Here is a 144,075-nt window from a genome sequence, read left to right as displayed (position 1 = left end):
TAGAGCCAGGGAATCTGAGGGTTTTTTTGTTTTGTTTTTTTTAAAGATTTTATTTATTTATTTGACAGAGAGAAATCACAAGTAGATGGAGAGGCAGGCAGAGAGAAAGAGAGGGAAGCAGGCTCCCTGCTGAGCAGAGAGCCCGATGCGGGACTGGATCCTAGGACCCTGAGATCATGACCTGAGCCGAAGACAGCAGCTTAACCCACTGAGCCACCCAGGCGCCCCGGAATCTGAGTTTTTAACAAAGACTACCATTGATTTCAATGCAGGGTTCAGCGGACCACGATTTAAGAAACTGCTGGACTAGGTTTTACTAATAACCTCAAGGGTGTCAAATTGCAAGTCGGACCCTTCTGGCGAAGTGATTATGAACCCTGTAATAATCAGGTCATAATTATATCCTGGCTCTATCGCCTATTCAGTCACCTTGGATAATGCTACCCACATAATAGGGCTGTAGGAAGATTAAATGAGTAAATATATCTAAAATACCTACCACACAATATCAGAACTACTAGTCTTTCAACTTGTATTAGCAACAGATGTGGTTAAAGGTATCTTAGGATCCAGGATGCAAAGGATGCGCCTCAATCTGGAGATCAAATAATGAGATCTGGGTGAGTTTTCAGACTCCCTTTGTTACCTGGAGGACGAGGTATCTGGATTTTTTTTTTATTTGTTTGTTTGTTTGTTTCTGTAGATAAAAATGGCAAAACCTGGGTCTCATCTTCTTACCTGTTGGTAGAACAAGACCTCTACCAATGAGGAAGAGCAGGCAGTTTCTCTGGCACAAGCTATGCTTGTGTTCCAACCCCAGGCCCCTCTATACCATGGTTATTATAAACAGAACACATTCCTACTAATGCATATGAATTCATAACTGGTTGAGATTGGTGTTTTTTAATTGAATTGCCACCTGGTGATTGCATACACTGTGATCATTACTGATGCACTTATCCTTTTGCTCTCCCGCCACTTTGGCTCCATGTTGCTCTTCTTTGTCTTCTCTCTTTTAGGGGATAGATTTTGTAGAAAACCACTGGTTAAGACATCTCTATTCTTCTGTGAAGCTACAGAGAAAGAGACCAAACCTAATCTGGATGTTATGAATTTGAAACTCATTCTTTTCCTAAGCTTCTTAGAGAAGGGAGAGGAGGGAGCTGGAGAGAGAGAATCAAGCACCCGCAAACTCACAGTAATTAAGTTTCCAGCTTGAACCCTCCATAATTATTCATTCAAGAACATTTATTTAACATTCATCATATGCAAAACGTTTTGTTGGTGCTAGGAATACAGTGGTAAACAAAATACACACAGTCTGCCCTCATGGAATTGGGAACCCACACATGTGAATAAAAAATTATGAGTTATGTTTGAAGAGAGGGGAAATCAAGAAATGGCTATTTGAGAACATACATTTAAGCTGAGACCTGAGGATGAACGAATAAAGACCTTATTTTATCTAATAAATACACATGTGTTACTATGTTCTGGGCACTCTACTCATTAACTCATTTAATCCTCAGATTTTCTCTTTAATATAGATGTTATACCCATCCTTGTTTTACAAATATGAAGACTGAAGTTCAGAGAATTTATGTGACTTGCCTAGGATCACACAGCCAATAAGAACAGAACTGGTGTTCCAGTCGAGGTAGTCCAGACTCTAAAGTCCATGTTTTTATCACTCAGTATGTTCTGTTGAGAACAACCTGGTAGTTATGGATTGAATGGTGTCCTCCAAAAAAGATATTCAAGTCCTAATCCCTAGTATTTGTGAATATGATCTTACTTAGAAATAGGGTCTCTGCAAATGTAATCAAGTTAAAATGAGGTTGTTCTGGATTGGGGAAGGGTCTAGTGTCCAAAAGCTAGTGTCTTTATAGGAGAAAGAGATACATGGAAGAAGATGGAGGTGTTACTGAGAATCAGTTGGAAAAGAAAGTTCAGTTCTGTTTCATTTTATTTTTAAAAAAGATTTTATTTATTTATTTGAAAGAGAGAAAGGGAGAACACACGCAGGGGGAGCAGCAGAGGCAGAGGGAAAAGCAGGCTCCCCACTGAGCAGGGGATCATGACCTGAGCTGAAGGCAGACACTTAACCGACTGAACTATGGTGCTCAAGAAAAGTTCAATTTCAGATATGCTGTCTGAAATGCCTAGAAATGCAAAAGCACTGTCCATTAGGCCATTTAACATACATGTCTCGAGCTCAGAAGAGACCAGGACTCAGAGAAATAAACTGGAGTGGCTTTGCATAAACATCTGTAGAGGACTTCAGAATGACTCTACTTCTTCATCTCTCCCATATCAATGTCCTTTACCATGCCCTCTCATTAATGGCTGTTGGGATGTTAACAAACATGATGGAAGCCAAGGCTTTGAAGACACTTGTGTGATTGGCTTGGCTTTATTCTTGCCCTCTTTTATGATCATGGGAACATCCCAACATCCCTAGCCGAGTCAGTTGGAGATGAAAGACAAGTATATTAGACTTGATGGGCCTGGTCATCCCAGTTGAGGTATTCTGAGATCAATCTATAGCCAGGGGACACCCAGACAGTACTTAAGTGCAGTCAAAGATGGCCGGAGCACCAGGCCAGTTTGCAGAGTGTTGAGCTCAATGAACATTGACTGCTGAAAGGCACTGTGTTTTGGGTGGTGTGTTATGTAGATTTACCCTGTAAGAGAAAAAGGATAAGATGCAGTTTAAAGCTGAGGACCTAGATGAGAAAGCCTTGGGGGGTGGGCAGGGAATGGGGAGAGGAAGGTGAACAGAAAAGAGGGTTCAGAATGGAACCCTGGAGTCAGCTAAAGTTTAGGAATTGGTATCAGTGGAGGAGCAACAAAGGAGACCAAGAAGGAGGGGCCAGAGAAGTGGGAGGAGAACCTGGAGAGGCTTCAGTAAAATGGCAGTGAAGTGACTGATGAGTTTGACAATATGGAGGCGTTTCCATGGGCCCTAAACTCTGAACCTCTGCTCTAATAATCTTTCATCTTTTAATCACCACCGTTTTAGATTCGGCCGTTGTTGAGTTTGGCTTGCATTGCTTCTATAGTTGCATGTCTTTGTATCTTCTTTCTACAATTTACCCTTCACAATAGCGACAAATTATCTTCTTAAAAGAACATTGCATTGTATGTCTTCTTCCTCTAAAATCTTCTGTGATGTTATATGGCTTTTGAAGCCCTCCTAAACTTGGAAGATCTAGGCTGGAGTCTTTAAATTGTTCATGTACGAGGTGTACAACTTTAGGAAAGCTTTATATCTTTCATGAGCCTAAGCCTTGTTTTTTTTAAAGTTGAGAAAATAATAGAACCTCTCAAAACTAAATCTGAACCTGAACCTGAACCTGAATCAACTATCTACCTATGAAAATTATTCCCTCTTGAAGCTGGGGAGATGTCCACCTGGTTAGATTACATGTGCCGGTCTACTTTTCAGTTAAGTGAGGCAATAGAATATGTCTGGAAGTGAAATGTACTACTCCCTGAACTGTTTTTTAAGACTTTAGTTATGTTTTTTCTGAGCCTTCTGCTTCCCCACTGTGTTGAATGATCATGTGGAATAAAACTCCTTTGCCAGTTCTATAATATTAAAAAAACATGTTTTTTCCCTTAAAGTCACTGTATTTTGGGGTCAGTCTGTTACAGCCATCACTCTAATATCACTTCTAGGTGGGTATAGATGGATATATGATGCTGTTGAGAGGTAACATATGTGAGATTATTTAGAAATTTTTTTAAAGTGAGGCAAAATCACCATAGGGTTTGAATTCATAACCTTTTCCAAGAAGTCAGCAGGAAGCTTTTCTAGCTCTCGTTACCTGTTGGGAACACTTAGTATTTGTGGTGGCAGGAGTTGAAATCCATGTCATTTTTGCTAGACCTGGTTTAGGAGATTGATTTGAAACTCGTTTCTTTTTCAGGTCATCCCTAATTCATCTAAAAGAGCTTCTGTCTCCTTACCCTATGATTTGTTTAGCTGGACATTCCTCAACCTGAGAATCTTTAACACTAATGACTTGTCCTAAGGTAGCAACTGTAATTTAGCCCATCACTGTGATTTTATGGAGAAAAAGCAATAAGGTCTAGAAAGAAATAGATTTGTTTTTCTTTAGTTGCAAATCTGGGTCCACTCCCTGGCCCTTTTATTGCAGAAGGGTATTCATTTCTTTCTTTTTTTTTTTTTTTAATATTTTATTTATTTATTTGACAGAGAGAGATCACAAGTAGGCAGAGAGGCAGGCAGAGAGAGAGAGAGAGAGGAGGAAGCAGGCTCCCTGCTGAGCAGAGAGCCTGATGCGGGACTCGATTCCAGGACCCTGAGATCATGACCTGAGCCGAAGGCAGCGGCTTAACCCACTGAGCCACCCAGGCGCCCCGAAGGGTGTTCATTTCTTAGCTTCCTCATCAGCCTTCTTTTCTTCCTAATTACTTAACGATTCATCCTGGACCCTCTCCATTAACATCCTCTCGCCATGTAAAATCTTCCCTACCCTTAAGATTTCTTTTTCTGGGGTAAAACCATCTAGGTCTAACTGCAAGAGGCAGGATTAATTCGTTTTTCAGAGAACAAGGTTAGTGAGTCCCACAGATGCTTTATTCTTGGGTCTTTAGGGGTTCTGAGATGGGTTTGCAAATCAGGGTAATTCAGCCCGGTGATAAGAATCTATGCCAGTGGAGTCTAGGAATGCACATGCAAAAGCTACCAGAAGCCACTGCACTTATCAACAGATTTCATATGATTGTTCAGTAAAAGCTCTGCAGGTCTGCACAGGTCACCTCTCTTGGGATTCTGGGACTGAACCTCAGAGCCAGCCATGGGCCCCCTGCAATCTGGGGGTTACAGCTGCAGAAGCCCAGGAGGTGGGAGGTGGAAGGTGAGAGGTGGTGGGCGGGGGGTGGGGAGGAGCCCAGGAAGGAGCAGCAGCGTGGGCTCCTGCTCTTGCCCAACCCACAAAATCTCTCATGAAGAAGTTTGTAGTCAGAACCTGACACTGCATTTTTAGTCAGGAAAGAAGCAGGAAGAGAAGAGTGTCATCTCCTAGGAATCCAGCCCTGGAGAAACAAGGAAAATTCTTCCAGGGATGGTCTCCCTTTCAGAGTGAGGAAAGAGGAAACCTTTCTGTCCAGCTGATGAAGTGTGTGTTGATGTGGCTAGCACAATCCTCAGAGAAGATGGAATTGGTAAGCTAGCCAAATTCTGTGGAATGACAACGGTGAGCTGTGGGTGGGGCAGTGCCTTTCATAGGGGCCCTCACAGAACTCTTAGCTCCCATCTGGCGCTCCCGGCAGCAGGTGTGAGGCTCATAGTATAGACCCCCCCACACCCCAACACCTGACTCAGGGCATAAGAGAGCTAGTAGGTCGCCTGCAAGAGCGAAATGTTCAGGTTTTCCTCTTATCTGGTGGCTTTACAAGGATCGTAGAGCATGTTGCTTCAAAGTTCAGTATCGCATAGACCAACATATTTGCCAGTAGGCTGAACTTCTACTTTGATGGTGAATAAGCAGGTTTTGATGAGGCAGCCAACAGCCAAATCTGGTGGGAAAAGAAAAGTTCTTAAACTTGTGAAGGAAAAATCTCATTCGAAGGAAATAGTTACGATTGGAGATGGAGCCACAGACATAGAAGCCTTTCTTACTGCTGATGTTTCCATTACATTTAGAGGAAATGTGATCAGACAACAAGTAAGAGATAAAACAGAATGGTACATCACTGATTTTGTGGAGCTTTGGGAAGACTTGAAAAATAATATCAATTTTCATACAGTTCTTAACAATTTTAAGGTTAATTTTTTTTTTAAGATTTTATTTATTTATTTGACAGACAGAGATTACAAGTAGGCAGAGAGGCAGGCAGAGAGAGAGAGGAGGAAGCAGGCTCCCTGCTGAGCAGAGAGCCCCATGTGGGGCTCTATCCCAGGACCCTGGGAACATAACCTGAGCTGAAGGCAGAGGCTTTAACCCACTGAGCCACCCAGGTGCCCCTAAGGTTAATTTTTAAAAGCTATACAGTTTGAGGGATGTCTGGCTGGCTAGTTGGTAGAGCATGTAACTCTTGATCTTAGGGTCATGAGTTCAAGCCCCATGTTGGATGTGGAGCCTACTTAAAATTTTTTTTTTTAAAGTTATACAGTTTGATACTGTTCGCATACAAGTACCTGTTATAACTTAATAGGTAGATTTGGTACTGTTTTTCTCTACTTCCAAGTAAACTATGGAAAATTGCTTTTTTTAACTGCAGTCCCAATATTGTTATGACAATTAATTATCTGGAGAGTTTTATAATCTGAATTCTTTGTTTATTCTCCTAGTTGTATTTTATTTGAAGCCTTTTAAAAGTAGATAGTAACTTAAACACTTTCACTCTTGAGAATATAGGTTAAACAGCTTTTAGTGAACATTGGTTTTCCCTTTGGTAGGTAAATAAAAGTGTATCCATGTAGCAGGAAAAAAGAAAAAGAACCTATGCAATTCTAAATTATGCCCCACTTCCTTCATTCCTTTCTTTTTTATCTTTCCTCTTTTTTCAATGGAGGGAAGGGAAGAGAAGCTAGATCCAGCATTTGAAAGCAGATTTGGAATGCTGTGGTAGAACTTGTTTCATCTCCTTGATGGTACCTTTTGTGTAGATTTTTTTTCTTTTTCTTTTTTTTCCTGTTTCAGTTTGTGAGGAATTATGCCAATCATTCCACCTCCCATCTATGGACACGTTCCAAAGTTCAGTTGTAAATGTATTGTTTGTAAGTTGAATTGCATCGTTCTGTAGAAAAATGAAAATATTGTAACTCCAAGATCAGTTCAGTTATGATTCTATGATGGGGCTGAAATGTCATTCACAAGCAATAACATAAAGTAGAAAATAATACCGTCACCATACTAGTGAGTTTGATAAGGAGGAGAAATAATAGGGAATGAACAAGATTTTATTGTGTGTTTATCTTGAATGCTGATGAAAAGGACGTGGTTATAGGAGTGGGTTGTGTGGTGCACCCAGCGGGGGCTAGTGAAAGTGTAATGAACACAGGGAATTGATGGGGTAATGACAGGAGATGAGTAGACACTCAAGGTTAGCGTGAAACCCATCTATGTGAGTGTGCCTGTCGATCTCACACAGGTTCACAACGTAAGTTGAAATGTTGGTCTCACTTTATACAGTCTGTGTCTGGGTCTTAATGGGTCTCCCATTTCCAAATTTGTTGGAAGATTGGTGAAAGGAGATTGGGATTCCCAGATCATAGCCTCCATTGTGTTGCTTACTACTCGGGGTCTGTCTTTGGTCTGATATTAATCCCCAATATTTATCTCCCTCCATCCCATTGGGTCTTCTGAGTCCCTTGTTTGCATCAAAATTACGTGAATGGTTTACTAAAAACCCAGGTTTCTGGGCTCTACCCTCAGGATTTCTGATTAAGTACTCTTAATCAGAAGAGTTGGGATGGAACCCAAGAATTTGTATTTCAAACAAGTCCCCAGGTGATACTGACTCTGTTCCTGGGGCCACACTTTACCCTAGGTCAATCCAGGTCCTCCTCTGGATTGTGAGCAGCATTCTTTCTGGCTCCAAGCTTCAGCCTTCTCCACCCGGTCACAATCAGACATCTCTAAGGCTCTGCTCAGGACCTTCCAAGCTTCCTATCTAGTGCTCTGGATGTTGAAGACCGTTTCTTTCCTAAGTCCTAAGGATACCGTTCCAGATTGAAGACTATGGAGCCCTGTTTTGACAGCTGTCCACCTTAGAGACCTCTGGGGTCTTGGGACTTGGAAGTCTCTTCCCTTCACCCCAGTTCCTGTGATTCTTTGTAGCTGCCTGCAATGTATTCACCCCTCACCCCTGCAAATCCACTCTCTGAAGCTCAGCTTTTTACCCACTCCTCTGAGCAGCCCTAGGTCCTAATTCATCCTCTTCAAGGGGGGTGTCTGATCCTGAAAGCCAATGTGTGCCACATCCAATAGCTTTCAGCAGATATCTGTTCCCTGCCTCAAAGTTGCGGGTTGTTGAAGCTGTGAAGTGGCTTCCAGGGAGCCAGTCCCCCAGCTTTGGCTCCCCAGTCTGTAAGTTTGGATTCTTCCCGTGTACTATCTCATCACTCAGATGGTGACCGTTCTCCTAGGGAAGCATATATTTTGCTATTAGTTGTTACAAAATTCTCCTTAAATAAACCATGGGACCAGGACTACATGCCAATAAAATTTAGTTTGATGATATTCAGGAAATTGTGAGGATTTTTCAGATTTTTTTTTTTTTTTTTCAGTTTCAAGCCACAGAAGCCTTGAGGTAAAGCCAAAGTCTCTATAGTATTTCTTTTGTTTTGTCCCTACCAACCTATCTTAAAACAGCCTTCCTCTTGACTGGTTTCTGTGAATCACAGGGGCTGGCTCACATGCAGTCACAGAGCATATTCTCAGGTGCCCAGGAACCATCCCCCCGCAACCTTCCTTTTGTTGATGCCTGCCAAAAGAGCCTTCAACTTCCACGCCCAGCAAATGTGGCTCTGCTCTCTTGGTCATCTGCCAGACGCACTATCGCTGGTCAGTCTGCTATGGCAAAGATGCTAATGTCTCTGCCACATGTAGTGACACCTGTTGGCAAAGTTGTGAGTGTTCTGCCCTCTTAATGCAGACCCTGACAGTGGCCCTGACTTGATAAAGGCTTCATGGCACCAACTGGTTCTCTGTGAATGGGGGAAGGATCCTTTTATCTCTTGCCTTAAGTGTTTTTCCTGGGTTCCAAAGTAGTGCTTCTGGTGTTGTCGGTGATTGGAAAGAATTTTGTGAAGGAGCTTTCAGCAGAGATGGCCAGCGGTCTACCAGAGTTCCATTATGTAGAATTAGTTCCAAGAAGTTGCTACCCGAGTATTTAAAACATTTCTGAGCCCTCCCACCCCTCCTGTGCATTCAGTAGAATTACGGAACTAGTTCACCACAATTTCACAATGACAGTTTTGCAGAGATGATGTGTATCATTTTCAGGCCAAGGAGTTTAAGAAGTAGGTGCATCTTCTTTTTCCTTTCTTAGCTCTAAGACCTCAGGGAATGTCAGAATATAGGATGGAAAGAGCCAGAACACCTTGGACTCTTCTATAAGTAAAAAATACATTTTCTTTACATTTAAAAATGATTAAAATGATAAATTATTAAGAACAGTTTGCCACAATTTAAAAAATACATTTCTGTTATTCTAAGCTACTAAATATTTGAGGTTTATGTGTACAGTAGCTAATGTTCCTCTAATTAATTCTCATCTCCCTAAATTTGTTCTCCTTTAGGGCTCCATTTCTCAGAACCTTGTTTCAGGTCACACACAGAGTATAGTAGAAGCAACACTCAGAATTCCTTTCTTCTTTTCACATTGGCCCTTTGTCCTTGGCAAGTCTTTCTGTGGACTTCCTTAATACTCCTTTAAAGACCTTTCTGGAAACAGACTGTTGTTATTACAGAGTAATAGTTAAGCTCACAGGTCCCAAAGAGAGGTTTTTTGGGTTTGAACCTCACCTTTGCCCCTTACTAGCTGTGTGACCTTGGGCAAGTTATTTAACCTCTGTGTGTGTCAGTTGTTTTAAGTGCAAAAACATCGGGTGATAATATTACTTACCTCTAGAGGTTCTTGTGAGGATTCTGCAAGTCAAAAGATGTAGAGTACACGTACCTGGCTGAAATACACATTGCTGTTACACTATTGATAATACTCATATCTCCTCTAGTCACACGTGTGAATCTTGGATAAACAATTGAAATTTGAGCTGAGCTGCTTCCTACAAAATAGTAAAATGCCATATTAATAACAGATGTGATTTCCACTCTGAGAGAAAGGGCATATCCCTACATTTTGGAGTGCTGAACTCCAAAAGTACTTGAGTTATATATCAAGCAATGTGGGAGGCCATTTCACATATTTTGTTCTTAGTGGTTACAAAATTCTGTATAGTTAAATCATGAGACCAGGAATACATTCATGGTAGTTGGGTGATATATAGTGAATCATGATATAGTATTAGTCATTATTATAAATATAATACTGTATTGTATGTTTACCTGCAAAGTATAAGAATTATTTTTTAGAATGTTATTTTTTGTCCTTTTGAATTTGTATTAATAAGAAAAAACATATGTATAAAACCAAGTCAATTAAGTTATTTATCTTCTAAAATACAAGAAGAGAATGACTTTTTTTTTTTTTTTTTAAAGATTTTATTTATTTATTTGAGAGAGAAACAGTGAGAGAGAGCATGAGCGAGAAGGTCAGAGAGCGAAGCAGACTCCCCATGGAGCTGGGAGCCTGATGTGGGACTCGATCCCGGGACTCCGGGATCATGACCTGAGCCGAAGGCAGTCGTCCAACCAACTGAGCCACCCAGGCGTCCCGAGAATGACTTTTAAAAAGTGAGATTTTATAGGCTTCCTCAATATTTCTTGATACTGTCTAAGCAAGCTTGATCATTAACCCTTTTTAAAAATGTATAGATTCTGTTAAAATGAAAAAAATAAAAGTTTTTTTTAAAGTTTTGGGTAGATAGAATTTTATATTTAAAAAGAACTTTGGGAACACCTGGGTGACTCAGTGGGTTAAGCCGCTGCCTTCGGCTCAGGTCATGATCTCAGGGTCCTGGGATTGAGCCCCGTATCAGGCTCTCTGCTCAGCAGGGAGCCTGCTTTCCCCCTCTCTCTCTCTGCCTGCTTGTGATCTCTGTGTGTCAAATAAATAAATAAAATCTTTAAAAAATAAAAAACAATTTTGTGTTAGTTATCATTCAGCTTATATGGATCATTATTTCCCCAAGTGAGTGGGCAAGTATTTGAAATTATTTTAATGAAAATTTAAAAGTCATTGGTTTGTTTTCTGTGACATAGTACACTCATCAAATGTATGTAAATACACAGAATTCTAAGAAAAACATATGCCTGTTGTACTCGAGTTTCACGTCCAAGAGACCACCAAGGAGCCAACACCAATGCAATCACACAAGGGTTTATTTGGCAAGCTTAAGCTTGGGCCCAAGTGTATCTGACACAGCAGAGTAGGGACTTGGACCCCAAACCGGATTACAGTCAGAGTTTTTAAAGGCAGAGTGGGGTTGGACTCGGCAGTAGATAATTGGGCCACAACTGCTGGCTCAGCAGTAGGTGAAGACAAAGGGGATGTTCAGAAGGGCTATCAGGGTAAAAAAGACTGTCAGGATATTGGAGGCCTGGTTATTATCAAGTCAAGGCCATTTCTCCCTCTGATGAGGCACTAACATGACAACAATTTGGAGTTTCCTGGTGGAATGTCACATTTCTCCTATCAAGCGTTCTTGTTAGTGAGTTTTAGGTTTAACTTTGTTTCCATTTTCTTCCGCCTCAGCCTCCTTCAGTTTTATGGAGGGTAGGGCGATGTTAGGGCTAGACTCGAGGTGGGTACAGCCTTGTTTTTCTTGGCCTCCACATTTCCCCCTCTCAGAGGAACCTAAGGAAGGACCCAATCATGGGTCTAAGCTGGCCTCAGTAACAAAGTCCAGTGTTTGGCAATCCTGTCTGAGTACCATGAGTTGAACTGCACTGACTCTGTCTTTGACAAAAGTAACTAATTTATTGATAATGCAGGGCCCAAAGGTAAAGAGGAGAAGGGGGATAATGAGGGTTACTTATCACTCCGTGCACTGGTGTAAAAAGAGGGCATAGTATAAGTAACATTAGTGGGGTATGTGAGAGCAGCTCAGTCTCAGCTTTAGGGGATTGTCCTTGTCCAGCTGGCTCTTCCATTCTGGAACAAAATCCTTGAGAACGGCACGTGGGTCAGCTGGCCGGACGTGGGTGTAGTGGACCCAGGAAGTAATTCTGTCGACCTTGAGAGCGGTGGGAGTAGTCAGGATCACAATGTAAGGTCTCTTCCAGCGTGGTTGAAGTGTCTGGTGTTGGTGTCTCTGGACGTACACCCAGTCCCCCCGGCTGATATCGATGGGGGTCCAGGGGTGGCCCGGTCTCATAGAGGGCCCTCAGCTTAGGCCACACCTGTTCATGGGTCCATTATAACATTTGGAGAGAGAGGAGTTGGTGATCATCAAACTCAGCAAGTACCTCAGGTTTTAAGTTGGGAATAATAGGTGGAGGAATACCGAACATGATCTCATAGAGGGTAAGCCCCATCTTATATGGGGAGTTTCATACCCTATAGAGGGCGAAGGGGAGGAGAGTCACCTAATCCCCATCAGTGTCTAGGGCTAATTTAGTTAAGGTCTCCTTTAATGTTCTGTTCATCCTTTCTACCTGTCCTGAGCTTTGGGGCCTATATGCACAATGTAATTTCCAGTCTGCCCCAAGCACCAGTGCCACTCCCTGTGTTACCTTAGAGACGAATCCTGGTCTGTTCTCTGATCCAATTTTAACAGGAAAACCATGCCTCAGTAAGATGTCTTCTAGCAGTTTCTTGGTCACAGTCTCTGCTGTTTCATGTTTGGTGGGAAATGTCTCTCTCCGTCCTGAAAAAGTATCTACAAACACTAGCAAATACTTATATCCGTATTTTCCAGGTTTTACCTCTGTGAAGTCTACTTCCCAGTAGGCTCCTGGGCAGTCCCCCGGGAGCTGGGTGCTCGGGTTAGATCCCTGGGCAGTGGCATTAGTTAACTGACATGCGTGGCAGCTTGCCACAATCTGTTTGATCTTTGATCAGGAATCTTTGATGGTGGTCTTTGCATGTCGCACCAAGTCTTCCAATTTTTTTGTTCCCATGTGGGTACTATTATGCATTTTTGGATAGGACTCGCCGTCCCAGTTCCTCTAGTAGGATTATGCTGCAATCTGCAGCTCTCCACCATCCATGTAAACGTTGTGTCATGGGCAGACGCCTAATCTATTGTAAGTCTGCATCAGTGTAGTTGAGGCTGTCTGGCAAGCTCGGTGCTCCCGGATCAGGCAGTGTGGTCACTAAGACATGGTCCACTGAGAAGGCTGCCTCTTTTGCCTTTAAGTCAGCCAGATGGTTTCCCCTAGCCACTGGCGTGTCTGCTTTTTGGTGTCCTGGACAATGGATGATGGCCAGTGCCTTAGGCAGCCAGAGGGCTCTTAGGAGCTCAAGGATTTCTACCTTGTTTTTTTTTCTTTTAAAGATTTTACTTATTTATTTGACAGACAGAGATCACAAGTAGGCAGAGAGGGAGGAGGAAGCAGGCTCCCCATGGAGCAGAGAGCCCGACGTGGGGCTCGATCCCAGGACCCTGGGATCATGACCTGAGCCGAAGGCAGAGGCTTTAACCCACTGAGCCACCCAGGCGCCCTCTACCTTGTTTTTAATAGTCCTTCCTTCTGCTGTTAAGAGCCCTCTTTCTCTATAAATGGCTCCGTGGATGTGGGCTGTGGCAAAGGCATATCTGCTATCAGTATAGATGTTTATTCTCTTGCCTGCTCCCGTTGTTAGTGCCTTGGTCAGCGCAATCAGTTCTGCACGTTGGGCAGATGTCCTGGCCGCTAATGGTTCTGCCCATACAGTTTCTGTCTCTGTGGTTACTGCGGCCCCCGCATGCCTGATTCCTTCTCGGACGAAGCTGCTGCCGTCTGTATACGAGGTGTCATTCGTGTCCAGCAGTGGTTGGTCCTGAAGATCGGCTCTGACTCCGTGTACCTAAGCTAGGATTTCTTGACAGTCATGTAGGGGGGGTTCCCAGTCAGGGTTAGGGAGCAGTGTCGCTGGGTTTAGGGCTGTTGGTGTCTGGAACAAAATTCTGGTAAGGTTTAAAAGCAAGCCCTGGTAATGGGTCAAGTGGGCATTGCTGATCCATCGGTCTGGGGGTTGTTTGAGCACCCCTTCGATGGCATGTGGGGTAGTGACATATAGTTCCTGCCCCATAGCCAGCTTATCTGAATCCTTGATCCTGGTGGCCACCGCAGCAATAATTTTTAAGCATGGGGGCCATCCGGCGGCTACAGCATCTAATTTCTTTGAGAGGTAGGCCACCGGTCTTTTCCAGGGGCCCACATACTGATTTAGAACTCCCTTCGCCACGCCTTCCTTTTCATCTACATAAAGGTGGAAGGGTTTAGTCAGATCTGGCAGCCTGAGTGCGGGGGCGGAGACCAAGGCTTGTTTGATCATTGAAGGCTTTGTTCATGGCCTCAGTCTATGCAAAGTCCTGTTTTTGTTTTGTGGCCTTGTAAAGGGGCTTAGCCATTTCAGCGAAACCAGGGATCCACAATTGGCAGAAACCCGCAGACCCTAGGAATTCTCGTAACTGGCAGACATTTCGAGGCTGTGGGATTCTCATAATGGTCTCCTTCCATGCATCCATTAATCACCTTTGTCCATCTCTTAATTTGTACTCCAGGTAGCTCACCTCCGTTCTGCAGATCTGGGCCTTTTTAGCTGAAACCCGGTATCCCAGAGTTGCTATCACTTGGAGCAGATCCTTGGTGCCTTGTAGGCATGTTTCCTGGTCTTCTGCTGCCAACAGGATATCATCTTCGTATTGTAAGAGAGTCAGATTAGGGTGTTTGGCACGGAACTCATCTAAGTCTTCGTGCAGTGCCTCGTCAAAGATGGTGGGCGAATTCTTGAATCCTTTCGGCAGTTGAGTCCAGGTGAGTTGGCCATTGATGCCCTTCTCCGGGTCCGTCTGTTCAAAAGCAGAGATCTTGGCTCTTTGGGGCCAAGGGCAAGCAGAAAAAGGCATCTTTTAGGTCTAGCACTGTATACCAAGGTTTGTCTAGGGGCAAGGTGTAGAGGAGAGTGTAGGGGTTTGGGACTGTAGGGTGCATGTCCATCACTCGTCAGTTAACTTCTCTCAAGTCCTGGACCGATCTATAATCGTTAGAGTGTGGCTTTCACACCAGCAGCAGGGGAGTGTTCCATGCTGAATGACAAGGACGCAGTATGCCTGAGTCTAGCAGCTGTCGGATGTGTGGGGTGATCCCCTTCTGAGCTGTGAGAGGCATGGGGTATTGACAGACCCTGACTGGATCTGCTCCTGGCTTTAGTTCAATGTATATAGCTGGCTGATGTTGGGTCAGTCCCATTCCCCCAGTTTCTGCCCATGCTTGGGGAAACTCTTGCAACCAGTGGTCAGTGTTGGTCATTGGTGCTGGGGGCATTTGGTGAAGACGATATTCATCCTCAAGGTTCAAGACAAGCACCTGGATTGGGTGCCCCTCTTTATCCAGCACCTTTGCCCCTTTAGGGTGGAAACTAATTTTGGCTCCCATCTTGGTGAGTAGGTCTCGGCCTAACAAGGGGTATGGGCATTCAGGGATGACCATGAAGGAGTGGAATACCCGGCCCACTCCGAGATCCACTGTTCTTCAGGTAGTCCATGAATATTGTTTAGTGCCTATGGCCCCCTGTACCCATGAGGTCTTATTTGTCAACTTCACTTGAGGTTGTAGCAAAACAGAGTGTTGTGCCCCGGTGTCTACTAGGAATTTAATTGGTTGCCCCTCCACTTTAAGGGTTACCCTGGGCTTGGGGAGGGGTGCCAAACCCCGACTCCCCAATCATCAAATCTTCAACCTCCAAGATAGTAGTGGAGGCCTTTGGTTTTCTGTTGGGGCACTCCTTTACCCAGTGGCCTTTTTCCTTGCAAAAAACACGCTGGTTCATATTCAGTTTGGGGCATCTTCGATGGGGGCCATCCTCCTTACCTGCTCCTGAAGTCAACTTCTTGAGATGTCTTTGTTTTTCGTGTGGGTCATCCATGGTTGCAGCCAGTAGGATCTCAGCCAGGTTCTGGGTCTGATGGTCACTAATCTTAGCCTGTTGTTCCTCCTGAGTCTCTCTGTTATTGTAGACTCTTTCTGTTACCACTATCAGATCCTGTAGGCTTTTTTCTCCCAGTCTTTCTACCCTCTGCAGTTTTCTTTTAGTGTCTGGAGTGGCTTAACAAAGGCCATAACAATGACAGCTTGGGTTTCTGGGCCCCTGGATTCATAGGGGTGTATTGTCTGAACACCTCTATGATCCTTTCTAGAAATGCCACCGGACTCTCATCTGAACCCTGTCTTACATCATATACCTTGGCCAGACTGGTAGGCTTGTATGCTGCAGCCTTGAGATCTGCCATTAGAGTCTGGCGGTAGACCTGGAGCTTCTCCTTACCTTCTGCCGAGTTGCAGTCCCAAGCGGGGTGAGACAAGGGGAAAGCTGCATTTATGAGGTCAGGGTTCTGGGTTGACTGTCTGTCGTTACCCAGGACGGACTTTTGGGCTTCAACCTGGATTCGCTCTCTTTCCTCAGTGGTAAATAGAACCTGCAAGAGCTGCTGACAGTCATCCCAGGTGGGCTGATGGGTGAAAAGAACAGTATCCAAAAGATTGATAAGATCTTTTGGGTTATCGGAGAACTTTGCATTTTGGGTTTTCCAGTTGTATAAATCACTGGTAGAAAATGGCCAATATAACATTGGCTGTCCCCCTGTTTCTTCGAGGGGGTCCCATGGCATGGAGGGGAAGGACAGTAGAATCAGCCAGTCCCAGGTTTGGGGCTGGGGTTGCACGATGGGTCCGTCCATGTGTCCCTGCTGCTGGCCCATGCATGGGGACCCCTCCATCTGGGAGGGGGGGTGCACTCCCTCGGCTGCTCCTGATGCTTCCGCTGGGAGGGCAGATGGTGGGGAAAGGGGGACCTACTGGTAGGGTGGTGGAAAAATCAGGTCCTCCGTGGAGGTGTCCTGAAGGACAGGGTAAAATGGAGTCTTTGGTTAGAACTCCATCTTTTTGTCAGACTTAGGAGTTGGGTTCCGCAGGGCTAGAGCCTTGGATGTGGGTCCTGCTTTGGGAGGAAGAAAAGGTTTAAGCCAGGAGGGAGGATTTTCGATCATGTCTTGCCAGACCAGGATGTAAGGTATTTGGTCAGGGTAGCTGTGTGGTTTTTCTCTGAAGATGATGGCCTTAACCTGTAAGATAATAGGTAGTTGAAAAGTTCCCTCCTGGGGCCATCCAACATTAAGGGATGGCCATTCAGACATGCAGAAAGTCTGAAACTTTCCCTTTCATACGTCAGTGCTCAGGTTATGAGCTCTTTCCCTGACCTCCAAGAAGTGGGCAATCATCAGAGACAGAGGGGTCATCTGCGTCTGTCCAATCACGTCCTCAGTCCACAACAAGACAGATACACTTACGACAATTAACAAGAACACACGCACAAAGACAAACGATCTGGTGCAGCCGCGAAGACAAAACTGAAAGGAAGTTAAGGGAGAATCCCACCGCAATGGCAGCCGGCTCTCTTCACAGATGAGGACCTCATCCTCCGGGCTGGACCGCAACAGCAGCGGAGCCTCCAGACAGGGGCAAAGGGACGTCTCCCAAGACCCCGCCCCGCCCCCCTCGTCGACGGCCTGCCACATGACCGCTTGAGCCAATGTTGACTCCAGATACTCAGACTGGAATTCCTACACGTAAAAAAAATGCAGAGTGGAGCTCCCAAAGTATGTGCGCAAATAGATAATACAAACAAAACAAAACAAAACAAAAACAAAAACAAAAACAAAAAGCGAGTGTGCTCACCAGCTGGTGCAAGACCCTCTAGGTTGGGGTCCTGGGAGTCTCCCAGATCTCAGTGGAACCTCCAAATGTTGTTCTGGAGTTTTCACGTCCTAGAGTCTACCAAGGAGCCAACACTAGTGCAATCACACAAGGGTTTATTTGGCAAGCTTAAGCTTGGGCCCAAGTGTACCCGACACAGCGGAGTAGGGACTTGGACCCCAAACCGGATTACAGTCAGAGTTTTTAAAGGCAGAGTGGGGTTGGACTCGGCAGTAGATAATTGGGCCACAACTGCTGGCTCAGCAGTAGGTGAGGACAAAGGGGATGTTCAGAAGGGCTATCAGGGTAAAAAAGACTGTCAGGATATTGGAGGCCTGGTTATTATCAAGTCAAGGCCATTTCTCCCTCTGATGAGGCACTAACATGACAACAATTGGGAGTTTCCTGGTGGAATGTCACATTTCTCCTATCAAGCGTTCTTGTTAGTGAGTTTTAGGTTTAACTTTGTTTCCATTTTCGTCCACTTCAGCCTCCTTCAGGTTTATGGAGGGGAAGGTGATGTTAGGGCTAGACTCGAGGTGGGTTCAGCCTTGTTTTTCTTGGCCTCCACACCAAAACATGCTCTTCTGAAAAGTCAAATTTAAATAAGATTGCAAAATACCATGATAACCCTATCTAGACTATGATACAAATAACTGAAATTAAAATTGAAGATGTTGACAAAAACATACATCGTATGAAAGCATTAAGTTTACCATAAGAATAAATGAGGGGATGTAATCTATTTGCTGAGTTTCTAAGAATCCTTACCTAGATTACCCACATTTCTTTAAAAATAAAAAGAGCTGTAAAAGTGAACAGATACTAATTCATTCACGGTCAGTGAATATATAATATATATTAATATAATATGAATATATAATGTAGGTTATTTTAAATTATAAATAATCCTGTATTAATAAAATTACAGAAAATCTATATGGGAGGATTTTTATCTTTTTTTTTTTTTTAAGGCAAAAAGGGTTTGATGAAAACTTAATGGAAGTATTGCTATCCAACACTGTCATTTAGAAATTACTTTTCAGGGCGCCTGGGTGGCTCAGTGGCTTGAGCTGCTGCCTTCGGCTCAGGTCATGATCCCGGGGTCCTGGGATCGAGTCCCGCATCGGGCTCTCTGCTCAGCAGGGAGCCTGCTTCCCTCTCTCTCTCTCTCTGCCTGCCTCTCTGTCTACTTGTGATCTCTGTCTGTCAAATAAACAAATAAAATCTTTAAAAAAAGAGAAATTACTTTTCAAAGAAAGAAAATTCAATTGTATTGCTACATAAATATCTCCCTTCTAATAATAAAATTCTAATCGTTGGTGACTGTGAAAACCGCAAATTTTCTCTTATACACTTTGCTGATGAAAAAGAATAAGATAAAAACAAAATATTTTTTTCAGATTTTATTTATTTATTTGAGAGCCAGAGCAAGAGAAAGAGAGAGAAAATGCGCATGGTGCAGAGAGGGGCAGAGACAGAGAATCTCAAGCAGACTCTGCACCAAGGGTGGGTGTTGGGGGCTTGATGTCACAACCCTGAGATCATGACCTGAGCTGAAACCAAGAGTTGTCACTTAACTGACCGAGCCACTCAGTCGCCCCAAGATTCTTTTTTTAAAATTAGAGGTTTTAATTTATTATTTTTGGCCTGGATTTTTCCTCTTCCTCCTCAGTTCCCAATTGCTGCCCCTCAAATCCCAAATCTTACTCAGGCCTATCTCAAATATCAGTCCCCATAAGAAGCCTATTTTCGTTTGTTTTTGTTTTTCTGTTTTGATACTACTTCTTATTATCTGTTCCCACCTCACGCACTCCGTCTTCTTAACTCATACTGCATTGTGCTGCTTATAGGCTGCTAGGTCCTCTGGGGCAGGGATTGTACCTTCTTCCTTTTTGTGTCACCTGTGGGACCAAGCACAGAACTATGAGCAGTGGGCCCTAAATAAACGAATTAAAAATACTAAGTACATACGGTTTTCCCAGTCCCTTAAACAATAATTTGGGTTTGCTGTTGATCCAAACTTCTCTTCACTTACGTAGGTCTGCAAATCCCTTCAGAACAAAGCCCAGCCTGCGGCATGACTCAGCAGTGCTGGGTCTGTGCGTTCCTTGCTCTGGTAGCTTCCACAGAATGAAAGGAAGATTCTTTGAGCCACACCAGAGGGCAGTGTGACACACATCGGCATGGCCATCCAGGCAGGTAAGAGAGGAAAAACAATGCGGTGATTCTGCAAAGAAAACATTTAGAACATAATTTACTACAAAAGGGATAAATGAACTTAATTTTATGTACTTTAATCAGTCATCCCAAGACTGCCATGATTTGTATCACAGCTGCTGACAGTGATTTATTATTTGTGCTGTCAACAGGTAGAGAGAAATAGGTGTCTATCTGGGCAGACAAGGGTCAATCTTTACATTTATATAAAGAAATAAGTGATCATATTGAAAGTTAATGTTATTTTGTAAATATGAGAACAGCTATAAAAGGCACAATTATTATTTATAATTCAAATGGTCAGAGCATCTTTTTTTTTTTTTTTTTTTTACAGGGGAAAGCGGGAACGCAGTCCCCCACTACCACAAATTATACAGTCGAGTTTCCCACATTTGGGGAAATCGCAGGGGTCAGCACATCCGGAGTGCAATGGATAAGCCTCGCCCTGGGAAAACCACCTTCGTGATCATGGTATCTCCCCTGCCAGGTAAGTATTGGTCAGAGCATCTTAACCTATCAACTAAGAGCTTAATCTCCTTCTCAATATGTAGTATTTTTTGAGTTACAAAATGGAGCAAGTGAATGATTTGCGCAAATTTTTCTCCATGCCTACAAATATCATTATTGCCTCCAAGTTGGGAGTCCAGCTCTCCAACTGAAGTCCCACTGAATTTGAGATATGATGAAATAAGGCACAGTTGCATAATTCTGGTTCTGTATTCTTCTATGAAGTGGCATACTGCGTAGTACTTGCCAGGTGTCATCACTTCTATATTCCAGTTGATGAGTATTTATTAAACTGTAAAATAGAGGAAGCAGTCACTAACAGAGGGAAATTTCTCCTTGAGGGCTTATTGTAGACATTTGTCATCGTGGGCATTCCTGATCACCCAGAACCCTTTGAACACTCTCCTAATGTTTGCAAACATCCTGTTTTATGAGGCTGCCTTCCTCAGGTTGAAGCTGAAAGCTGGCTTTCCCAGATTCCCTTGCAGTGAGGGTACAGGTGAGTGGTCTGGATTCCACCAATCAGATGCATTTGCCTGTGACTTTGATTGGAAGGTGAGCAATGGGAGGAAAGAGGCATACAGAATGTATTATTTGGCAAGGGTGGCAACAAAAGCGGTGGGCTCTTTAGGAGCATTACTGCCAGAGTTTCTGGCATCCACTCCTGTGCATCACGCAGCATGAGCTGGGCCCCATCTGTGCAAGTGATGGTGGTGGGGCTGACCAGTGACAGCAGCTGCGTTTGAGCTGTAGTGGCTCCTGCGGGGTATTGGACATTTTTCCTGGCTGCTCAGCGTCCAAGCCTGGTCACAAGCCCTCTCGGCTTCTGTGAATTACTCACTAGCCTTTAATTAATTCTTTTTCCTCTTAACCTAGCCAATGTAGATTTTGTTGTTCGCCACTTAATTGATAGAAACAAGGAATGAGAAGACATACATATATATTTTTTAGACATAAATTTTGGGATAACTTATAAAAATTGTATTGTGTTATGAATCTAGGGAAATTTTCTTATGAAAATAAGAAAGGAGAAATGAAAGAGTACAATATAATACTTGTAACCTGGACCTGATGAAAGATCCCATAAATGAGATAAAGCAACTACAACTCAGTAAAAATAAAGTCATTTTAATATTTATATCTATAAGAAGCATGCTTTCTATAAATAAGGGAGATATCATTTTAATGTTCAGAACTAAGGATTTGAATGTCATATCAGGAAACACTTAAATTTCATAACAAAGTGTAATTTAGCAAAGTACCAATCTTTTAAAAAAGCCAAATAGGAAACCGTTGTTTTTGTCTGATTAGTACCCCATTTACCTTCAATTTAGAGACTCCCACTTTATTTTTGGGAGCCCTTGGGAGGTTAAATACATCGTTGAGAAAGGTAGACCAGCAGGATATAACATGATAAAAAGTTTTACATCTTATCCCCGAAGTGAGCAGACTCTCACCAGTTACTGAACTGACCAACACTTTAATCTTGGATGTCCAGCCTCCAGAACGGTGAGAAATAAATGTTTACTGTTTAAGTACCCCAGTCTATGGTGTTTTTGTTATAGTATTCCCAACAAATTAAACATTGCTGAGCCCTCACCTCAACAAAACATTGGTCTGATTTTTTTTAATCGTTGTAGATGACTTTCAACTTAATCTGGAAATTAAAATGAGTGGAATCATAGAGTATGCACCTTGACCCTGGCCACTTTCACCCAGGGGAATGTTTGTGAAATTGATCCATGATATATTTTTTTAAAGATTTTTTATTTATTTATCTGACACAGAGAGAGAGAGAGATCACAAGTAGGCAGAGAGGCAGACAGAGAGAGGGGGAAAGCTGGCTCCCCGCTGAGCAGAGAGCCCGATGTGGGGCTTAATCCCAGGACCCTGAGATCACGGCCTGAGTCAAAGGCAGAGGCTTAACCCACTGAGCCACCCAGGTGCCCCCATCCATGATATTTTTGTTTTTCAGTATAATTTGTTCCTTTTTCTACTGAGTGCCATTGCATTGTGTAAAGGTACAGTGTTTGTTCACCTGTGGGTGGACATTTGGGATCTTTCCAGTTTGGGCTGTTATTATTGTTCATATATATCTTTTTATGGACATGTATTTTCATTCTCTTGGGTAAATACCTAAGACTATATTTGCGGCTGTGCATTAACTGTTTTTACATGCTGTTGGCTTTGATTTGCTAATATTTTATTTAGGGCTTTCCTGTCTAGATTCATAGGCCAAGAAGTCACCATGACTATCATTCAAGATCCTTTACTGGGAGGTTGAGGCAATACTAAGCCTTTAGCTCTTGACCTGTGTGAGAGCCATCATATTAACAGTCCGTTATCCTAAGCAACGGTCAGTGAAACTAGAATACATATAAACAGGAGGGAATCATGCAGTGGAATAATCCATCTGTGGATGGAACCACAGAAAGAAAGGTACAATAAATGGCCATGGTAATGAGGAGTCATGCTGAAATTCAGAGACCACAAGACTCCATCCTCATAACTAAGTCAGCTTGCTCTACATTCCTTCCAATCTCTGCTTTTAGGGGGATCAATATACATATGTTCTTAGGCAACCAAGCTGTAAATCAATGATCTTCTGATGGAAAGACAGTCAGAAACTCCCCGGAGGGAAACTGTACATTTTTGGAAGGCTACTGATATAATTTAAAATGTCAAAAAATGCCACGTCATCATGAGGCACACTGTTTTCAGTTGTGGTATGACCACTGTACCACTGTATCCAAAGGTGGGTTGAGAGAAAGTGCAGCTGCTCTGAATCCATGGAGATACCGCTATCAACACTGGATGAAATGTCCTCTTTTCTTTTTTTTTTTTTTTTTTTTAAGATTTTATTTATTTATTTGAGAGAGAGAAAATGAGCAGGGGGCAGAGGGAGAAGGAGGTGCAGACTCTGCTGGTCAGGGAGCCTGATGCAGGACTTGATCCTAGGACCCTGGGATCATGACGTGAGCTGAAGGTAGATGCTTAACTGACTGAGTCACCCAGGTGCCCCAGATGTCCTCTTTCTTAAGTGTGAAGTGTTGTGGGAGTGTTACTGCTTTGAAAATTGTCCGATTCCCAAAAAGTAAAATTACTTATTCCATAGTAAATAATTCTCTTTACAAGTTAAGATTTATAACAAATTTAATGCAACTTCTCTTTCCTGTATACTTCTTAAACACTTGACTGAATCTTTGGCATGTCCTGAAGCAATTGGTAGACTTTTAAGAAAGTAATCAATATTCGAAGATGTCTCATCACAAAATTAGGAATTACGTAAAGATAACGGAGGTAAAAGATGAAGAACACATTGTTCTTTTGACTCATTTCACGTCCACCCTGGCAATGAATATTCATGAGCTGCTTGGACTACTAAGGTAAATTGATATTTTAAAGTCTGTGATTATTTGTGTCAGGAATACAATACTTATAGGCTTTTGTTTTTGTACTTATATTTAATACTGAATATCTATGACCAATTGTAAGTAAAATACCTTCTGTTCTTAAATTGCTCAATTAGTGTCATACTTGCCAAACATCACTTGAATAAATACTTAGTATACATGAAACACAAGTGCTTTATAACTTGCCTTTAAAATACTTAATTAAGAAATGGAGGAGCACAATATAAATAGCTTCTGTGACTTTGTGAGGAAGGATCTATTAGAGTAATTTTTCTGAGCGCCTTCAAGAGCTGCCTTTTTCCTTTTAACCAAGTGAAGGATATTCTTTCAAAATATATTGCTTGATTTCCTGCCATCTTAAGCAGAACAAATAGAATATAATCTACACCTTGTGCAGGTTGATAATTATGCATGTCAGTTCACCAAGGGGTGTTGCCCTTCAGGTTTATTAAAGTGCACAGACCAAAAGAAGAGATCAGAAAATGAAGCAGCACAGCAGTTTGGGACCATATAGTAAGTGATGGGGCCATCTATTAAATGCTTCCTCTCACCTCCCATTCCCCTCTCTCATACCAATTGACTTCTAATCTATTTGTTTAAACTCAGGAAGATTGAGGGTTGAGACAAGGTGCCAGATAAACTTAGTTTATCTGACTTTATTTTATATTCTTTCACATTGTTTTGGGGGGGCGAGGGTGACTCTAAATGCAGGTATCAAGTGCATAAATTTATAGACCCTTTCCTCTCATTTTTGTGCCATAGGTCTTCTAGTTTAATAGACTTAGCTGAAGAGTGACTGCTGGAGACGTGGCACTTTACTGGACTAAGGTCTGTGTTCTTTACAAGCTTTCAGTTTGTAAGGTAAATATGTATGTTCTGGGGATCTAATGTACAGTGTGGTGACTGTAGCTACTAATACTGTTTTATATATTTGAAATTTGCTGCAAGAATAGATATTAAGTATTCCCAACACACACACACACACACACACACACACACACACACAAACGGTGACTATGAGGTGATGGACATATTAACCACCTTGATTGGTAATCATTTCACAACCATATATATATATATATATATATAATTACAATCTATATATATTATAATGCATATTAAATCATCACATTGTATATTTTAAATACAACTCTTATTTGTCAATTATATCTCAGTAAATCTGGCGAGGAGAGTCCTGTGTACTAAAGTGTAAGAAAAGTATGGATGACCCTCTTAAGACATGACTTTTAAAGTTTTTTTTGTGTGTGTCTTTTCTTAGAAGCAGGTCCTGGGACACAGATTCAGTAAGAGTAATTCATTTGGCTGGGGAAGGACACATGGGTAGTGAGGCATGCGGAGTGCTAACTATGCAGACAGCCACCGGTGCAGGCACCTGGAGTGTGGGTGGGCTGTGCGTGGGGCAGACGGTGGAGCGCACGCACAGTCACCACAATCACCTTCCGGGTCCACGTGCGCGTTCGCGTCTCCACGCTCTGCACGTGCCTGCGTGGGGGGCTTAGGCGGCCACAGAGAGCCCTCAGGTGAGGGAATGCAGTTCCAGGTGGAGTGGAAGTAAGACCTGGTAAGAGATAAACTGACACATGGTAGACAGTTTAAGACTGAGCAGAAATCAACAGGAAACCGGCAGTGCCGAATGAAAAGTAGTCAAGGGCACTTTGCCACAGACAAAAGCTGAGGAGAGACTTTCATAGAGAAAAGGCGAAGCAAGGTAAGGAATGATTGATCAACTCTAGCTGAAAGCCTAGTTGGCTGTTTGTGATTGGTTGAACTTGGGTTTTAATTTTGTAACCTTCAGGCTTTACAAACTTAGATTTTGGTTTGCTTAGGAAGTCGGCCACAACTTTGAAGCTGCCTATTGCGTGGCTTCCTTGTGTAATTAATTTAACAAGTTTCTTGCCCTGAAGTGGCCATGGGGAGGGGGTAAAGGGGCACCACCATCCGTGTCCACTCTAGCTGGAGGCCTTGACATGTGAGTGGCCTCTGTGATATGTAGATTTGAATTTTGAGAACAAATTGGCAACCTAAAGAAAGAGGTAAACTGAGGAAAGCTCAAATTACCTGAAATTGAGTTTGTTCTGGAACAGCAGAGGAATTGCAATTTGGGAAGCAGGAATTGTAACCAGCTATAGGTGAATGAATCCCTTGAGGGTTTGCAGGGATTTGTATCTATGGGCAAGGAGTGTAAAGAAGGGGGAGTCCAGCCAGTAAGCTCATTGGCTTGAAGATAGGGAGTGTTGGTGGTTGTTGTTGTTGTTGTTGTTTTTAAGATTTTATTTATTTATTTGACACAAAGGGAGAGAGACCTCAAGCAGGGGGAGTGACACAGAGGGAGAGGGAGAAGCAGGCTCCCCACTGAGCACAGAGCGCAATGCGGGGCTCCATTCCAGGCCCCGGAGCCAAAGGCAGGCACTTAACCACTTAACTGACTGAGGCACCCAGGTTCTCTGGGATCGGGAGAGATTCTTGATGGATGTTCAGTGAGATCTATAGATCTCATGGGAGGTACATTTGAGTCTTTTGTAAATCAGGCATTTATGGGGAAATAAGTCTCTCAGTTCTTCAGCTTTTGTTTTCCCAATGGTACATGCATGAGACTCTCCAATTCATATCCTCTAGCTCCATCTGAGTTTGAAATCCTTTCACAAAATCAAGAGATGATTGTGAGTTTCCTTTAACTATATACCAATGTCTGAAAACATTAGTCTGTAATGTTTCTGGAGGAAAAACTCAATTCCTATTAAGTAGATCTACATTGCCTGTCTTTCCTGGTTGACTTCCCAACTAAGTTATCCAACAAATTGTCTAACTCAGCTTTCTAATTTTATAATAATTTAATTATTGCCAATTTGAATGTCTTCTGTTTTTTGAATAGTCAGCCTTGGTCAGAGGAGGGAGAGGTGATTGATTTTCTAGTGTCAGTTTAGTCCACTGCCTGAGCTCAGACAGTTTTTAAAATTACAAAGTAATGATTCTGAAAAATATTATGTCAAGCACTGCTAATTTATGAAAACTTTATACTGTCTTTGTAAGATGCTCAGCTGTGGGAGCAGTGAGTACAGATAAACAGCGATTCTGTAGGTTGTAGCAGAGAGCTCTTTTTATTGGCTAGCATCTTTTTTGTGTGTGGATCAGTTTCTCCTCAAATCCATTTCGCCCTCGAGGTATTTCTCTAATGGGGTCTCACACGTCCACATACCATTACGGGGTTGGCATATATATTAGTTTTATGTGTCGTCTTGACTGAGTCAAGGGATGCTGAGATTAAACATTACTTCTAAGTGTGTCTGTGAGGGTGTTTCTGGATGAGATTAGCATTTGAAGCAATACATCCAAGTGAAGTAGACTGCCCTCCCCAACATGGGTGGGCTTCATCCAATCCTTTAAGGGCCTGAATGGACCAAAAATCAGAAGACAGGAGGGTTCATTCTTGTCTTGCCTTCTTGCTTGAGCCAGGACATTGGTTTTCTGGCTCCTGGACTGAGATTTACACTATCAACTCCTGTGGTTCTTAGGTCTGTGAAGTTGGACTGAAACAACATATATGAATCTATATAGTATAATACATATAATATATAATATATATTATATATATAATATTCTAGTGGTTAATTTATATTATATATAATATCCTATATCTATATTATATATATTATTATATATAATATATATATAATATCCTAGTGGTTCTCTTTTCTCTGGAGAACCTTGACTGAGGCAGCATGTGACCAGTGCTGGGCCAATCTTAGTACACTATTTGGTTTAGCACACAGAAGTGGAAACATGATCCAGTCATGGTCAAGCTGTGTGTGCATGTGTGTGAGTTTGTGTGTGAGAAAGAGAGAGAGAGAAAGAGAAAGAGAGAGAGGTGGGGGAGAGGAAATGGGAAAGAGGGAGGGAGGGAAAACGAAAGATTGGTTATGGATATGGGGAGAATGAAATTCTCTTTCTGCCTCATTTGCTAATCTGATAATAAAAGATGAGGTGTGATGTGGTCATTGTCTTGACTCCCTTAAGTAGAAAGAGATTCTATGCAGAATGCAGCCAAGTAGAGACAAGTCGTGAAGATAGAAAGTCCTGAAGACTCTAGTCCCTAGATATAGCTGTGATTGAGTTTAACATCAAGGGCCTCTTGGGGCGCCTGGGTGGCTCAGTGGATTAAGCCGCTGCCTTTGGCTCGGGTCATGATCTCAGTGTCCTGGGATCAAGCCCCACATCGGGCTCTCTGCTCAGTGGGGAGCCTGCTTCCCCTTCTCTCTCTGCCTGACTCTCTGCCTACTTCTGATCTCTCTCTCTCTGTCAAATAAATAAATAAAATCTTTAAAAAAAAAAATATCAAGGGCCTCTTTTTCTGTTAGCTAATTCCTCTTCCTCTTCAGTTTAGTTTAACTTAAATTTCTAGATTTCTAGCACCTGCAGTAGAAAAAGTTCCAATTGAAACACTACTCAGAACTGGTAAGAAATTGAAGATTAAAATGAGAAAATGTATCAGGAAACATTTTTGGGAAATTTTCTTGATGGTTAAAAATCTCCTTAAATATAATCAAAACTGATTTAATATCAACTAACAAGATGTGTTTTTAAACCAGAATATGTGTGAAATTTTGACAGAAGTTTTCAATGGCTCTTGCATTACAGCATCTCTAAGAAAAAAAGATAGATAATATTTATGTTTACTTACAGAAAATTACTCCTGAATATTTTTATCTCCTGGCATCCTGTTCCAATGAGTTTGTGATAGCTGGTAAGTAAATATATAGATATTTATAAGTCATATTAAAAATGATGTATTTTAGATATATTATATATTATATGTAATATAGTTATATATTTATATTTAGTTAATATGTATTAATATATATTAAAAGTTATTTAATTAATATAATTATATTAATATAATAATATAATATATATTAATTAAATAATACAATTGGTTAATATATATTTAAAGTTATATATGTTAAAATTATATATATGTATATGTACATATGCATATACATATGTATATATACTTTTATATTTTTTGTTCCTATATGCAGCTTTATTTTCAGGGTTAGGGGATTAGGGTGTGAAGTAACTCCCAAACACAAAAAGCATTTCTCAATATGCAATATTTACACTCTCCAGTAAATCAAATAGTACTTGTAATTCCTTTGAGAAAGGAATTCCTTTCCTTGTAATTCCTTTGTCAGAAAGCCTTGAGGTTTCAGTTGATGTCTGGCCTTGGAAACCTTAAAGATTCCTTATAGGATGGTCAATCTTGTGGCAAATCCCTATTCTTTCCTAAGCACCAAGACCTCACACTGCCGCCAAGCAATGTTCTCAGCTGTAGTTGCCTTACCTTAAAAGAAACCCAGTTGTACAGCAAAAATGAATAAGAGGCTGAAGTCTCTTAGTGCCTAACTAAGTTCAGAGTTGTGTGAGTTCTGCCATTAACATATCCATGGAAACACCTAGGTTGTAAAAAAGCAAGGGGGATCACACAATGATTGTGACAAATCATCTGTTCTCAAACTTTGTTTTCAGGATCACTTATACTCTTAAAAATTATGGAAAAACTCAAAAAGCTTTTTTCATTTGTATTCATAGTATTAGAAGTTAGATTTAAAAAAATGTAAGTATTGGGAGGCTTACAAGCACATGGTACAGGATATGAGTTTCCAGTATCTTAATTTATATTGAAAGATCGGAGTTTGTAATTGGCAGCACTTACTGTGTTCTTTTCCTTAAAGTAACTAGAATGTGAAGTGAAAATGTCCACCAAGACACAAATCCAAATAACCATAGTTTGCCTCTGTTTTTTCAGGACAACATGGTGTTCTATCAAGAAAATGTCTATGAGACATTCAACAATAGAGAACAAACAGGGTAGATGGAGGGAGCTAGTTGGGGGATGGTCTAAATGGGTGATGGGTGGGTAATTGTTAGGATAAGCACAAGGGGTTAGAGGTAAGTGAAGAGACACTAAATTCTACTGAAACAAATATTACACTCAATGTTAACTAATTAGAATTTAAATAAAAATCTAAATGAACAACAAAAAAGAAAAAAGTATCTAGGTTAGTTCACAACTTAAATACTTACACAGGTTGTTTTTCTTGAACAAGCCATTGTGCTTTGTTATAGAGCAGATGTGCTTTATGAGAACTTCTCATTTCCTAAAAGAATAGTAAAATGGAGCATACTCAAAGGTTGAGCACTAACAACTTGTGGTGTTTTATCAAGGGCATTCTTACATGAAACTGGCTTTTTTTTCTTAATTGCAAGCACATGGCAATGAAGAATAATACAATGACTACTAGCATAGTTTGTTGCCACTGCTTTAATGGGTGCTAAGATGCCAGCAGTTTTCCCCATTGAGTATGAATGTTTGCTGCAGGTTTTTCATATATGGCTTTTATTATGTTGAAGTGTGTTCCATCTAATCCTAATTTGTTGAGGGCTTTTATCATGAATGGGTGTTGTACTTGGTCAAATGCTTTTTCTGCATGTATGAAATGATCATATGGTTTCTATCTTTATTGATGTGATGTATCACATTGATTGATTTGCAAACATTGAATTACCTTTGCAAGCCAGGAATAAATTCCTCCTGATCACAGTGAATGATTTTTAAAAAATGTATTGTTGGATTTGGCTTACTAGTATTTTGCTGAGGATTTTTACATCTATCCTTAGAGATATTGGCCCGTAGTTCTCTTTTTTGTGTGTGTGTTGTCTTTATCTTGTTTTGATATCAGGATGATACTGGCCTCATGCAATGAATTTGGAAGTTTTCCTTTGAAGCAAAGTCTTAAAGGAGTCAGGGAGTTAGCCATGTTGTTATCTGGTAGAGGAGCATTTCAAACAAGGGAACAGCTGTGTAAAGGTGGGAGTATGCCTGACATGGTCAAAATAGAACAAGGAAGCCAGTAAAGAGGGAGTGGAGGTGTTGAATGGTAAAGTTTGAGGTATATGGTCAGAGAAGGGAGGGAGAGAGCAGATCATGTCATGTAAAGAAATGACAACTACTGGAGAAGTTGTAGCAGAAGAGGGACCTGATTTCTCTTGTGCTTTAAAAAGATCATTTTTCTGGGGCTCCTGGGTGGCTCAGTGGGTTGAGCTGCTGCCTTTGGCTCGGGTCATGATCTCAGGGTCCTGGGATCGAGTCCTGCATTGGGCTCTCTGCTCAGCAGGGAGCCTGCTTCCCTCTCTCTCTCTCTCTGCCTACTTGTGATCTCTCTCTGTCAAATAAATAAATAAAATCTTTAAAAAAAAAGGATCGTTTTTCTTATTGTACTAAGGATAGACTATACAGGACAAGGAAAGAAAATGGAGATTAATTCAGAGACTTGTACCATAAACTAATGAAAGTTAACAGTGTTGGGCCAGGTGTGGAATAGGGAAGAAGGGGGAGTCAGTAGAACTTGGTTTTGATATGTAGTATAAGAGAGACATCAAAGGTAACTGCAAAATTTTTGGTTTGAGTAACTGAAAACATAGTATATCTCATATACAAAAATTAACCAAAATTTACCATAGATCCATGTATAAAATTACAAAGCTTTTAGGAAAAAACACAAAAGAAAATCCCTTCATGACCCCTGGATAGGTAAAAATTTCTTAAACTTGACATCAAAAACATAATTCATAAAATAAAAGTTCTATACATTGGACTTCATCAGAATTAAAAATTTTGTTCTATAAAAGGCAACATTCAGAAAATGAAAATAGGGATCCCTGGGTGGCTCAGTTGGTTAAGTGTCTGCCTTCAGCTCAAGTCATGATCCCAGGGTTCTGGGATGGAGCCCTGCATCTGGCTCCCTGCTCAGAGGGAAGCCTGCTTCTCCCTCTGCCTGCCATTCCCTGCTCGTGTTCTCTCTCTCTCTCTCTTTGTGTGTCAAATAAATAAATAAAATCATTTTTATAAAATGAAAACAAAGTGACAGTATGTGGTAAATTATTTGCTAATTACATATCCCAAAAGGATACACACACACATACACATTCTTTAAACTCAACAGGAAGAAAACAAACAAGTTTGAAAATGCGAAAAAGATTTGAAGAGATACTCCCACAAAAAATGCCCAATAAGCACATGGAAGGATGCTAAACATCATTAGCCATTAGGGAAATGCAAATTAAAGCTGCTATGAGATGCTACAGTATACTATTAGAAGGCCTAAAATTAAAAATATAGGCAATAGCAAGTGTTCATAAGGATATGAAGAACTGAGTCTCATACATCGTTGGCAGGAATGGAAAATGGCATGGCTACTCTGGAAAAAATTTGGCAGTTTCTTTCATTCTTTCTTTTTTTTGGTTTTTATTTAAATTCAATTAATAAATATATAGTGTTTTATTAATTTCAGAGGTAGAGGTCAGTGATTCATCAGTCATATGTAACACCTAGGGATCACTACATCACATGCCCTCTGTAATGTCCATCACCCAGTTACCCCATTCCCCCAACCCACCTCCCCTCCAGCAATCCTCAGGTTATTTCCTATAATTAAGAGTCTCTTTTGGTTTGTTTCCTTCTCTGATTTTGTGTTACTTTATTTTTCCCCCCTTTCCCTATGATCCTGTTTTGATGTTTAAATCCACATATGAGTGAAATCATATGATAATTGTCTTTCTCTGATTGACTTATTTTGCTTAGCATAATACCCTCTAATTCCATCCATGTCATTGCAAATGGCAAGATTTCATTTGTCAATAGCTGAGTAGTATTCCATTATATGGGTATGTATGTATATATATACATACATACATTCATACCACATCTTCTTAATCCATTCATTTGTTGGTGAACATCTGGGGTCTTTCCATAGTTTGGCTATTGTGGACATTGCCATGCACACACACACACACACACACACACAGTGCAGGTAACAGTTTGGTAGTTTCTTATAAAGTTAATTATCCACTTACCATATAACCTAGTAATCCCACACCTAGGTATTTATCCTAGAGAAGTGAAAATTTATATTTAATGAAAACCTGTATATGAATATCCATAATTTTATTTGTAATAGGCAAAAATTGGAAATAATCCAAGTGTCCTTCAACAAGTGAGTGGATAAACTATAGTATTTCTAAAAAATTGAGTATTGCTCAGCAAAAAGGAAAAAAGAAGAGAACTAAATACAATAACTTGGATGGATGATGTCAAGGATATTATAGTAAGTTAAGTGAAAATAGCCCATCTCAAAAGGTTACATACCATACGATTCTAGTTATGTAACATTCTTGATATGGTAAAATTATAGCAATGGGGAACAAATCTATGGTTTCTAGGGGTTAGGCCTGGAGTAAGGAGGATATGACTATTAATGGGTAGCAAAAGGGAATTTTTCTGCTGTAATGGAAAAACTCTGTATACATTGTATCTATTGCTGGTTACAAAAATCTAAACATGTGATAACATTTCACAAAACTATATACCAAAGTCAAAAAAGAGCACATGTACAGGCACCTGGGTGGCTCAGTTGGTTAAGTGATCGACTCTTGGTTTTGGTTCAGGTCATGATCTTGGGGTCATGGGATTGAACCGCATGCCAGGCTCTGTGCTCAGAGAAGTCTGCTTGAAATACTCTCTCTCCCTCTGCTCCCCCCACCCCAAATAAATACATGAATAGATCTTTTTTAAAAAGTGCATGTTAAACCTAATGAAATCCAAGTAAGGTCTGTATTTAGTTAATAGTATTGCACGATCCTAATTCCCTGATTGTTATAATTGTACTATGTTTATGCAAGAGTTTCTTTTGTGGGAAAAGCTGGGAAAGGGTTCTCAGAAACTCTACACTATTTTTGCAAATTCTCTGTGAGCCTAAAATTACTTCAAAATGAAAAGAAAAAAGATAGCATTTCCATTAACTGGAATGAAAGAGGCTGTATTTAGAGCAGAATTTAGAGGAGATGAGTTCAGTTTTGGATATCCTAAATTGAAAATGTCTATTTTATATGCTTATGTGTACAAGTCTAGAATTTGGGAGAGGAATCTGAATGAAATATACCTTTGGGAAATGATATTTAAGGCCGGGAGATTGGATAAGCTCATCTAGGGCAGGAATATAAATCAAGAAGAAAAGCAGAGTCAGGATGGAGCCTTGGGATACTCCACTATCAGACGACTTGAGAAAATAGAACTCCAAGAAGGTCATAGTTTCAAGTGTAGTATTTCCCCTTTATTGAAAGCTCTTCAGTGTGCATGCTTGTGTGCATGTGTGCGTGTGCTTGTGTGCTTTTGTGTGTGAGTGTGTGTGTTTCTGGCCTGACAGAGTTCTGTTCCAACCAGTAGATAGTTTTACCAATAGATTTGAACCCTTTCAGTTGTTATGGTCTTGTTTCTCTGTTCCTCTGTAGTTTGTCAATTGCAATAAAATTTTAGAGTATATCAGTAGGAATGCCCTTCTCTTTCTGTCACATGTTGAACTCTGGTCAATGATTTTACAACCTGTTCTCCTAATGCCTGCTACCTCAGGAAGAATATATGGTATAATCTCAATGTTTTGGGAGAAACTAGCATTAGTTCCATTAAAAGAGATGGAACATTTGTTGTGAGACTACTTTCCTTAATGAGGAAATAAACACAAACTCTGATTCACATTTAGGAGAAATTTTCTCATTATCTTCTTATTTTGTTTTCCTAAAATCATGGCTCATTTATGATCAGTCTCTGCTCTTGTCATTTTTGTCTTCGACCAAATGTTTTCTCTCTTTTGCCACTATCTTCTCATTATCATTGCTATTAAAATATTAATTCACTTAGTTAACTGACTTCAGTTTCATGTTTAGGCAGATCATTGTAATTATAAGTTTAGGAATGCAGTCTTGCTTAGATGGAAATTATAATCTCTAATGCTATGTTAGGAAACAAGGAGGGGTGAAAATCAATGATCTAAATATCCATCTCAGGAAGTTAGAAGAATGGCAAACTATACTTAAAAAAAGGAAAAGGTAAGATAGAATAAAGTTAAAGGCAGAAATTAATGGAATAGAACAAACACATAGTGGAAGGGATCAACATAAGCAAAAGTTGGTTCTGTGCCAGAAAGATTGGCCAAAAAAAGAGAGAAGCTGCAAATTACCAATATCAGGAATTAAAAATGGGACATCACTTTAGATTCTATAGACATTAAAATATGTAAGAAGTGTTATAAAAATTATTCAAGTGAATTAAAAAATAAGTGAAATAATTTAATTCCTAGTAAACACAACTTACCAAACTGACATCTGTTTTTAACATAAGTAGATTAGAAAATCTGAACAATTATTTTGCATATTGTCTATTTATACTCTGTCCATGTTTCTGTTGAGATTTTTGTCTTTTTAAAAGATCGGTTGTTGGGGCATCTTTAAATACAAATACAGTAACCATTTGTCATATACAGTGCAGATATTTCCCCCAGTGTTTTTAGTCTCACATTTTATTATAAAATGTGGAAATTTGTGTTGTAAGTTAAATTTATTGAATTTTTTCATTGTAATTTCTTTTGCTTTTATGCTCAGTCTATCCCTATATGGTTTCTTCTAGTTTATGATGTTGATGTGTGTGTATTTTTCAATTACTTCTTTAAAACTTGTGGAAATTAGTTTGATGTGTGACATGAAGCAAAGGATCGTTTTTTTCTCCTAAACTAGTCAAGTTTCTCAGCATCATTTGAAATTTAATCATTGATTTTTTCCCCACTGGTTTGTGATGCTTCCTTGACCAAATATTAAAAATTTGTTTGTACTAGGGTCTGTTTCTTCTGAAAATTTTCTATTAATTCTTCTGTGGCATTACTCTTTGAAATTTTTGTCTTTCCCTTCACACCTTCTTTCAGAAGAAATGTATAATAATTTTATATTAAATATTCCATGTGATTTATGTAGGTACTTTGTTAAAGCTAAATGCTTTAGAGGTGAAACCTAAACATTTTAATAGATATAATGTATCAAAGTGGTTAAAGTACATATTTTATAATCTGACTTACATTATCTGTTAAATGGGGATAGCAATACTTGATAGATTGGTTAGAAAGATGCAATAAAATGAAAATAGGATATAAAACACCTTCAGCAATTCTTGGCAAATAGTAGGTGCTCATTAATTAAAATAACTAAAAATTAATTCCCATTCTATGCCTCTTACTAAATGATGCCTTTTATTATCATTAGTGGTATTTGGTGTTTCCATTGTTATATGTTGAATGTATCTTATGTAAATCTTTTATACTTTTCACCAAAATTCCTATTTTTTCCTATCATTCACACTTTTGTTGGTTAGTTTTATTCTTAGCTATTTTATGGTTTTTATTGTTGTCTTGTACAACTTGTTTTTCTCCTGTTACATCTTTTTAGTATTGATGCTGTATAGACAAGACTTTCAGAGTGTATATTCACTTTATTTAAATTTGATTTTTTAACAAAATTTTAAAAAAAGTTAGGAGCTTTTCAGTTGATTCTCATATAAGCTACAAATAATGGCATTTCTGTGTCCTTATTTCTAGTAGTTAAAGTGCTACTTCTATTTTCAATTTCCTTTGTTTTTGATTGAGTTCAACAGAAGAATGACAGTAGTAGATTTGCTTGTTTTGATCTTTATTTCAAACGAGAATGCCTTACTTTTTCACTGTAAGTTATTTGTTGACTGTTAGTTTAGAATAGGTACTTCCTATGTTGAGAAAGCACCCTCTTCCTAGTGCACCCAAGTATGACTTTCAGGCCACAAACTAACATGTGCAAGAAAAGTAACTGAGCTAAATTTGTATTTTGGGGCTTCATTCTGCCAGATGGCAAGACCTTAATCTCAGTTAACTTATGTCACTCCTTTCCTTTCCTAAAGGGTTTACATTGTGCCAGGGTGGTGAGGGGTGGAACATGGCAGGGATGAGGGCAGTGGGGGCGGCAAGTTACCTCATCCCTATGCCTCTTTCTTTGGTCTCTTCCTCTGTTTCTCTGTCCTCCCACAGTCAGCTTTGAGGCCAGGGTACTAGGGGCTAGGCCATGAGGAGCTGCAAATGTTGCGGATTCTTTCCATTTTCTATCTCAGACTGTGCTGGAATGTGGTAAAAAGCAAGAGATGTTCAGGGAGGTTTTGCTTGCCTGGAGCTTCCTGGTCTTTCCTTGACAGCTTGTCCTTCTAGTATAACTTCCACAAATTAGTAGCTGTGAAGTCAAAAGTGAGACATGGAGGGATGCCTGGGGGGCTCATTCAGTTAAGTGTCTGCCTTTGGCTGGCTCAGGTCTTGATCCCAGACTCCTGGGATGAAGTTATACATGAGGCTCCTTGCTCTGTGGGAAGCCTGCTTCTCCCTCTGCTGCTGCTCCCCCTCCTTGTGTTCTCTCTTTTTCTCTCTCTGACAAATAAATAAATAAAATCTTTAAAAAAAAAAGTGAGGCATGGAATGTGGAATGGTAGGAATGAGAAGGCAATGGGGAACATAGGAACAAAGGGAGAGGGGAGGTTGGAACGAAGAAAAGTTCTAGTAGTAATAGGTCTCGGTCAGCAAAAGTTGGCTGCTCTTACGTATAAGCAAATTTGCCAGCTCTTTCTAGTGAAGGACTTCCATATTTCAATTAGAAATAATTAAAAAGAAAGTAGGCATAACCCAAAGAACTTCCATTTTGCAATATTTTGAAGTACAAATAACCTGTGTTTTAGATTTTGTATTTATATGTAAAGCTTTCACAAAGGACAGAAAATTGCAGCAATAAAAAATGAAAATGCAAGAACAAGATTTTGACCTATAGCTCTGATTTTGATACAACATAGCTTGGGAAATCAGAGATTGTGTGTATGTGTGTCTGTGTATTTAAACAAGAGAATGCTTTGATTTCCTTGGGAAGAGAAGTTTACATTCTTTCCCATCTTTGAAGAAGGCAGCAGATAGGACAGCTAGCTCTCAGGTAACTGATCAGTTGTGCAGCCTTTCTCCAGATCACAGGTTGCCAATATTCTGTAAACTGCCATTTTGTGCTGTTATTTTTTACTCTGTATCTGGTTCATTCTGAGTCATGGGTAGCACACTCTTACTGCAATGAGGTGCACTGCAGAGAGGGCTGGCCTGCTTGTTCTGCACCATTAAATGTCTGCTTGATTCTTTGTATCAGAAATGGTTGGGAGAGTTCCAGCACAGGGAAAAGAAAATGGGAGTGCTAGGGTTCTGCCTGGGAGGACTTGAATTAAGAGAAATGGGCAGAACAGAGAATGTGCTGGGTTTTTCCTAGGAAAAAAATAATGGACTAATGTGCTTGATGGGCATCTCTATCTCTGTGTGTCATGATTCTCAAGCAAGCAAGGTACCATACTGATAATAGCATTTTCTCCTGATGGAATATTCCATCTGAACATGTCTGGTTCCGTTGGAGGCCGAGGTGGGGAGATTACCTCAGTGGCAGAACAGCATTAGCCAGTATCAAGTCTCCTTGGTCATTAGTCTTCCCCAGATATATTTACTTGTAATCTCTCAGTAGAGAATTGAAAGATATCATCCCAGCCACACTGAAGAGATGTGATTTTCTGGGACGTGAGAGGCTTCTGTTTATTAAGAATATGCTGAAGCTGAGCATAGCTTGAAAAATTTAATCTGCACAGAAGTGGCCCTGTACTCAATGAGAACTTCTGCCAAGGAGAAAGGACAAAGGCATTATTCCTTGAGGATATTAAAAGCTATAGTAGAATGCCAACGTGGTACATTTCTCTCCTTTCCTCCTTTCTGCCCTTGATGCAATTATTGTTATGTTACATTTAAAAGATAAAGACAATGAATCAAAAACTCACTCTTTGACCTCTCTTCTGACTCAAAACATGAAAATGCATTTGATCTCCTGGAGCAGTAATACTTCCATTCACCAGAGACAAGACTGTAACACCAGGAAAATGATAGAAAAATGCAATTTGTTGCATTAGTGGCAAGCAATTGGAGCAAAATGTATTAGTAGTTTAAAAAACATTCTGTGCGTGATTATCTGTGTGCTTGGTATTAAGAAGAAATACTCATAATGGAAGGACATGGGAGATAATCTTTTCATTGGCATGAGAACTTTTACTTGAGAGTCCTATAGTTATGTTCTAAAAAAGCAAATTTGCCTCTGAACCAGCATAGCTTGCAGTGAAATTCATTTTCAGCACTTCTGAATTCAGCTCACATAGCCGTCTTGTAGGCTGTAAGGAGGTTCAAGCTGTTCTAAAACAGTCATCACGATCCATTACACTTTGTTCCCTGTAGCTTTTGTTCACAGTTGCATGTGATGTAGCTTCGAAAGAAAATTTAAAATACATGCTGACTTTACATACGGAAGGATTATAGTTTTGCTTGTTCAAAGCATTCTCACCTATATCATCTAGAATCTAGTATGAACAACTCAGCGTAAAGATAACATTTTGAAAGAGGGTATCGAGCGAATATTCCTTTTATGTTAAAAGAAATATCTTAAGAGAAAAAAATAACTTCTCGAGTGTTTGGCTTGGTTTACATATGGGAAACAGAAATTTCAAGCCAGTAATTTAAGCCCCAAAGGTTTACTGCAAATACCTACATCACTGAAGCAAAAGCAATTTGCCTTTTGAGAAGTTTTTAAAAATAAAAGTTATCCCTCACTAGAGATTATATTGATTCCATTTCTAATTAATGCTGAAAGTGTCCTATAATATTTTAAATTATGTTTGAATGCAGTTATTCTCTTTTTGGATATTGTAGATGATAGAGAAAGGCCTTTTTTTTTTTTTTAAGGATTAGAAAGCAATGAAGAGAAAACGCTAACTTTCATGCTACTTTATCCCTTCAAACTTTAGGAAAAACTCAACATTTTCTCCCAAGAACCAACATCCTGTTCAACTCCTGCTCATTATTTCTTTATGTTTTCTAGTCATTCAGTCTTCTTTGAGACTCTTTTCTTTTCTTCTCTGTGTAGTTGCTAAGTCCCACCAACTGTTCTCTTATAAAGCTGCTCTTCGTTGCATATCAGAATTTTATGTCTTTGGAGGAGGATCCTGGTGGGGAGGGACAGAGGAAGGGGGCAAACAGGCTCCCCAACACGGAGCTCAATCCTAGGACCCCAGGGTCATGATCTGAGCCACCCAAGTGCCCCTGATACTTGCATTGTTACAGTATGTTCTTAGTAGTTTTGAATTCTCCTGTTTTAGTTTCCCATTTCCATAAGCTATTTTGTGTTCTTTGTATCTTTCCTTTGTGCCACAACCTCCTGTAGCTCTCCATTACCAATAAAATCAAGCCTCAGGGGTGCCTGCGTGGCTCAGTTGGTTAAGGGACTGCCTTTGGCTCAGGTCATGATCCTGGAGTCCCAGGATCGAGTCCCGCATTGGGCTCCCAGCTCTGTAGGGAGTCCGCTTCTCCCTCTGACCTTCTCCCTTCTCAGGCTCTTTCACTCTCCCTCTCTCTCTCAAATAAATAAAATCTTTAATTAAAAAAAAATCAAGTCTCAGTCTTTGTTGGTTCACTTCAGGCTCTTTATAATCTGAGCTTTTGCTTATACTGTTCCCCAGTTCAGAGCCTCTCTGGCACCCTGGTTGGCTTCTTTTCTGATCCCTGAATTACCTCCTCCTCTTTCCTTATCCTCTTTCCTCTACCTGGAATGCTGGTTTTCATCTATGCTGTCCTTCAAGGCAAGATCCTTGAAATCTCTTCTGACTATACCAGTTCAGTTTCCCCTTTTGTCTTTTCAAGGACTGTATTCTGTAACACTTTATTTGCCTTTTAAATATAACGTGGGTAAGAATATATATTGTTTCATCCGTAAAAAAGTTAGTTCTCCCAGGACGGAGAGTATAGCTTATTTTGTATATAATACTGGCACCATACTGTGTGACAACCAGCTATATTTTGTGAGTGAATTAAATTGGGCTAGGGTAATCAAAAACTGTGCTCTTGATCCTCAGGAGTCCTCTGCAACATTTTACATGAAGCTGATGGTGGTTACTCCAGTTGACTCTTAACCATTTTTTTTCCCACCGGAAAAACTAGATTTAAGATTTTCTGTTTGGTCACCTTCTGTAACTGTACCATCAGCTTAATCATCAAACAGTTCTAATTGAATATAAACAAGATGTCAATGATAATTATGTAAATGTTCTATTGCAAATATCTATCTCTGTAAGTTTTCAATATATGCCTTTAAACTTATGTAGTATAATGAATATAATTCCTTTTCAAATTAGTAAGTGTCACACGAAAGTCATATTTGCTCTTCTCTATAATATGTCTCTCATATCCAGATTACAGACTGAGGCAGAACTTCATGCCTTATCTAACCATATACCTACAACTGGAATGCAGATGGCAGGGTTATTTGAAATGAAAAATGGAGTTAGAATTCTCTTTGATTATTGGTTTGACAGTGAGGGATCATTTTGCTAACTAGGTTATATGGTGTGTTTTCTTCAATATACTTTTGTTAATACCTTTTTTAAAAAGCATGCAAGTTACAGATTTGACTCAATTTATTGAAAGCGTATTAATAATACTGAATATCTTAGTTTTCCCAACCTGTTGTGAGTATATTAGGCTAACGAAGATGCCTCTAGATGAAAGAATAAGACATATAATTAATAGTTATTTGATCAATCCTGGCAAAGTCTTTTTGATATATTCCCAGAAATTGAGAAATTGATATCTCTAATGATGGGTAACAAGTCTCTTCACAATTCAGGATGATTTCCATTCCTTTGCTTTCAACAAAATTGAGGAAGATCTAATTGAGTTGTCAGCTGGTGGATCACAAAAATAGTATTTGAAGATATGCCATTGTGTGGTTTTGGCATGTAAAGTGGGAGAAGTTCAAAGAGTTGAATGACATTTTATAGCAAATTTTGCTCTAATACCATCTATTTATATGTATGAAAAAAGATTCTCAGAGCTCCCAATAAGCATATTGGAATGGGTACTGAACCCAGTCTCATTATAACAATTAATAATCATCCACCAAAATATGAAATGAAGACTCCTCATTCATTCCATTATAACAGAAGAATTTCTAATTTTAAACATATGTTGAAAATTTATAATATATCTATATTGCTTTTCATGAAGCACATATTAATTATAGTAATAACTTAATCCAGAAAGAAAATTTTACCCTGAGGATGAAATGACATCAGTAAGAATTTTCAAGTATAAAAATATTTTACATGAAAATATTCTTTGGGGAAGGTGGAATGGAAAAATTACTTCATGGAGAAAAAAGAATGATATACGGTTTCTAAGTGTTGAAGATCAGCTTGTTTGTGTGTGTGTGTGTGTGTGTGTGTGTGTGTGTATTTTTTTTCAATGAATGGTATTGGGTAGCAATAGCTTTGGTATTTTCTTGGAACAGTATTCCATTATTTTAAGATGTCAATATTTGTAATATACCAGAAATCAAATCCTTTGTATCTGTTTAAATTTAAATTAAAAGAATTTAGATGTGAATTAACAGTGTGTGAATGGGTACATAGTTTCCCAAATTATTTTACAGGCATACATAAGCAGAATCTTGGGAACTCTTTTGGCCAAGAGGTATGTGCTTATAGCAGTATCTGGTGCCTGCTCTCTTTTGCTCTCTGCTTCTTGCATATGCTGATCCCCATTCAGTTATCTGAATGATCCCAATTGCTTCCTGACTAGGGCCTTTCCCTCCATCCCTGTCTACTCAGTGGCAACAATCTGTCCCTATTACTAGCTCAAGCACCCTTTCCAGATGATGTTCACTTGTTCCTTCTAAACCAAGCTTCAGTGATAGGTCCTAGGGAAGTGTTCTCTAAGATTACCAAAGTTAGGTTCCCTAGAATCTTTCCTAACCCCATAGCACCTGGATCTTTTTCTCTGTATCTCTTACTACAGTTGTGATTTTAAGATCAATGTGAATTCCGTAAGAGCAGGGAATGGCTCTGTCTTACTCACTGCTGTATCCCCAAGAGAATCCAGCATAGAAATGGTGTTAAAGAAAAAATTATTCATAACCCTTGTTAAAGATGACCAGGCAGACTAGATAGGTATAGAGACCGCTTTGACAGAATTTTGCAGTGGGGGAGAGAGATTGGATTCAACTTTGAATACCCCATAAGCAAGTGGGAATTTATAGCTGAGGAGTAGTGTGGGAGTCAGTGGATGGAAAATTATTTAGAGGAAACATCAGGGATTGGGGTATTTTGACTAAACCAATCTACCAATATTCTTACTGAAGACAGGCCAAGGTGATGGGACATGCTCAGGTGTTGAGGGTGGGATGTTCTGGTTAAACTGACTAAGCAGGGTGTTTGCTAAGACTGGATTTTACAAGGAAGTGCTCAGATGGATCTAGGAGAAAGTTCAGGAGCCTGACTCACATTTGGTTAAGCAAAGAATCTTTGTCATTGGGTTCACAGAAGTGACTCAGTATTTGTTGAATAGATGAATAAACAATACAGTTTTTATGCTTAATAGCTGTGTGTGGCCACAGATAATTTTGTAGAATATTATTTATTAATTTAAAAAGGAAGGATTTCTTTGCTCATGAAAGATCTCAAGGACACCTTACAAAGAGTTCCATGGATCAAATAAGATTATATACAAGAAAGGGCTTTGGAGGAGTTAAAGTTAATACCCAGTGTGGACTATTTCATGTAAACTCTCTGCATCAGGTGGGTTCTCTGGGAAAGTCCCCAAGATGCACTGAGACATGCAGGAGATTTGTTGAGGAAAATGCCTGTGAAAGATAAAGGAGAGCGTGACCGGAGGGAGATGGGGAGAGCCGCAGCCTTTGAAATAAGTCTGCTGCCTGTGAAGGAGAGGGGGAAGGAAGGAGGATTTGGCAGGAAGTCTCAGACTGCAGTGCAGTTCTAAGAATGTGTCTCCTGTTCAACAGAGAGTTCTCTGACCCAAGTCAGCTATTTCTGGGTCTCACAGCCATATGATGGACTACACTAGTACCCTTGCCATGCACGGTCAAGTCTTGGGCCAGTCTAAGGGCATGGCCGTGGTGCAGACACAGTGATGGATCCAGAAGGCTGCAGCAGGGGCCGTTGGTCCATTCCACTCCTGCCAGCAGCAGATCTGAGTGGTGCGTTCTCATGGCCACTGCACGCAGAAATTTGGAGAAACATCATCTGCAGTATCATATTCTAATTTACCTTTCAGGTCATTCTACACATAGCTGGGGGCAGGGCTGACATGCCCTGATTTCCAATTTCTAATTCATGGACGTATTTTCTCTGCCTAGTGCTGAACTCACTCAGTGAATGCCACCATGTTTTCTACCTAACAACTATTTGGCCTCACTTCATTGCATACTGCAGACAGCATGGATCTCACTTCTTTGGGGCCACCAGTCCATTTGCCACCTGGACCTGACAGGCTGGTCCTTGGTTTTTCCAGTATAGGGTTAGGCAACAGTAAAACACTAATGAGGAGTCAAGGCGGGCCTTTAGCAAACAGTCTTTCATTGTTGTAAAAGTTCTCAGTGTTAAACACTTCCTGATTTTATAACCACGGGGATTCAAACGAACAGAAATATAGAAACATTTAACTGGAAAGGTGCCTCCAGGAGCTGATAACTGTTACCTGTCATGAATTCCTCTTTGGAGAAGTGTGGAGACAGAGGGCATCATATCTTAGCATGCAGAAAAGGCCGGAGAAGACCAGCTCCTGTCTTCTTAGGGATTCATCTGTCCTCAGTTGTTATAACTGAACCATCAGTTCCATTTGTCTTTAGAGGAATTTTGTTAATGGCTCTGCTACAATCTTATCAAATCATCCTTGGAATAAGTTTCAAGTATGATCACCATGGTGATGGCACATGGGTCAGTTAGCACTCTTGCATGACCCAGACTTCATAGACCTTGATATTAGGCTGAGCCTCTGTAGTCACTTTTGGAGATAGTAATTATAAAGCTTATAAAGCGGTCATGTAGAGCACTAATACTAATCCTGTGAAGGCCTAATATTAAAGTACTATTGAGGGCTAAAAAGCTTTCCAATTTGTGCTTTCTCTTTTATCTGACATGCCCTCCTTTAGGGCAGCCTGGTTTTGAGTGGCTACATAATTGCATGTGTTTTTCTGGGTGTTCTTTCTTTCCTCTGTCCCAATTTTTTACATCAAACTATTTGAAGGCCCTTCTGAAGTAGAATATTGGTTAGGAAAAGCAAAACATACATATTTTTCCATATATGGTGACCACCTATTTTCATTATCAAAGGAATAAAAGGGTCTCTGATCAGGACAGGATCAGAGAAATGGGTGAAGGGGCTCAAAAGGAAAAAAATAACAATTCATGCACACATGCATATATAAATCCCTATAATGCCTTGTATATGCTATGTGCTTAAAAAAACAACACAAATCAGAAACCTCTCCTGATTCCTCTTCTGTTTTATGGATTGCTGTGGTGATAGGATGGGGAGAGAATTAGAAGAGAACTAGAACTAACAATAATATTTGAAGCTTATAAAAATCCATGTGAACATTTATTTCACTTGGACATTGACCAATCCCTTTTATGTAAAGGATACCATCTTTCTAAAAATGTCTCCTTCTAGCACTCACCCTGTCCTCCTAGGGCATCAGAGATGGTGGTTGATGGAGAATAAGTTTTTGTGTCTGTAACCCTTTTTGGTTTCACCCATACCATATTTGGCGTGAAGAATAAAAACTATAATATCTGGGGCTATCTGAGGGTGTTTAATGGTGTCAGGTAGGAATTGGAGAAGCTCAAATAGAAGGACCCTTTTCAGCTGCTTATTCAGCATGTGGAAAGAACCTGTGCTCCAAAGAGAGAGAGAGAGAGAGAGAGAGAGAGAGAGAGAGATATGGAGAGGTGGGGGGAGGGAACAAACTCAAATCATCATAGCCACATTAATATTGCAGAGCTGACCAAAAGAAGCAAAACCTTTCATGCTCATCAGTGGTGATGATTTAATCCTCAATGGTTATGCATCAACAAGTGCATGGACCAAGAGTGAGGGCTGACTGTGATCAGAGGGGCTTTGAGGAAAGGAGACATCACAGCACAGTGGAGATAGAAGGAAGAGGGACAGAGACAATGGGACTCAGTATCCTAGATAATGCTTCCTAGTCACTGGTGAAGACAGCTTCCTGAACTCTGCTCTACAGAACACCAGTTCTGGCAGGTGTTGAGACAGGACACACCAAAAAGAGGAGTCCGTGGTCAAATAAATTAGGGAATTGCTACCTACTCTGAGGTAGAGATGTGTAATATACATTAGTTATACGAAGTAAAGAAAACATTCTGATTTTATTTAAATGCAGTGTTTCTTAAACCTATTTGAATATAGAACCTTATTTTTGTTTGTTCATTTGGATATTTTATTAGCATTTGAGGGAAGTGTGTCCTATTGAATACAGTATGGAAATGTCATGTTAATAGTTATTAATTCAAGTGTGGAACAGTGAGAATTGGATATCAGACCCCAGTAAATGACTTTTCTTTTTTTTTTTTTTTTTTTAAGATTTTATTTATTTATTTGTCAGAGAGAGAGCGAGAGCGAGCACAGGCAGACAGAGTGGAAGGCAGAGTCAGAGGGAGAAGCAGGCTCCCTGTGGAGCAAGGAGCCCGATGCGGGACTCGATCCCAGGACGCTGGGATCATGACCTGAGCTGAAGGCAGATGCTTAACCAACTGAGCCACCCAGGCGTCCCAGTTCTTGCATATATACCTAGGTTATGCATCAAGACTGTCTGGTGGAATTTGGAAAAAAATGCCCATTCTGGATTTCACCCCATATCTAAGAAATCTGAATCCAGGTGACAGGGCTTTAGAGTTTGTATTTTAAAAATGTTTTCTGGGTAATTCTTATGACTTGGCCTAGCAGTGTTCCGTGGATCAGCATTTAGAAACCATTACATTATAGAATTTGGGTTCAGTTGTTCCAATAAAGCTTTTGTTGCCCCTGTCAAATTCAGGCTAAATAATCTATGTATGTAATGTCTTTTAAACCAAATAGAGCCTACCTGTGGTATTAGAGTCAAAATTCGGGGGCCCAAAGTAGCAAAACGAGGTAATTTTTTACCTTTTAGAATTCTACTTCAACAAAACTAATGTTTGTCTAAATGTGTTGTCATTTATTTTTAACTTGAAAAGAAGTGTTATTGGAAGGAATTGGATGAAGGGCTGATGAAGACAGGATAGCACACAAAATAACCTTCTATGTCTTCAATATGGAAAGATTTCATTTAGGAAAATATAGGCCAGCCTGCCCTTTTAGTATTTCAAAAGGCAGAGTATGGTATGGCATGTAAGTGCAGAGAAGTCCTTTATAGGGGAATCTACTCATGCAGTCTGTTCCTCAGCATCCTCTATGAAGCCTGCATTGTTCTTGTAGTTTGGTATGACTATTTACTTGAAGGTAGTGAAGCATGGGTGCTGATGGTTCTAATAGACTCCTTATGGTTAGCTAAGGTACAGTTCCATAGTCAGAAGCAACTGTGTCTAGTTACTGTGATGTTGCCAGTCATCGTTCAGAGCAGTGATAGATATAGTAGAGTAGACAGGATTGGTACTTCAAGAAAAATTCTACCAAATAAAAAATCTAGAATGTTTCTATAGCGTCAACTTGTTTTATCATCAAAATAAAGTATTTAAAATATGATAATATATAATTTGTGTCTAATACATTGGAGCATAATGCACATTTACTAGGCTATTCAGAGTAACCTCAAATGTGATGTTTTTCCTTATGGTCTTTTACATATGAGAATTAATTCCAAGATAACAAACCTAGATGAGAAGACCCTGGATCCTATTAGATGATAATTTTGCTTCTGAAGGAGAAAATGCCAGGCAGAAAAGGAATGTGATACTTGAAAGTAGTGCTTCTGAAAACTTTAATGTATGCATCAGTTACCTGGAGTTTTATTAAAATTCAGATTCTGGCTGAGGACAGGAGATGTGGGCCCCAAGGTTCTGCATTTCTAGCAAGCTCCTGGGTGATCTGTTGCTTTATGGAACACAGTGGTTTTCGGAAAGCTTTTCTCTTCAGGGGCATATTTTATGATTTGGCTATCAGATTGGTAATCCTTGGTCTGAATTGGTGATAATGTACTGTTAATCAGTTTATCATGTGTAGAGACAGTGTCAACACAGGAATTATTAAATTTATGTTGAGTTATTATACATTGAGTTAATTTTATTGATGGTATAAAGAAAATTAGTCCTATCTCAAACACGTTCCAGGTTTTTTTTCCACAGTTTGCCTTTTTTCTTTGATTTTATTTAATGTCTTTATCTAGATAAATTTTTATTTTATTTTTTATTGTGTTATATTAGTCACCATACAGTACATCATTAGTTTTTGATGTAGTGTTCCAAGATTGATTGTTTACATATAACACTCAGTGCTCCATGCAATTCGTGCCCTCCTTAATATCTACCACCTGGTTCACGTATCCCCCGACCCCCTTCTCCTCCAAAACCTTAAGTTTATTTCTCAGAGTCTACAATCTCTCATGATTCGCCTACCCCTCCGATTTTCCTCCCTTCACTTTTCCTTTTCTTCTCCTAATATCCTCCATGTTATTCCTTATGTTCCATAAGTAAGTGAAACCATATACTTGACTTTCTCTGCTTGACTTATTTCACTCACCATAATCTCCTCCAGTCCCATCCATGTTGTTGCAAAAGCTGGGTATTCATCCTTTCTGATGGCTGAGTAATATTCCATTGTGTATATGGATCACATCTTCTTTATCCATTCGTAGATATACGTTTTAAATTTGTATCTGGGTTCTACGTCATGTTTGGAAGGGCTTTCAATCCAAAATTCTAAAAATACTCACCCATATTTTCTTTCAGGACTTCTGTGGTTTTTGGTACTTCTATTTTATTACAATTAAAAATTTAGCAGCTTTATTAATGTATAATGTGTGTACCACCAAGTTCACTCATTGTAGGTGTACAATTCAACAACTTTTAGTGAATTCAGAGTTATGCAACCATCCTCATGGTCTGATTTGAGAACATTTCCATCACCCCAAAACATTCCTTGTGCCATTTTAGTTACTGCATGATTATTTTTTTATTTATCTGATGTTTATTTGCATAGAGAGAGGGATAGAAATCTAATCATTTTTTTTTCAAATGGCTTGCCTGTCGCTCCAATATCTCACAGAGTTGCCACCTTTTATCATAAATTATTGCATATACTTGTGTTTAGGTCTATTTTATATCATATAGACCATTAAATGTTGTTTATTAATCTGGAATGATCATATTTTATAAATGAGTGAAATATTATGATGTTTTAGTTGTGGACATGCTAGTTTCAATTATTACTCTTTTTTTCACAGATTTTCCTCAAATATCTTGTATGTCTGTTTTTAGTCAAGTTTGTCAAGTTTCCCCATTTTCCCACAAGTATAATTTTTTTGGTATTTTTTAAACTGCCATTACATTGAATTTATAAATTCAATGTAATTGAATTGACCTCTTTACAAGTATGAATTCCTATCTGTCTTTTTATTTAAACAGTCTTTTTTATCTCAGAGTTGAGTTGAAAAATTCATTCAGGACTTTAGCATAGTTTTTGCTATTACTCCAAGGCATTTATTTTTTATATTCAAACTGGAATTAGTATTTATAAAGCCCTTATGATTATAAAAAATAAATAAAATATTATTTATACCTATCCACTCTATTGATCCTCTGTTTCTTTTCTTTTTTTTTTTTTTTAAAGGTTTTATTTATTTATTTGACAGAGAGAGATCACAACTAGGCAGAGAGTCAGGCAGAGAGAGAGAGAGAGGAGGAAGCAGACTCCCTGCCGAGCAGAGAGCCCGATGCGGGACTCGATCCCAGGACCCTGAGATCATGACCCGAGCCGCAGGCAGCGGCCCTACCCACTGAGCCACTCAGGTGCCCTGATCCTCTGTTTCTTTTTTTTTTTTTTTTTAAAGATTTTATTTATTTATTTGACAGAGAGAGATCACAAGTAGACAGAGAGGCAGGCAGAGAGAGAGGGAGGGAAGCAGGCTCCCTGCTGAGCAGAGAGCCCGATGCGGGCCTCGATCCCAGGACCCTGAGACCATGACCTGAGCCGAAGGCAGTGGCTTAACCCACTGAGCCACCCAGGTGCCCTGATCCTCTGTTTCTAATGCTTTCTTTTTTCAGTTAGTTCTCCTGGGTTTTCAAAATATATAATGATACATTTTTTTGATTAACATATAATGTATTATTTGCCCCAGGATTATAGGTCTGTGAATCGCAATGATACAATCTTTAAGTAATAATAATGATGGCCCGGGGTGCCTGGGTGGCTCAGTTGGTTGGGCGACTGCCTTTGGCTCAGGTCATGATCTGGAGTTCCAGGATCGAGTCCCACATCAGGCTCCCAGCTCCATGGGGAGTCTGCTTCTCCCTCTGACCTTTTCCTCTCTCATGTTTTGTCTCACTCTCTCTCTTTCTCAAATAAATAAATAAAATCTTTAAAAAATAATAATAATGATGATGGCTCTCTTGGGCATCTTTATGTTATTCTTGAATTTACTGGGAAGTTTTCTAGTCTTTTACCATTAAGCATGAAGCTGAATGTTGGTGGTTTATATTAATATCTGTTTCACTAAGGATTTGTTTTTTTTTTATAATCAGCAAGAAACACTGAGCTTTATGAAAGACTTGCCTTCTTCTTTAACATGAATATCATTCTATTCCTTTTAGGAAAGTCTTCTTTGATCTGTTTGTTAGTATGTTTTGCAGAGTGCTAGTTCCTTAATTTTTTCCTCTGTTTCAATGACATCAAGCTAATTGTTGGTTCATCTTTTTTGTTCCTTATACCTATTGTCCTTACATCACTTTTGTCTGTATTTTGTCTCTTCATTATGTGATTTTTCCCAAGCTTTCTTTCAGATCACTAACTTGATTCTTTCCTATTTTGATGATGTTTCTTTCTGCATTAGCTTATTGCAAGATCCTTAATATTTTTCCCGAGATGTACAATTTTACTTAAAAAGTTAAATTTTACTATCTTTATTTACTTTACTTTAATTTAATTTAATTTTAATCAGGTGTGGAATCTATCTTTAAGGGCAGGAAAAATGTGTTGTCTTGGAGCACCTGGGTGGCTCAGTTGGTAAAGCATCTGCCTTCGGCTCAGGGTCCTGGGATTGAGCACCACATCAGGCTCTCTCTTCAGTGGGAGCCTGCTTCTCCCTCTGACAGCTCTTCCCCCTGCTTGTACTCTCTCTCTCTCTGTCAAATAGATAAATAAAATCTTAAAAAAAAAAAAAGATTTGTTGTCCTGAAATTTGTTGTGTCTTGTGGTATGTCTTCTCTCTAAGCAGATTATATGTCTACTATTATGCTATATTTAGTGTCATTTTTCCTTCTTTTTTCTTCTTGTTTTATTTACTATTATGAATACTTAATAGTAGGTATTTGTAAGTCATGTAAGGAAAATAAAAATAGAGATCTCAGCCATCCCTTGTATCAGGTAGGAATTTGTGTATTATTTCATCTAAATGAACTGGACTATATTTGGCCTAAACAGATAAGGACTTGACTAAATCTAGCAAGAAGTCTAGGAGTAGGCAGTCTGGGAAGGTAAGTAATGCTTCCTCCAATGCCTTCGTCGTAGCTGCAGGTGGTGCAATTTTTTTTTTTAAACTTCGAGGTTGCCTCCAGATTGTAAGATGACTGCCTCTATTTAAGTACCACTTTGGAATTCCTGGTATAAGTAAGGAGAAGGGCAAAAGATGTTGCTGGCTGAGTGACTCCCTTTATAGTGTGTTCCTGAGAGCTGTGCACAGTGCCTTATACTTTCTTCTCATTGGCCAGAACTCTGTCATCTAGACACTTCTGGCTTTGAGGAAGACTGGGGAATGTAGTTTAACAGTGTGGTGCATTGCCATCCCATTCAAAATAAGGATTTTGTTGCTAAGAAAGAAGAATGGATATCAACTTCTGCTCACTTTCCTGTTTTTAGATGTCTGCTTACAACGAGGAGACTGGAAGCATTTCCTTCTCATCTTGCTCAGTGTAATATCAGTGTACATTCGCAATCTTCAATTCACATCACCATCCATTTTGGTAAGGACCAATTCATACACAAATGTGTGAGCTGAAGCTTAGGACCCTCCCAATAAGAATCAAAGTATCTATTGTCTTTTTGTGTGAACAATATTTGGGGAACATTAAGCTTCTTTTATTCTTTTCATTTTACCCAGTGGCATTCAAAGCACATGTCTGTCGTTCTATTTAATGTGCATGAGTTGGAGATTGTAAATCTGATAGAAATGAGAAAGGGGCAGAGGAAATAGGAATAATAAAAGTTTATCTAGGATGCATACCTTAAGTACCTTAAGTAACACCAGTCAGAACTTTACTATATAATGCTTTGAACATAAGATATGGTTGAAGAATAAAATAAATGTATACATGACGTTAAAGCAGAAATGTTAATAGCTGTGTTGCCAATACTGCACTCATATTTGGGAAAATGCTATGTTATTTTCCTGCATAGCCACCTCCTGGGAACATAGGCTTTTCTCACTGCAAGGATTTCTGTCTTGAAGGACACTCTAGTAGAGAATCACTTTAGACTTTTAGTGTTGTAATAATGCTATTTTTCCCATTTTAAAAAGATATTTTCAAAGGATGACTCTCATAGGTTGGTTTAGGTTTTTATAGGGCCTGAAGATTAATAAAATTCTTAGGCCTTCTTTAAGAAAAGAATATAAAACAGGTACAGATATGAAAATTTATGTGAAATGAGAGAAGATCATCCAAATAAATTATAAATTTAAAAAGCTGACAAGTAGGGGCTCCTGGGTGGCCCAGTTGGTTGAGCTTCTGGCTCTTGATTTGGGCTTAGATCATGATCTCATCAAGACCTGTGTCAGGCTCCTGAGCACAGAGTCTGCTTGTCTCTCTCTCCCTCTGCTCCTCCTCTAACCCCCACTTTCTCTAGCTCTAAAAAGAAAAAAAAAAAAGCTGACAAATACATAAGTATCATAAAAATCCAGAAAAGTAACATAATATTAATTGGAATAATAATTTTCTCTAGTGTACTTTTTAATTCCAACTTTTTTTTTCTTCTTTTGGCTGTGTAGTCTTTGATCATACTCTTCATGTGGAATGATTTTGTAATATATGCTATAGAGAGAATAGAAAGATAATTTAATCTTTCCTCTCTCATAATTAATCAACATTTATTTCATCATAGTTTAGAAAAGTTTTAGTTTTACTACTTATTCGTAATGTCATGTAATAATTAGGATTCTTATTGAAATATGGAAAATCTCTGTTAAGATTCTTTGATATATGAGCAATTAAATTTCAGGACATTTTAAATTTTCTTATGCAGTAGCTATTGTTAAGTCCTTTTTGAAACGATAACACTCATTTACCAGCACATCATGGGTTGTCCTCATTGTCCTGGCACATTATGAGTTTGTTATGTGGCAGGAGAGAAATTCTATTTTGACTAGGCATTCATGAGAGTCATATTTTTTTACCTTTTATATGTCTGATGTTGAAAGTATTTTCTGTAAACTAGCTTCTGGCTCCTTACATATCACACTGTTCTACCACTACCCACAAAATTCCAGTACTGAGCACCATAGGATACATTCACATCTCAGTATGACATTGGCCCTTGCACTATTATGTCCTGACACTGAGTTGATGCAGTGGAGTATTCCTAAACTCTTCCCACAGTAGGATAGCTGTCCATAACTTGCCTATGCAGGAAGTGTCTCTGTGAATCACATAAAAGTAGTCTACCAACTTAGATGAAATATATCCCCCAAGTGAACTTATACTTAACTGGATCTCCAGCTGCCCATAGCCACTCCAGTACCACATGATAAGATCGGAAGCATGGAATGGAAGTTGTGATGAAAAGAGTCAGTAGCCTTAACCAACTGCAGTGAAAATATCTTACTTTGGCAAATTTTACAGAATTGCTGAAAGAAAGAGTAGCTGTAAGATTCCTTCTTTGGAAAGTATACTCTGAGAAGCTCTTTAGCACATACTGTGTTTATTAGCAAGTGCCCTTAGGTTCAGTACCCACGATGAAAATGGAAGAAAGCAGGATTGAGCAGAAAGAGCAGTTGAGTTGCCTCTGCTGATTGTGGACTCTGGAGCTAGAATGGCCTTTCCAAGATGTCCAGTTTTTCATTTTATTATTTTTGAATAGGCAAGGTATTCACATGGAAAAAAATCAAAATATTCAGAAAGAGCAGCCAGAAAAAGTCCAATCTTCTACCCTTGACCCTCAGCCTCCAGGTACTTTCTCCATAATTAACCTATGCTACTAGTTCTGTGTATGTACCTCCAGAGATATTCTAACCATATAAAATCACATTCACATTTCTATTTCTTTTCTCTTCCTTTTATACAAATGGCAGCATACCATACATGATGTTCTTGGTTTTTTTTTTTAAACTTTTTAATTTTAGATTTAACAGAAGTGTTGCAAAAAATAGTACAGAGAGTTCCCATACACCTTTCACCCAGCTTCCCTTATGTTAACGTTTTATATAACAGAATAATTATTAGAACTTGCTACATTTCTAAGTACACTTGTCACACTTACTAGTATTGAAGAGAAGGAACATGTTGGATCAGTGGGCTCCCGGAGTGCAGGAGGAACAATAGAAATGACCGGAGGCTCTGGAGGCTCCGGGAGTGCAGGAAGAGCAATGGAAATGACCACCACGGGATCTAGCCGCCAGACCCCCGCGGGGTCTCGCCGCTCTCTTCCAGCCTACCCCCCCTCCTTAACCCTTGACTCTCCCACCAAAAGGATGTATGCCCAGGTCAAGTCTCCATAGGTAACCCAATACCTATGCAGGAAACAGATAAAAGACCCCCGCCAGAAAAACTTTACACAACAAGGCTTAGGGTAAGAAAGCTGTAATTAAGTAAAGCATCTAAGAAAAAGATATCTAATATTCCCAGACATTCGCATTCCATCAAGTCTATTTTTAAAAATGGAGGCAGAGTTAACCTTACTGATGAAGGTTAGTTTTTATGTGAGCAACTGTACATTTGAATATGACACATATTTTGTCATGATTTTTGCACTGCTACTGTTAAAAAAAACAAAACTACATAAATTTGAAGATCAAAGTGGCTTTATTCAATGATTCATTAATTGGGCAGCATCCCATCTAGCAAATAGAAAAGAGCTCCAAGGATCTGCTCAAAATAGAAGACATTTATAGGCAAGAAGAGGGGTTAAGACAAGAAAAGAGTTCCTTGTTTCAGGTAAGGTTGCTTGCCTTAGGGGAAGGTGTGGGTCTAGATCAAATTATCTCACTAGTGCTAACCAGTGTGATTCCCGGATGCCTACACTTTAACTCTGTGTTTGATATTTATATTCCAAATATTCTCAGTCCTTGTGTCTGGAATGTTCTTAAAAGATATTTCACCTCTGTCCCCTATCATCATCAGAACTTTACCAGCCCATCTCCTCTCTTTCACCTTCCTCTCTTTACAAAGATGGTTATTTGCTCTTTCATGGTCTTGGGTCGTTAACTTCCAGTGCTTTTGGTTCTCAGCTGACATGTTACTCCCTCACCAAAGACTATTTCACTCAACCAGCATCTAGCATAGTACTTGAAATGTAGTAGACATTTAATTTATTTTATTCCTATTTTTGCTGCTAACTAAATATTTCAGCCAATATCACATATCTCCATCCACATTTTAGCTCATTTCCTCAGGATACATACCTAAACATAACTAACTGGATTTAAAAGGTATGTGTATGAAAAAGTGCTCCATATCACTCGGCATCAGGGAAATACAAATCAAAACCACAATGAGATATCACCTCACACCAATCAGAATGGCTAAAATCAACAAGTCAGGAAATGACAGATGCTGGCGAGGATGTGGAGAAAGGGGAACCCTCCTACACTGTTGGTGGGAATGCAAGCTGGTGCAGCCACTCTGGAAAACAGCATGGAGGTTCCTCAAAATATTGAAAATAGAACTGCCCTATGACCCAGCAATTGCACTATTGGGTATTTACCCTAAAGATACAAACGTAGTGATCCAAAGGGGCACATGCACCCGAATGTTTATAGCAGCAATGTCCACAATAGCCAAACTATGGAAAGAACCTAGATGTCCATCAACAGATGAATGGATTAGGAAGATGTGGTATATATACACAATGGAATACTATGCAGCCATCAAAAGAAATGAAATCTTGCCATTTGCGACAACATGGATGGAACTAGAGCGTATCATGCTTAGCGAAATAAGTCAAGCAGAGAAAGACAACTATCATATGATCTCCCTGATATGAGGAAGTGGTGATGCAACATGGGGGCTTAAGTGGGTAGGAGAAGAATAAATGAAACAAGATGGGATTGGGAGGGAGACAAACCATAAGTGACTCTTAATCTCACAAAACAAACTGAGGGTTGCTGGGGGGAGGGGGTTTGGGAGAAGGGGGTGGGATTATGGACATTGGGGAGGGTATGTGGTTTGGTGAGTGCTGTGAAGTGTGTAAACCTGGTGATTCACAGACCTGTACCCCTGGGGATAAAAATATATGTTTATAAAAAAAAAAAAAGATATGTGTATTAAGACTCTAAATATATATATATATATATTTAATATATACATACTGCAAAAACAATGTATATATTGCATAATTGCTTCTAGAAATTGGAACAATTTCTATTCATATTTTTGATGTGGTTTTTTTGTATCCTGACAAGGAAGCAATTAAATTTGGGGAGCACTGCTTTCATGTATCCTAAATTCTACACCTTTCTTTTGAATTGACTGAAAATGTATTTTCATCCCTTTTTTATTTTCCTCTGTTGCTGGCTTATTTAAAAAAATCTCATTTCAGTGAGCAGGCATTTTATTGTCAGACAATTATTTATTATCTTACAGTTTTCTTATTCGGTATCACATGATCTCTGTTCTGAAAGGCAATATATTATTTTTTGCCAAAACCACAAAAGATTCCCTAAAGGTTTTTTTTAACGCCTCAAATTGAGCTGTCATCTAGTTCACTGATCCAACAAAAGAGTGATAATACATTTTATATAAATAATTTAGAAGAATTCCTTCTGCCAAAACAGAAAGTGCCTTTAAAAATAAACCACTATTAACAGTAATAACTCAGAAAAAATATTACAGCAAACCCACAAATGACATTTCACATTTATTTTAGGCTTTATGTGTGAAAGCCGTACCATATATTGCAAGAAATAAACTTTATTTTAATATCAGGTTCTTAATTCACAATATTATGTAGGAGTTGAGGGGACTGAGTAAGAGAATAAATGTTCTTTCACAGAAAATAAGGCAAAAAACAATCACCAAACAGGTAAATGATGTTTTCCTCAACTGGCTAACATATGAATGATATTGTAGTTTGAATATGCTAATGTCTTATATTAACCCCCACATACTTGAAAGCCTATGTCCGGGGTTGACAAACTTACTCTGTAAAGGGCCATAGCAAATATTGTAAGCTCTGTGGAGCCATTGGGCCTCTGTTGAAACTACTCAACCCTCACATTATAGTGCAAAAGCAACTCTAAGCAATGAGTAAGCAATGGTGTAGCAGTGAACCATGAAAACTTCATCATAACAGGAGGGCAGGAGGGCTGGAATTTGCTGACCTCTGGCCTATGTGCCAGAAGTGACAGGCATAGGAAGTATTACTCCAGGATGTCCCTGAGAGTTCAAAAATGATTGCCAGGAAATATAGGAACATTTATAAGAACGCATTACAAAAAGCATGAAGAAACCACACATGAAACATGGCAAATAAAAAAACAGACCCCATACATAGATAAAGTCTGAAATAATGTAAAATTTTTCAAAGCTGATAGAAAGAGATGAGAAAAGACTGAGTAAGATCTAATAGAGCAGCCTCTCTTCTGTTAAGGCAAGAGGGAGAATAATCCAGAGGGTTCAGGTGGTGGGTGGGTCTGAGGGCATTTATGGAAGCTTGGACTGCAGACTGGTCTTAATGTCACAACTCACAGGAGAAAGAACCTTGTTCCCTTAGTTACCTCAGTTGGAATGAACTGCTGAGCTGGACTTAGCTTGGAGTGTAGTGAGTAGTTTCCACTTGGTCTCACCCTGCTCTTACCATCAGTGCTGATCTTGAGGGTCAGCAAAGAAACTAGATTACCCAAATTATGATGACTCAAGACCCTCTAGCTCTATTTATGCCCCTGAAGTATACTCAGATATGTAGGAGAGGTCCTGAGATGCTGCCTTCTGGGTGGTGAGCCCTATTTCCTCACCCCTTTGCCCTCCATTTTCACTGTTACTCCTTCATAGTGGTGCCTCTCTGGCTGATGGCTCTCTAGCATTGCATGGCACAGCTGCCTCAGGAGAAAAGATGTGTTTTTTTCTCCTTGTAGAGATGGCATTCAGCTCTGACCAAACTGTAGTGGCTTAAATGGATACAGATCTGTTTTTGTCACAAGGCAAATTCAGAGGTATGTAAGCCTTGACTCCTTTTGCACCACTATTTTTACCCTGTGATTTTATCCTCGTGGTTCAAATGGCTTCTTGCACCCCCCGATCATGTCCACATTCTGGGTAGGAACAAGGCAGGTGGGGAAGAGTTGGCATTAGCTAACTATTACTTGTATAATTTTGGCCAGGCTTTGTCAAATGGCCATATTTGGTGGATATTGAATCTGAGGAATTTATATATATTTATGTTATATATGTAAATGATTGTTCAGTTATCCAAACTGTACTCAGTTATCAGCTCTTTACCTGTTTTCTTCCATGAGCAGGACTGACCTTTCCTCTAAGTTCCCCCAAAATATGGTAGGCTATGACTTGAAAAATAGCTCTTTAAATGTGCCATGGTGTCTCAGTTGATTATGCGTCTGACTTCAGCTCAGGTCAGCATCCCAGAGTCCTGGGATGGAGCCCCCCACTCCCCCACCGCATTGGAATCCTTACTCAGCGGGGAGTCTGCTTCTCTTTCTCCTTCTGCTTGCCACTCCCCCTACTTGTGCTCTTTCTCTCTGTCTCTCTGTCAAATATGTAAGTAAAATATTAAAGAAAAAGAAAGAAAAACAGCTCTTTATTTCACATAGTTTAAGATTCCAAAGAAGCTGCAAAAAATTGTAATATAGTTACTATATTTTATCCAGCTTCCTGAAATGATAGTATCTTATATAAGCATAACACATCGTGATAACCGGGAATTTGATGTTGGTATGATACCATTATCTCAGGCACAGACCATATTTGAATTTTACCACTTTTATATGCACTTTTTTCTTTTTGCTATATAGTTCTGTGATAGTTTATTGCTTGTCTAGATTTGAATCACCATCACCACAATAGGGATACAGGACTGTTCCATCACCACAAAGATATTCCATTGTGTCATCTCTGAGGAGTCACTCTTCCCAACCCCTTAACAGCTATTCCCATGTTCTCTATCACTATAAATTTTTCCCTTAGAAAATGTTTTGTAAATGAAATAATAGAATATGTTGGCCTTTGAGATTGCATTCTTTTCATGTAACATATAGCCCTTGAGAGCCATCCAAATTTTGATTGTAACAAAAGTTGACAAGATGATAAGGAAGAGGCCAAATTCTCACTGTTGAGTGTTGATTCTAATGAGTGATTCTGGATGAAGCCTTTTACCTTTTTGATACCATGGTCTTTTCATCAATAAAACACAAATTTAAAGACTGTCTGTCACAGTATCTTTTTTCATTAAGCCAGCACTGGGTCTCTGAATGCCTCTCAATACGCAGCTCCTGGTGGCTACTGCTAAATGAGGGACATGGCTCAAGGAGTTTTCTGTCCTAGTCCTAAGGGTGTGCTAGGCCTGAGAACACTCATGACAACTCTAAGCATACTGTATTTCTCCCACCAGACTGAGGACCCAAGTGACCTGATACGATTTATAAATGTTTCTTTCCTTTTAAAAAATATTCCTTAAGAGCCTCTTCTATGAATCATGAATAGCATCCATGGAAAATCATCTCAATTATGAGACAGCTCCAACTGTGAGGACTCATTAGTTGTTCTGAACTCATCAGAGTAAGAGGTGTTATAGGGATAAAAAAAAGATTTTTTTTAGCTGTTTTCCTTTTAAAGTTAGAAATTCTTTAATATCTGTTCTCTTTGTTGGTTAGTTTTTGCATGTTGGATATCAAATATTGCATGCTGCTCTGTCTTCAGTACTTCACTCACCCTCAGGTGACATCATTTTCCAGTCTGGTTTTTACTTAAGGTTTCCAGGGTCCTGCTTGGAACTCTGGATGGTCTGGAGCTCGGTTTTGCCTCTTCCATCTAGTTGCCTCACTATTGTCATTGACTTTTGCAGCAATAGAATATTCATTACCTCTTCTCAGTTCCCAGGAGCCCAGTGAACAAACTCTTTGGATCTCTGATTGTCCTGAGCCACACCCTCTTCTTGGGATTTGAGTTTGGCAAAAGTAGCATTTGTTCATTAGTGGGAAAGAAAGTTTATGTGTTTGGCCTCCACCATATAGTCCAGCTGAGAGGCCATAGTTTTCATGTCTTGGTAAATTCAAGGGTAACTGAATCTCCCATCAGTCTATCCACTTCATGAATTTTTGGGGGGTGGTTCATAAGCCAGTTAAACACAAGTGTCTTTTGTAATGAGCTATGAAAATGAGATGGAAATCTGAAAATATGAGCATGCTTTATAAATTTGGAATTGATTCAGTACAAGTGGTATACTACTAGAGGTCACCAGTGGTGCTCCCTTTCTTGGGCAGTTTTTCCCTGTGTCTACTATTTGTACCCTCATAGTTACTATTCCAGAAAGCTATTTAGAGTAATCCTAAGAACTGTAGTGATCAGATAATGCTCTCTACAGAAAAGAGAAGCTGAAATCCCAGTTATAAAAGGAGAAATTTCTCAACACAGTGACCACTAGTGCTGAGGCCCCTTTATTATTTTCCTTAAAGACCCACATTTTAGGTTGGCAGGAAGAGTGCACACACATAGTTCTGGCGGAAATGCACAACACAGAATGGCCATGAGTAAGTTTGCTAGAAATATCTCTGAATGTTTTGCTCTTGTTTTTGTTTTCGTTTTTTGAGAGAGAAGGAGAGAGAGTGTGTGTGTATGTGTGTGTGTGTGAAAGGGAGAGAGAGAGAGAGCATGGGGTGTGGTATGGAAGAGAGAGAGAAAGAAAGAATCTTAAGCAGGCTCTACAACCAGTGTGAACCCCAAAATGGGGCTTGATTTCATGACCTCATGATCATGACCTGAGCCAAAATCTCTGAATTTTTCTGAAGGAATTATCAACTGTTCTGCATATTCATATATACAAACTATCTATATATCCTGTAAATTGCTAAATGAAAGCAGCTCACTTTTCTCAGTAAGAAAAGAGAATCACAGGATGCCTGGGTGGCTCAGTGGGTTAAGCCTCTGCCGTCGGCTCAGGTCATGATCTCAGGGTCCTGGGATCAAATCCTGCATTGGGCTCTCTGCTCAGCAGGGAGCCTGCTACCCCCCCCCCCATCTCTTTGCCTGCCTCTCTGCCTACTTGTGATCTCTCTCTCTCTCTGTCAAATAAATAAATAAAATCTTAAAAAGAAAAAAAAGAGAATCACTTAATTCTGAAACTTAGTAACACAATTTCCTTTCTATATTGTCTAGTTGTACTCATTTGCCATTAGGTATCATTTTATTTCTGCTCCAGGTTGCTGCCATTCCAAGGCATGGATCCTATTTTCTGGCATTGTCTTGTGGGCTTTTGGCTATTTGGAAATCAGCACAGTTCTGAAAATCCCACCCTTCTGAAGTTCATTCTTAAATCTCTCTTTGTGTAACTAACTTCCAGTCATGTCTGCTTTGCTGGTAAGGGAACTATTTGTGATAAATTGTCATCTGCATTTAAACTTCCTTCAGATCTCACTTTTTATTCTATTCTATTGATTTCGTCTAGGCTGCGCTGGGGAACTTTAATTAGCTGGAAGTTCTTTCCTCTTCTTTGCTCATCCTTGACCATCCTCCTCCACCATTACTAGCTCTGCTAAGATGACTGATACTGAGGACTACCTTCAACAATTCAGGTGCGTCATCACTTTGGGGAGTGTGAGGACCACTCTTCCCAAAGGGAGGAAGTCATCCTTCAAATGAGGGACTGAAGGATGTTTTGCTGCATCACACAGACAGCCATGGACTGGGGGCCTTGGAATAAACACTAATAACAGTAGTGGTTTTGATGGTAATGCTCACTCTCTTAGGTCATATTTCTCCAGATGTAAATTTATGTGTAAGAAATTTCTCAGGAAGCACTCATGAGAATAATTCTTGTAAGGGGATGAGGGAGGCAGGACTGGGCAGAGGAAGAAGTTGCAATAAGATGTATCCCAAAAGTTAATTCTGCCGATTCTGTCTGGAGCTCAGGAGCTGGGATGACCCTTCAGAGATGTCCTGAATTGAGGCAAGGGTGCCAGGTGTTAATAGTCATCATATGCTGGTTGATTCCAATGACACTTTATGAGAAGAGTATTATTATTGTTATTCTCATTTACCATCTGGGAAATCAGGACCTAGTGAAATTAAGAAATTTGCCTAGTGGCACGTGGCTAGTATGTAGCAAAGACAGATTTTTAACCCAGGGCTCAAGGAAAGGGTCCATAATTATAACACTTCTCTGCTTGTCTTGCTTTTAGTTTTCTGGAGATAGTTGCTTAGTCTTTTTAGTTCCCGAGCTTGCATATATTTAAAAAGGTGGTGTTATTGGTGTATCCCTCCCTCACTGCTAAAATGTCACTATGTATCAAGTAAGTCTGAATTTCTTTGGTTAGTTTTCCCAGTAGCCTTTTACAGTTGGCATTTGGCATGCTGCTATGGCCAGAATTTGTTTGCTGTGTGGAGAAGGAAAAGAGCTATACTTCTCTCTTCCCTCAAATGTAAGTGCTGTCTCCATACAATTATAGAAGTTCATGGTTCACCTCTAATAAGGCACAAACCATGGAAATGGAATGTCTCCCTAACTCTCATGACAGAGCTCTTCTATAGCGGTGAGATCCTGTATAATCGAAATCTTACTTGTTCTTGCTATTAAATAAATTTGTTATTAGAACTCTCATTTATTGCTGGTAAGAATACAAAATGGGCAGACACTTTGGAAGACAGGTTTGAAGTTTCTTATAGAGCTAAACATAGTTTTACCATATGATCCAGAAATCTCATTCTTAGGTATTTACACAAATGAGTTGAAAACTTAGGGCTACACTAACTAAACTAATGTTTATAACAGCATTATTCATACTCTCTAAAAGCTGTGTGCAACTAAGATGTCCTTCAATAATAGGTGAATGGGTAAGGAAACTGTGGTACATTCATACAATGCAATACAATCCAATAATGAAAAGAAATGAGCTAGTAAGCCATGAAAAGACATGGAGGAAACTTAAAGGCATATTGTCAAGTGAAAGAAGCCAATCTGAAAAGGCTATATATTGTATGATTCCAACCATAGAACATTTTGGGAAGACAAAACTGTACAGATAGTAGCAGAATCAGTGGTTGCCAGAGGTTCGGGGGGAGAGTGAGGGTTGAACAGGGAGATTTTAAGGTGCCAAAACTATTTTGTATGATACTGGAATAGTAGATACCTGATATAAGCATTTGTCTAAATCTGTAGAACTTTATAGAACAATGAATGAACCTTAATATATGAGAACTTTAAAAAATTATTTAGGAGGTCAGGGGATTCATCCATGGGACACAGGCTATGACAAGAGAATTCAGATATATTGCAGTTGTTTTAAACAATCTCACTCAAGTGGGTGGGTCAAGTGACTTTGGAGAGGAGGATTCAATAAGACTAAAGGCAAAAGAAACTGTATGTAAACACTGTATCCCAGTTGATAAAGTTGTGTTTCTTGGGGGTAAAAGATAATCTATCTATCTTTCTTTCTTTCTTTCTTTCTTTCTTTCTTTCTTTCTTTCTGACAGAGAGATAGACAGGTTGGAGAGGGGTAAAGGGAGAAGGAAAGAGAGAATCTTAAGCAGGCTCCATGCCCAGGACAGAGCCCAGTGTGGGTCTCCCTCTCATAACCCTGAGATCCTTACCTGAGCTGAAATCAAGTGTCAGACGCCTAACTGGCTGAGCCACGTAGATACCCTGGTACAAGTTAGCAATTCTGATAATACTGTATGTAAATACTGGGATTGAACAATTAAGTATCTTCCATGCAAAAGAATTTCAAATAACTTATATAGGTACTTTGCTTCAAAGGAGGGGGGAACATAACTCCTTACTCCTAAAGTGTGGGCTTTGTGTAGTAACTTCCTTCCTAAAGGTCCAGTATGGAAAGGGGAAGAGAAGAAGAGTAGAGAACGGTAACTTTACAATGGAGAAACCTGACAAACACTGCTTCAGCCATATCATCAGGGTAAACATCAGTGGTCCCAAATCATATTGATGGTATTTAACTGCTTCTTTTAACACTAAGACTTGGCTTCCATGGTGTGCTTTTCATTAGCGTCATCAGATTTACATTTCACAATCAGAATCAGAGGTAGTATATGAATACTTATATTCCTGTCTCAAAGCTCTCATTACAGAGTCTTTTTCTACTTTAATATAATAGAACACAATTACACTGTTATTTTTTTATGTGTAAAACACCATGCACTCATAAGATAGGTTATAAGAGAACTTTCTGAACAGTGTGACCAATCCTTACAGTAACAGCTGTCATCAGAATGATGCCTCGAATCTACTCCAAAAATCTCAGCCTGCCTATTCTTTCCTATGTCTTGATTCTAGCATCTCTTGACCAAGACAATACTGTTGTTCAAAAACTGATTCCTTGTGAAAAATGTGATGACAGTTTTGTCATTAGCTGTGTTCCATAGTTCCCTGATCTGGAATTCAGGGCAGACAATCATTCAGTGGGCAATTGTTGAATTCAAGATATAGAGATCTTCTTGGTGATAGAAAAATAAGACACTTAATCTTCTCCTACCCACTTAAGCCCCCATGTTGCATCACCACTTGAAGAATAAATGAAACAAGATGGGATTGGGAGGGAGACAAACCATAAGTGACTCTTAATCTCACAAAACAAACTGAGGGTTGCTGGGGGGAGGGGGTTTGGGAGAAGGGGGTGGGATTATGGACATTGGGGAGGGTATGTGGTTTGGTGAGTGCTGTGAAGTGTGTAAACCTGGTGATTCACAGACCTGTACCCCTGGGGATAAAAACATATGTTTATAAAAAATAAAAAATTAAAAAAAAAAAAGAAAAATAAGACACTTAAGATGTCATATAAAATGGCAGAGAACACCAACTCTTCATTGGCAAATGTGAAAACATTGGAGGTGAGATGGCAACCTACTCAGGTGTTCTGAAATGGTAACCTGTGATAAAAATGTGGAAGTTCTGTTCCCATAAGAAGTATCTTTACCATTTTACCAAATCTGACATTTATCATGGCCCAAGAAAATTCATGGCCAGTCAGACTGCCATTAACATGTGCAGTGGGATTAATTAAACAAATCCTCTACCTCTACCAGTTCCAAGGGAAATCACATAAATGAGAGATGATTTGGGTATGGCAAAATTTATCATCGGTTAATGTAGGATGCTTTCTCATGTAACAAGCAAAATCAAATATTCCCTTTCTAATAAGGCTTTGATATTCTGAGATGTAAAATAATGTCAAAAATATGCTATGAGGGACGCCTGGGTGGCTCAGTTGGTTAAGCAGCTGCCTTCGGCTCAGGTCATGATCCCAGCGTCCTGGGATCGAGTCCCACATCGGGCTCCTTGCTCCGCAGGGAGCCTGCTTCTCCCTCTGACTCTGCCTTCCACTCTGTCTGCCTGTGCTCGCTCTCGCTCGCTCTCTGTTTGACAAATAAATAAATAAAATCTTTAAAAATAAATAAAATAAATAAATAAAACTAGGTTTCCTTTAAAAAAAAAAATATGCTATGAATTTACCATGTGGCTTTGAGGGTGAAAATTAGTGCTAATGGTGACAAAATGTGTTTAATGCTCAGACCCTCAAGAAAGAATGTGCTAGGTAGAGCCCAGAGTAGAAGATTCCTTTCATCCATCAGTGTATTCTCTTTCAGCCTAGAGCCAACAGAGCCCAGTGTTCCCCTTAGACAAGCCATGGAAATGGATTCATGCCTTCAGAATTTTTAAATGCCTCCTCCTAATATAACAAAATCTGTCTTATGTACAACCAAGAACACATTAGTTACTGTATCCAGTTTTAAGTTCAGCCTTTCTGGGTGAAATCCATTGCTCCTTCAGTTCCATTGTGATTCTGCCTTGACATTCTGAAGTCTGAAACTTGATTCTTTTAGCTTATTCTATGTGTAGGAGAGTCATATGTATTGACACATGTGACTCTAAATCATTCCTTTTCATTACTATATGAGTATGCTATGATTTATTCATTTTTTCCATTTTTTTGTTGAAGAACATTTGCATTTTTCCATTTTGAGCAATTTCAAATAATACAGTGGTAAACATTCTTTTTTTTTTTTTAAAGATTTTATTTATTTACTTATTTGTCAGAGGGGGGGGGAGAACGCAAGCAGGCAGAGTGGCAGGCAGAGGCAGAGAGAGAAGCAGACTCCCCACTGAGCAAGGTGCCCAATGTGGGACTCGATCCCAGGACCCGGGTTAACCAACGGCTTAACCAACTGAGCCACCCACGCGTCCCAGTGGTGAATATTCTTGTGTATGTTTCTCTTTGGTCACATGTATAAGAGTTTTTCTAGGGGATATACCTAGGAGAGAAATAGCTGAGTCGAAGTATATGCATTCCTAACTTTTCCTGTTGTTAAATTGCTTTTCATTTATATTCCTATCAACTGTGCAGGAGAATTTTATTTTCTGACCTCCTCAATACTTATTATTGGAGATAAGGATTTTTGCTTATCTGATGGGTGTGATATGGTACCGCATTACATTTCTTATTTTCCTCTGATGTCAACTTTTTTGTAGCAGATACTGTTATTCACCCGATTTTATTTTTTAAAAAAGATTTTATTTATTTATTTGAGAGAGAGGCAGAGATAGGAATAGAGATAGCAAGAGAGATCATGAACAGGGAGGAGAAGGAGAAGCAGGCGGGGGGCTCCATCCCAGGAACCTGGGATCATGACTTGAGCCTCAACCCAGTTTTACTGAAGGGGAATGAAAGACTTAGAAACATTAGTCCACAGCATCACAGTTAGTAGGGGATAGGAAGTTAGGAATGATCCTGGAGCAATTGTTTTAGCTTGTGCTTCACTGTTAGGCTACAAAGTGTTGTTATAACACAGAAACCATATAGGGAGTACTACTTTTCTCTTCATTCAGTACTCATTCAGCAGCCTGCCCACTCTCCATTCATCTTTTTAATCCTTTCCCTGTTTCCTTTCTCCCATCTTTTCTTTTCCTTCTCTCTCTCCCTCAATCCCTCTGTCCTTCTTTTCCCTCCCTTCCTCCCTCCTTTCTTCCATCCCTATGTTTTAAAAATGATTTCAGCTGGGTTATGCCACAAAGCTACTCATAAAATTGAGAAAATTAAGTGAATGTGCATAATAAAATCTTGAGAGACTAGCTGGTTTTTCTTTACATTTTATGTGAAGAAATTACAAATCCATACATATCAAGGTTGGAAGGCAAAGAAACAGAGCTGAATGCATTTGTGTGCATGTAATTGGGAAATGACTGTTAGCAAAAACTCTGGAGCAGCTGCTTCTAATACACATCACTTGCCTCTTATAATTAGAACAAAATATAAGTTTCCTTAGAAACTGAAATTATGTAGCAAATTTATAATTAACAGTAAAATGTTGAATGGAGAATTGCCCCACCTTTCATTCCTGCATTAATTTCTCTGTTAAATTTCTCTGGCAAGTTCTATTTTTAGCTAAAAAAGAATTACCACCTAAGCAGATTTCAAAATAAAATACAACCTAAGGGTTTTCTAAACCTTGCCGTTGGAAGAGCAATGAAGCAAACTGGACTCAGGCACCAAAGCAGAAAGTTCAGCAAATTTCTAGGCCTCAGGGTTTGTTAGAAAGAAGATACAAAAAGTTAAATCAGTGTTTTTATACAGAATGTTGAAGTTTTGACTTTACAGTGTTGCTTTTTTCCTTACTAAAAAGCAAGTTTGTCCTCTGTGCCTACATAGGCCCTCTGCATCCTTAGGACATGTTGCCTTCTGTGAAGCTGTTTGGTTTCTGTGGTAGCCACCATCATAGAGAGAAAGATCCATGACAACAGAGCCCATGACTTGCTTGTCTTTGATTCTTCACAGACATTAGCACCCTGTCTATCACATAGGAGGTGCACAATACATGATTACTGAATTAAGTTAAACTGAATCAGTGAAGGTAATAGACATCTTGCTTTCTAATTCTTATCATGTCTCTGAAGAACTGGCCCCAAATACATGGTGAACTGCTACAATTGCAATGAATCTCTTCATCTGCACAGCTACAAATTCTGGAAAACAACTATGTTAGTAGAAAAGTTGAAGTGTCCTCGGTGAGATGCTAGGAGTGAGGTTTTAGGATAGGTTAGCAGATCAGTAAGAGTGATTCCATATCTGGAGGTGCACATGAATACATGAAAATGATGTCTTATCCTTGGATAGGTAGATTCAGTCTTGTACACAACTTATTTTTTTTATTTTTAATTTTTAAAATTTATTTATTTGAGAGAGTGAGAGCATGAGTAGAGGTTGGGAGAAGGGGCAGAAGGAGAGGCAGGCCCCTGCTGAGCAGGAAGCCCAGTGTGGGACTCCATGGATACCAGAGCCCTGGGATCATGACGTGAGCCAAAGGCAGACACTTAACTGACTGAGCCATCCAGGTGCCCGAATTTATTTTCTTTAAATTAAGACTTAAAGGAGTTTTGTGGGTCAGGGATTGAAAAGAATATTCTAAAATGAATTTGGAAGTAAAATATGAAATGAATTCATCCAAAAAATTCTTAGGGTTAGTAAGGATTGAAGATTTGCCACACAAAGTATTAAGACATATGAACTTGTCATTTTAAAACATAGTGTCACTGGGGCAGGAGTAGTTCAACTTGCTTATCTGTTTACCTATTGACAGACATTTAGATTGTTTCCAATTTTCAGCAAGTATGAATGGAGCTTCTGTGAACATTTGCATACAATTATTTGTGTGGACAAAGAATTGGGTAAATACCTGTGAGTGGAATTGCTGGATTCTATGGTAGGGGTAGGTTTAACCTCATAAGAGTATGTCACAGTATATGATTTTGCATTCCCACCAGCAATTGACAGATTTTTAGTTGTTCCAGGTTGTGTCCAGTATTTGTTAGATTTGTTATTTGTTGTCAGTAGTTTAAATTTAAACTATTCTAGTGGAAGTACTGGGAATTTCAATGTAGTTTTAGTTTGTATTTCCATTATGACTAGTGATGTTGAGCATATTTTTTTTCATGAGCGTATTGGCCAATTTTTACTTGGGTTTTTTGGTCTTCTTATAATTGAGCTTAAGAGTTCTTTTTGTATTCTGGATATAAATGCTTTTTCAGCTGTGCATTGTTTTAGTGTTCTCCAGATAAACAGATCCAATAGAATTTATATAAGAGATTTATTACAGAAATTGGCTTACATAGTTTAGAGGCTGAGAAGTCCCCAGATCTCTCATATGCCAAACAGATAAACAGGGAAGCTGGTAGGATAATCCAGATCTGAGGGAGTGAGGATCAGGATTAATGGTTTAAGTCCATATCTGAGTCCAAAAATTTGAGAACCAGGATCACTAATGGATGTCTCAACTCAAGTAGCGAGGAAGCAGATTAATTCTTCCTTTGTCTTTTTGTACTATTTGGGCTCTAAAAGGATTGGATGATGCCCACTTACTTTGAGGTCATCTACTTTACTGAGTTCATTAATTCAAATGGTAATATTTTCTGGAAACACCCTCACAGACACAACCAAAAAAATGTATCAACTATCTGGGCATCACTTAGCCCAATTAAGTTGACACATAAAATTAATGATCATCTATATATTGCAAATACTTTCACACAGTCTATGGTTTGTCATTTGTTTTCTTAATGGTGTCTTTTGATTTTGATGAAAAAAATTTTTTTTTCTTTTATGGTTCATACTTTTTCTGTCCTGCTTAAAAATTTCTGCTTAGATCAAGGGTGTAAAGATTTGGGGTGCCTCGGTGGCTCAGTCAGTTAAGTGTCTGCCTTTAGCTCAGGTCATGATCTCCAGGTCCTGGGATCAAGCCCCTACTCACAGGGACACTGCCTCTCCCCCTCCTCCCTGCTAATGCTCTCTCTCTCAAATAAATAAATTCAATCTTAAAAAAGAAAAAGAGTGTAAAGATTTTCTTTTAGAAATTTTATAAGTTTTACTTTTATGTTTAGGTCTTGTTTAATACAAGCACTTTAAGCTGTAAATTTTCTTCTAAGCTGTGCATTAGCATTATCCCACAAGTTTTGATATATTGTATTTCCATTTGGTTTGAAATATTTAATTTTCATTGTGATTGCTTCTTTGATCTATGTATTATTAAGTATGTTATTTAATTTCTAAATATTTGGAAATCTTCCTTATATTTTTTGTTACTGATTTAATATTAATTATTATTTATTCATTTGATTTAATTACCTGGGGTCAGAGAACATACTCTGTATGATTTCAGTTATTTTATATTTGAGACTTATCTTAGGGCCCAGCAAATGGTCCATTTTGGTGAACTGAGTGTGCTTAAAAAGAATGTTTATTCTTTTTTTTTTTTTAATTAATTTATTTTTTTATAAACATATAATATATTTTTATCTCCAGGGGTACAGGTATGTGAATCACCAGGTTTACACACTTCACAGCACTCAACATAGCACATACCCTCCCCAATGTCCATAACCCCCCCAAACCCCCTCCCCCTAGCAACCCTCAGTTTGTTTTGTGATATTAAGAGTCACTTATGGTTTGTCTCCCTCCCAATCCCATCTTGTTTCATTTATTCTTCTCCTACCCCTTTAACCCCCCATGCTGCATCTCCACTTCTTCATGTCAGGGAGATCATATAATAGTTGTCTTTCTCCGATTGACTTATTTGGCTGAGCATGATACCCTCTAGTTCCATCCATGTTGTTGCAAATGGCAAGATTTCATTTCTTTTGATGGCTGCATAGTATTCCATTGTGTATATATACTACCTCTTCTTTATCCATTCATCTGTTGATGGACATCTAGGTTCTTTCCATAGTTGGCTATTGTAGACATTGCTGCTATAAACATTCGGGTGCATGTACCCCTTCGGATCACCACATTTGTATCTTTAGGGTAAATACCCAGTAGTGCAATTGCTGGGTCATAGGGTAGTTCTATTTTCAACATTTTGAGGAACCTCCAAGCTGTTTTCCAGAGTGGTTGCACCAGCTTGCATTCCCACCAACAGTGTAGGAGGGTTCCCTTTTCTTCGCATCCTCGCCAGCATCTGTCATTTCCTGACTTGTTAATTTTAGTCAAGGAATGTTTATTCTTTTTTTGGGTGGTATATTCTATATTTGTCAGTTAGGTCAAGTTAGTTGATTGTGTTTTTCAAGTATTCATAGGTACTGATTATTTTGTGTCCCTGCTTTGTCAATTACTAAAAGAAAACCACTGAATTCTCCACTTATATCTGTTTGTCTATTTTTCCTTAAATCTCTGTTATAGGGTGCAAACACTAAATAAGGTTTCTGGAACCTTATTTCCAGTGTGTGGAGAGGTTGGTTTTTCTTTTCCCCCTACATCTAACAATTCTCTACACTGCACTAACTGGGTGTACTATAATTTGACTGAATTCTGACACTATCTAGAGATAGTATCAGAGTACACAGATAAAGGGTTTAGTTTCATAAAACCCACAGATAAAGGGTTTAGTTTCACATGTCCAGGCTCTTATCTGTGCTTCTGACTAACCAGCTACAGATTGGAGATGCTAATGACCCCCCTCAACTCAGGATGCCTGTTGCAGGTCTGGGTTGTTACCTATACTTCTGACCAGCTGGCTATTGAAGGGAAGCAGAATTTTCCACCCTGAAACAAGCTTCTTTGGTGTAAGGATTATTTGGGGCTGGTAATTTTTAAGAAACAGCAGACACAGGAAAAGATCTGAAAACTAGTAGAAGTTACCTTTTTATAAGAGAAATTTGCATTTATAATGGAAATCTCCATATATAAGGATGTTTCCCTCTCTGTACCAGGAAGAGGATGACTCATCAATGGAGAAGGCCTTGAGTTTAATCTGCATAACAAACATTCCCTTGGTTACTGGGATTTTCCTTATAACCTCCCATTACTGGAATTTCCTCTCCATCCCACCCTCCCAACCTCCAACATCTTTCTTTTGTTTTTAGTTTAAGGTAGTGTATAAGGTGATGGTTTGGACTGTTCCTGAAGTTGCTTGGTTTTCTGATATCTCCCATGTATACAGAAGATATATACATTACTAAACTTCTGTTTGTTTTTTCCCTGTAAATCTGCCCTTTATTATTGGGAAGGAGAGGTCTCAGGCAAGAACCTAGATGGGTAGAGGGAAATTTCTATTACCTCCCCTACATTTTAAATTGGAGGTTACCCATGACCCCCTCGATGGGTTTGATTAGCTTGCTAGTGTGGCTTACAGAACTTAGAAAACCTATTTATGTACTATATTACTAGTTTATTACAAAGTACATTAAAAGGATACAAATCAACAGCCAGGTGAAGAGATATGTAGAGTGAGGTCCCAAACAAAGATGCTTCTGTTCCCATGGAGTTTAGGGTCTAGTACTATGGCACATAAAAGGGTTCTGGTTCCTGAACTTGGAAGCTCAGTAAACACCCCCCTTTTGGCTTTTTATGGAGGCTTCATTACACAGAGATGATTGATTATATCATTGGCCTTTGGTGACTGGTTCAACCCTCCAACCCTTCTCTCCTCCATGGAAATCAGGGAGTGGGACTGAAAAATTCCAACCTTCTATTCATGATTGGTTCCCCTGGTATCCAACCCCCATTCTTAGGTCCTTTCCAAGAGTTTTCTCATTCGCATAAATCCAGTTGTAGTGGAAAGGGGCTTGTTATGAATAACAAGACACTCATTTTACTTTCATGGCTCTGAAGTGATTTTAGGAACTGAGGACATGAGACCATATATAACAAAAGATCCTTTAATTGTTCTTAAAACTCAGGAAAATCCAAGGTTGGGGGAGCTGTGAGCCAGAACCATGGACTAAGACTAAATATTTATGAAAATATATTTTGGTCATCTGCCTGTCCAAATGTTTATTTCTTATAAATGGTAATATTTCATACACATCTAAGATTTTTGTCTTCTTGGTGAATTGATCCCTTTATCAAATTTACTTCCTTATCTCTGATAATATTTCTTGTTCTGAGTTCTGTTTTGTCACTCTAGGTTCCTTACAGTTATCATTTGTATGGTGTATCTTATTCCATACTTTTGCTTTTGATTTATTGGTGGATTCCTTTTAATACACTTTGATAATCTTTGTGTTTTAGTTAGAATATTCAGATTATTTACATTTAGTATGATTATTGGTATGGTTGAATTAAAAACTGCCACTTGGGGGCACCTGGGTGGCTCATTCAGTTGAGAATCTGACCCTTGATTTTGGCTTGGTCATGATTTCAGGGTCTTGAGATTGAGCCCAGTGTTGGGCTCCATGTTCAGCACAAAGTCTGCTTGGGTTTCTCTCCCCCTGTCCCTACCCCCATTTGCTCTCTCGCTCTCTCTCCCTCACTCTCTCAAATGAATAAATAAAAATTTAAAAAAACAAATAAGCTAAAAACTACTATTTTGTCACCTGTTTTTTATTTGTTCCTTCTTTGTTCTCCTTTTCTTCTTTTTTTGGGGGGTCAATTAAATATTTTCTAATATTTCATCTATCTTTACTGTTGACTTAGCTGTATTTAGTTTTGTTTATTTCTAGAAGTTATGTTCAAGTTTAGAGTGTACATCCTTTGCTTATCACTTTCTGCTGTGGGTGACATGATTTGCTATTCTTCCTCCCCAGTAATTTAAGACTTTTGTTCCACAGAAGAGAGAGGTATGGGTGGGCTTCATGCCTTTCCCAGTCTACCCAAATCTTTCTCATAAATACTTTTGGAGGTCTATAAAGAACTGCAAATGCGTGTGAGCGCCCCTTGTGTCTGAAGCTCCCAGGGGTTTCTTCAAGCTCTGCAGTAGTCCACATAGGGCCTTTAACCACTGTTAAAAATTATAGCTGAATTCTTCTTGCCCACTTGTATGATCCTCAGTGTCTCTTTCTTTCATACTCTGTCACAGGTAAGCTAGTGCTTTCAGCTTCTTGGTGACTCTGGTCTTTTCTTGGTTTTCTTTCTACTTGGTTGCCCTCTGATCTCAGTTCTCTGATGGGTTACGAAGAGTTATGAATTTGTTATTCATTCATTTTTCTCTTATACTTGGGATGGGACTGATAACTTTCTAGCTATGTGCTATGTATGCTAAGCAGAAACAAGACTCTCTTTGGAGTAGGAGTTAGAAATTGAAAATTTGAGAAACCAAATAGGGAATGTTGAGCAACTCAGAGATTTGAACATGAAGTCTTTGCTGGGGGAGGAGGGGAGGAAATGCTTCTCAGCCTTATAATTATATTACCTAAGCAGAACCTAGAACTGTAGAGGGTTTGTCTGGTGGGAGCTGGAGCCACTGAAGAAACCTAGACATTACTTGAGGTGGCACCTGTAGTGTAGAAGAGAAAAAAACTTTTTCTTCCTCTTGCCATTTGATTTCTTGACAGTGTCATCCATTGGACAAACCAGCTGTCTCCAACAGACATAACAGCTTGGAGAATGCAGCTTATAGAGACCAGATACCTCCCTTATTAAATAGAAAAGAGCAGGTGAGGGATTAAATATGGAGCTTAGAGCAAACACCCTAAGACCAGTATGGGGTTTATTTTTAATTTCTGAATAATGTGTTTAAGCTGCTCTACTGATTTTTCAGTTTTAAACATTGAATATTGTTGATAGTTGTCAATCATTAAAATTAATGATCATTGAAAATTTGATTTTCTTGAACTACTTCCATCTTCCCCCCACTCTAAACTTTCTCTATCTTGCAACTATAGTTATATCACAAGTTTTATCTACATAAACAGTGAGTGATGCATTATTATTAATATCTATGTACACATTGTCTACAGATGAGCCACATAATGCATTATGATTACATTTCCATTACATTTTTCAAATTGCAGTTAAATACACATAATATAAAACTTATCATCTTAATTACTTTTAAGTATATAGTTCAGTAGTGTTAAGTATATTTACATTGTTGTGCAACCAATCTGAAGATCTTTTTCACACCTGGAAACTCCCCAATTTCCTCTCTCCCCAGTCCCTAACAACCATCATTCTACTTTCTGTTTCTGTGAGCTTAACTATTATAGATACCTCATGTAAGTAAAATTGTATAGTATTTGTCTCAGCATACTGTCCTTAGGGTTCATCCATGTTGTAGCATGTATCAGAATTTCCTTCCTTTCTTAGGTCAAATAATAATACATTGTATTCATATACCTCTTTTGGATATTTGCCTTTCAATGTTTATTTGGGTGCCACCTTTAGGCTATTCTAAATAACACCACTGTGAACAAGGGTACACAGATATCTCTTTGAGATCATCCTTTCAATCCTTTTGGATATATATATCTAAAAGTGGGATTGCTGGCTTATATGTTATTTCTATTTTTAGTATTTTGAGGAACCACTGTACTGTTTTCCATAGTGGCTGCATCATTTTACATTCTCACCAATGGATTTAATTTCTCCACATCCTTATCTATACTTATTACTTTCTAAGTTATTATATTTTTTATAATAACCATTTCCCTAGTAATTAATGATATTGTTCATCTTCTTATTGGCCATTTGTGTATCTTCTTTGAAGAACGACCTTTGCCTATTTTGATACTAAGTTGTTTTCTATTATTGAATTTTGAGGAATTCTTTATATATTCTGGAAATTCATCCTTTACCAAATATATGATTTGCAATTATTCTTTCCCATTCCTTTTCATTTTGTTATTTGTGACCTTTGATATGAAGTTTTAATTTTTTTTAAATAAAGATGTTTTTGCATTGTTGATTTTGCCTTTTTTTAAAGACTTGTTACTTTATAGATGTAGTATTTTTTATATTCTGATTGATATTTTAATTACAAGATTTTGCTTTGTTTTGTTTGTTTGTTTCTTCTCTCTGTTTTTTCTTTTTTTCCTTACCAGAGTTCCTTTAGTTTGTGGCTCTTTTTATTGGTCTGTGTGTTAGGGTTTTCCTCACATATCTGTCATTAGCGATTGCTCATTCACATTTAAGAATGAGATCCTAAAATACTGAATAGAAATTCTATGTGATGAATGAAAATTCTAGGTGCTTGTTGAATTGGGTATTTCATGTTGTGTGATTTGGTTGGGAATCTAGACCGTCTTCTAAAGGGAACTTTAAATATCAGTATTTCTAAGTTTTTCTTCTTAGGCCAGGAACTCTCTCCCTTCTTGTCTGGGGTGATATAGAACTAGCAACATTTTCCTGTGAGCTTAGTATGGATTAGGGTTCAGTCTGTATAGTTCTGTTTTTCAGTAAATCATTCATCTTTGCACTCAGTTATTACTGGTCTTGCCCAGGTGATAGTCTCTTTATCGATTTTCTGATCTTTTGATTTCTGGTCTTCTATTCATGTTCCTGCCTTGTCTGAATGGACTGGTGAGTGCTTTGTGCAAAGGCAAATCTTTTTTTTTTTTTTTTTTAAAGATTTTATTTATTTATTTGATAGAGAGAGATCACAAGTAGACGGAGAGGCAGGCAGAGAGAGAAAGAGAGGGAAGCAGGCTCCCTGCCGAACAGAGAGCCCGATGCGGGACTCGATCCCAGGACCCTGAGATCATGACCTGAGCCGAAGGCAGTGGCTTAACCCACTGAGCCACCCAGGCGCCCGTGCAAAGGCAAATCTTATAAAGATTTTCAACCAATTCTTTTGTTTCAGTTCAACCTAAACTGGACTCAGAGATATCTGGTTTATCTAATTCTTGAGAATTCCCAAAGTTCTGTAACTTACCAAGTTTTTGAGATATAATTAGCTTACTTCTTATTGGATTTCCTGTTACAGATGCATCTTTTTATGTTTGTTGTCCATTTATGTATCTTCTTTGGAGAAAGACCTTTGCCTATTTTTATACTAAGTTGTTTTCTATTGTTGAATTTTAAGGTTTCATCTTTCTCTGGACAATAAGGCTACTTCTTCTTCTTTTTTTTTTAAGATTTCATTTGTTTATTTGACAGAGATCACAAGTAGGCAGAGAGGCAGGCAGAGAGAGAGGGGGAAGCAGGCTCTCTGCTGAACAGTGGGCCCAATGCGGGGCTCGATCCCAGGGCCCTGGGATCATGGCCTGAGCCGAAGGCAGAGGCTCTAACCCACTGAGCCACGTAGGCACCGCAAGGCTACTTCTTATTTATTGTTTTTCAGTTTCCAGGATTTGTTAACATCTGTCATATGCTATCATTAGCTCCAGGAGAGAGAGAGAGAGAGAGAGAGAGAGAGAGAGAGAGAGAGTGTGTGTGTGTGTGTGTGTGTGTGTATCAGGATAGTTTTTAATTCCTTTTCATCTCATCTAGTGGGATTTTAGGAGGTAGCAGGAAAAAAAAAATAATTATTTTCAATCTGCTAATTTTACCCATGAATTTATGTGTATTTATTTATTTATTTATTTTTATTTTATTAACATATACTTTATTATTTGCTTCACGGATGCAGGTCTGTGACTCATCACTCTTACACATTTCACAGCACTCACCATAGCACATACCCTTCCCAAGGTCCATAACCCAACCACCCTGTCCCTTCCCCCACCCCCAGCAACCCTCAGTTTGATTCCTAAGATTAAGAGTTTCTTTTTTTTTTTTTTTTTAAGATTTTATTTATTTATTTGACAGAGATCACAAGTAGAGAGAGAGGCAGGGAGAGAGAGAGGGGGATGCAGGCTCCCCGCTGAGCAGAGAGCTCGATGCGGGGCTCGATCCCAGGACCCCAAGATCATGACCAGAGCCAAAGACAGAGGTCCAACCCACTGAGCCATCCAGGTGCCCCAGATTAAGAGTTTCTTATGGTTTGTCTCCCTCCCTGGTCCCATCTTATTTCATTTGTGTATTGCATTTTATATTGAGAGAAAAAACCTTGAAATAAAAAGAAATGGTTGGGACGCCTGTGTGGCTCAGTTGGTTAAGCAGCTGCCTTCAGCTCAGGTCATGATCCCAGCGTCCTGGGATCGAGTCCCACATCGGGCTCCTTGCTCAGCAGGGAACCTGCTTCTCCCTCTGCCTCTGCCTGCCATTCTGTCTGCCTGTGCTCACTCTCTCCCCCTCTCTCTCTCTGATAAAAAAAAAAAAAAAAAAAAAGAAATGGTTAACAGTTATAATTAGGCAAATTCGTTTATTAACTAATTCAATTTTAAAATAAAATATTTTATTAGTAATAGTAAGGTAATGAGGAAAAATAGAAATAGTGCATTGCTTAAGTTATTAGATATTTACTTCGGGGTGCTTAATCATCTGCCTATTGCTCAGATCATGAGCCCAGTGTCCTGGGATCCAGCCCCTCATCAGGCTCCCTGCTCATCTGGAAGCCTTCTTCTCCCTCTCCCACTCTGCCTGCTTGTGTACCTCTCTCACTGTGCCTCTCTCTGTCAAATCAATAAAATCTTAAAAAAAAAAAAGAAAGAAAAAGATATTTACTTCAGTTTTTCTCTTTATGTGACTATTTTTTTGTCATAGAACATAAAAAGGGAACACATGATTTAGGAGGTTATCGTATTAACAAAAAATTATAATATAAAAAGGAAAATACAGAATAGAAATTTGTAAATATTTTGTGATCACAAATATGTAAATCTAGAATTTCAGGATTAACAAATCGTTCTTTATTTTGTTTCTACTCTCAAACATAAGTTGTTATTATAAATGTTACTTATTTTTCCATCATTATATTTGGAGTATTTAAAGTTTACCATTGGTCATGTTTATCTGACCAATGTTTACCTGAAAGGGTAAGAAATATCTGAATGGGAGCAGAGAAAAAGGATAATGGACCAGAAAAAAGGCTATGTATCATTAACAACTCTGGACTTTTGAGATAGGCAAGCAGCTTTAAAAACAGTTCTTTGACAGTTTTTTCTAGATGCTATAACTGGTCATGACTTTGATTGCTTTCCTTTTAGGTGGTTATCATATTTGTACTTGTAAACATGTCAGTTAGACCATGTTGGAAGTGGCATGTCTAGAACTGAATATGTGGGAAGAAGGATATTTTCTCTCTCTTGTAAATTTTGTAAAAATAGTATTAAACACCAATGAAGAGAACTTCAAGAAATATCCAACAGATGGGATCAAGGGGATGCAGAGTGTAGGGCATAAAGAAGAAGGATCCTAGAAGCTGGGAAGGAGGAGGTGTAGTGCTCTGTGCCAGCCAGTATAGGGAGACTTCCCTACCCCAAGCACTTAACAAAAGAGTGGTGTGGATGCATCCATGATCCTACCAACCTGGGCATAGCTCATTAGAATAGGAATAAGCTTTGGTCCAGAACTAGACTATGGATGGGTTAAGAGGCAAATTCTTTGAAACTCCTCTTTTTGAAAGAGGTCAAAATCTACCCTACTCTTTGCATCTAAGCTGGACTTAGTGACCAGTTAACCAATAGGAGTATGGTGGAAATGATGCTATCTGATTTAGAAAGCTAGGTCTTAGAAGGCAAAATATTTCTCACCTGGTTCCCTGAAAGAGTCACACTGGAGCCTTGGACTGCCATGAAAGAATTTTATCACCTGAAGACTACCATGCTGCAGTGAGGCCCAAACTAGCCCATGTGGAGAGACCACACAGAGAGCCCTTGGAACCTAAGAACCAATAGAGGAACCTGGCTAGATGCCCCTTTTTCAGTCCTGCTGGTCTAACTCCAGCCTTCCTCTGATGGCAGTTGCACTGAAGACCTGAGCCACAACCCTCCAGCCAAGTGCTTCTCAAATTCTCAACCCCCAGAAACAGGGGAGAAGAAAAAATAATTGTTGTTTTAGGTCACTAACCTATGTTGTTAACTGACACAACTATAGATAAATGACTTACAGTGCACATCTGTTCCCATCTTCTATTGCTATCTAACAAACTATCCCAAAACTCAGTGGTACAAAGCAAGCATTCTGTTGTGTTCATAGGTAATGTTGATCAAGAATTAGGACTGGGCACAGTAAGGATGGCTTATCACTGTTCCATGATATCTGATGCATCAGCCAGAAATACTCAAAAGCTAGGAGTGTTTGAATGGCTGAGGATTGGTATTATCTGGAGGCAACTTTACTTACATATGCCTGGTGGTTGATGTTGGCTGTTGACTAAGCCTTGGCTGGAGATAGCACCACAATACCTCCATGGCCCCCTGTGTGGCTTGGGACTTCTTCACAGCACCACGGCTGGATTCCAACAGCGAACTGCTAGTTTCTTAAGGCCAGGTCCTAGACTTGGATGGTGTCATTTCTTCTGTGTTCACATAACCCACATCAAAGGGAAGAAAACATAGACCTTCATCTCTGGGTGGGTGAAGTGTCCAAGAATTTTGGATACTCCAAGCCATAGGCTAGATAGTGGTCTGTAACATGATCTGGCTCAAAATTATAAACTGGGTTAATTATTTTACCTTTTTTCCCAAAATTTAGACTAAGTAATACAAAGGAATTATCTATTTAGAAGTGAGAGATGAAAGAATACCATGCTGTGTGTACAAGGCCATGGGTAAACCAAGGTTATGAAGAAACAGAAACTATGAGAAAAGAGAACATCTATTGAGTAGAGACAATGAAGAGGGCAGGGGAAATGGAATAAGAGAAGATTCATGTGGCCCTGGAGAGGGACCATGATAAGGCAGGGGAGCCTCTGGAATGGCCCTGTGCTTGACAGTTCCTGTTCAATTATAGTTCATTCATTGGTTTTGACATTAGTCTTATCTTTCTTATGCAGTTTTCTAGGTCACGTCAATAACAGAGTCCTCTGTGACAGTAAGATGTAGTGAAATGAATGGGGCTGAGAAACAAGTTCTTCTTTTCTCAGAATGTTTACTGATGTGATATTGAGAGCCACCATTAGAGAGAAATAACTGTAAAATGGTTGTTGCTGAGTAGTAAGAAAGAGCCACTCTGCTCATTATTGCCCTCTGAAATTGATCATTATAGGCTAGGAAGAGATGTAGAAGTAGGCATGAGAAGATTTTATTTCTAAAGATGTATTATTTTGTAATGCATTTTGAAATGGAAGTGGAAAACTTAGAGATCTGCTTTTAACCAGCTGCAGGAATTATTTTTGCCAATAGGGAAGGAACAAAACTTCAAAATACATTCACTCAATAGATTTTCCCTAAAATTCTGGAATACTTATTATTATCTGGTATATTGGTCACATGTTTACTAAATTCAGTGGCATACTCTTTTTTTTTTTTTCTTAATTTTATTTATTTATTTAATAGCACAAGTAGGCAGAAAGGCAGGCAGAGAGAGAGGGGAAGCAGGCTCCCGCCAAGCAGAGAACCCGATGCAGGGCTTAATCCCAGGACCCTAGGATCATGACCTGAGCCAAAGGCAGAGGCTTTAACTCAGTGGCATACTCTTTTAAAAGAAATATTTTGTCACCTAGGAAATGAGGTGTTTTCCTCATACTCTTAAGATAGGGGCATTTGGATTTCAGCTACTACTGCATACTGATCTTTTCATGTAAAGGAATAGTTAGGCAGTCCTTAAGGCAGCACCATCAAAACAGCTCTGACTCCCAGAATATCATTAACTTCAGAGGGAATAAAGAATTCTAAGTTGTAAAAAATATTAATATATGTCTCCTTCTTGTAGAGCTGTTCTACCAAAGACTCACTTAAGATTCTGCCAATAAAGTAGAGTGTTTTGAGCTCTTTTTGTTGTGACAGGAAAGTTATGATGTGAAGGCAGGTCAAAGAAGGGTTGTAACTGCTGGCAAGGGTCATTCTTTGAAAAACTCCTGGGCTTTTTATACATTTTAAGCATGACACAATAACATTTAATCCTTATTGTAGTTATTTAACCTAATCATTGTGCCAAAGATATAATTGATCTTTCTTCTGTAGGAGGAACATAGAATAACAATGCCCTAATTTTGTATGTCTCTGTTCCATAATGACAGGCTGTCATTTTCTATAATTTACCAGAGATGATGAACAATGCGTGTAGGCTGAATGTAGTTGCTTAGTAACCACCTTTTAAAATTTTCTTAAATGTAATTGCTTCTCTGCTAGGGAACACTTATCCAGCTAATTTGCATTGAACCACTTTCTAAGCAACTCCACATATTAAACACCTCTGTGCCTTTTATTTCAAATTATTTGCCTTTTAAAATTTGTTAAGGTACCCACCTTTGTAATGATCATTATTTGTTTTTTAACAGAGTGAGGCTTTCAAATAGTTATCTGTCCATTGTCATTTCTACCACTGTTTTGTTTTCTTTTGTTATTTTTTGTATCTCTTATTGCTGTTTTAGAATTGAGGATAGATATTTTAAAGAATCATGAAAATCCCCAGTCTCACTCTGAAAGGTTCTAGATGCTTTCTAACACGACAAATCTGGTTTTCTTGTATTGAGTATCAAAATTTGCACCATATGAGTGTTCTTTTGGCTTCTAGTCCTGATCTACCTCTTGCTGTTAATTGAACATCTGTGTTGCTATTTCAGAAAATATGGAGTCTATGCAGATACCTAGCACGTAGCTTCACTTTTTATAGTTGTGTCTACCCATGTACATTGACTTGAAGGATGAAATGGTTAAAAGCTATACTTCTGTTAAATGGCTGTTGTTAGTAGTACAGAATAATATTGCAAATCCTGAATTACTGCACTATTTCCAGTCCACCCTCTATAGCTGCCCATCTTTCAAGTAGGCAGAATGCTGCTATTGATTAGAAATAATTCACCGCATTAACAAAGTTGACTTACTCCTTGATTGTAAGTTTGAGTTGGATGTGAGTAAGAATAGACTAGAAAGGATTTGAGGAACTGAGAGAACATGTTTATATTTCTTCTCCCAGTCTTCAAACTTAGTAAATGACATCTATGCTAAAAGAGAGGAGTTTGGAGAGAAGACAAAAGAAATAAGAAGCGGTGTGGCAACTTTACTCTTTGGACCCCATCCACGTATGTGTCTCCACCCTCTCAGATCTACCTTAGATCTCAGCAGTCCAGAGAGGAAAGTCTCAGGCAAAATCTAGAACAATTGCCAGCCTCCAAGATAGCTAAGAGTGAGGGTTGATAAGCCACTGGGGGAGGAGGTCAACTAGTATTGTTGAGAAAACCTTCACCAAAAAGAGTGCTGCTTATACATTCTGTGAGGGATGAGAAGGAGTGCAAAACTGAACCCAGATGACTGGCAATACCAGAGAACAGAGGAGGAGCTGGTGCTCAAGAGCTTTGAACTCTACTTGCAAGAAGCATTAGACACCTTGAACCAAGAGGCCAGACAATTATATCGCCAGTAAGACACCAGCAGAAACATGACCTCAGACAAGAGATATATAGCTTATCAATGCTGTAATGCTCCTATATACTGCCCTAGCACTTATTTACTACCCCAGAGGCAATGACGGAAGACAGAACATTCTGTTTACTAAGATTTAACCTGGTGGTGATTCGACTACAAGTTGGAATTGATGGAGAGAAAAATCAGTGCTGGACTTAGAAAATCTGGGAGCTGTTTGTTTTAAGATGCATCAGTAGGCAGACTGGAGAAACAGATTTCTAACTGATTTATGCAAATAAAGAAAGTGAACATGTTTGCAACCTCATTTCATTTGTACCTGTGTGGCTCAGTCTGGTTTTGTGTTAAGACAGCAGGGGTTGAGGGGATGAGGGTGGAGGAAGCAGAGGAGTGTATTGAAGTTTCTATTTCATATGGGACAATGTGGATGATGTGGTCAAGAGTAGATGAAACCTGGTTTGAAACCTGGCCTCAACAATGACCAATTTTGTGTTTTGGGGCCAATTATTTGATTCTACTGTATCTGATTTTTCTCACTGGTGGAAGTATAATATTCAGCCTCATAGGGTTATTGTGAGGTTTTGAGATACAATATATTACACGCTTGGCACATAGTATCTGGAATGTAATCACAGTGTATCATATTCTTGATCCCCAGTGCTTTCCTTCATCCTCACCCCCTACCACCTCTCTCCTCCACAGTCCCCAACCCCCGCCCCCCCAGCAGGAAAGAAGTTTCCATGTGGGCAGAAAATCCACCTTATCTGCTTCTGTATCCATAGTGTCTGGCATACAATAGGTGTCAAATGAATAATTGTTGGCTGAATAAATTGGGGTTGAACTCTAGGGAGGTAGCTGGGATTCTTATAAGATAAGAGATAAAAGATTCTACCCATAGAGTAAGTCCCAAGTGAAAGGAAAATACTTAGACCTCAGTGGGATGAATGGAAGCGCAGATGATTGTAAATATAAGTTTCAGGAGTGCCAATTTTCATTAGAGTGAGGGAAACAGAACACATTCATACTCACATGCACACTTATATTTACAATAGAAAGGGAACAGAAATCCATGGTTTATATAGACCAAAGAATCCTGAGCTATAAAAGTATAGTTTTATAGACTACTGGTTGTGCTTTCCAACTGTGTATATGTTTCTGAGAAAGTACGCATTATGTCTCTTTCTAGCATGTTTTTCTGAATGTCTGCAAAATAGTTGGATTAGATTTTTCGATCATACCTGATTGTTTTGAATCTATCATCTATCATATGCAAGCTAAATACTTCTGTATGAAAAATGTAAATAGAATTTAACTACATTGCAAGGTCATTACTAGTGCTTTAAGGATCTTTAAGAGCTATAAAGATGAAGACATTTTAGAAAGATTTTCATTTGACATTTTAAGACTACTGCAGGTTTTTAGAATACAATTAACCTTTAGACCTGGCTTATTTATAAAATGGGTAACAGAGTTGACCTTGGAATAAGAGCAAAATCTTTATGGATAATTAGATTAGGACATAGTATACTTCATTCTTTTCTTTCTTTTTTTTTTTTTTTTAAAGATTTTATTTAATTATTTGACAGACAGAGATCACAAGTAGGCAGAGAGGCAGAGAGAGAGAGAGGAGGAGGCAGGCTCCCTGCTGAGCAGAGAGCCCGCTGCAGGACTCGATCCCGGGAATCCAAGATCATGACCTGAGCCAGAGGCAGCGGCACTGAGCCACCCAGGCGCCCCTCTTTTCTTTCTTTTTTTTTAAAAAAAAAAACCTTTAAAATATCACAGTTGGGGGCACCTGGGTGGCTCGGTGGGTTAAAGACTCTGCCTTTGGCTTAGGTCATGATCCTGGGGTCCTGGGATCGGGCCCTGTGTCCAGCTCTCTACTCACCGGGGAGCCTGCTTCCTCCTCTCTCTCTCTGACTGCCTCTCTGCCTACTTGTGATCTCTGTCTGTCAAATAAATAAATAAAATCTTTAAAATAAAATAAAATCTCACATTTGTAGTTTTTACTGTTTTTATCATATCTGCTAGGAATGATGGGTATTGGTTTTCTAAAGAAAGAGAATTTTATGTTTCTAATGATTAAACATTTAATGTCCTTGACATAATAATTGATGCTGTTTACTTCTGGTTTTCTTGAAAATTCTTATCATTTGATTTCCATATTCATTGCAGATAAGGAATACCCTAAGTACAAAATGGTTTGCCCTTATATTATGGCATTATCATCAACCATAAGTAAATGTTCTTTTATTTATGAGACTAGGAAAAGGTTAATTCTTGGGTTCTTTTGAAAGTAATTATTTGAATAGGTCACCATTTAATAATGTAGAATGAATATTTCATGCTTCCTATAAAGATATTTCTCTGAGACCAACAGTAGCCGAAGGTTGACTAGGAGAAGCTAATTTTAGACTCCAGCTGAGCAGGAAGGTATTGGTCCAGTGATTCTCAGACTTTCTTATGCAAAGAATCACCTGAAGAATTTGTTAAACCACAGATCTCTGGGCCCCATACCCAGAGATTTTGATTTAATGTATGACATAGTTGATTGAAAGATGGCTTCCAAAAAGATATAGTCACACATTCTCTCCCTTGAAATCTGCGAATGAGACCTTAGGTGGAAAAAGGGTTTTTGCAGGTATAACTAAGGATCTCCAGACAAGACTTTTCTGGATGATCTAGGTAGCTCCTAAATCCAAAAAAACAAGTGTCCTTATAAGATACACACTGAAGGAAAAAAGACACACAGGGGAGATAGCCATGTAAAGGCAGAAATTGGAGTTTGCAGTGATAGGCTAAGGAATACCTAGAGCTACTAGAAGCGAAAAGGCAAAGAATGATTCTGCTGTAGAGACTTCCAAAAATGTGCAATCCTGCTGACACCTTGATTTTTAACTTCTGGCTCCTGGAACTGTGAGAGAATGGATTCTAGGTTGGTTTAAGTCATTTAGTTTATGGTAAATTGTACAACAACCCTGGGAAACTAGCACAGGTGTGGGCGAAGAACTTGAATTTCCTACAAGCAGTTGGGGCTGGGAACCGGACCATGATTTGACTGGTACTGATTTAGTAGATGCCTCAGGTTTAGATAGAAAAGAAATCAAGTGCAGAATGTTCTATAAATCTATCAAGTACAATAAATTTAGATCATCACACTGTCCAGGATATCTGATAATGAGCAAGACTGAAACTTAGTTTGTATTACTTTCTCTCCTCTTCAATATTTCCTGTTGTGTGGGTGTTCTATGCTCACAAAACCTGTTAACTCCTGGTTATCCTCAAACCTCAGTTTAAACTTCGGTTCCTAGATAGGAACCTCTGGATTAGGTTAGCCTTTGTTGTAACACTCCAGTAGCAGCCTGTACTTTTGTGTAGGTAGCACTGATCACCACTGTAATGATTGTTTCAATGTCTATCTTTCTGGAACATTGTAAAATTTTAAGGATAAAGGCCATAAAAGCTTTACATACAGCTCTATCCCCAGTTCCTAACACAGAATTTAACATGCATAGGTGTTTGATAAACATGTCTATGAATACAAGGTGAGCCCTTTCCTAAAGTAGAATTAGAGGTTCAGAAATTACTACTCTTAGTAGAATATTTACTGTTTCTGTATGGCTGCAGATTAAAAAAAAAAAATTATTTATTTATTTGACAGACAGAGGGCACAAGTAGGCAGAGAGGCAGGCAGAGAGAGAGAGAGAGAAGAGGAAGCAGGCTCTCCGCTGAGCAGAGAGTCCCATTCAGGGCTTGATCCCAGGACCCTGAGATCATGACCTGAGCCAAAGACAGAGGCTTTAACCCACTGAGCCACCCAGATGCCCCTGACTGCAGATTTTTATTAAGCAGATTTAGTAGACAAAATAAGATGTTAGAAGTGGACCAACAATTAATTATTTTTTTTTTCTATGCAAAATGATTTATTGAACTAGATGCTCTAAATCAAAATATCTATTTTATAAATATATTCATGCTCTGTCAACTCCAATTGATTGGTGTGATCCTTCTTTTTACCTCCGAAGCAAGGTTTTTTCCAAAATGTGTTATATACATGCCAAAAAAAAAAGTACTTTTTAGAAAGTACTCATTTTAATAAGACCTCATTTTTACGAGGGTTTAAAGATATGTTTTGAAACTGCAGCTTCATATTTTTTTTTTCTAACCAATGACATGAAGTCAGCTTTTTTTAGTAGACCATCACTTTTCATCTCCAAGAACAAAGTGACCAATTCGTAACTAGGACTACCTACGTAAATTCTGTTAAGAATTTAATGATTAACTCCCATGCTAGCATACAGATTGGTATTTATTTTTGATGGCATCACTAGCTAGAGTTCTAGCTATGCAAGGTGACCCAGGAAATTTCAGCAGAAATTATTTAACAGTAGTCCATTCTTCTTCTGTGGGAAATATATCTATATCTATATCTATATCTATATCTATAGATATTTAACCTTCCAAATTTTTTCACCTTTACTGAGATATAATTTACAAATAAAATTGAAATATATTTAAAGTGTACAAGGTAAGTTGATATATATACACATTGTGAAAGAATTCTTGAGTGGGATATCTTAAACGGTTTTTATCAACTAGATAATATATATTAACTACTAGCTGAGCTCCATTTTGCTAGTAAGTGCAATTTTGAATTAAAAAAATTTATTTAGTTAGTTAAAGATTTTATTTATTTATTTATTTGACAGAGAAGTCACAAGTAGGCAGAGAGGCAGATGGGGTGGGGGGGAAGCAGGCTCCCCACTGATCAGAGAGCCTGATGCAGGGCTCTGAGGACCCCGAGATCACGACCTGAGCTGAAGGCAGCAGCTTAACCCACTGGGCCACCCAGGTGCCCCTGAATTAAAAAAATTTAAATCTGAGTTTTAAATTCATGTCTAAATCCAAGAGACCATGTTTTTCTCATAAGACCACGTTAAAAAATAAAATAACTTGTGTAAGTAGTTCCCTTCAAGCTCAGATGGAAAATGGAATGTTGTGATTTACAGAAAATATGTATTATAAATCATCTAAATGACCACATATCTTTTTTTCATATTATTTGGTTTTAGCCCCATGTTTCCTGGCTCACAGTTCCCAAAACCCTTGGAATTTCCTGAGTGATAAGAGCAATGGGAGCATTTTTTTTGTCATAATACTTGGTGTCCTGTCTTCAGTTTCTGAAATCACTTCAAAGCCATGAAGGGCAAATGGGTTTCTTGTTATTCATAAGAAGCCCCTCCCACATGACTGGGTTTATGTTAATGAGGTGACTTTTGGAAAGTACTTAGGGATGGGGGCTGGTTGCCAGAAGAGCCAACTATGTGATTAGAGGTTGCCCTATCTTCTGGGAGGGGAGAGGGGCTGAAAGTTGAGTTTAGTCACCAATGGCTAGTGACTTAATCGAACATACCTATTTGAATGAGGCCTCCATAAAAGCCCAAAAGGATGGCTTTGGGAGAACTTCCAGGTTAGTGAATATAATACGTGTAGATTTGGAAGAATAGTATGGTGGGGGAGGGCATGGACACTTCTTGTCATTTCCTTGTACTCTGCTTTATGAAACGCTTCCTTCTGGCTGTTCCTGAGTTATATCCTTTTATAATAAATGGTAATCAGTTCAGTAAAATGTTTCTCTGGGGTCTGTGAGCCACTCTAGCCAACTAACTGAACCCAAGGGGGGAGTCATTGGAATCTTCTACTTGGCCTCTTGGTCCAGGGAACAGCCTGGACTTGCCTTGGCATTTCAAATGAGGGCAGTCTTGTGGGACGGAGTCTGGGTGCTATCTCTGAGAACCTAATGTCACAATGGAGTTGAACTGTAGGAAGCCCAGCTGGCTCCTCTTCCTTCCAATTTTAAGAGGAATGCATTTAATCTTTCACCATTACATAAGAAATTAGCATCCATTTGAAAATACAATCTATTTTAGTAATGCAGTCATCTTGCTGTCCATTAACCATAAACTAGCAACTTGTGAGCTCCCAAGATCCCTTTAGTCTAGTATACAATTCTATTCTATGGTCAGTAATGTTTCTGCAAATATCAAATGCAATGATTCCTTTTTTCTTTTTTCTTTTTTTTTAAAGAAAAACTCTATTCTTGTGTGAACTGTTATCAATCTGAAATTGTGTTTGTTTAGTGGGAAATAGTAATTTCTTGACTGAGTACATGTAACTACGGATACATGATTCATTTTTGTTGTGTCACTAAAGTTCTTATTTATCACTTAAATGATATCCAGGTTAAATCATTAGAATCCCGATATCTGTTGATCTGTGTCTTTTGTCTTTTTACACATGAGGGCACTTATGTTCTAGAAGTCTTTCTAATGTCTTCAGGAGAAAAACGAACACCTCTTTGGCATACACCTGGAGCATTCATAAATTCTCTTAAGAGTGGGGTCAGAATTATCTTTAATTACTTGCTATTATATATTGTATATAACTTACTTCTGCTACATCATAAATAAATAAATTCCAGCATCATCATTTCCCTGCTCACGGTACCGGAACAAATCTAATGAACATATCTAAAATTAGAGTAAGAATTAACTATTAATTTCAGACTCCTCCCATTGCTTGACAAGGAATTTAGTGCACTTTACATTCCTCTGCCCTCCCTCCTCAGCCCCAACTGTCCAAATACTTTTTTTTAAAAAAGATTTATTTATTTATTTATTTGAGAGAACGTGAATGAGAGAGAGTGTGCATAAATTGGAGGGTAGAGGGAGAGTGAGAAAGAATCTCAAGGAGACTCCATGGTGAGAACAGAGCCCCCCCAGTGTACGATCTCACATCCCCGAGATCATGACTGAAGCCGAAACCGTGAGTCAGATGCCCAACCAAGTGAACCACCCAAGCACCACCCCTCCAGTACGGTTAACAGCCAATGTTAATTTAACATTAGGCTGTGAATTTATCTTGCTGGTGGGAAGAACAGAAGTATGCTTGTAAAATAAAATAGTTTTATTTTGGAAGCAGCCTGGGTTTAGAGAGAAACTATGTGAACAAAATGTTATTTACCTAGGGCCTAGATGGATGGCAAGATAGCTTTGAGATAAACCTAGTTTTTAAGTGTGGGGGAATTTTATTATGACAGAACTAACACGTAAAACACAGATCAGGAGAGAGCTGAACATCCTTTAGTTTAATAAGTTCATGGTTATTGCCTGGCAGGTGTTAAAATAAGTACACAAAATTAGCAATCCCAAATAAAGAAACCAAGATGTTTTCCATGTATGCTAAACTGGCTGGACTTCACAAGAAAAAGGGTTTTACTGTGGCAGATTGTTGCCTTTGGGTGTTTTCAGGAAAAACTCACTCCCAGCAACTCCTGCTGGAGGAGACAGACCAGCAGTTGAAGCATCCTGTCCTTATCCTTTCTCTATGCTTTCGTTGACAACTAACATCCCACGATGAAAGGCATCTGCAGTCATCCCTCTGCTTCCTATGCAGCACAATGATACCACAGTCTTGGAGTAGACACAGAAAGAGAAGACTTACTGATAACAGGTGCGGGATAGGGAACAGAGCCGATTCTTGTGATCAGAATAAAATTTCCGCTCTTTTTTTTTTTTTTAAGTTGAGATACAATTGACATAGAACATTGTACTAGTTTCAGGTACACAACATAATGATTTGATATACTTATATATTGCAGAACGATCACCACAATACTTTTAGTTAACATCCATTACCCACATCCATTACCACAGTTGTAATTTTTTGTGTGTGTGATGAGAACTTTTATGATCTGTTCTTACTAACTTTCACATATACAATATTAACTATAGTCATCATGCTGCACATTACATTCCCATAACTTATTTATTTTATAGCTGGCAGTTTGTACCTTTTGACCCCCTTCACCCACTTTACCCACCCCCATCTCTGGCAATTACCAGTCTGTTCTAAGTTCAACTTTTTAAAAAATTTTAATTAAGATTCCACATGTATGTGAGATCATACAGTATTTGTCTTTCTCTGATTTGTTTCACTTAGCATAATGCTCCAAGGTCTATCTATATTGTTGCAAATTGCAGGAGTTCTTTCCTTTTTATGGCTAGATGATATTGCATTGCATTCCAAATGTGAGATATGTGTATCTATCTCACACACACATTTGGCTCATCCATTCATCTGTTGATGGACATTTAGGTTGTTTCCATGTCTTGACCATTGTAAATAATTCTGCAGTGAAGATGGGGGAATTCAGATGCCTTTTCAAGATAGTAATTTCATTTCCTTTGGATAAATACCCAGAAGTGGAATTGCTGGATCACAGTTTTTTACTCTTTACGATCATGGCACAGTGCAGTGCTTGGCTGTAGGAATCAGGGAAGAGGGAGCACATCGAACACTGCTAGTGTGGACTCAGACCATCTGTCAGCTGGTGTGGATTCCAAAATATTTAGTATTTCAGTCATTGGTCAGGGCGGACTGGGACCTTTCTCAGATATTCAGGGCCAGAAAGAATATTGCAGAATGTTCTGATTAATGTTTAACAACCAGATCTCTGAACAAAGAAAAAACTCTGATTTATAGTGTTTAGCATTTTCTGTGATACAGATCCTCCCTCTGTGGCTGATGTCAAGCTACCAGTATTACATTACTTAACCTTAGGGTTGGGCAGAGATGCACGGGAGCACATATATAGCATTTCCACCATAGAAACACAACCAATATAATCTCAAGGGCATAGATAACAGAAAATTGGAGTAAAATTAGAAAGCTGTGGAGTTTTGAGTATTTATTGCCTTTGCTTTTGGTGTTGGAAATGAAGAGATGAATCTTATTATTTGCAAATAATCTGATTATGTAGAATATTTGAGAGGTTTGTGGGAGCCATTTTCCTTCACTTGTGGTTTTCTCACTTGTTCTTTTTACTTTTAGCTGCTCTGGTTCAGAAGGGTTTTTATACAGGTCTTGGTTTCACATTTTGAGGTTTGCTCAATTATTTGGTTCTGATTCACTTTATGACATTGATGCCTGACATATTTCTAAAGGTTGACATTCTGAGAGTGAAATGATAGCTCATTACCAAACAAGACTTTGTATCCAAACATCACTGTGAACATATTAAATATCATTCCTTCTCATTGTTTTCCATAAACCCAAACCGTGTTTTCCTGTTGATTTATTCTGCTATATCAATTTGCTTACTAAAGTATTTTAAAAATATATCAAGTTTTTGATTTCCAATAAATGACAAATTTAAATTTAGACATATCCAACTTTCTGCTCATTATATCAAGAAAGCAGTTTATAATTGGTCCCAACCAATGTAACCTTGAATTTCTCTTTTTAATTTAATGTAAAATAATTTTAATGTGATATTCTATACATCTTATTTACAGCTTTTTAAAATAAAAGGCAAGAGAAACAATATAAGAGACATAGTCTGTTTCATAATCTATGGTCACGATTTATTTACCAGATAACAAGAGAAAATGAAAGCAAAAGAGTCTCTTCTAGGAAAATTGATCCTGAATTCTTATCTACATTCTCTGCCCTGTTCAGAAATAATACAAAACTAAGGGTTTTTAAAAATTTAAGTACAGTTGACACACAATGTTATATTAGTTTCAGGTGCACAACACAGTGATCTGACAACTGCGCGTGATGCTGAGCTCACCGCAATGGTAGCTGCCGTCTGTCATACAGTTCCATGGGCTCCCTTCCCAATGCTGTGCCTTTTATCTCCATACCTTACTCCTTCCATAACTGCAGGTTGTGTCTCCCACTCTCCTTCACCCATTTTGTCCAGCTCCTCATCCTCCTGTGGGTCTGCTTCTGGTTTTTAGTGTGTTTGTTTATTCATTTGTTTTGTTTCTTGGATTTTACTTATAAGTGAAATCACATGGTATTTGTCCTTCTCTGTCACTTAGTGTAAGATCCTCTAGGTCCAACAACTAAGCCTTTTAATGACTTCTGTGGTTTTCCAAACTACTGCTTTTCAGTGCCATTCATTTAATTTTTATTTACAAATAGCACCTATTATATAGCAGGCTCTATGCTCCTTCAATGAAAGCAGCTCAGCTGAGGGGCAGATACAAGGCTTGATAGTTAGAATCCAGATCCTGAAGGACACGAACATTGCCAGCCAAGGCAGACCCGTTACATCACCTTCTCCTGGCTAGGAAAACCTGGGACCCTGAAACAAGGAATAAGGACGGAGGGTGCATGTCCTGGGGAATCTGGCTCTGTGGTCTCCCCTGAAATCTCAGAACTTCAGGGGCAGCACATCCCTTCCTTTTGGGAGCTGGTGCTTCCTCATGCAAGGGGATGCTACTGGAGTCCTTTCCAGCATGGCAGCAAGCATATCCCTTGAGTCTGCTCACTTCTTCTGCTGGCTGCCAGGTTCACAAGTGGATTCAGTCCCAGCAGAACCCAGCTGGGGGCATGCTGGGTCTGTAAGAAAGGAAAGAAACGACACCGTGAAGGAGCAGAGTAGCTAGCATGTATCAGCAGGGCCAGGGAAGTCCCCCTAGGAGTAATGAAGTTGGAGCCAATTCATAAAGCACTTGAATATGGAACATTTTAGAGACTGAATTTCCTGCCTTTCCATTGTAAGAATTTTAAAACAAAACCAAAACCAAAACAAACTGAAGAGTAATGTGAACAGATCTGTTCTCTGAAGTGAGTGCTTTGGCTGCTGTGTGTCTGGGGGGTTGGCGGTGGGAGGAGGACTGGAAGAAAGGAGTCCCTGTGTAAAACAATGCTGCGACCAGACCCAAAACACTTGGCTACTTGCTTTGAGAAATACTTGCTCCTGGAAGAGTAGATAGTGAACTAACTACAACAGTTTGCTCATCAAGACTCATTTAAAAACTTTTTCTTCAGGGTGCCTGGGTGGCGAGTCAGTTAAGCATCTGCCTTCAGCTCAGGTCCTGATCCCAGGGTCCTGGGATCAAGCCCCACACTGGGCTCTCTGCTCAGCGGGGAGCCTGTTTCTCCCTCTCCCTCTGCTTCTCCCTGCCCCTCCAACTTGAGTTCTCACTCTGCTTTCTCTCTCTCAAATAATTAAACAAAATATCTTTTAAAATATTTTAAAAATAAAAATGAAAACCTTCTCTTCAATGTGCCTTTCCATCCTGAGCTTCTAGAGCGATTATATCATGAGCTGAGAATTGAAAAGGGAATTAGAGGTGATGAAGCAAAGTACAGGCTTTGCTTGAGAGATTCATATCGTAATTGTGAGTTTTTTTTTTTATTTAACTGGTACAGTTTTTTTTATTAAAACAGTCAAACCTGAAAAAGAGCAACCAAGAAGGCAAGTAATTGTTTTCTTGCAAGTTTTAATTAGAAAGAAATGCCAAATCCATTTAGGTATGTGCCTTCTTAATTCTTCTCATTTCTTTGGTAATCTTATACTTGGACTGCTTTCATAATTTTTAAGAAATCCAGCCTGAATTCTATCATTGAGTTAAAAAAACCAGAGAACTTGTGTATTTTTAGTACCTGGTGGTAACCTTTTTGTCTCAGCCTGACAGAATAATATTCTACCTGCTAACACTGAAAAAAATGGACTAAATTTCTGTCTCTGACAAGTGAATTAGAAAGGTGTGTGAAGTTCCCACTATACCCCTTTTTTGAGTTTCTCTGCATTATTGCTCTCACTTAAGAAAAGAGAAAGAAAAAAAACAGTGTGTGAAGTTCTCCATGCTTAGAGTAGAAAAATCCCATGGTTAGTTTCCTTAAGTAAAGAAGCTAATCTTCCTTGTGTTCTTAGAGAAAATTGACAGTGGCTTTCTCCCCATCTGCACTGGCATTTCCTAAGTGCAGCCTGGAAGGGAACTGAGGAGTTCCTAGGTAAGAAGCTAATGGAGCCCAGACAAGAAGTCTACCACTTCCCTAGATTTCCACTTGATTGAGTATAAAATAGTCAAAAAGAAATATTAGAAACTGAGTGGAGAGTATGAAGGAGTGGCTGCACTTCGCCAGTTTGTCAGTGATAGCACAAGGGGACTCAGATGAATGGACTGATAGGAATTAGGGCTATTCATGTGCAGACTGGGAAGTCAGGGGGCATGGTTCTTGGTCGATCTCCCTTCCCAGCCCTCATTTAGGAGGATTGGTGGTGTGATGGTCTGGCACAGGCTAGCGAGGTAATGGCATGTCACACTCAGTGGGCCAAGGCTGGTTTTCCCTGGCTTGTACTAAAGACAGAGAGTTTCATCTGGCTCCTCAGAAAGACAAGTGTGCCAAACAAAAAATTGAGGCGTTGATGCAGCTAATTCTGGGCTGACCAGCAAACATGAAAGCTCAGCTCCAGCCTGGAGACTGTTCTTCCTGCTGTGTCCACCTCTGGCTTTAGTGACCCAGGCCATTCAGTATTTATACTCCAAATAAAACAAAATTGCATTAGCACCCAAACTTCCATTTCACTTATTATCTGGATCTGAAAGATTTAGACTAGGATCCAAGCAATCTTGGACAGAAACCATCTCAATTCCCAGAAGTGAACAAGCAGAAATGCCTCTTTAAGGATAAGCAAACAGGCAGAATCCATTAGACACAGGAAAAGATATTGCTGTTTGAAGGAAGGGGTCTGTGCTGAAAAACCAGAGCTGATGTCTTCTTATGAGCTTTAGTTACTGGAATGCACTAAAAACTTTCAAGTTTTTAATTTGTGATCTTAATACAACAGAGAAGAAGTTGTCAAGTCTAAAAATAATCAAGGTGGGGAGCACCTGGCTGGCTCAGTTGAAAGAGGATGCAACTCTTGGTCTTGGGATCATAAGTTTGAGCTCCATGTCGGGTTCAGAGATTACTGAAAAATTAATAATAATAAATAAACTTTAAAAAAAGAAATAAGGTGGTTGTGAAGAACAATCTGAGTTCAGAAAACATAACATAGAAGAAGAATTGATTGCCATTTTTTAAAACCTAAATGAAGATCAGATTTGCTATTGCAGGACATTCAGTCAGTGGAGTAAATGATAACTGTTGGAATTCAAGTTTCAGAGGCAAGGACTAAAGAGATGAGAACAATGTGAAAAAATTTTAAAAGATATGTAATGAAGGACTGAGTAAGGAGATTTAATATACCTATAATAAAAATTCTAGGGGTACCTGGGAGGCTCAGTGATTAAGCATCCAACTTGGTTTTGGCTCAGGTCATGATCTCAGGGTTGTGAGAACGAGCTCCTTGTTGGGCTCCATGTTGGGCAAGGAGGCTGCTTAAGATTCTCTCTCTCTCTCTCAGGGTAGCTCAGTCAGTTAAGTGGCTGCCTGTGGCTTGGGTTACGATCCCAGTGGGTTCGAGCTCCCTGCTCAGCGGAGAGCCTGAGTTTCCCTCTCCTTCTGTCTGCTGCTCTACCTACTTGTGCTCATTCTCTATCTCTCTGTCAGATAAATAAATAAATTCTTAAAAAATATATATTTTTTCTCTCTCCTCTCTAAAATATATATTTTCTCTCTCCTCTCTCTGCCCTTACCCCCCCACAGCTTCAACAACAACAACAAAATGCTAGAGAAAGAGAACAGGTAGATGTAGGAAAAGAAATAATCAGGAAATAAAGAGGTCAAGAAATTTTCTTACAGAGAAAATGAACAACTGGCTACTTAGAAAGAAAAATGAGATTACATTAGATTCCCACTTCATAACTGACCATGAAATAAATTCCAGATAATTTAAATATTTAAATACAGAAACAAAGTCATTAAAAAATTAAGAAGACATATATGAATATATTATATAGCTCTGAGTAAGGCCTTTTAAAGCCTAGCACCAAAGTTAGAAACCAGAGGAGAGCATTGATAGATTCAGTTACCAAAGAACTAAAAATTTCTATATATCAAAATTATTATGTACAAAATATGAAAGCAAATGAAAACAAAATACATCATAGTCCATCTAACAAATTATACAACTGGCTTAGAGGGGGTGCCAATAATCAATACTTGCTGATCCCATGAATTAATAAGTGAAAACCAAAAGCATGCTTTTGAAACAGTAAGACATGAATGACCTGGTGCAAATACAGACAAAGGACATGAATAGGAAATTCACAAAAGAAACACAAATCCTTAACATACATATAAAAATTTCAGATTCATTAGTATAAAATCAGTCTAATTAAAATGTCACCATTCTTTTTTTTTTTTTAATTTTTTATTTTTTATAAACATATGTTTTTATCCCCAGGGGTACAGGTCTGTGAATCACCAGGTTTACACACTTCACAGCACTCACCAAAGCACATACCCTCCCCAATGTCCATAATCCCACCCCCTTCTCCCAAACCCCCTCCCCCCAGCAACCCTCAGTTTGTTTTGTGAGATTAAGAGTCACTTATGGTTTGTCTCCCTCCCAATCCCATCTTGTTTCATTGATTCTTCTCCTACCCACTTAAGCCCCCATGTTGCATCACCACTTCCTCATATCAGGGAGATCATATGATAGTTGTCTTTCTCTGCTTGACTTATTTCGCTAAGCATGATACGCTCTAGTTCCATCCATGTTGTCGCAAATGGCAAGATTTCATTTCTTTTGATGGCTGCATAGTATTCCATTGTGTATATATACCACATCTTCCTGATCCATTCATCTGTTGATGGACATCTAGGTTCTTTCCATAGTTTGGCTATTGTGGACATTGCTGCTCACCTCACACCAGTCAGAATGGCTAAAATCAACAAGTCAGAAAATGTCACCATTCTTAAACTAATTCAATTGGCAAATAAATATAATACTTTAATAAACATAATACTTTAATCCTACAGATTCACATATTCTCATACCCCAGATAACAATGTAAATGGCATGCCCTTTCTCAATATCAGTCTACAAAGATGGAAATATTATTTGCATAATCTTGCATAATCTGGAAATACACAATGAAAGTCTCAACATATTCATATTTGTGTCCTTGGAAACAGCCATTTTACCTGTGGAATTTTATCCCAAGGAAAAAAATTAGAAGACTACAAAATGAAACTAAGTCCATAACACACCTTTACAAACTGCTTTTGAAGAATAGTTAATGAAAGTGAGCAAACAGTCTAAACTTGAGTAGGAAGGCAAGTTAAAATGCTACATACAACTGAAAACAGTACCTAACCTGGGGGTATGCTTGCTATATGCCAGGCATCAGACTTAGTATTTTACATGAAACATCTCCTGTGCTTCAGTGGGTGTAAATTCTAATGTGATAACCCATTTTGCAGATAAGGAAACTATAGCCTAGAGATGTGAGGTTTAGAGGCTTCTGTTGGAGAATCCATGAAACTACTATAATATAAACTGCCTTTAATTTTTTTAGTGCATTAATATGATATAGAAAGAGACTGGCAAAACATTGGTTAAAATGTTACCAATGGAATAACTGGTAATTTAAAATTCCTCCTTGTATGTACTTTTCTATTTCTCCCAATTAGTATGTACTGGTAGTACTATCAGAGGGACAACTGCAACGGTTTTAAAGCCCCCATATTAACTGAGCTCAGGCCCTAAACCACCTCCTCCACTTTCCCAGGACCCACCCTGGACCCAGTTTCTTACATTTACTTATTCATGTGTTCTTCAGTGGAAATTCATGTCTCTCATGGTAGTCTTGACACAACCTATCAGATCATTAAGAAGCTATTATTGCACATAAACATAAACTCTACTGTGGCCATACATACACCACAAAGGTTAAATGAGTGGGACCAGAGTGCTGGGTTCAGAGCACCACTGAACTTAGTGTTTATTTCCCTTGGATGAATCATTTATTTATAATTATAATTCAATAATCAATTATAAGTTAATTACTTTCTCAGTAAAGTGAAGAGGAAAACAGTAGCTTTTTCCTTGTTCGCAATGACGACGAAATTAATTAATACATATAAAGCACAGTGACTGTCCTGTTGTAAGTACTACATAGTGTTGGCTGTGATTTATATTGGTATACTTATTAAGCCTTGGAAGTAAGTAATATATTTTAAAAAGGCTTTCAAGAAACTGAATTTTTTTAGGTCTCTTGCTGCTTTACCCAGTTAACTGGGGAATGGAATGAACTGGAACTGAACATTTTACCTGGTAGCGTTTTCACAGTGGTGTCATTTCCTTGTCAGCCTGATAATTGAAGAATATGTAAGAAGTTGAAAATTCTCATTAATAAAGAAGTTAATAGAGACTGGGTTTTAACAAAAGTGAATTTGGGTCCCATTAAACTCTAGAAAGATAAACCCCAGTCTTGGTGGGTGGGGCGGGGGGGAGCAGTTCTTGAGGAGGGCAAACTGAAAAATAGCACCATGAATTAATGACACTCCCCTGGTGTGAACACAACTTTTGAGAAACACCAAAGGGGACCATGTGAATAGGCTATTTGATTGGCTTCGTGGTAGCACTAATAAATGCTTGACTTTTGCCAGTGGCGTAATTTAGAAATGATAAGTGGAACCTGCCAACAATGCCATTTTACTTGATTGCAGCATAATTGCATTTATGTCATTGATATCAAACTGTGCATAATGAGAGACTATTTTAACTCTAATAACAAATAATATACTTTGTTTTTACATAGCTAGATAATATCCTACAGAAGCAACAATCCTTATGTCATAGAATAATGACTTAATACGCCGTTTACAAGAAGAGTTGCTTTTTCTGACTGTTGACGTATTGTTCGCAGACAAGGTTGATGTCTTGGTTATTTTTATTTCACAGCATAAAATTGGGTTAAGGTGTTCTTGTTGACTGTATTACAAACTTAACCGAAGGATGAACTTAAAAACATGGTGGGCAGAATTTAACAACATATTTCATTCCAGCATGCAGACAACATTGGATCTTCACAGCATTATGAGTGTTGACAATAAAATGTGTTGACAAAAAAAAAAGACAAGACACTATGAGTGTTGACAAAACCTTTGTGACATTTTATATGCTAAGTAAGACTTGGAAGTAAAGGCAACAAAAGCAAGTTAATGATAAAGGCGATTTTGAGTATCTGTAATGCATTTGTTACTTAACATCTGAGACACATGCAAGAAATTTATTGATCAAAAGTGTAACTTTCTGTAGCAAAACAAATTCTAGAGATTACCGAGGAAATCCTACCATCCCCTCCTGTCTCTGCTCCAGCACCATTGATATTTAGCAGACAGTTCTTTGTTGTGCATGAAGGTGGTCCTGAGCCTTGCAGTTGGTTTAGCAGCATCTCTGGCCCCTTCCCACTAGATGCCTGGAACTGCTGCCGCAACAAGGTGGAACCACCAAAACTGTCTTAGCATCGCTAAACTCCTGAACAGCTGGGAGCCACTGTTCTAGAATGATCCAGCCAACCACACATGCAGGGCTTGCATTCACAAATTCCCAAGACAGCATCCCCACCAAGGGTTTCTCTAGATTGTGCTTGAAGTCATCCAGTGAACTCAGTAGGTCCTGACAGAGCCCCTTGTTTTTTCTTCCTGTGAGCAGCAGTCTCTCCCATTGTGTCCTCATAGACCGTGCAAAACCCTTTGCTCCTTCCATACAAAAGCCATTTACATGTCTAAAGACAACTCTGGTCATCTTAAAGATTGTGTTCACCTCTAAGGCTCCATGATGATTCTTTGGAATCATCCAATCTCTTTTTCAAGTCGGTGGTAGCTATGTGATATGATTTCCAGTGTCCTGAGCACTGCACTGTCCTCAAAAGACTTCACCCACCTGTTCTCTGATGCCTGAGTTCTACAACTAGAACCAAAGTCCATTGATGAAATGAAGTTGGAACCTTCCTGGGAAAGTGAACACACTCAGCCTCATTAGCAGTTTATACCTGTTTGTATAGAGAACAGGAAAATCAGTACCAAAATCAGCGTAACATGTGCACGCATGCACACAAACCCTGGATGAAATTATCACCAATATTTGGAATTTAATGGATTTTTTTACCCTGTTTTATTTATCTGACCTCTTCACCTGCCACAACCTTACACTGTTCATATGATGGGGACCCTGAGTCCCTACACATACCACCATTATTACTACCTCTTTCATGACAAGAGGAATTCTTTTCTGGACTCTATGGGATTATTTTGAAGAAGTCCCAGCTCCAAATTCTGCCCCTACAAATCCTTAATTACTTTACTATTTGTGTAAATTTAATTAAACTTTATGCTGAGATGTAACAGTTATGGAAAAGTGTATAGGACCTAAATGTGCAGTGTGATGATATTTACGAAGAGAAAAGAACAGAACATTATGGTACCCTGGCATTCTACATCCTGCCTTCTTTTGGTTACCCTCTAAGGGTAACCACTGTTATAACTTCTAACAGCATGGATGGCTTGTGTCTGTTTTTGAACTTTATATGAATGGTATCCATAGTATGTGCACTGTTCCGGCTGACTTCTTTCAACAACAATTTGCTTATAAGAGTCTTCTGCATTTGTGTGTTAAATGCGTTCATTCTCATTACTGTGTTGTATTCTGTTGCATAAGCAGACCACAGTTTATTTTTTATTCATTCTGCTGTTGATGGACATGTAGGTCGTTTTCAGCTTAGGTCTACTGGGAACATCCCCATGCAGGTCTTCTAGTGAACGCATGCGTGCAGGTGGGTTGCCTATATACCTGGAGAGCGACTGCTGGCTCATAGAGTATGCCTGTGTTCAACTCCAGGGAATGCTGCCAAACAGTTTTCCTAAGTGTTGATACACCAATTTATGCTTCCACCAGCAGTGAATATCAGTTTTTAATAAATTTAGCCATACTTGTGGATATGTGGTATAGTATCTCATTGTGGTGTCAATTTGCATTTCCCTTATGACTAATGATGTTGACTACCTTTGTTTATTGACTGTTTTGAAATCCTCTTTTGTAAAGTGCTGTTTGACTTTTTTGTCCATTTTTAAGTGGATTGTCTGTTTCCTTATTGATGTTTAGGATTTTTAAAAATATAATTTACATTTAAGGCCTTTTCAGGATTTATGTATTGCAAATATTTTCTCCTATTTTGTGCTTTACCTTCTCGCTGTCCTAATGGTATGTTTGGATAAGTAGAAGTCTTAATTTCAGTGTAGTCCAATTTATCATCTTTCCCTTGGGTTAAAGCTTTGTGTGACCTATTTAGGAAATCTTTGTTTATCTTGAAATTATCAAGATATACTTCTAATTTATTCTTTTCATGTTTAAGTCGACAATCCACCTGAAACTGATTTTTGGCGTGGTGTGAGGTAGGAATCAAGGTTATTTTTTTTCTTTATGAGACTATTCAAATGATCCAGAACCATTTATAAAAAGGTTATCCTTCCCCTGGTGCACTACAGTAGAACCTTTGCCATAATCAAGCAGTTGTGAACATGTGATGTGAATCTTGAATACTTAATTTCATCACCCAAATTTCAGTCTGGTTTTGTCTTTCTGGTTTTAGTTTCTGTACTGTCTTCACAGCACTTAATTACTTTAACTTTTAGCTTTCTCTAACAGCATCTGACCTATCTTTTTCACCCCCCGCCCCCACCCCATACATCTTTGCTTTAGGATGGGTTTATCATGCTGAATGCCAAGCACATAGTAGGTCCTCAGTAAATATGTTACACAAATTGATGTTTTCTCCTCATTCTTATTCTCTTCTTCCTCTCCTTTTTTCCTGTTTTACCTTGATTATAGGTCTGGAGAAACCAACTGAGGGAAGCACAGAAGCTAAATATTCTAGGTAGCAAATGAGCACTCCTTGTTATGTAAGCAAGGAGGAGAAAGTTGGCTATTTTAGTGCTAGGTGCTTTCTTTGAAGCTCTGGGTTTAAGGAAGTGGGTAGGGGAGCTGGGTTAATTTCAAACTGTTGCCAGCAGACTTTCACTCCCCCAACCCACCAGCTGCTCCCTGGTGAGAGCATATGCTGTTTCTGAACGTCAGAGGGATTTAATTACCAATTTAAAGTCGAAATGCATTTAATATTTGAATGAAGGCAAATACCTGTTAGCTATTTTAGGAAAATAAACGTGTACACACACACACACACACACACACACACACACACACATGCTTGTCTGTGTAGCTATAAAACTGAATGTATCTTAAATGCAGACATCTAGGACTTGTGGTACTCTGCCACCTCAACAGTAGTCGTAGTAATTATGAGGACAAAAGAATAACAACAATGGTAAGTGGTGTTTTCGAGAGGATCTTCCTTTCTGCTAAACTATTTCAAATAACCATGCATTATGTATGTCTCCTTACTACATAAATGCAACTGAGGACTGTCTCACCACCTTTCCTCCCTTTCCAAATAAACTGTACCCTCTAAGCCCTCTGATAATCTAGAAATTCTGATATCATAGACACTGGTGATGCTGCTGCTGCTGATATGCTAATGAAATTTGATGTATTTTGGAGAAATTACCACGTACTCTAAGTTTTTTACGTATATTACTTCATCTTACCTTTACAACAGTCCTATGAGGCAGTTACTATTATTTCTGACTTTTTACCCTTTTCTCCCTCTTCCTACTTCCTCTGGAGTCACGGGCTAGCAAGTCATGGATCAGGGCTCAAGCAAAGGCCTACCAGACTGCAGGAGGGACTGGCAGGCATAGTCCACTCTAGAACCATCAGTCATGTCCTTGGCACAGAGCCCTGTGGGCATCCGCACGTAGTGAGTGTCCTCTGCTTCGTGACCAAAGCGTGGGTGAATGTGACTGCAGGAGAGCTCAGGGGACAAACAGTGCTGCAACTCCCAATCTTGCTTCTGGTTGCAGCTAGATAGCACACCGTAGGAATTCTGACTCACTGCCTTGGGCTACAGAATTTCTCTTGTTTATTGCAAGGCATTCTCAACAGAGGCTTTTAGACAAGCTGTATTTATAATAATGTCTGCTCAGTGGTAAGGAAAGCTGAATTTCCCATTTGGATAGCTCTGACAATCTGTGACAATTAAGTATTCCATTACTGGACCAAAAAAAGTTAAAACTTAAATGTCACTTGGTTGGTTTCTTTCCTTTCTTTCTCTCTTTCTCTTCCTTCCTTCCTTCCCTCCTCCTTTCCTTCCCTCCCTCCCTCCCTCCCTCCTTTCTTTCCTTTCTTCCTTCCTTCTGGTCTGGCTGCCGTATTTTCTGGAACAAAGCACCAGGCTAAATGACCTTGTAGAGTCCTTTGTGGCCTATGATTCTAGGAGTTAGTGACAACTTTTTCAGAACTTTGCCAAATCAGCCAAGAAAGTGCTACTTCTTTTTTTGTTTGCTACCATTCCCTGCTGTCCCTGTCACCATCCTTCTGGCTCTCTACCTCTTTTTTTAAGCAAAAAGTCATCCCAGAAACACCAGTGATCTATTTTCATTTAAATGGCAGCATGTATTGTATCCTTTACCCATCACACCTCAACCTTCTTTAGGCTATGCTTCTGTGGACCCTCTCTATCCCTGGCCTTCTGCAATGATACCTCTCAAGCCAGAGATTAGATTCTTGAGTTCTATAAGATTTTTTAAACTAGAGAACATGAGCTGGGGGCACGGGGGGAGGCAAGAGGAAGAAGCAGACTCTCCGCTGAGCAAGGAGCCTGACACAGGGCTGGATCCTAGGACCCTGGAATTATGACCTGAGCTGAAGGCAGACACTTAACCGAATGAGCCACCCATGCATCCATCCCTAAAAAGGAAAGACTTAAAATGAGTAGATCATTGTTTGAAGATGTAGATTATTACTAACGTCCTTCTGTATAAGGTGGTTACCATTACTGTAGTCATACCATCTGTTTGTGGTAGTGAATCCTTAAAAAAATAGGTTAGATGTGTGGGTCATCTTTTTGTTGTTGTTGTGGTTAGATTTTATTTATTTATTTGTCAGAGAGAGCACATAAGCAGGGGAAGCTGCAAGCAGTGGGAGAAGCAGATTCCCCAGTAAGCAGGGAGCCCGATGCAGGACTCAATCCCAGGACCCTGGGATCATGACCTGAACCAAAGGCTCAACCAACTGAGCAACCCAGACATCCTGTGAATTATCATATCATAAGCTTTGTAAGTTCCATCCATGTTGTAAATGGCAAGATTTCGTCCCTTTTTTGACTGAGTATGCATGCATATATCCATTATATGTATCACATCTTTATTCATCTAGGGATAGACGCTTGGGTTGCATCCATATCTTTGCTATTGTAAATAATGCTGCAGTAAACATAGGAATGTGTGTATCTTTTTGAACTAGTGCTTTTGTTTTCTTTGGGTAAATACCCAGTAGTGGAATTACTGGATAATATGGTATTTATATTTTTAATTTTTTGAAGAATGTCCATTCTGTTTTCCACAGTGGCTACACCAATTTACATTCCCACCAACAGTGCACAAGGGTTCCTTTTCCTCCACTTCCTTGTCAGCATTTGCTATTTCTTATTATTTTGATTCAAGCCATTCTGACAGGTGTGAGGTGATATTTCTTTCTTTCTTTTTTTTAAAAAATATTTTATTTATTTATTTGACAGAGAAAGACAGCGAGAGAGGGAACACAATCAGGGGGAGTGGGTGAGGAAGAAACAGGTTTCCTGCTGAGCAGAGAGCCTGATGTGGGGCTCTATCCCAGGACTCTGGAATCATGACCTGAGCCAAAGGTAGATGCTTAATGACAGAGCCATCCAGGTGCCCCGTAAGGTGATATTTCATTGCAGTTATGTTTACATTTCCCTGATGCTAAGTGACGTTGAGCATGTTTTCCTGTGTCTGTTGGCCATCTGTATGTATTCTTTGAAGAAGTGTCTATTCAGGTCCTCTGACCCCCCTTTTTTTTTTTTTTTTTTTAAATTCTCTGACCCTTTTAAAATTGGATTAGTTGTCTTTTTGGGTGTTGAGTTGTAGGAGTTTTTTATATGTTTTGGATATTAATCCCTTATCAGATATATCATTTGTATATATCTTCTCCTATTCAGTAGGTTGCCATTATGTTTTGTTGATGATTTCCTTTGCTGTACAAAAGGTTTTTATTTTGGTGTTGTTCCAATAGTTTATTTCTGCTTTTGCATTTCTTGCCTGAGGAGACATATCTAGGAAAATGTTGCTAAGACCAAAGTCAAAGAAATTATTGCCTATGTTTTCTTCTAGGAGTTTTATTGTTTCAGGTCTCACATTTAGCTCCTTAATACATTTTGAGCTTATTTTTATGTATGGTATAGGGAGGTGGTCCAGTTTCATTATTTTTTTTTAAAGATTTTATTTATTTATTTGAGAGAAAGACAGTGAGAGAGAGCATGAGCGAGGAGAAGGTCAGAGGGAGAAGCAGACGCCCCATGGAGCTGGGAGCCCGATGCGGGACTCCATCCCGGGACTCCGGGATCATGACCCGAGCCGAAGGCAGTTGTCCAACCAACTGAGCCACCCAGGTGTCCCCAGTTTCATTATTTTACATGTAACTGTCCAGTTTTCTCAGGACCATTTATTGAAGAGACTATCTTTTCCCTATTTTATGTTCTTGCTTCCTTTGTCATAGATTAATTGACGTATAAATGTGGGTTTATTTCTTGGATTTCTGTCCTGTTCTGATGATAAATATGCCTCTCTTTGTGCCAGTACCATACTGTTTGATTACTCTAGCTTTGGGGAACTCCGATTTTTCCTGATTCCCAGGCCCATTCTCATTTTATCTTTATTTTTTTATTTTTAAAAATTATATACCTATGTAATAGACAAAAGTAAAAATTCAGTTTAAAAAGACTATGGTAACTTCCAAATATATAATTGAAAATGAAAAAACCCACTACTCTATGAAAATTAATAGAGACATTTACATGAATGCTGAAATATAACAGCTTCATGGTTATGTGTCGTGTGTGTTTCATAGGATAGGTTTCCCGAGGGCTGGGAGATGACCCTCCATGGTTCTCTCATATTTCTGCCAATCTTCTATCAGTTTTTGTCATGAACTATCTATTCGAGGATGTGTATATGGCAAACAGGCTTACAAATATAGTATCTGCTTCCAGGACAGATGGCAGATTTATTTTCTGACCAGGATAATAAATACAGTGTCTCCCTCTGGGGTAAAGTAGGCAGGTTTGGTAGTGGTCCCATTTAAAAGATTGGGGTTTCCTGTGGAATGGAAATGGGTGAAAGGTGATGGGGGTAAAGAGCACAATTCATGGTGAGCACTGTGTTATAGAGTTGTTGAATCACTATATTGTACACCTGAAACTAATATAACATGATATGTTCACAACACTGGAATTAAAATTTAAAACTTGGGGTGCCTGAGTGGCTCAATAGGTTAAGCATCTGCCTTCGGCTCAAGTCATGATTCCAGAGTCCTAGGATGGAGTCCCACATCAGGTTCCCTGCTTAGCAGGGAGCCTGCTTCTTCCTCTGCCTGCTCTGCCTGCTGCTTCCCCTGCTTGTGCTCTCTCTCTGATAAATAAATAAAATCTTTAAAAATAAGTTAACAAAGTAGGGGCACCTGGGTGGTTCAGTGGGTTAAAGCCTCTGCCTTTGGCTCAGGTCATGATCCCAGGGTCCTGGGATCGAGCCTGACATCAGGCTCTCTGCTCTGCGGGGACCCTGCTTTCTCCTCTTCTCTCTGTCTGCTTCTCAGCCTACTTGCGATCTCTGTCAAATAAATAAATAAAATCTTTTTAAAAATAAGTAAAAAATAAAAGTAAATTAACAAAATAAAATAAAATTTAACTTAATAATAAAAAAAGATGGGGATTTCTTAAGCTTAGGGCTGCTTAGTTGTGACTTAAACCTACTGTGTGTTCTATACCTCCTGGTGAGATCTGTGGAGCAAGGAAAATGAATTTGAATGTGAAGTTCATGCTAGCTACTGTGCCAAAAGTAACATTTTTAGTTGTTGACCCAGGGATTTTTGTGTCTTTTTCCAGCTTCTCTGAACCTGTGGCAGGTTAACATGCTAACTTGCAAGTAAGAGAAAAATCTCAGACCCTTCACAGTTTCTGACACTGAGAAGTAGGCTCTGAGTAGGAGATTTACATGCACACAGCCAGTGGGGAAGGCTCTTGAGATGACCACCAGTGTGAGGAGGAGGAAAGTGGGCTGGGCTGAGGGAGAAGTTGAGCTGTTGAACTGCCACAGAAGCCCCAGTCCAGTCACCGGCAGTTTCAAAGCCAGAATGGCCTTTGACAGTTGTTCCCAATTGCAGTGAGGGGCCTGGGACGTTATGCTATTTGCTTGGGCCAGGCTTTGGATTTGAGCTGCTCCCAGGAAGGAGGCTTGACCCGGGGTGAATCAGCCCATTGAGCTGTGGGCAAGTCCAGGAGAATGATTCTGCTGAGAGCTCTCAGCTGCCCTTAGTCCTGGGAGCTAATGGGATGGGTGTAGGCAGGACAGTTTGGAGTTTCCTTTAATTCATCCCTCTTCTTCTTGTAAAGATAGCTTCCAAACATCAGATTCTGCCTCTGTTTCCTCCAGAATGTCTCTTACGGGCTTTTTTCCCCCACTTCCCTTCCCCATCTCCACCTCCACACAGATAGTCCTAAGTGAGTGACACGTTGCCATCCAGGCTGAGCCACCAGAGGAGGCTAGAGACCTCTTCAGGTTTTTTTTTTTTTCCCCCCTGACCCTCCCTGATGCAACTTCTTTCATGTCCATTTGAATAGAAAGATTCTTCTAGAACTTGAGTTTCGTGGAGCTAATTTTTTTAATTTTCAGCCTTCCATCCAAGACTCCTAAAGTTTCTCTTTTGCTTGGTGAATCATGAAGCTATTATGACTTTAAACAGGTATTTGCAAATACTATCTGTTCTAGGGATCATGCTAGACACATTGGATATAATAAATGGAAATACCCTTCTGTTTTTTGGGGGGAATAGTTTATTCAACTCAGAGCTCAATTCAGTCAGCACACATTGACAGGCTTCCTACTTTTTGCACAGTTTCCTGAGACTTTGGGACAGTATAAGTTAGAGTGCTTTTAGGTGCAAAAAAATCAGACACTTGACTCAAAGTAAATTTAAAAATGTAAATACCTACAAGGCTGACCAGGACTTTTGAGGTTTAGCACTGGACGTCCTGCATTCAGGAAATCCTTCAGGCCTGGACAAACTGAGATGGCTAGGCAACCTAGACCTACCAGGCCTGGTGCTTTTTTCTCAGTGGTGGGAGTTGTGAGATGTGATAATTTGACCTTCATTTTAGGTGGGATGCCTTGGCATGTCCCACAGCATGGGACCCCTCAAATCTCCACAGATGGAGACAGGATCCTATATCTTCTTTGAGTTGCCTCCAGTGCCTCCAATATACTTGTCTTGCTCCTCCAGTCAAATTGATGTGATATCATTAATACAGTAGACTAATGTGATACTCAGAACATTGTATGGTGGGACATAGGATAGTCTTACAGCTCTCCCCCAAAATCCTTAAAGAAAAAACTCTCTTCTTTAATCTCCAGATTCTGATCTTTTTATACACAGAATGTGAGAGAAGAGCTTAGATGTGATCTCAGTTTTTAGACATCTACTTTGAAATATCAGTGTGAGTCTAACTTCACAATATGGTGTCTATTGTCTTTATGCTGCAGCCAAAACAGATAGCAAGATCCTTATTTTCATTATACATAAAAACCAATTCCCTACTTAAGAGCATTCCTTTTTTTTTTTTTTTAAGTAGGAATAAACTTTTATTCTATCATCATTGAAAAGAAGATCTCGTAAGTTGTGTTTGGCTATAGCAAACTTAAAAAGTAAAATTTCTGTTTATCTCAGTCCCTTGCATAAATTTTAAACTTGCTGCAGGAGGCTTCACTACCACTCAGAAGAACTAGAGGGGCGCTTTGGAACACTGCAGGCAGGGGATGGGCATGCTTTGGTCACAAACTTGGGATTCCAATAAAAAGATAATGCTCTAGGCATGGCTTACCTGAGGCTGAGCTCAAAAACTGCTTTGTTCCTTTTTAAAAATAAAATTTAATTCAATTTTTTGTACTTGAAATATTCAAGCTCCCTACCATAACTTTCAAGGCACTGTATCCCCCCACCCCCCCACCCCCACCTATCCAACCTCATTTCATATCACATCCCTCATCATGAACTGCATTTGGCTAACTAGGCATTTCATTTCCTCAAGTAAGCACTTTTCCTTCTCACCTCTGGGTCTTTGCATCTGCTGCTTCCTCAGGGGTGGAAGGTTCTTCCTTCAACTACCACATGGCTGCCTCATTGTCATCCTTCAGATCTCAGCTTGATAGTTTAAATGTCACTTCTTCAGGGAGTTCTTTGTTGACTTCACCAAGGGTGAGTAAAGCCCCACCTATCGCATCCCTCTCTATTATAGCAACCATCATGTGTGCTTCATAGGACCTGCCATAGCTTTTAATTGTTTCTCATCTGACCTACTCTACTGTAGACTCCATGGGAATGGAGACCTTTTCTGGGTTTTGCCCTGTGTTACACCTAGAATTTTGTATCTTACCCTGTTTATTATTTTGCTAGGGCTTCCATAACAAACTACTAAAGTACACAAAGTACTTTCATAAGAAAAACTGGGTAACTGGGTAGCTTAAAGACCATAAATCTATTTTATCACAACTCTGGGGTCTGGAAGTCTGAGGCCAATGTGTTGGTGGGATTGATTTCTTCTGAGGCTCTCTCTTTGGCTTGTGGATGGCTCTCTTCTCCCTGTGTCTTCCTGTAGTCTTCTTTTTGTGTGTATCTCAGTCCTCATCTCCTCTTCTTATAAAGACACCAGCCATATTGGATCAAGGCCCACCTTAATGGCCTTATTTTAACTTAGTTACCTGTTTAAATACTGTATTTCCAAATATAGTCACATCCTGAAGTACTAGAGTTTGGGACTTCAACATATGACTTTTAGGGGGCACAATTTGCCTATAAAACAGTGGCACACAATGGACACTGCACAAGTATACACTAAATAAATAAGTGACTACACAATCATCAAGTAGAAAGATTGTAAAACAGGAAGCTTGAATCTTTTCTGAGTGTTCAGCTGTAGAGACAGTGGATTAAGTGTTTGGATTGCCAGTGGCATTTGTTTTTCTATAAGCTCCAGAGGTGCTTCTCATACAGAGTCTTGAAGATCATGGATCCATTCCAATCCCTCTCATTTTGAAGAGAAAAACAGCTAGAAAATTTAGGGAGTTGTCCAAGATTATACAATCAAGGAGTTGCTGATTTAGTGTGTAAACTGAAATGTACCTTTCTGCTGCATTATATTTAAAGAGAGTCACATTTTCCTGGCTAATGCTAAACTTATCTGCAAATTAGACTTTGAGTTGTGTATAAAAATGAAGTCAGCACTCAAGGAGTATGCCACTGATCCTTCATTTGCCTAGGTCAGTGTTTTGCAAAGTAGGTACATTTGTTCATTGGAGGAGCAAGTGTTAGCAAACCTCCCCACATTGTACCAAATCTGTATTTAGTCATTATGTAATCTGCAATAGTCTATAGAATAGTGTGGCAATCACCTTCATTTTCCTCCTGGGATAGGCAGAGTGGAAAAGAGGGCTAGCTAGCCTTTGCTTTTGAAGGTATGTGACAATAGCTGAAAAGCTTTCAAAGCTGACGCTCACTTGCATATAATCTCAAATGCCCACGATTCTTATTTCTATAAATCTCCATCCCTCTGGTAGAAGAAAGGAAAAGGGCAGCAAAAGGGGAGGGCAGATAAATACCACCAGGTCATTTCCCTGCATGGGAGAGCCTCTGTGTACTGTCCTCTAAACTGGGGGTCTGCAGAGTTTTTACCTCCTCGTTTAGTCTCCCAGTGTGAGCCCCTGTGATGTCTCATATGGGGAGTGTAGGAATTGCCCTGTCATTGATGTGAGCAACATCCTCTGTATCAGTGTCAGTAGAGGTGAATGAGGATGATCCACTCAGTGACTTATTCCTATCTTGCTAAGAAAGCCTTCCCCTGACATTTTGTTCTTGGCTGGCCATGTGTAAATATTCGAGTCAAGACATTACTTAAATATTCTTTCCTCCTCTGAGCAACATTGCTGTGTTGATGATGAGGGGAGGCTGGTGGGAGATATCTCACCCTATTTGTTTTGTTTTTTTTTCTTGTTCTAAACCACATTCTATGGTGACCTAAATGTTTTGATTAGTTCTGATTCTGAGGTACTTGTACCAGCCCTAAATTACAGAGTCCTAATTGTTTTCTGATACAGATCAGCAATTAGTATTGATTGTGATTAAAGCTAGGGAGTTTGGGATTTTGTTTATTGATCAGATCTGAACACTCAGTGCACCTGTGCTGTAGTGGAGAAGCACAGAGATGTTTAGATCTCCTATCCTTGCCCACCTGCCATTACCTATCATCTCAGATTTCAAAGGGAATCTGTGGAGTAGAACATTCTGCAAGCAGACACCCATACTTTAGCACTAGTGCTAGGAGATAAGCAAAATTGATAAAATGTTCACTTGTGTTTCTGGGCTTATTTCAGGAAAAGGTTTAATTTATCATCATTGGTCCATCCAAAAAACACTGAAGCATAATCACTAATCTATAAGTAACTTTTAAGTTAAAAAAATAGATTGAGTCTGTAGTTTTAAAATTATCTATTTATCATCATTTAAAAATATCTTTATTTACTGTAATATAATTTTGATCTCATTTTTTGCAACATTTCTGGTGAATAAGCCATCTGTTGGAAATTTGAGTTATAACAGATGGCATGAAATAGAAATGTTACCTCTGCAATTTAAAATCCATTTTCTTTCATTCCAGTTTATTTTTGAGGTATCTGCCTTGCAATCTCAGACTATGTAAATGTGTTTGTGACTTGGGAAAGAAATGTGCCACTGACTGGCATAACTGAATTGTAGAATAAATTTCCTTTCTCCTTTTTCATCTTTATTAGGACTATGTCTAGACTGTGGGCTAGCACCACCCATTTGGTGTTGCAGAGATCTATCTAATACCAGGAGGGACCATTAATAAGTCACCCTAGTCCATTAAAAACATATTAGGGCCAGATAAACCCTGACCTCCATAACAAAATGTGATCACCTGTTTCTTACTGCTTTACTTGCTCTCCAGACTCCTAAACTTTGGCCTGCATTCCCAAGTGAGAGCTTTTACTTTCATCTTGTAACATTTGGCTTCTTTGATTCCTCAGACTTGATTTTGGCCTTGAGCTAGAATTCCTGCATCACTTACTTCAAGGGCTAAAGGAATCCATTTCCTCTTCATGTGTCCCTGGTTTGGTCCTTGCTATGTTTTATGTCATGTCAGTCACTACCCTATTAATTGATCTGTTTGATGGGACAATTTATAAAAGAGGCTACTTAGATGGAATTGTGGTGAGCTGCCTTGGGTAACTGACATCTTACAGGGGTGAGTTCTGTAGACACTAATTATTTTCAATCTACCCTGCAATATAGTCCGTCTTCCTTTTATTCCATAAAAAATATATTTGTATTATTCTTCAATGTGCTGATTTCTACGTGGCAGATCACATCTACTTTTATCCTGGGGCATATGATGGGCTCCTTATTTGATTTAGGTAGAATTAGATATATAATTATTTTCTTCTCTTCTGAAACAAGTTGGGGGGGAAAAAAACCTTGTACTTTCTTGATGTTGCTGGCAAGATAATTGCCCTCAGGGAGAGAATTATGTTTGGAGACATACCCAGATAAGTATGGGGGGTAGAAGGTGAGGCAGCAAAGGCCTAAGTGTCAGTTGGTGACAGAACTTGAGGAAAGACGGCAGGCCTACATGAATGAGGAGAGGACTGTATTTGTCATTTTCATGAGAGAAGAGGTGAAGAAGAGGAGAAGGATGAAAGGATAGGTACCTGGTTTCTGAGAGGGGGAAGGAACAAAAGATGAACCCTTTAAGGTAAGGTAAGGTGAGCACAAAAATTTTGGAGAGGTGGAATGATTAATACAGGTTTTGGGATGAGTTTCTTATCCCATCTGCAATCTGAATTCCAGATTAAAAAAAATAAATCTAAGAATGTTTTGGGTAAAAATGCATGGGTTTTTAAGCAGATGAACTTATTGCATGTTTAAGTTGATTATGTTGAGGTGTCTGATGAGGGAAAGGCTCTTGAGATGGGGAGAAAACACACCAGGGGTTCTCAGATCCAATCTCCTGGGAGGACTATTGGAGTCCTGAAGGCCAGAGAGCTGTATGAGATGAGGCGATTTTACTCAGAAGCTGAAGATTCCAACTGATATTTATATTATACTCGTATGTGACCTGGATATTGGATAAGAGGCTCAAGGTTCTAAGTAATATCCTTTGGACCAAAAAGTCAGGAACCCATTGATCTATGGAAACTTTAATCAAGGATTCATTTCTTCCTAAAGGGGGAAAATTGGGCTCACTGTTTTTGTTTCTCCTGATCCTGTATTCTGTTCATTATGGAACATGTGCTATTCCAGTGATGGGTGGGGGGAGAGGGCACAGTGAGAATGGATCTTGGAATGCACCGGAGAAGAATATGGAGGTTTAACAGAATCAGTCTGCTCTTCAAACTCTAGATTTGGAATTGAAATACTGAGTTTTCTGTTTACATGACACAGATGTGCTATCAGGAGGTCTGTAAAATTTTCTAGATCCTGTGGGTTTGACCAGCTTCTAATAGTGAGATTTAATTCAACAAATGTACTTCACACCTGCCATGTGGAAAGCACAGTGGAAAGACTCTGGAAGTAAATAAGATTGAAGAAAAGAGATATTCTTGCTGGAGAGAGCAGAGATGTCAGCAAGAAGAACAAGGGTTTTGGATCTGTGAATGGCAACTAATCTAGTTGAGTGTGTGTTAAGGGAAATTGTGGGAGATAAGCCAGCAAGGGAGGCAGAATTATCAACCTTAGCTTTAGAATTCTGTTTGGAGATGGAAGTTTTTGTTTACAATTCGTTTTTCTACTTGGTATTCTCTTCAAAAAAAAAGGGGGGGGGAGAGAGAAAAGCTGTGAATTAACACAGTGTTATGGAGTAAAATCTTCTGGGGAGAATTGTTGAGGTTTACATGCACACATGTATTTTTTAAATTTATTTTTAATTTTTTAAAAGATTTTATTTATTTATTTATTTATTTGAGAGAGAGCACCAGCAGGGGAAGGATCAGAGGGAGAGGGACAAGCAGACTCCCCACTGAGTGAAGAGATCCATGAGATGTGGGCTTGATCACAGAACCCTGAGATCATCACCTGAGCAGAAATCAAGAGTTGGATGCTTAACTAATTGAGCCTTTCAGGCACCCCTGTATTTTTTTAAATTTAAAATAATTTTTAAATGGAGTGTAGTGGACATATAATATTTTATTAGTTTCAAGTGTACCACATAGTAATTTGACAATTACTCACCACAATAAATGTAGTAACCATACAAAATTATTATGGTATTATTGACTATATTACTTGTGTTTTACCTTTCATCTACATGACTTATTTATTTGATAACTGGAAGTTTGTACCTCTTAATCCCCTTCACCTATTTCATTCATTCCCCCCACCCTCCTATCTGGTTCACCCACCAATTTGTACTCTGTATTTATGAATATGTTTATTTTTGTTGTTATCGTTTGTTTGTATGTTCATTTGTTTTGTTTTTTAGATTTCGCATGTAAGTTTTCATCTGTCTTTCTCTGTATGACTTCTTTCACTTAGCATAATACCCCCTAGGTCCATTCATATTGTTGGAAATGGCAATATATCTTTCTTTTCTATGGCTGAGTAATATTCCATTGTTTATATATGCTACATCTTTATCCATTCATCTATGGATAGACTCTTAGCTTGCTTCCATAACTTGGCTATCGTGAATAATGATGCTGTATACTTAGGGGAACATATATCTTTTTTAACTTTTGAATCAGGTAGATATGTAGTCACATTACTGGATCAGTTTTTTAGTTTTTAGTTTTTTGTTTAGTTTTTAGTTTTTAGTTTTTTGAACCTTCATACTATTTTCCACAGTGGCTGTGCCAATTTACATTCCCAGCAACAGTGCAAGATGATTCCCTTTTCTCTGTTTCCTTGCCAACACTAGCTGTTTCTTGTCTTTTTGATTCAAACCATTCTGATAGGTGTGAGGTGATACTTCATTGTGGTTTTGATTTGCATTTCCCTGATGATGAGTCATATTGAGCATCTTTTCCTTGTCTGTTGGTCATCTGTATGTCTTCTTTGGAAAAATGAAAAATGTCTATTCAGGTCCTCTGCCCCTTTTTTAATGGGATTTTTTTTTTTCTGTTAAGCTGTATGAGTTCTTTATATATTTTGTATATTAATCTCATATTGGATGTATCATTTGCAAATAGCTTCTCCCATTCAGAAGGTTGCCTTTTTGTTTTACTTTTGTTTTATTTTTTATTTTATTTTTTAAAGATTTTATTTATTTATTTGACAGAGAGAAAGAGGTCACAAGTAGGCAGAGAGGCAGGCAGAGAGAGAGAAGGGGAAGCAGGCTCCCTGCCGAACAGAGAACCTGATGTGGGCCTTGATTCCAGGACTCTGAGAGCATGACCTGAGCCGAAAGCAGAGGCTTAATCTACTGAGCCACCCAGGCACCCGCCTTTTTGTTTTATTGATGGTTTCCTTTACTGTGCAAGTTAGCAGTTTTATGGTTTAGGTCTTACATTTAGGTCTTCAACCCATTTTGAGTTTATTTTTGTGTATGATGTAAGAAGGTAGCCCAGTTTCATTCTTTTGTATGTAACTGTCCAGTTTTCCCAGCATCATTCATTGAAGAGAAGATTTTTTCCCCATTGTATATTCTTGCCTTCTTTGTCATAGATTAATTGACCATTTAAACATGGGTTTATTTCTGGACTCTCTTTTATTTTCCATTGATCTATATATTTATTTTTATGTCAGTATCATACTGTTTTGATTACACATATGTATGTTTAAAGCATGAATTATGTATTACAGTGCAAGACCGAATCTGTGTTTTAAGGATGGATTTTTGGTAGTTTTGGTTAGTTTGATATGTTTTCAGAAGGTTAGAGAGAAATGGGTTTCCCTCCACCCCAATTCAGATGATTAAGTTCCTGCCTATAAAATACTTCTTTTGTCTAGGGTATTTTGTTTGCTCAAAACAGGTCTTCAGAAGGCAAGGAGGCCACTAGTTCACTGTTGGGGGTCCCTTGAGATAATTCTGATCTGGATTACTTGGAATCAGGGATCTCAGAGGCCACAGTCCTGAAAAAGAGAGACTGTGGTTAGGCTTAATGAAATACCCCAGCAACTCTGGGTGTCTTGTGACTTCTCACTGTTTGGGTCCTAATGGATTAGAACTGCCCTTTATCCAGAATGTCAAAAACAGTGTTGTCCTCTATTCATGTGAGGAATAACATGAAACTTCAAACCCCAAAAAGTGGTCCATCTGTCTGCACAATTTAATGACTTGTCTTTTTGTCTTCCTCCTAAGGTTGAGCCATCAATTCTGGGACTTGGATCCTGGAAGAACATGTTTTCCATCTATCATCCTCCCCTTAGGCAGACATAGTTACAGATAGGGCTAATGTCTATGATGTAAGAACCAATTTTAATAAATCTGTCTCTTAAAGTACTATTAACAGTCTGGCTATGATGAATAACTCTTTGTTACCTAAAGACAGTAGATCTTAGTGAGAATTACCATTCTTATAAATTCTTGAGTTGATTAGATCCTGATTGTAAATACAACATGGAGTTCACTTTTGAAAATGAAATTTTAGTAGGAATGATTGTAGATAATCCCAACACTTCAAGTGATTATCAATAATCGGAGGTAAGTATGACCCTGCTTCAAAACGTATTCATGGAGTGCTGCTTTTAGCTTCAGTTTAGGCTTCAGTCCTTCCATATGATATTATAAACATGAAGGAACATGAATTCTTTTATATTAAAGGAATCTTGAATGTTGCAGAATTATCTAATGTTGTTGAATATTTTTAACCCAAATTTTGGCCATAGAACAAAACAAAGTTGTCTTCCTTTTTTCCTCTGCTTCCACTCAGGAGCTACTGGTAGTAATCATATGAGAACAAAGGCTCTTGATATATAAAAACCCTCAAATGTCTTTTGGCTGCTCCTCCTCTGCTGAAGTCCTTGTCCTTATCCTCTGGGGCAAATCATGTAGTAATCAGCCTGATTAATACATGCATTAAGAAATGAGTCTCTATGTTGCCAAATAAACTGGAAAAAGAAATAAGAGCTCCTTTGGCTGGCTAGGGCGATATATTGCTTTGGATAGAATTTTAAATGAAAATCCAGATGGCTTTTGAAACAACATACAGAGCATTTAGATCCTTGATCTGAGGCTACTGATAAAATTTTAGGCAGAAAATGCAGAGTATGGAAGAGTATGGAAAAGAGGGATAGTCTCTGTCTTCAGACAGTCTTCAGATAGCCAATTCAACTTGTCTCCAGTGTCCCAGCTAACATTCTAAGGTGGCTATCTACCTTGCTCAGTAGATAGAGTTTTCCAGAGCATCCTAGAAAAGATAATTGTATGCCTACCTCCTTTATTTTTTCTTTTCTTGAAAGTGCCTTGACAACTGTAAAGCTCTCTAATATAAGATACTGTTTTGTCATCTATAACAGGTTGAATAAGGTCCCACAAATTCATATCCATCTGGGGCCTCAGCATGTGATCTTACTTGGAATTAGAGTCTAACACAGATGTAATTAGTTAAGGTGAGGTCATAATAGATTGGGGGGGGGTCCTAGATCCCGTGACTGATGTTCTTAAAAGAGGAGAGGACACTCATGTACCTGGACACACAAGGAAGAAAGCCATATGAGGCAGAGGTTGGAGTGTTGCAGCCTCAGCCCAAGAAATGCCAAGGATTGGTGTCCACCAGCAATACCTAGGAAAGAAGCAGGGAACAGATTCTCCTTGAAGCCTTCAAAAGGAACCAATCCTGAGGACACCTTGATTTCAAACTTCTGACCTGTAGAATTGTGAGAGAATAAATTTCCATCATTTTAAGCCACACAATTTGTGGTAACTTGTTAAGGCAGCCCTAGGAAGTTAACATACTTTCCTCAACCACTTGTAGAATGATACCACTTTGTGTCCTAGAAAACATAGGAAGAATACAAAAGTTGTACTAGATGTCCCCATGGATGTGCAAAGGGTTTCTGTGTCTGATCTGGCTAATCGTATGTCTTTTTGACCAGCTCACCTTCTTTGGTTAGAATCGGCACACTGGAAGAGATACAGGGGTCATACTTGGCTTCAGAGGAAATAGTCACATATGGACATAGATGTCAGGAATCTGCTTTAGTTGCAGGTAACCTAAAAATCAAATCCAAATGAGATTTAAAAGATGTCATTATGTCTCTCTCCATCTCTCAACTTTCTCTTTTTCTGTTGGCTTTATTCTCTCCTGCAGATGGCTTCTCTGTGGAAGCTTCTTTCCAGAGAGCCCCAGGGAACATGGATGCAAGCAAATCCAGTTTATTACATCCTCACAGACACGTTTTATAGCGTTGGTGGTTCTTAACTGGGGTTAATGCTAATGATTTTTTTTTACAATGTTTGGAGATATTTTTGCTTTTAATAATTAGGACTTATTACTGGGAATGCTAATATACATCCTAGAATGCATAGGATAGTTATCTACACCCAAAAGTTAACAGGGCTGATATTGAAAAATCCTGTCTTAGAGCATCTTTCCTAAAAGTGCTGGTGGAGATGTTTCTAGGTGATTCTAACTGGCCCAGTTTTGGCCACATGTCCACCTTGAACCAAACAGAATAGCCATAATAACAAGCCCTGGCCATACCATTGACAAGATGCAAAGGCACATGGCCAACCCCGTTTATACTACATAGAAAATGGGTGGTCCTCAAAGGAAGGAATGCTTGGGGGAAAATATATGCACATGACAAATTTGGTTTAAGCAGACAAGTGGAGGAGCTCTGACTCTTTGGACTGTTAAATGGTACTTAAAAGGAAGAAGATGGTCTTGATCATAACACATCTCTAAAACAACACATCAGGGCTTTATTCCTTCAACAAATGCTTACAGAAGGTCCAGTCTCTCTATAGGCTCTGTGCCAGGTGCAGAGTCCAAAGTGGTGAGCCTCAATGTCAAGAGGCTATACTGTGGTGACCCTTCCAGGCTAGTGGAGGAGGTAGATAGAAATAAACACCCCCATGAAACTGAGATAACTGCTAAGAAGGAAAAGAACCTTGACAGAGAGTAATGGGAATGACTTATCTTGTAGATGGGACACTTGTTATTGGGCATTTGAGAGAACAAAGGGCAATAACTATGCATTTGTGCAGAAATGTCAGCTAGTGGTTGCTGGTGTGGACCAGGGTTGACCCTAATCTAGACATATCCTCTTCAAACCTCCATAGGTTTTGAAAGGCAGGGGGTAATTCATTTTTGTTTCTTTAGTCTGCTGCTTGAGTGAGCCAGGAAAGAATATAGATGAAGCAAAATATCTAAATTGTTCTAATTCAGTAGAAGCTTAAAGGAAGATAGAACATTAAAAGTGCCTTAAGGGGCGCCTGGGTGGCTCAGTGGGTTAAGCCGCTGCCTTCGGTTCAGGTCATGATCTCAGGGTCCTGGGATGGAGTCCCGTGTCGGGCTCTCTGCTCAGGGGGGAGCCTGCTTCTCTCTCTCTCTCTCTGCCTACCTGTGATCTCTCTCTGTCAAATTAAAAAAAAAAAAAAAGTGCCTTAAGGAGGCCTAACATAAGAACTCCTAGCATGGGCCTGCAGTAAGATCTCTCAGCCCTGTCCCTGCTTGGACAACCTTTTCCCTGCTCTTTCTCATGTCTTAGTAGGACCGTTGATGGGAAAGGATGGGTTTAACTGTGTGATGTTCTTGGCTTCTGCCAGAGAATGCCAGTGTTAGTTGAAAGTGGTTCAGAAGGGGAGCGTGACTTTTTAAATAATAGCTTTATGAATTTTGTTTGGCATATACCATACAATTCACCAATTTAAAGTATAAGTTCAGTGGTTTTTAGTAGATTCATAGATATATGCAACTATAAGTTGACTATATGTTGATTTTAGAGATTTTTCCTCACCTCCAAAAGATCACCCATTAGCACATTTTCCCTCTTCTTCCAGCACTAGGCAATCCCTAATCTACTTTCTGTGCCTTTAGATTTTCCTGTTCTGGACATTTCCATACAGAAGGAATCATATAACATTGTGACCCTTTGTGTCTGGCTTCTTTCACTTAGCATGTTTTCATGGTTTATCCTCACTGTAGCATGTGTCAGTATTCCTTTTCATGGCTGAAATATATTTCACTGTGTAGGTGGTACACATTTTATTTATCAGTTGACAGACATTTAGGTTGTTTCCAGCAGTAATTCTTACAGATTAGTTAGTTGTATGTGCTGTAGTAACAAGGGAAGTGATGACTTCAAATCTGTTTGTTGGGTTTGTTACCAGTTAGCCACTCTGGCTCTAAGGTTAGGAAGAGAACTCTCACCTGGCTGGTGACTCAGGGCTTGTTAGTGCATTTCGGCTGTTGGCGATTTTCCCTCCTCTCCTTCTCTGGACACCCGGATTTGGTTTTGCCAACCACTAAGCCCTTTCCACAATTCCCCTGGTTTCTGTTTTGTCCTCTCCTCTAACACTGTAGCTTTATCATTGCAGGTGGTTTTGTTTTCACCAGCCACTGATAAACTCCTTCAAGTGCCGGATAACCCCTCTAGCAGTGTAGAGATTTTCAGTATCTCATATCATAAACTCCTAGGAAGATGCCTTGTTTTGTACTTAAAAGCTCTTTGATATTCAACACGTCATTCAATGTTAACGATTCCTGTAGGCATCATGCTTTAGGACTTGTAAAAACCCCCTGAGGTATTACCCCATCTGATTTTCATTCCTGTGCTGAGAGATAAGAAGGTGGCCAGTACTATTCTCATTTGGCAAAAAAGCCAGGACTTGGAAGCCCCAGGGAGCAGCAGCATTGGCTCCAAAATTGTTTCCTGACCAGCCCTCTCTCTGCCTCTTTCCTAAGGTCCCACAGTGACTCCCAGGGTGTTCCTGCTGAGGCAGCAGTAACCACAGCAAGCTGTGGCTGAGTTGGTCTCTCTACGTGTGTGAGTGTCCTGACAGCTCTCCCTGCTGCCTTAGCAGGAACTTTAAGAATTACCCTCCTTATTTGGTGGTAGCAATGGCATCTGCATTCCTGCTTGCCTTTTCTCTGGTACCACAGAGGTAGTTATTATGTCACTTAGTCTGAACAGGGGAGGTGAGTGGATCAGCATGGTCTTGGGGATGAGCTAATTACAGTGGCTGAGCACACACTCTTATTTCTGTCGGAGCACCGGAGCACCGTGGGAGTGTGAGGACTGGGAAATGGTATGTCTGTGGGGGAGACAACAAGTGGGCTAACGGAGCGAGGAGGGAAGGTTTGCTCTTGGTGGTGCTTTGTTTGTTTAACATTATCGTGGGAGGTAAATGGTTCCTAATTTCAGTCTTTTTCCATTACACTGCTGTTGGCATACTAGGAGAGCATGCATAGCGTGAATACATGTTTGGACCTTAAATTTTAGTTTCTTTTTTCCTTAAGCCCAAGCTACTGTTAAGTATGTTCTAGGATTTTCTCAGTGGCTTGTTCATGAATAGTTGTTAATTGTTCTTCTTGTGAAGGGAAGCAGAGTTGGGAACAACCTATGTTCCTATCTTGGCGATAACACTCTCCTAAATAGGTAAACTAATTAATATGTCTCTAATCACTTTCATTTATCCTTTTTAACTTCCCAAAACAATGGGTAAAACTGTACCTATTCCCCCATCTGCCTCGTAAAGGAAAAAATCACAAAGAATCATACCACCACCAACAGACAACCAGAATATTAAGGAGTCTGAATGACCATCCACAAATACAAGAATTGCCCCTGTTTGATCTAAGTTTGTTCTGCCCAGGAAACCACAATGGTAGGATTATGCCCGGCTGTTTGTTGCTGCATCTCCAGCTGGGGCCTACCCAGCATTGATTCTCACAGACCAGGCACTCCATAAGTATTTGTGAAATGAATGAATCAATGTACACAGTAGGCTCAACAAATGTTTGATTGGTTCCATCTTCTTTTTCTCATGTTTAAGGTAGTTTCATCTTCTTATTGAAATAGAAGAAGAATATATCCCTTGGCCATGAGAAATGTCAAAAAATGTGAAACCGTTAGAGTAAGTGTAACCAGAATGTGGGGTATGATCAGCTATGACCTCAATTTTGTTTTTTACCTCATGTTGTTTCTTTAGAATTTATTCAGTGGTGTTTGGGGGTCTCTGGATGAAAACTCTGGAAGACCCCAATTTCTTTCTGCTCACTTTAAGTAATAGTGAAGTAGAAGAAAGGAAATAAACTGAAATAGGAATCTGTCTTAAAGTTTTCCACAGAAAATTTCTGTACAATTATTTCAGAATAAAGCCAATATAATGTATTTCATCTAAGCAGGTTTTGAGCTATATTCTGAGATTATATTGCTCAAGAGAAAGATTAAGCTAAGTGGGTTGGATTAAATCTGAATTTGCCAAGTTCTTTTTCATGAGGCTGAAGAGTACATTTCTTTTAGGATATATAAGCCATGAGGGCAAGAATCCAAGAATGGCCTTGATTCATAGTGTAGTCACTCCAAACCAAGTTTTCTGTGAGGCATGCTGGATCGCAGGAATGGGCCATTTGGGGAGAAATAAATCTGGGGTTTGGGCTCGGGCTAGTAATCTGTCCCAGCTTCCCAAATGATAGTGTCCTGAGAAGCAGAGTAAAAGTAGGTTTCATCAGTGTTGTTGAAGTCTCCAGAATCTGATCCAGTGAGTAAGATATAAATCAGATGTTTTCAGAAACTAGCCATACTTGCAATCAGGTAGGTAATGGTATCATGCTTCTGGATAATCCACTGCATTTAGGGGAAAGGATTTAACCCACACCAGATGGTATAAATTAGAGCAAGGTTAAGTCTCAGGGTCCCAGGCAGGTGAGCTCATGAAGGGCTTAAGTCCAGGTGCTGGAAGGTGGGGAGGTAACTAGAAAGCCTTGGAAGGATTAGGGTTTAGGAAGATGTGAGAACAGTTTTGGGGTAGAGGGGAGCTATATTTCTGAAGGTTCCCTACCGGCACACTGTGTGTAGGATGCCAAGACTGATTCCAGACCCCATCTTCAGATGGGAATGATCTCTCCAAACTTTCTGGAGACTTCCTAGGCTTCAGGATTGCAAGTAGGATGTGCTGAAACCTAGTTGGAGGAGACCAGGACTGGTAAACCATCTCTTGGCCCTGTGTTTTAGAAACAGAGCTCTTAGAAACACTAACTCAGAGCTGAACATTTCCAAAAGATTCCTCTCAAAAGCCCAAAGTATTTAAATAGGACTTGTAGCCTGCATACCACTGGAATACAAAACACAGAACCCTTCTTACTGTTGTGATAGACCTATAGAATCTTTTGTTCTGATGAAATGACAGTTGGTGGACTTCTGAATAGCTTCAGGATGGATGGTGATGACCAGAAAGACTTGGAACTCTCAGCCTGACCCCTGGGGAGGTGGGAGGGATAGGAGAATGAATCAACAATGATCACACCTAAGTGATGAAACCCCCTAAACTACAGGGTTCAGAGAACTTCCAGGATGCTAAACTAGGTCCCGGGAGGGTGGAGTGCCCAGAGAGGGTATGGAAGCTCCACACCCCTTCTCCATACCTTGCCCTATACATCTTTTCTACCTGGCTGTTCTTGAGTTACAACCCTTGTATTAAGTCATTAATAGTAAGTTAAGTGCTTTCCTAAGTTCTGTGAGCTATTCTAGCAAATTATTGAACCCAGGAGGGGGTTCAAATTATTGAACCCAGGAGGGGGTCATGGGAACCTCTAATTTTAGCCATTGGTCGGAAGTATAGGAGGCCCAGTATTTGAATAAGCATCTGAAGTAGGGAGCAGTTTTGTGGGACTGAGTATTTACTTGTGGAGTCTGTACTAATTCTGTGTAGTTAGTATTGATGAAGTTCTAGAACATAGAGGAGGTTCGGTGGGGTGAGGTCTGGAGCCGATGACCAAGAAAGAATTCTTGAGACATCTTTGGTGCAAAATGGTGGTTTATTAAAGCACGGGGACAGGACCCATGGACAGGAAGAGCTGCTGCCCTGGAGATGTGAGGAGTGGTCTATTATATATTTGTAAGTTGGGGAGAGGATTAGGGATGGTGAAAGTCTCTAAGGAATTTTGGAAGCAAGGTTTCTAGGACCTTGAGGGGCTAGCTATTGTTTGGGAAAAAGGTTATTCATTACCAGTAATAAAGTCTTTTCATGAGACCCTTCAGATGTTTATCAGTGGGCCATATGCTTGGGAATGATTGTCAACACTATCTTGGAGGTTTAGAGACAAAGTTTCCAAAGGAATTGTTAAAGTAGACTTACAGGATTCTGCTTGGGGGTAGGGGGTCGGTCAGGCTAGGATTGTCTTTTGCCCTTAGCAAAACCTTAAGGTGGGGGTAGTTGAGTCCCTAGAGGAGAGTCACTCTGCCTGTTTTAAGGGCTTGTCAGTAGGTAAGGAAATTTAACAATTTTTCTTCTGCTTCTGTTTCCCACATCAGTATGAGAATAAATTAAATTATAGGACACTTAATTGATGTTTGCAGAAAATTAGAGACTTGGTTAGTATAGAAAAGCTATACATTCTGTGTCAGAAGTGTTGGGAGTAGAGAACCAAGTTTTTAACCGTCCAGTGAAACTATTTGCACTTTAATCCTTGTCTCCACATCTACTTAAAATAGATTAAGGTTAAAATAGATTTAAAAAACAAACCAGCAGACTCTTTTTAAAGATATCCCTTACTGTCAACATACACAAAAATAGAGAATTAAAACAAAAATAGAGAATTAAAACAAAAATAGAGAAGTTAGCCACTGGAAGGTAGTTTGAGTATCTGATAGGCATGCATGACATTTTTATGTTCTCTGTCTTTATATAACTTCTGAAGTGCTAAGGAGCATACCCAGAATGAAATGTACTTGGAATGCTATGAAGAGAGTTAAGAGAAGAAAAATACATTGAAGGAATACTTGCTACAGTTAGCACTGAGTCAGGCACTCTCCACATTAAATAATTTCATTGTAACCTCAGAGCCTTGGGAAGTAGAGACTACAGCCTTTTGAACTAAAGGCACTACTATGCAATAAGGCCAAGGAAGGTAGCAATGCTATCTTCCTTGCCCTTGTATCTAGTTCTTATTGCAGAGCCTGGGACATAATTAAAACCTAAAAAATATTTCTTTTCTGAATGAACAAGTGATTTTTAAAGTAGCTTGTTTAGGATCCCAGAGCAAGGTCACAAGTTTATATTCTCACTTATAGTTTCCATGAAACAAAACTTTGGAGTTAGTGAGATCCCATCTAGATAGGAGAATTATTTGTAGAGAGTGTTATTTGTAATAGTTATTTGTAGAGCTGGGATTGTACCATGTCATTCCGCTCAAGGAACAGTAACCTTCTGTGGGTTGCCCCAAACAGCACTATAAAACTCTGACACATACAGTAAGCTTGAACACATTTCTTCTTGATGTCTCAGGAAATAAAAGCAGGGGCTGTACACTCTTCTCCCTATGTTTAATGTATTTTATAGACAATTGAACAGAATGTTATTGGCATATTTATTGTCATTTCAATGACAAACAATTTGCTATGACTTTTTAATTAAGCAAATGTTGCATCTTGGTAAAAGATGTAGGCTCTAGGGGAAAAAAAGCTGAGTTGGAGAAATAAGAGGAGAAACTTGCTCATCACAAAGAATTTCTTGTGTATGACACCTCTCATGCCATTTGGTGTATGAGAAGGTGTTAGGCTGCTCATTCTGAGTGGCTCTTCTCTACTCTGCCCCTACAACTCATTCTGTTGCAATTAACCCAAATTAAAAGAACTGGATCTTCAATGATGGAATCTGGTTAGTGTAGGAAACTACACTTATCAAACTCTTTGTCAAGAGTTTGGCATGGATGGGAGGAGTGATAGATGCTCCCAGAGGAAGCAAGGTCAGAAAACAGGAGGGAAAATGGGTTCCTCCAGACAGTGAATACTGCAGGAAAAGGACCAGGCACAGTTCCTAAATCCATTGTAATGGACACATTTGTAACTGGAAAGCAAATACACTTCTACTATGAATGTGTACAGTTTACAAGGTAGTGGATGTTATAAGCAAATGTGAGATCTGATAGTCATTGCATAACAAATGAGCTTACTTTGCCTGCATGATTCCAGCAAACTGTCAAACATGCCCCAGAATCCATGATTTCTTCATTTGGTAATTTGTTTCTCTCATATCCAGCTGGGATCTCACTTTGTGGAATGGTACTCTGAATAAGAATGTAAGCTTGTGAGCCTAAGGCTTATCATGGAGTAAGTACTCTGTTTTGGATTGGTTCATTCTTTTTGCTCAACATAAGAATACCAGTTAATGTTTGGGCACATGATGACCCCAGTTGTCTGAGGGCAAAGCAGGCTTGACTGCAGAAGGAAAAAAACCATATTTCGGTTGTTCTTCTGGCCCTCTACCATCACTGTGATCCATGTTTTCTGTTTCAATTTTATGTAAGGTTGATTTTCTACGTCTTTCTGTTTCCACTTCCTGTTTTCCCTGTCAAATTCTATATGTTAGACCCCAGCTTACAGAAATATAGGAGTTTGATTAGTTTTGATTAATTGCTGTCATCCCTATTGGATAAAGCTGAAGTATAAGGCCTCTTTATGGACTGATGTTCAGTTCAAGAATTTATTGCCTAGGATCAGATCCCTGCCCTGGTCCAAAACACAGTCAGATGGTAAAATATGTGGTAGAGCACAGGGGCACACAGTGTTTAAGGCATCAACTTTAGGCACTTAAGCGAACGTCTGTGGACGGGAACTCTTTAGAAGAGGACTGAGGGCATAATAGGCCTTCTCAGGATGGACCCTGGTAGAGCTACAAAGGAGAGCATTATCTAGGATTGGAGAACAAGGGGGTGGTACTAAGGTAATCCTTTAAAAACTGGGCTCACTTTATCTGTTAACAGTATTTGATCCAACCAGCAAAACCAGAAGGTGCCAAATGTTTTGAGATTCCTCTAGCATTTTATTTCAGCGACTCATGGTATCTACCACACTTGTCCTGAGGATTGATGTGAGGATTCAAGAAAGTAGTATGCAGGAGGTTATTTTTTTAAACCTGTAAGTAAACTAGTGTTGAAGCTGATAGAGACCCCCCAGACCTCAGCCCCTTCCTGTCTGCTGTTCTCCATTGCTCCTGCTGAGGCAGAAGAAAAGACCAAATGGCCGTCCCCCTTTGGTTAAGAAAAGAAAACAAGTTCCTGGGATGATTAGCACTCTCCTGAGACCCTTCTGTATAGATTATACTTCCACATAAAGGGGACCAATCAGCCATGAGAAGCAGCGAAAAATGAAAAATGTCACGTTACCATCCCCCATCACCCATAACCATAGAAACTCACCCCTAGCCCTCCAGGGTGCTCAGTCTTTGGGGAACGATCCCACTGAGCCCACTGGCGAAAATAAAGATCCCAGATTTCCGTGTGCCGCTTGAGTTTCCTCCGTTGCTTTGTTAGGTCCCCCAATAATGGGTCCGTGATTAAAGGAGCGAGACTGATACAAAGCGAAGGTCAAGCAAAGCTTTATTTCGTGCCAGGCATCAAGAATCAGACTGACTGACGAGCCAGGACTGCGCCTCTTACAGAGAGGGTGACCTTTCTGTTTCATAGACTAACTTTTAAGGACAAAGGCCATGCCGTCGGGCCTGGCCATGCACAGGTAGCCAATGAGATTGTAATACACACAGGAAACTCCACATGTTAGATCACACACAAGTGACCAATTGAATTACAGTTTACCCTATAGTAGACATTTGACCTGGCCTATCACCCTCATTAGAATTGGCACCCAAGAGGCTCCCAAAGGGCGGGGCCCATACTCCTTGGTAGCCAGGGAGACAGTATACAACCCCCCACTGATTGGATGTCTCCACCTGGCCTGACCCACTCTTGTATCTGGGCTTTGTTACCTGCGGCTGGTTTCCCGGACTTGTTTTTTAGTCAGTCCCCTGAGGGAAGGGGAGCAGGGACAATTTAAGGGTTAAACAATAAGGTTATTGTTTAACCTTAATGGAAGCCTCTGGCTAAATAGGTCCTTACAGCTTCAGATTTTCCCCAACAGTGTCAGGTACCATTCATTTACTTACCCTTCATTTATGAAATAATCACCTAGTGTTTATGTCAGAAATTGTGGTAGAGTCCAGGCACGCAAAGGCAAATGGGTCTTCTATCCCTTCAGAAAGCTCTCCGTCTCGTGGAAGAAACCGATAGAAAGACAAATCATTGAAAAATTGAATGTATGTCATGATAAAGGAAGGTATGAAGTTTTATAAAAATATAGATAAATAATAGGTGCTTAAAGTATCTGTACTTTTCATGAATTTTATTAAGCCCTATTTTGTCCTGTGAAGTACGTATTATTTCTCCCAGTCTTAGAGATTAAATAACTGAAGGGCTAGGTAGTGCAGGCAGTAAATGATAGATTTGGCACTCAAAACTAAATATTCTAGGGTGCCTGGGTGGCTCAGTGGGTTAAAGCCTCTCCCTTGGCTCAGATCGTGATCCCAGGGTCCGGGGATCAAGCCCTCATCAGGCTCTCTGTTCAGCTGGGAGCCTGCTTCCTCCTCTCTTGCTCTCTGCCTGTCTCTCTGCCTGCTTGTGATCTCTGTGAAATAAATAAATAAAATCTTAAAAACAACAACAACAACTAAATGTTCTAACTCAAAGTCTAGTTGCGTGCCCTCCCTCACCCCATGTTAAGCTGCTTCACTTAGGATTGGGAGAGACTTGAGTCAAGACTGGCAATCCAGGAGCTAATTAAAAATAAAAAACAAAAAACAAAAAAAAAACCTGTTTTGGAGAATATTTAATGAAACAAGAAACTGTTCATGATGTAGCATTAAATGAAAAAAAAATGGGAAGAATAGGATACAAAACAACTCAGAAAATGAAACTCCAGAATCATGAAAAAATTATGACCATTTAATATATTTTTCTAGCCCTTGTCTGCCTATAGACACTAATAAGTTTACACCAATAGTAAAATCCCTTATTTCCCCTGGCCCTGTTCTTTCTGGTATTATATAGAACTTCAGCTCTTTATAAAATATGTTCTGGATTATATCTTGGAGTTCTGCAAGTGCAGGTTCTTATATATACCCATGAGCAAGGATAATCCCAGTGGGCACTGAGGCTAGACCCACCCATCACAGATGGACTCAAGCCATCTCTGGGCCCAGGAAGCCTCTCTGTCATAATCATAAAGGGGCCTCCAGGAAGAGGTGTTTGGGCCTCAGAGTATAGTGAAATTGCCTTTACAGCTTTTATTCACAGCATCCCCCGTATATTTTCATAGGTCTCAGAAAGTAATTGAATGGAAAAGTCCAATACCCCATGTATGCTACACATAGAACCATTCCTTTGTCCAAGAGCTAAGGGCTTTCTCACCAGATCGGGCTCATCATGGGCACTCCTTCAAGAGAGTTTCCTCCTGAAGTCTTTCCAATATTCATACAAAGAAGGAGAATATTCATACAAATACAATATTCATACAAAGAAAGAATATTCTGGAGAATAGCCCCTGAGTGACAGAGATAAACCCCAGGTACATCTGAGTCACCCATGGATGTAGGTACTTGAACTCTGCTTATATTTCATTGATTAGCAGCAGATGCCAGTATCATGGGGGTGGAGAGGGAGAGTTCCTCTTTCTTATTTTCTATATTATGTATAATTTAAAATATTAATTTTATAAATAGGAAAAGATTTAAAGAAAAAAAACTCTCAAAGAACATAGAGTAAGCAATTTGAGAAGGTTATAGATTTTTGAAATAGGGTGATTTATCATCCCCTGGGGTAATTTGAAATATAACCCTTCAAATGAACTGGATGACCTCTTCATTTTAAGCTTCTGTGAATCACTTGGGGTTCATTGATTCTTTTCTTTCTTTGACTCATATCTAAGCCAGAGACAGTAGGACTCTATACGAATTATTAAATATTGAAATCATTGAAACACTGACATCAGGGCTTCTTTGATTTTCAGATTATAATGGCTTCCATATAGGTCTCATTTAACTGTGGTTGATAGAAAATAGCAGTATTCACTTTAATCAAAGTTGTTTGTAATTTAGGAAAAGAATTATAAGCTAGGGTAGCTCGGCACAGATGTAAATTCTCATTTACATGAGCTCGGCCAAACCCACATTTGCTCCAAAGCTTGGAGCTGTAAAGTAGAAGTTTCTTTCAGTGTTATTTTAGTAAATCTCAATAAAAAATTATCAAATATAACAAAACATTCTTGGAAAGACAGGAGGGATTCATGGCATTTCAATTGACATTAAAAGAACTAATGAGTTTGCTATTGATAGAGAATTTTTGCTTTCTTATTTGCTTCAAAGAATGCTACTCATTTAGTAATTCTTAAACACCTACATCTTTCCCATTTTTGCTTTTCCTGCTTGATGCCAGAGTTTTCTTGGCTAGTAGTGGAATCTGCTGAATAGTTTGGCTCTGCTTTTTATCCACATATTCTATGGATCTTGTGGTTTTGAAGCCAAAGCACTTGAATAATGATGGGGACCAAATGTTCCAGAAAATATAAATATTGTATATAACCAGCTATTGCCAACAAATAAAAAAAAGAAAGGCTGATTTGGGCCAGAGCAACCTATACAGGCTTTATTCCTGCCAAGTTGAATGTGTGCACAGCCAAAAAGGGCCAAAATCCTTTGGTGAGCAATAGTCAAGAGATGAGGAGTAGGACATAACATTTTAATATATTAACCATTTGAAAAAAATCTTATTGGTAATTTCTTGTCATTCCTGTGGCTCTTCTCCCCTTTATGCCAAACCGCAGACATCAATTTCCTCAGGAAAGGAGTATTATTCAGGGAAAAAATATGAGGAAGCAATTCTTAGGTTTGAGTTTCAAAATGGACTTCTGAGCCTCTTTACAGTTTGAAAGAAAATGTTTTGATTTCAAAAGGCTGAATGTTGAATATCAAAAGTTAAGATCCTGAAGGACTCAGTGCATGAAAGTTTTGCCATTAACACATCAGATTGGAAGGAATGCATGTGGATGTCAGAGCATTTTTCCTGCTGGAGAGGATCTCTAAGGATCCTACAGTTTTTGGGAGAGGAAAAGAGAACTGGAAGGCAAGATAGTTCAATACCACTGAGTTTCTTTGAGAGAGTTTCTTTGAGAGGGTCCTGTGCTCTGACTCCCAAGTGGAGTTGGGGGACAGTGTTGAAGATCAGAGATGTACGTGGTTTCAAACCATGTATAGATTTGGGTTTCTGACAACAGGCAGGATGTGTGCTTTGCTTTCTGATTAAAGCCAGGCCAGGTGTCAAGCATCTAAAAATTCTGCAGCGTCCAAAATGGCATGGGAGCAATAGAGTAGGGATGGATGCATGAAGCATCTAGACAGATGATCTGAGGGAGCCCACAGAGCCCCTTTGGGCTATTGTGAATAATGCTGCAATGAGCATGGGAGTGCAAGTATCTCTTCCAGATAGTGATTTCATTTTGTTAAGATATTTACCCAGGAGTAGAATTGCTGGATCATATGGGAGTTCTATTTTTAAATTTTTGAGGAATCTCCATAACGTTTCCCATAATGGCTAGACCAGTTCACATTTCTATCAAGCAGTGTTCAGGGGTCCTTTTTTCTCACATCCTCACCAACACTTGTTATCTCTTGTCTTTTAGATGAAAACCATCCTAATGGATGGGAGGTGGTATCTTATTGTGGTCTTGATTTGATTTATCTGATGATTAGCAATGTTGAGCACATTTTCATGTACCTGTTGGTAATTTGTACCTTGTCTTTGAAAAATGTTTATTCAGGTCCTTTGCCCATTTTTCAATTCAGTTATTTGTTATTTTGCTCTTCTGTTGTATAAATATTTATATATTTTAGATATTAACCCCTTATTGGATATATGGTTTAAGAATATATTCTCCCATTCTGTATGTTACCTTTTCATTTTTTTAAATGCACAAGCTGGGGGGAAGGGGGTGGTGGCAGAGGGAGAGGGAGAAGCAGACTCCCTGCTAAGCAGAGAGCCTGATGCGGGCCTCAATCCCAGGACCATGGAATCATGATCTTTTTTTTTTTTTTTTCTTAATAAATTTTTTATTTTTTATAAACATATATTTTTATCCCCAGGGGTACAGGTCTGTGAATCGCCAGGTTTACATACTTCACAGCACTCACCAAAGCACATACCCTCCCTAGGAATCATGGTCTTAACTGAAAGCTTCCACCTGAGCCACCCAGGTGCCCCTTCATTTTATGTATCTGTATCTATATCTATAGATATAGATATCTATATATTGGCTCTGAAAAAGCCTTTAACTTTACTGTACACTCACTTTGTTTGTATTGCTTTTTGTTGCTTATGCTTTTGGTGTTATATCCAAAAAGTTGTTTCGGAGACCAATGTCAGGAAACATTTTTCACTGTATTTTCTTTTAGGAGTTTTATGGTTTCAGGTCTTACATTTAACTCTTTATTCCATTTGAGTTAGTTTTTCTGTATGGTGTATGATAGAGGCTGTTTCATTGTTTTGCAGGTGAATATCGACTTTTCCCAACACCACTTATTGAAGAGTTTATCCTTTCCCCATTGTGTGTTTTTGGTGCTCTTTTCAAAGATTCATTGATGGGTGGGCTTGTTTTTGGGCTCCTGATTCTGTTCTATTGGTTTGTGTGTGTTTACACGCCAGTACAATACTGTCTTGATTACTAGAGCTTGATAATACAGTTTGAAATCAGGAAGCATGATGCCTTCCACTTGGGGGATGCCTCCCACTGCTTTGGCTATCAAGGTCTTTTGTGGTTCCATGTGAATTTTAGAATTGTTTTTTCTCTTTCTGTGGAAAATTGTCATTGGAATTTTGATAGGGATTGCATTGAATCTGCCCATCATTTTAACAATAGAATTTTAACAGTATTAATAACAATTTTAACAATATTTTGTTAAAAATTTGACAATTTTAACAATATTATTAACCCAATCCAGGAACACGAGATATTTTGCCTTTTTTTTTTTTTTTGCATTTTCTTCAGTTTCTTGCATCAATGTTTTATAGTTTGCAGTATTAAGATCTTTCACTTCCTTGGTTAAATTTATTTCTAAGTATTTTATTCTTTTAATGTATTTGGGAATGGGATTGCTTTCTTAATTTCTATTTCCAGTAGTTTACTGTTAGTGTGTAGAAACACAACTGATTTTTGTATATAGATTTTGTATCCTGCAACTTTACTGAATTCATTTATTAGTTCTAAAAGTTTTTGGTGGAGTCTTTAGGGTTTTGGTTTTTTTTTTTTTCAGGGTTTCCTATATATAAGATCAAGTCATCTACAGAGATGATTTTACTTCTTTCTTTCTGATTTGGATGTCTTTTCTTTATTTCTTTATTTATTTTATTTATTGTCTTTTTAATTTCTTTTTTCCCTTTAATTGCTCTGGTTAGGACAGTATTGTGTTGAATATTGGGCATCCACTATCAAGGATGCCGACTCTCGTGACTCTCATTGCCTTTTCATTTTGTTGATGGTTTCCTTTGCTGTTGAAGTGCATCCCATATATACCCAATTTGTTCAGAGTTTTTATTATAAAAAAATATTGAATTTTGACAGATGCTTTTACTGCATCTATTGAGATGATCTTATAATTTTTTTAAAGATTTTATTTGTTTGACAGAGATCACAAGTAGGCAGAGAAGCAGGCAGAGAGAAGGAGAAGCAGGCTCCCCGCTGAGCAGAGAGCTCAATGCAGGGCTTGATCCCAGGACCCTGAGATCATGACCTGCACCAAAGGCAGAGGCTTAACCCTCTGAGCCACCTAGGCGCCCCTGATCATATAATTTTTTATCCTTCATTCTGCTGATTTAGTTTAGTGTATATTGAACCATCCCTGCATCCCAGAAATAAATCCCATTTGATCATGATGTATGATCCTTATTTTATTTTAATTCCTGTATAGTTAACATATAGCATTATATCAGTTTCAAGTGTCTAATATAGTGATTCAGCAGTTCTGTATATTACTCAGTGCTCATCAAGATAAGTGTACTCTCAATCCTCTTTACCTCTTTCACCCACTCCCCATCGACCTCCCCTCCAGTAACAGTTTATTCTCTAGAGTTAAGAGTCTGTTTTTTGGTCTCTTCCCCACCCCCCCCTTCTTTCATTTGTTCTGTTTCTTAAATTTCACATATGAGTGAAATCATATGGTATTTGTCTTTCCATGACTGGCTTATTGTACCTAGCAGTATACTCTCTAGATCCATGTGTGTTGTTGCAAATGGTGAAATTCATTCTTTTTTTTTTTTAATGGCTAAATATTTTATATATATATATATGTATACACATACACACACACACATACACACCACATCTTCTTTATTCATTCATCTGTCAGTGGACACTTGGGCTACTTGCATAGTTTGGATATTATAAATAATGTGGAAATAATCATGGGGTGCATATAGTCTTTTGAATTAGTGTTTCATGTTCTTTGGGCCAAATACCCAGTAGTGTTATAATTGGATCATATGGTGGTTCTGTTTTTAATTTTTTGAGGAACTTCCATGTTGTTTTCTATGTGATATATGATCCTTTTAATGTGCTTTTGAATTTGGTTTGCAATACTTTTAAGGATTTTTGCATCTATGTTCATCAAGGATATTGGACTATAATTTTATTTTCCTTATTTATTTTCATTATTGGTCTGCTCAGATTTTTTTTCTTCATGATCCAGTCTTGGTACACTTGATGTTTCTAGGGATTTATCCATTTCTTCTAGGTTATCCAATTTGTTAGTATATAATTGAGGTGGATAGAGACACACCCCACCCCCACCCCCCAGCCCTTTCCTGTCTGCTGCTCTCCATTGCTCCTGCTGAGACAGAAGAAAAGACCAAATGGCTGTCCTGTTTGGTTAAGAAAAGAAAAAAACAAGTTCCCTGGGATGATTTAGCACTCTCCTGAGATGCCTCCATATAGATTATACTTCCACATGAAGGGGGCCAATCCGCCCTGAGAGACCAGGAAAACATCCCGTTACCATCCCCCATCATCTGTAACCATAAAAACTCACCCCGAACCCTGTTGGGTGCTCAGCCTTTGGGAAAGGATCCCGCTGAGCCTGCTGGCGATAATAAAGCTGAGTTCTCCCGATTTCCGTGTGCTGCTTGAGTTTCCTCAGTGGCTTCAGATTTTCCGCAACATTTGGTTCCCTGACCAGGAAACCCAACTGCATTGGCCCATTGTGCCACCAGTGTGGGATCAGAGACAGGCTGAGGAGGGCAACAGAGTACCTACCTAGGGTTTAAGCACGCCCCGCTGATTTCCGCGGACCCAAAGCTGGGTTCTCCCCGACAGCCGTGGCTTGCCTCCGACCTGCCGGACCAACAGCAGTAGACCAGGACAACTGGCAGGATCCACTTGTTGGACCAGGTAAGCCCTGGGGCCACTGCTCAAGTCAGACCCGTCTATTGAAGATGGAAGGGGAGACTGATCATTGGTCAGGGATACCCAGGGTGGAGGGGAGGTGTCCAGCCTGTTTGAATGTGAAGGGTGCCTGACTGTGTGAATCTGTCTGTACATCTCCACCGCTTCGGCTCCAGAGTCCAAGTGGGCTGCACCCTGTATCTGGCCGAGAGTCATACGGCATAATGGTCATCTACTCCACAGAATAGTCTGGTCCAGGTCTTATACGGATAGACCTTAGCTAAGAAGCTCCTAAGTTCCCATGAGGGGTGTGAGCAGGACAGCACCTGAAAGAATCCCCTTTCTTTGTCCGAGACATCGTTCACAATGGGAGGGAAACCTAGTAAACCCACTGTGTTAGACTGCATGCTTAAAAACTTTAAAAAAGGGCTTCAGCGGTGACGACGAGGTTTATATGACCCCGGGAAAACTCAGGACCCTCTGTGAGCTAGAATGGCCTAGTTTTGATGTTGGATGGCCCTCAGAAGGAACCTTAGATTTGCCCACCATCGGACGTTTTTATTGCGTGGTCATGGGAAACCCAGGGCACTCAGATCAGTTTCCATATATTGACTCCTGGTTAGAAATAGCTAGAACCCTTCCCCCATGGGTATGGCTCTGTGTTTATAGTAAGGGAGAGTGCAGGATCCTCATCGCTCAACCAACCAGAAATACTTGGAATAAAGCCATATATCAGGGGGGCCCAGAGGAAGAGCTCCCACCAACGTATGTTCCTTCAGTCCCCCGACTGCTCCTGAAGTGGGACCCGGTACCCCGCCACCCTCAGTCTCTCCCCTGCCTCCAGCTCCATCCCTGCCTCCCCCCATTCCAGTGCCAACTACAACCTCTCCAAAATCTCTGATTCCACCGATGGCCACAGTCTCCCACCACCTCCCACCACCTCCCAACTGTCAATGGTCTCACCACCAGCCTCCACACCACCACCAACTACTTGTGATGGGGATTCCTCCCCAGAAGCCAAACCCCAAAACACCATGTGCTGACTCCAAAAACGGGAGATCCCCCTTACCAAACGCCCCTCTGTGAGACTTGAGGTCCCGACACGAATGGTGCAGATGGCACCCCCCCCAACTGGGTTGGCCCATCATCTATTATCAGCCTTTCACCACTACCGGCCTCCTAAACTGGAAACATCATATTCCCGCTTATTCAGAGAAACCACAGGCGATGATTGACCTCATGGAATCCATCTTCCAAACCCACCAACCAACATGGGAAGATTGTCATCAGCTCCTTTGCACCTTGTTCAACACCGAGGAGAGAAGAAGAATCCTTCAGGAGGCGCGTTAAGTGGCTTGAGGAGGTGGCTCTAGCAGACATTATGAATACCGAGAGATGGGATCAGGAGTCTGCACCAGACAGTCGTCAGTAATAACTACACCAGTGGCACCTCTTACCACTGTAAGAGGTAACTGTCATGGGTGCCACAGGGGATCAAGCCACAAGCCAACCCTTTGCCAGCTCTGAACTTGTAAGCTGGGCAGACACATTGTATCTTATGAATTTCTATATGTTCCAGGCTGCCCACTCCCTTTACTGGGAAGAGATTTGCTTTCAAAATTAGGAGCACAAATATCCTTCGAATCTTCTGGGCAGACCACCACGAGTCTAAACTGTGCTGGACCTCAACTCATCTTGTCCCTCAGTACACCCCGGGACGAAGAATGGAGACTGTTCAAACAAGAACACCCTGAGACAAACCCCGAGGCCTACTGGACTGCAGTCCCCGATGTATGGGCAGAAGATAACCCTCCCAGACTTGCCATCCGGCGAGCTTCAGTCATTATAGAACTAAAGGCTGGAACATAGCCCCAACGGCAGAGGCAGTACCTGATCTCATGGGAAGCCCAAATAGGCATACAGGCTCACCTAGAGTGACTAAAAGAAGCAGGCATTCTAATGAAATGCCAATCTCCCTGGGATACTCCATCTCCCTGGGATACTCCATTTCTCCCAGTCAAAAAGCCCAGCGGTGACTACCTACCCGTCCAGGACTTGCATGCCATAAACCGGGTTGCTCAGACTCTATACTTGGTGGTGCCAAACCCCTGTACCCTCTTACACCAGATCCCACTGGATGCTGTCTGGTTTACCTGTCTCCATCTAAAGGATGCCTTTTTCTGTATTCGCCTAGCCCCAGTAAGTTGACCTCTCTTTGCCTTTGAATGGACTGATGTCAGCTCAGGATGCCAGATGCAACTCACCCAGACCAGACTTCCACAGGGAGTTAAAAACTCACCAAACAATATTTAGTGAAGCCCTGGCCCCCGACTTGGCTGATTTCCCCAGGGAATGAACTGGCTGCACGTTACTCCAGTATGCTGACGACCTTCTCATCACCAGCCCAACTGAGGTAAACTGCCACCAAGCAACACTCGACCTCCTACATCATTTATCAAAAAGAGGATATTGAGCATCCTGGAAAAAGGCTCAATTACATAGACAAGAGGTCAAATACTTAGGATTCATGATAACTCAAGGAAGACTGGCCCTCAGCACCAAATAAAAGGCCGTGACAACTACCCTCCTGCGGGCCACCACCAAACGAGCTTTGTATGAGTTCCTGGGGGCTGCAGGATTCTGTAGAATCTGCATACCAGGGTTCTCAGTTGTAGCCAGGCCCCTGTATGATTCACTAACAACACTGGATAATCTGCCTCTTCAATGGGCAGACAGACAAGAGAAGGCTTTCAAGGAACTCAAGGACTAACTTGGAAGGTCCCCAGCCCTAGGCCTACCTGATACCGGGAAACCCTTCTGCCTGTATGTTCATGAAACAAACAAAATTGTGTTAGGACTTCTAACCCAACCAATAGGTCCTTGGGAAAAGCCCACTGCATATCTGTCAAGGAAATTAGACCCTGTAGCCTCTGGATGGCCCCCTTGCCTACGGGTCTTGGCAGCCACCACACTTCTCTTCAAGGAGGCTGACAAGCTCACTCTAGTACAGCAGCTCACAGTAGAAGTTCCCCACTCAGTGATCATTCTTTTAAACAGTCAGGGTCAGAAATGGATATCAAATGCCAGACTCACTCAATATCAAGGGCTACTTCTAGAAAATCCTTACATAAACCTACAGACTGTGTAGGCCCTCATCCCGGCCACATAACTCCCAACAGCGGAAGGGGAACCAGAACATAACTGTCTAGAAATCAAAACTGAAATCTATGCCACCCGGCCAGACCTCCAGGATTCCCCTTTTGACAAACTCTGACCTTACACTATACACTGATGGTAGCAGCTTCCTAAGCAATGGCCTAAGAAAAGCAATTTATGACGTTACCATGGCTACAGAAGTCCTAGAAGCTAAAGCACTCCCTCTGGGGTGAATCCCACATCCATCACCATCAAACCCTCTGAAGATGGTACTAAAGAAGGGCCCTAAACTCTAAAATACATCCACTCCTTCCTCAACCCAGCTGGAGCCTCACGTTATGGCTACTAAGTTTCCTCTGCCTACTAAGTTTCCTCTGCCTCTGCCCACCAGGGACCACCACTAACTCAACAACATAGCACTGGAAATTAACCCAGACTTTGGAAGGCCAGGACAAAGTCCTTCATAACCAGACCACTGGCGAGTGTCCCACCTTCCAGATATCCCTATGTCAACTCCTGGCTCCATACAAGGAACAAGCGTTTGAAGGGAGGCTATGTAAAGAACAGGGACACCAGATACACCTTTGCCCAGACCTGGGGATAGAGGAATGCGGGGAAACCTTTAATGACCAATGGGGTTGTGAGACCATGGCCCCATGGGTGACATAAAGCAGTATCTCCCCGGTTTACATGTCCCAGGCCAACCAAACACTCACAATTACCCCCACAGAACTGCAGAGGCTCCTACTGGGACCAGCCATGATGCTGGGGACTGCATTTGTATGTTTCTTGGAGGGACCCTGGAATGACATTCACTCTCCGCTGGGAGAGACCCCCTCCATAGCCCAGGTTCTGTTCTATAAACCCCATTCCCAACCATTCAAAACTGTACTCATCAGCTCTTGAACACCTCCTATCACTTATGGCTCAATTCGACCCATTCCCCTACTGGTTCCGCCTGCTCGGTCTGTTTCCCCATGGCTTGATCGGCTTTCTTCAGTATCCCCATCCCTCCTAACTGTCTGTTGCCCAATAAAACAAGCCCTATGAGTTTTGGCCCCGTACAAAAAGTCCTGCTGCTTCCAGTTGACAATCTAACCTGCTTTCTTCCCTCGGCTGCACCACCGAGGCCCAGCCTCGGGCTGCCAGAACTTCACAGCTCCTTTACCTTACTGCACGCGTGCGCGCATACACACACACACACACACACACACACACCCCACCACGCCCCCCTGCCCTGGGCATCTTCCTCTCCTGTGAAAACAACCTCTTTAGGTGCCACAACGAAAAGTAACACCCCTTCTGGTTGCATACTGGTTTTTTTTTCTCCCCCTCTGCCTCACTATATTCAGACTTCCAGTTCAAGCCCCGGGTCTCTCTTCACCACTGAAGTCAAAGGCAGTCTTACCATTCCTCCTGATGGCCAGTCTTCGCCGGCGTCGCTGCTGACGCACTGGGCCTCGGGACTTCCCTTAACTTTTACTTCAAGCCTTCACAGGAACTCAGTGAAGACATGGATCGCATCGCAGATTCATTAACATCCCTTCAGACACAACTCTCCAGTCTGGCAACAGTAGCCCTCCAGAATCGGCAAGCCCTAGGTTTCCTCACTGTTGAGAAGGGAGGAACCTGTCTCTTCCTACAGGAGGAATGCTGCTACTCTATCAACCAGTCCGGGATCGCACCTCCAAGGTTTGAGAGCTCCTGGAACACATCCAGCGTCGTCTAGGATAACTCACATCTTGGGCTTTCAACCCACAATCATGGACATCCTATTACTTCTACCAGGCCCTTTAGTGTCCCTGCTCCTCCTAGTTACCCTCAGTCCTTGTCTCCTCAACAGCCTCGTCTGTTTCATCAGAAGTACCATCTCTCAACACAGGACAGCCTGTATCCTCGCCCTCCAAGGATACAGTCCCTTAAATCTAGATAATCATGATCTCTAGGGTACCCCTGCTGATCATCAAGAGGGGGGGACATGAGACGGATAGTCTCTCCGCCCCCCCAGGCCCCAGCCCTTTCCTGTCTGCTGCTCTCCATTGCTCCTGCTGAGGTGCTGAAGAAAAGACCAAATGGCCATCCGGATTTGGTTAAGATAAGATAACAAGTCATTGCTCCTGCTGAGGCAGAAGAAAAGACCAAATGGCTGTCCTATTTGTTAAGAAAAGAAAAAGCAAGTCCTCCGGGATGATTTAGCATTTCCCTGGGTTGCCTCCATATAGATTATACCTGAAGGGGGCCAACTGGCCCTGAGAGACTTCGAAAACGTCCTGTTACCATCCCCCATCACCCGTAACCATAAAAACTCACCCCTAACCCTCTTGGGTACTCAGCCTTTGGGAAAGGATCCCGTTGAGCCCCCTGACGATAATAAAGCTGAGTTCTGGGCGCCTGGGTGGCTCAGTGGGTTGAGCCGCTGCCTTTGGCTCCGGTCATGATCTCAGGGTCCTGGGATCGAGTACCGCATGGGGCTCTCTGCTCGGCAGAGAGCCTGCTTCCTCCTCTCTCTCTCTCTGCCTAATTGTGGTCTCTCTCTGTCAAATAGATAAATAAAATCTTTAATAAATAAATAAATAAATAAATAAAAATAAAGCTGAGTTCTCCCTGATTTCCGTGTGCTGCTTGAGTTTCCTTGGTCCCTTCAGATTTTCCGCAACATAATTGTTCATAGTAGTCTTTTATGATCATTTGTACTTCTGTGATATGTTATAATATCTCCCTATTATTTCTGATTGTATTTATTTGAGTCTTCTCTGTTTTTTAATTAGTCTAGCTTAAGATTTGTCAGGTAGCTTTTTCTTTTTAAAAAAAAAACAGGGAGGCTGGGTTATGTGCTATGGTGGAGTGCTGTGAAATGTGTAAGCCTGATGATTCATAGACATGTACCCTCTGGGGCAAATATGGGGAGGGTATGTGCTATGGTGAATGCTATGAAATGTGTAAGCCTGATGATTCATAGACATGTACCCCCTGGGGCAAATATTATTGTATTATATGGTAATTAAAAACAAACAAACAAACAGCTCTTGGTTTGAGCGGTCTTTTTAAATTCCTTTTCTGTCTTGATTTTATTTATTTCTACTCTGATATTTGTTATTTACTTCCTTCTACTAACTTTGGGCTTAGTTTGTTCTTCTTTTTCTAGTTCCTTGAGGGGTAGTTAGAATGTTTGAGATCTTTCTTTTTTCTTAATGTAGGTTTTTGTTGCTATAAACATTCTTTTTGGAACTGATTTTGCTTTATCATGTAAGTTTTGTGATGCTGTGTTTCCATTTTCCTTTGTCTCCAGATATCTTTTTATTTTGATTTTTTCTTTGACCCACTGGTTGTTCAGGAGTGTTATTTAATCTCTGCATATTTGGAAACTTCCAGCTTTCCATCTGATGATTTATGGTTTTATACCTTTGTTGTTGGAAAGGGTGCTTGATATGATTTCAGTACTCTTAAGTGTGTTAAGATTTGTTTTGTGACCTAACATGATGTATCCTGGAATGTTCTCTGGGTGCTTCAGAAGAATCCATATTCTGCGGCCTTTAGATGGAATGTTCTGTATGTATATGTAAGGTCCATCTGTTTTAATGTGTATTTCATGTCCAATACTTTGTTACGGATTTTCTGTCTGAACGATTTATTCATTGTAGAAGTGCGGTATTGAAGTCCCCAACTTTTATTCTATTGCTGTTTCTCTCTCTTTTCAGATCTAATATGTTGAGGTGTTCAGATGCTGAACTGAAATTATATCCTCTTATGAACTGATCCCTTTATCACTATAAAATGACCTTCTTTGTTGTTACAGTTTTTGACTTAGAGTCTATTATGTCTGATATAAATATAGCTACTTCCATTTGTATTTGGTTTCCATTTGCATGGAATAGCTTTGTCCATCTTTTCATTTTCAACCGGCTTGTTCCCTATTTTTAGTATATGTGCTGTTGAAACTGTTACGGAAAATCTGAGGTGACTGAGGAAACGCAAATGGCACATGGAGAGATGGGAGAACACAGCTTTATTAACGCTAGTGTGCTCAGTGGGATCCTTCCCAAAGACTGAGCGCCCGACAGGGTTAGGAGTGAGTTTTTAAGGTTACAGGCAGTGGGGGATGGTAGTGGGGTGTTTTCCCAGTCTCTCAAGGCCCAGACACTTTCCCAGTTCCCCAAGGCCTGACGGCCCTTTCGGCCCTTTCATGTCTTTCATGTGGCAGTATAATCTATGTGGAGGCATCTCAGGAGAGTGCTAAATCACTTAGGGGGCTGTTTCTCTTTCTTATTCAAACAGAACCCAGCCCCTAGTCTTTTTCTTCTGTCTCAGCAGGAGCAATGACTTGTTATCTTATCTTAGTCAAAGGGGATGGCTATCTTGGTAGAAAGGGGCTGGGGCCAGGGAGTTTCTATCTGCCTCAAAACTAGCATTCAACCGGCTTGTTTCCTGATCGCTGAAGTGAGTGTCATAGTTGGGTCTTGTTTTTTTTGTTTTTTTAAAAATTTTTATTTATT

General features: G+C 39.6%; 1 long non-coding RNA gene, 1 other non-coding gene and 2 pseudogenes across 4 annotated transcripts; 2 read left to right on the top strand and 2 right to left on the bottom strand.

Annotated features, from left to right (window-relative positions):
* Positions 1–5,081: 5,081 nt before the first annotated feature.
* LOC116587201 lies at positions 5,082–11,992 on the top strand (annotated as a pseudogene).
* Positions 11,386–16,512, bottom strand: LOC116586227 (annotated as a pseudogene).
* Positions 16,513–20,049: 3,537 nt separating this feature from the next.
* On the bottom strand, positions 20,050–20,213 carry LOC116587455. The gene has a single exon (XR_004284458.1). It is a non-coding gene; the product is annotated as a U1 spliceosomal RNA (small nuclear RNA).
* Positions 20,214–25,085: 4,872 nt separating this feature from the next.
* Positions 25,086–117,492, top strand: LOC116586226. 3 transcript variants are annotated; one of them, XR_004283941.1, is made up of 4 exons: positions 25,086–25,367; positions 28,340–28,400; positions 51,532–51,635; positions 117,363–117,492. It is a non-coding gene; the product is annotated as an uncharacterized LOC116586226 (long non-coding RNA). The 3 variants fall into 3 exon arrangements; XR_004283940.1 differs by lacking the exons at positions 51,532–51,635; positions 117,363–117,492 and adding an exon at positions 29,463–29,498 and having other exon boundaries at positions 25,086–25,220; XR_004283939.1 differs by lacking the exons at positions 51,532–51,635; positions 117,363–117,492 and adding an exon at positions 29,463–29,498.
* Positions 117,493–144,075: the final 26,583 nt, after the last annotated feature.

Source organism: Mustela erminea, chromosome 3, assembly GCF_009829155.1.
Source record: "Mustela erminea isolate mMusErm1 chromosome 3, mMusErm1.Pri, whole genome shotgun sequence".
Classification (NCBI taxonomy): domain Eukaryota; kingdom Metazoa; phylum Chordata; class Mammalia; order Carnivora; family Mustelidae; genus Mustela; species Mustela erminea.
This window is presented reverse-complemented; position numbering and strand designations above follow the sequence as displayed.